Here is a 138,541-nt window from a genome sequence, read left to right as displayed (position 1 = left end):
TCCCCAAACGACAAGAGAAGGACCGAGCCGAAAGAACATCTGGAACCGTCAGGGGAAACAGAGCGCCCAGTCCAACGTTTGCTTTGTACCACCTCGCAAAGAAAAGCCGTTTCAAACGCTAACGGCCGCGTACCCAGAAAGCTAATACTTGCAAACGACGGGTCATCTGCGCCTCTGCATTTTCCCTGCCATCCCGCGTTTAGTCATGGCGCGTACGAAGATAAAAAGCAAAATTACGCCATGCAAATGAATTGAACTTTCACATTAGCGTAGCTATTTATCTTCCCTTAAATACTGCAATTATTACTTCTGTTGCACAATCATACCTCGCTGCTGCGGGTGCGTTATTAATATGCAGGAGCGAGGGCTCTCTTACGAGCTGTTAACATTCATTAGCACTTCGGGTCCTAACGCGGCGCGAACCTTTCCTCCGCTCGTTGTCGTTCACTGTGTGACACCGACAGCACCGGGGACGCGGCCAGAAGCCGGCAGCGGCGCCGCTGACGGTGAATTCCGACGGTGGGTTCACCAGGGCTCCGAGCTGACATCAGAGCGTGCGTCACCGCGGTCCTTTGCAGTTGTCCCTGGTGACAGAGGAGTCCGGAGTGATAATTATTTAGATTTCTCTTGAGCTCCAGAGGTTTCCGAAGGATTTTGCTTTCGGTGTCCTGTGCAATCATGTTGTCATGGTGACCAGAGCGGGATGCTGGACGCCAGCCTGGTTCCCCTTCTCAGAGGACGGGCCGGCCAAGTGATGAAGCTGATGGTTTCCAGCGGGGTTTTGCCACGCCTGAGAAAAGAGATATGTTAAAAAAAAAAGGGAATTTTTTTCTAAAACAGACTTGGGATTTTTTGCTTAACCGTGATGATCAGAGATTCAGGATCCTCCTTATTATTTTGTAGAGTAAACATGAACAGTAAGAAGCCGAATCATGGGACTAGACTAAAAACTTCCCATGGTTTGAGGAGTGCTTGAGCAAAACTGGTTGGAGCGGTTCTGGAGCCGACAGTGGCCAAACCTGAGCTGTGGCTCCTTCGTGCTCTTCCCTAGTGCAGACTGACATCCCTACACTGGCGATCATTTACTCCTGTGACTAAAGGTTGTCTCGGCAGGAGTAAGGCTCTACAATGTGGTCCATAAATTACTGGATGGACTACCGCTAACCGATTATTTGATTACTAATACGTTCCCGTATTGCATTCTGAATTATCTGCAAACAAACCTCCCGTATTCTCCAAGTGCGGCACTGACAAACCTGTTGCAATTTAGCAGGGCTTTGTTACTGAAACAGTCACGTCAAATCAAATCAAATCATTAAGTTTGGAAAAGACCTCGAAGATCATCAAGTCATATGCACGCTCCCTCCTGCCTAACCCATCCCTCGGCCGGCGATAGCTGTTCTGTATCCCGAGCAGCTCCAAAAAGATTTCAAGGCGTCTAACCAGTTTTGCCGACGGGAATACGCGCAGGAAGGGATATTTGCTGGTCTGCCAGAGACTGGCCAAAGTTTTGCTCTGCTGAATGAAAGAAATGATAAGAGGGGACTAGAATTGCTTCAAAGGGAACGTTTGCTGCCTTTACGAGGAAACAGCATTTCGGCACCTCCTGGAAGCCCTGGTGCTCCTGAACTGTGTCGGTGGATAGTGGATGCAAGCTGGAAACCGTTCAGGGAAACAAAGCCAACTCTCAGATCGTAGCTCCCTCAGCATTTGGGCAGGAGCTCTCGGGAACATCAGCGCGGCGTGTAGGACACGGTGCTGAGTCAGCAGATCCTGGCGGAGAGCCCGTGGGCAGTGCTGCCACCAGCTCCGCTGCCCGGGCCGTGACATTCGTTTTTTTTGGCTGCCATGGAGAGGATGAGGCTTTGTGCTGACGGGGATACCAGAGTCTGATGCTTGGCTTTACAGCTAGGGTAATAACATTTTACAGCTCTTCCACTGTCAAAACAATACGGCTTTCGCACGCCTGTAGGTTAATTAGACAAACGCATGGAGAGAATTTCTCAGCCATTAATGAACCCCTGGGAAAGCAGTGGGCATTTGCAACCAAGAAACGTGTTTCCTCCACCTCCAGCCCCACGCACCTCCCCAGCCCACCCGTCTCCCTTCGGGGTGGTTTTTCCCAGCCAGCTCGAGGTGTTGTCCTCGGGTCTGTGCCCAGCAGAGCAGGGATGGGGATGCTCCGGTCCCCAAGCCACCTGTACCAGGACCACCTCGGTTCTGCTCACTGCTGGCTGCAGCCCAATAATGCAGAGCAGGATGAGACACCTCCACTTTGGAGCTTCCCGGCTAATGTCAAAGGCCATACGGGTTCACAAACAGGCAAAGGAGCCGTGCAAGGGCAGGAGGGATTCACTGTGGGTGCATGGAAAAATCCAAATGGAGGGTATCACACTCCCTCCACCTAGCTTTACCATGCAGATCACTTGCCATTTCAGCATGAAAATTTATTTACCTTCTGAAAAAATCCAGCCGGTTGGCCACATCATAAAAAAAAAATCATTGAAAACCAAACCAAAAAGCATAAGGAGGGAGAGGACCGGCGAGGCAGAGATGCCCCAGCCGGGGCAGAGCACCCCAGGGCTGAGCTGGTGCTGCAGACTGTGCCCTGGGCCACCAGCTCTGCTCACCCACACGGCAAATCCGTGATACAGCGGGATGTTAGCATGTGCTGAAAAACACACGGAGATCGTCTCGCTGACCTTCCTGATTATTCCAACAGCCTCACTGCGAAATTGAAACTCTTTTCCCCAAATATTTCAAATACTATGAACTTACATCAATAATAAGAGGCACAGTTTCTTGATGGTATTAACCGGAGCGTGGCTTTCCATGACTCCTCTGTTTTACCACTGTAACAATGCCGAACTTTCTGTTGTAATGTAAAGTTTCTTACAAAAGCCGTGTGTCCTGCTGGTCTGCGAGGAAGGAGACGTGCTTTCGCAGTGCTGAAGCAGGTCACGCTTTGCAACCTGTTTTTTTCAAAGCAGCTCAGCTGACGTCTTTTGCTGAACACAGTGTCCAAAACAGCCTGTTTGTGAAGTCCAGTCACTACGTTCATTAAATACAAAGAAACTGAAAGAACACAAATTTTTTACGTTGTCTATTTACTCACATCTCCTTGGCCAATTGTTTCTTTTGGCGGACTTGCAATGCCCTGGGGCAGACAGGTCATTCGAGCCACTAATAATATTTCTTTACTCCTCTGTTCAGCCTATAATGACTACCTCTCCCTCCCTTTTTATCTCTTCTTCTTTTACCCCATCTGTGGTAATAAAGGCCTTAACCTTTAGTTGTACCTGAGAGTATCAGTCCTACAAGAGAGATGTGCAAGAGGGTGAGGTGCCACCAAGCATCTTACCTCAGCAGGCTTCACCTCCAGCTGAATTTTAATGGGAAGTTGTCAAGTCGACAACAAACCTGCTTTTCCTTGCTACTCAGATGGAAACTTCCAGGCACAAGGAGATCCTGCATGGTGAAATGGGAAAGCAGGAGTGCTGCTGCACGGGGAAATCCTCCGTGGGCACTGGTCACCCGTGGGCTGTGTGAAATGAGAGGAGATACACCATGGGTGGCAAAGTGTATAGTGTGGCGATCATTGAAAATACCTTTATAGTGTCACTTTTTACTCTATTTAGCTGTGTAGTGTGGAACGCATGGAGAACACTTTCCTATTGGCATGTTTTCTCTCACTTTAACTTGTCACATTGTCGTCAGATACCCCTATTCAACCAGCTGTATACTATGATTCTTTGAGAAGCACCTTTTCCCCTCATCCTAAAGCCTCTCCAGCTCTCGGATCTCTGTGCCAGTGCAGGAGTATCCTTGGAAGAGCCGTTACTTCAGCTCAGCTCCTGGTTTACTCATGGTCCAGTTCTGCGCTCTTTGGGAGCTTGCCTTGTTTCTGGGCTGCCAGATTTGGCTTTTTATTATCCCGTGCTTTCTGGCATATGTTAAAAGCAGCTTCTGAAATGATGATCAGGCCAGAGACACCCTACAAAGAGGGCACTTTCCTCTTCTGGGTCCTGGACTACCGCAGGCTGCCGATTTTAGGGGTGCCAGAGAGCTGAGGGCTTCTGCTTCATCACCTCTCAACCCCTGGTGCTCCCTAAAAACCCAGGGCTTGACCTTAAAACAGCCCAGTCGATACTTGATAGCTCCTTGGATCTGTACTACACAGACAATAGATAAAATATCACAAAACTCTAAAGGATGTTTATCTTAAAGAAATTAGTGAAGGCTAAGTAGCTACTTTCGTGGTTTTCTGCTACTAGACAGATGTTAATCCTTAATGAATTTTGTTTGCGTGAATCCAGTAGCACCATTTATATTATCTGACCTTTGCTGAGTTGACTTATTAAGTGTTATAAATAACTACTCTCAATATGCAGTCAGCGTACAAGTGGTTTGTATAATGATTCAGGAACAATCACAAACTCATTTCTCACTGATAATTCCTAAGATATTTGAATAAAAAGAAGACTGTTTGCATATCTCCCCAAAAGGAAGTAATCTCCCTGAAAAATATTCTGGTTTGCAAACTGCATTAGTCAATGACTTTAGCACAGTCACTTTCACAAGAAATTATGCTAATGCATGTGGAAGATTTCATTTTCCTTAAAAAAAAAATGTAAGCGCAGGAAGACAGAGAACAGTCCAAATGACTGCAGAGAGGAACACTGCCCTGAGTAATTGATTGCAGGATCCATTCAAATAAATCATGCTTCATTAGGGAAAAAACCTAGGCAAGTTAAAATCAGATATAGCCCTAGCTTAGTCTTCAATAAACAAATAGCATTCAGGATTTAATTAGAATACGCATGCATTGTGTTACACACAACATGCACGCGTTTAGGACTCGCTGCACTCAGCTACTGTAAAAATAAGCACCTCTGAGATACCCAAGACAGCTAGAATACAACTCAAAATGTCACGAAACGTTTCAAACAGCGGCGCAGCTACCGCGTGCGGCTGAGCAGCCCCGGCACGAGCCCTGGCTTCAGCCGTGGGGCTGGAGAAGGTGTCCCCCCCCCCCAGCGGCGTGGGGCCGAGCGATCCCATAAACCCACCCAAGCAACAGGGCCTGAAAATAATGCAATAACCTCCAGGCCGCTCATCTGAAAGCCCTGATTTTATTTTATTTATTTTTTTTAATTTTATTTTTTTCATGTATGTGTAAGCATTTCTAGGCTACTTAATTTTGTATTCAAGGAGGGAGACGTGGAAAAAAGATGTTCCCTGGGCGCCCGGTGCTGCTGACCCACAAGCTGTTCCCGGCCCCGTCGCAAGGCACCTGGGCTGAGGCGCGGAGCTGACGTCCCGTGTTTATTCCTCAGCAAGCGGACAAACCCCAGCGCGAGCACAAAGCCTTGAATATTTCAGCAGTGGGGATGTGACGCCTTTGCCAAAATCCCAAGTTCTTAACTGCCGGCTTTGAAAGTCATATCTGTTTGAATAACACTATCAAGCTGTGCTTTAAACCAGCGTTTTAGTCAAAGGAAGATACAAATATTCTCATGTCCACGAAGTAAACCATTAAGTGAAAAAATCATGGGAAAGACTCTCTTGGATGAAGCCTATGGTCTGGTTTGTGAATCTTTAATATGCATTTCTGCAGCTCTGTTCAACATGGCAAATTCATATTCTCTTTGACAGAGTAGACATTTTCATGAAGTATTTATAGCAGCCAAGGAAAATAACCATATTTCTGGAGCTCTTAATTCACAAACATTGTTTTTAAAGTAATGGCTTTTTAACGGAGGTTTTCGGGAGCCTGTTCCAAAATCCCAGTCTTCCTTATTTACACTATAAACAGTAAAGAGATCGAATAATAAAATGGAAGTGCAATTAAACCAGTTTTTCCAGTGGAGAATGCCTGCATCTGTAAGAATACGTGTGTAAATTCTGTCTGTTCTGTATGACTCAATTATTTATGAGCAAGGAGGATAACCGAGTACCAGGAAGGGCTGAGGCTGCCCAGCCCTGCTGAGACAGGAGGAAAGAGCAAACCCAAACACGCTCTTCTGTCGTTGAAATGCAGCCAATCCTCTGGGCACATCCCCAGCATGGTGAGAATAGCTTGTTCTTCAGAGAAAATGGCTTTGATCCATCAATTGATAAAAATCACTACATGCCACAACTGACAGCCTTCTACTACACGGGTATATTTCTACAGCTACGTTTCTTTCCGTAAGGCAGTAATATTTAAGAAAGCACTACAATAAAACACTATTCATCTATATTCCTTGTTATCAAACATCATTTCCATTTGTTCGTAACTCTCTTTACGCTTCCAAATGCAGGTTTCGGGGTGGAAAAGGCAACCAAAACGAATGTTCAAACTCCTCTTTGCTGCTACGGGTTCTCTGCCTTGCCTGCACAGACCTTTGCAAGGCAGGTTGATGCTTTAGTTCAACCCAGGACCGCAACACGTCTCAGCCAAGCACCACTTCCAGGCGCTGGTTTCAAGTGGTCACATCCCTCCTTATCTTCCACCAAACTCACTTCATCCCGACACAAAGCCAGGATCAAATATTGTCTCTGCACAGACTTCTGCAAATGCCAACGCAGAATGGTTTTGCTAGTTTGGCTTATTGTTTTGTTTTGTTTTGTTTTGTTTTTCTCTTTCCTGACCCAAAGGTCTTTTTTTTGAATTTTTATTTTTATTAGCTATCTTTGGCTTTATCAGTGGTAAAGTCACGTGTGTCGCTCGGGCTCCTTGTTCGATAATCCTTGAACTGGGATGGAGAGATGCTTTTGAAAGAAGATGCTTTGCAGTGAGACACATTCCTTCTTTCCACTAAAAAGAAAGGACTCCTGTAAAGTTAATGATAGGGCTTATACACAAAGAAACATTATTTCACAGACTCTAACTTTCAAAAGTCTTTAGAAGGTTTGTTGCAGCACACTGGAGAATGCCGGTTCCCCGTCTCTCCAAGGAAAGCCTTTGCCTCCCTGGTAAAGGTGAAATATTTCCCCTTTCCCCAGCACTCGGTGGCAGTGCCAGCCAGGGACACAGCTTCACACGTCCTCTTGGGAGCCACGTCGCAAAAACGAGTGCGGAGAGCTTCTTCTCTGAAAGACTAATTCAGATGCTGATGGCTCATTAGCTCAGGAGGGCATTTCAGAGCTAGTCCTGTAGCCATGGTGAACATTTTTCATCAGGTCTATGTTATTTTTTGCCACTTGCTGATTACATTAAGGAAAGTTTAATTGAATACATGCCGATTTAGGCCAGACTTTACATTTCAAGCTAGCTGCTGTGCAGGATCCACAAACACAACCCCCCTTTGACATTCAGAAGTCATTAACCCCAGGATATATTTTTCTACGGCTCAAAGGCTGTTAACTCTACTCCTCAAAAGGACGAGCCAATATAGACAGCATAGACTCGTTTTTCTTTCGGATGAGAATTACCGTAATGGAGTATTTAAGGTCTGGTCCAGACTGCAGAGGCCACAAGCAAGGGACAACAACTGAATTTTTGCCGTCATCCTCCCACCTTAAGCTCCAGGTGAAGACCAGGACGCAGCTCCCATTTCCAACAGCTCCCAAAACTTCCTTTTTTTTTTGCCATGGGGGTCCCAAGTTTCAGCTGATCTTCCAGACCAGAATGCGTTCAGTAATCCTTAAATAATCTGCTTGCATTAGTGGTTTGCTCCTCAACGTCTTTTATGCGAGTATTTCAAAGACCTTTAATTAAGCCTCACAACCCTCCTAAGCTGGTAGGCAGCATCCCTGGTTTACACAGACTCCACCGAATCACAGGAGGTTAAGAGGCCCCCAAAAATAAATACTAGGATTTGTGAACTTTTATCTGTTTCTCTAACTATTTATTCCTCCACCTAGAGCATGAAACAGCCTCAAGGGAACAACTGCAAGCCAGGACCAGATATTCAAGTTGGTTTCATTCAGTTTTCACCGGGATGCTTCATGAAATGCCCAGCCCTGAAGCTGCCCCCCCGCCCCGGTCCGCTCCCTTGGTACCCCAATACTGGGAATAATTAGCTTTCTCATTAGCAGACTCGGAAAAGCAGGGGAGAGACAAGACTCTCCGTCTTAACAGGTGATTTTATTTCCTTTCACTTGGTGGAAAAAGTCCTGTTGGTTGGAGGGTGAGACCCTTGGAGAGATGCAGGAAGGACCAGGGCTGCTCCTTGACCCTTCCTTCTCCAGGGGTGACTGAGTCCCATTTTTGTCCCTCATATTACCACAAATATTTCAGGCTTCTGACCAATCGGCTCTGCCTGCTATAAGCTTATAAGCCGCAGGGATACGATTTGCTGCCATTAAAGTTGTTGGGTTTAACTGTGATTTCCGTGGCAGGAAGATGAAAATCTAACAAATGTAAAAGCCTCTGCCGGAGCATCTGCATTTTATAAGTCACTTGATATTTTTCATTTTAAATTACTCCAATAAATGTGGCTTGCTGGTCAATTTAGCAATATAAGTGCTTCTGATGAGCTCCCAGTGCAAGACAAATAAGCAGGTTTCAGCAATATGACTCTTAATGTTTCATAGAAATTATTAAAAAATCATAAGCGAGTCTTGCTTCCCACTAATTGCCAGTTTACAATCACGTTCCCATTGCTTCCTTAAGGAGTTTCACCATTCAGACCTTTAAAAAATGTACAAGGAACTTAGAGAAGACATTTGCTATGATTGATTGGATGCAGACATCTATAAAAAAAAAAAAAAGAATATGGGAAAACGCAAGCAATATCTCTGAGTTTCTCTGAGTTTTATGGGCAGCAGAAGACTCGGCTGCCGTCGTTACTGAAATACACTGCCTGTAGGCACAGATTTCCATTACCAGCGTATCAGTCACATGGGCAGAGAACGAGATAAAAAGTTGGTCCTTTGTACAATGTTCAGCAGAGGTAATTAATTGGAGATCGATTCAGAAGTAATCTAACTCTTTTTGAGTTTACAGTGATAAAATCATGATGGATGGGCAGGAGCAGGAGAAATTCCAGCCTGGCCGGACACAAAATGAGCTCTGTGAGCTCTGAGCAGCCAGCCGGCCCCAAGACTTTCCCAAGTATTTCCAAACATGGGTATTGACGGTAATTTTTTTGTTAACTATCAGCAGTGGCACTTCTCTCTCCATTTCAGTGGAGCCCATTGCAGTATTGATGCTCTCGCAGCATCGCAGTGGAGGGCTGAGGCTGCAGCCTCGTACCTTCTTCTGCTGAGACGAGACTATTTAAAGCATGTAAATGGTAAGTATTTATAAACCACCTTTATAAGCCACATGTTTTTTTCCATCTACACAATTTTCCCTGCCTCCGAAAGACGACCCAATTAATGCTGTTAATGTCACTAGACCATCCTGTCCCTACCCGTAATCCTTATGGAAAAACCGGTGCCATCTACTACTAATTTTTCAGCACGGCATCCCTGACTGCTGTCAGGGTAAGAATTACTTCAGAGGATTATTGCGGAGTGTCTGCTCTGCAGTTTCAGCCTATTCCCCCTCTTTCCTCTTTGCCACACAGGTCTGCTGACCCCGAAATCCTCTAATTGGGAATTCCCCAATTAACAGCGTCCTCATTGCTTCTCCCAAGCCACCCAGTGCCATGGGTTCGCCATCCTGAAATACTCCCTTTAATACCCGCTTTTGATCCAATTATGTATCAAGAAAGCCGACAGGTAGAGAAGCATCCCTGCTGATGGCGATAAACGGAGCAGACATCAGCGGGACGTCGGCAGGTCGGATGCGCCCGCCTGCCTCCGGGCGCAGGAGGGATGCGTGGATCCGCACGTGCGTTTGGAACCGGGGGATCGCAAGTAGATTAAAACCAGGCAATAAAATCCTGCTGCAGAATTTAATATTCCTATTGCCCATTTTTGAGGTGTGGCTACAAACCAATACTTTTTAAGCCTGTTATTCAGTGATGAAGAAGGATCACGACTCACCAGGCACACGGTGCAGGACCAGACCAAAGTGACAGCCCAATATCTGAATGCAGAGCTTGCTTTTTGCGTTAGCATGTACAGCCTTGACTGCTGAAAGCAACATAAATCTTGTGAGCTAAAATTAAAAAAAAAAATTAAAAAAAATCATTAAGTTTCTTGTCGGCTCCTGGGGGAAATAGTGGTGGAAATAATGCATTCATGTATATTCGTTGTGTGCTGTAAAATAGTAAAGCAGTACTGAAGAAAAGGAGGTTGCGAGCCCAATAACCCCTCAGCAAACCTTTCCCAAACTTTTCTGTGAAAACTCCCTAATTCCCTGAGCCCTCTGGATACCCGTGACAATACTAGCAAAAGTAATCCTGACTCTTGTATTTTGTCTAGCAGCTATTTCTTCTTTATATTCAGATGTTTGTTATATCTTGGTGCATCATCAACTCCCAAAGCCTAATGGCTCAGGGCACGTAGCTTAGGTTTTAACCAGGATGCAGGACTGTGATGTATGGATAAAGGAAAATCTTTTAAAAATTCATTTTTTGCCAAGTCTTCAGAAAAACACATTAAGATAAGAGATCAGCTCCCGCCTGACTGTTACAGTGTTGGCGCCGACGGAGGCTGCTTCTATGCTATGTAAGCAAAGAGTCTTTTTCAGTTTTGACGTTCATTTCTGCATTTTGAATTGTACATAAAAATATAGAATATCAACCTGTCTTTCAAATAATTGCAATACTCACTCCACTATATGCTACCAAACTAAAATGCAGCCATTTCTGCGAGCGTAGAAGTATTTTGCAGCTATAGGTAATAAAAATGCTTCAGACAGAGCTAACTGCATCTCTCCAGAGACAACGGAGTCATTAAACCCCTCAAACTTTATAGATTCTTATTTTCATTAGTTTTTTATTTAAAGAAAGTATAAAACCCACACACTTCAGTGGTACAGCACACTCACATGTAGTTAGTGCAGAAGCAAAGCCCCAGGAAAGTCTATTTTAAATAAGAAATCAATTTAATTTTGCAGCACAACTCCTCTTGCCAGCCTTCCCCAAAATCTGCTCAGAATTATAAATTTCAGGTGGGACGCTGCAGCTATGAGCAACGCTGAGCAGAAGGTACATGTGACAACATATTATATACTATTATATATATCATATATTACATATTATATTATATACATAGTCCATAATGAATTAGAATCCATAATTGGGGACACGCAGCTGGATTACCCACCTAGCAGGTACTCCTTCACCTTCTCCCTGGTGAAGCGATTGGAAGCCTCGGTTTGAGCCCTTTTATCGGCATGGAAGCCGTGCCACTGATTTCATAGAATCACAGAATCGTTGAGGTTGGAAAAGACCTTTAAGATCATCGAGTCCAACACCACCGTGCCCACTAAAGCACGTCTTGAAGTGCCACGTCTACGCGTTTTTTGAACACCTCCAGGGATGGTGACTCCGCCACTTCCCTGGGCAGCCTGTTCCAACAACCCTTTCAGTAAAGCTATTTACCAATCTAAACCTCCCCTGGTGCAACTTGAGGCCGATTCCTCTCATCCTTGTGTCCCGTGTGCCGTTTGATCTCTCCTGGATGCGCCGCAGCCCACGACGTGCATCCCTGGATGGGCTACAGCCCTGCATCCCTCCCGGCAGCCCCCGCTGCTGCCTGGCTCGGTTAATTAACTACTTTTCTCCTTCCCTGGCAGGCATAATACTCATTTTTATATTTATTTTCTTGGCGAGGTCTCAGGCGGTGCTAGAAGATGGGCTTTGCCTGGGCACCCTGGCATTCGTCCATGCCATAATGTCAGCGTAGTAAGGGATTTCCCGAACGTGTGCCTGATGTAGGCACCCCTAGGACCTGGATTGCTTGGTAAGGGATGAACAAAATGATTTTCTACTAGTATCAAGGCTATTAGTAGCAAGAGGAATAATTCGTGCACTTCGAGTCGGCCTCTAATCTCATTTAATGGGCGGCGATGGGCTCCTCTAGTGGGAAGTAAATAGGAGAGCAGGGTCGAACCTCTTCTCCTCCTGACAAAGCTCACAACAGGAGGAGCTGAACACTGAATATGTTCCCACACCTATTAGTACTCTATCAAATAGGAAATAATTTCAAATATAACAGGTCGCAGGGAGCTCCTTCCTCTCTGATAGCACAGAAGAAAGATGAAAGGTGGTTTTGAAGAAAAAAATAAGTTTCATTTGACCTAATAGTACAGAGTGAATGAGAAAGCTTTAACCTATTGATTCAGGGCATGGCATAATGTGTTGCAATGATCCATTTCAGCGCTCTAAGGCTGTGTGTTGAATTAAAGAAGCAGTCAGCACGCTCGCACTGAGTCTCCGAAACTCTTTTCTTTCAAGCGCATGTATTCTTTGGCTATTGTATGAATTGTAGGCGTTGTTTCCTTGCTAGCAAACTGTCTGAGCAAAATGCTTTCCAACATGGAAATTATTTGCCATTTCACAAATAAAATTATTCTATTGTATTCAGTGACGGATTTCAGAAAAAGGGCATTTGCTCCAATTTTCATCATTCTCCATTTTGCCTCTTTCAGTGCAGCTTCAAGGCGCTATATTATGGCTTTTTTCCAGCCTTAACATAAAGGGAAACATTGCACATCTTGTAAATCCCAGCTCAACCCCTGCCCTTCTGCAGGAGCACAAGCCCCAGTGCTCAGGCCGTCCAGAAACAAACCTACGGCAAACCCCCACATTTTTCCCCCATTTTGCTCCTGATAGAAAGCTATTTTCCAAAGAACCTGTGTTTAGCTGGGAGGAGCTTGAGCAGTTTTGTTCCTACTGTCTTGCGCTGAGGTCATGCTGCCCACCGGTTCCCGCTGTTAAATGCCCCCCAATAAAACACATGCAGCGAGGACATCCCCAACGCTGAGGTTTGCATTCGTTCATGCACGGTGGTGCCAGCATCTCCGGCTGCCAAACCGACCACGGGCTTCCAGAGCGAAGCGGGGGTCGCAAGTAAGCGATTAAGAAAAACCAGCCCATAGCGTCAGCTATTGCAGCCACCCTGCTTCGGAAGGGTATAAAAAAGCATCTACCATCAGCAAAGTCAAACTTTTTATTTTCCTTTCGCCTTCGTAAAACTTAATGGTTCCTAAATCACTTTAAAGTTTCGAGGGGAAAAATTTCTTCCTAAGCAAAGACTTGGACCATCACAATTCTGAGTAAATTTTTATGGCCGAGCTATAAAGTGGTGGTAATGGAAATGCTGACAATCCTTTAGCCACAGTGGTCCCAGCTGGGCCCTCTGATAATAAATCACATGAAATGAGGAGTAAACAGGGCTTTCTGATTCACCAGGGCTATGTGCAACAGAGTGGTAAAAAAAAGTTGGATTTTCAGCACTGTCATGGGGGGGGGGGGGGGGGGGGGGTGCCACCTTCTACTTTGACCCAGTGGCTGGAATGTTTCAAATTAGTGTTGGGTGTGAGTTAAGATTTTATACGGGGAATATTTCAACATATATGAATCTTTAATACACTGCTGCTCAGCTTAGCTCAAGAAATCTGAAAATTATCATGTAGCGACAACACAGCTTTCATAAAAACATTGTTATATGATGTACCAGCAAAATAACAAGCTTAAATTTGTCATGGTACTGGCTGCATGCTTGCAATCAATTTAGCTTTGTACAAATGCAAAAATGTTCCCCTTGGGAATGTGCTAAATATCAGATTTTTCCAGTGCCTATGGAACACTATAAAGGGATCAAAAGTGACCCAGAACAGCATGCATATGGATGTTTCACTGCACAGTCTATTAAAATGTTCCCAATTCAAAATACTTGTGGCCAAACAAGTAAAAATGCTTCAATACCCTCAGCACAAACTGGAAAAAATGGGGATCTTCCAGTGTCGGAGCAGTGAATTCACAGGTTACCTGGGCAGGGTCCGGCACAGCCAGGCACCAGCGCTCAGCCACGAGCATCTCAGCTGCACAGCATATGCTAATGAGTTTCATTATTTAATAATAAACAGCAACATTTAATTAGTGCAACCATTACTATGCATAAAATACTTTAATTACACTGGAGGCTGGTGGAAATGAGCCAGTTTGGGGTGAAGTTGAGTGGGAGGCTCAGCTCTCATCTGTGCACCGAGACGTGGCCGTCAGCAAAGGCAGCCGGGGTTTTGCCTTTGGTGTCTTCACTCACGGTCTAATTACACACTGAAATCGCTTCGGTGCGGGTTTTAATTCATGGAGGAGGGGGCCATTCTCAATTTTCTCTCGGTTGTGTCCACAAGAGGTTGTCGCTGCTGTCGGGTGAGGAAGGGTGGCATCGGCACTGACTGCAGCTGCGAGCGTGCAAGTGCACGAGTGTGGTGCAGAGAAACCAGGGTTTGGAGGAAACGAATGAAGATTTTTAGTGCACAAAATGTCGAGACTGCCGCTTCACCTGTATTTTCGGGATATCACAACAATTTCCAGCTATTTCCTGCCTTACTCCAGATTAAACCTCTCGGACAATTAGCAAAGGTGCATGCAAAAAAAGCAGTAGTTGCAGCTCAGCCATGTTTCAGAATATGCCGGGCGATGGCAGTCCGTGGATCCTTCTCCAATTAACCACCGGTTGCCGTAGAAGCTGACCGAGGCCGGACCCCGTCTGGTCGGTGTGGCGGGGCTCCGCGGTGACGGTGTGGGCTGATTTCACGAGCCAGGACTTGAGCCCCGTCATTCTCTTGCACCTTGTATGCCAGAGAGTGCAGCCTCCCTGCAAACCATCCACGTTGCCCCCAGTTCCTTCCTCTTCCCCGGCACTTTTTCTCCTCCAAAACGCATCTTCAGACCTGCTCCCATTTTCGGCCAGGTTTTCTTTCCCATCTGGAGGGCAGGGTATGGGGAGGAGGCATGGCTCCAGCCTTCATCCATCTCCTCCAGCATCCCTTGCCCAAACACTCACTCTCCATCCTTCAGCTCAGGAGGTGTCTAAGTGAGGGATTTGTAGCTTTCCGGAGCGGTCCATCTGCCGTGGCTGTTCCAGGAGGAGCACGTGTGAATCTACACATAAATAATACCTTGTGTCATCACCGGTGGAGACATTAGTCCTTGGTAGCCATGCGCCAGATGGGCTGGAGAAGTCTCATCAGCATCCTCGGTGTTGCCAAGCGGCTAAGTGGCTGCATGTGTTGTCACTACACAGGAGAGTAATTTTGGGACACTGCGTGTTGCCGGCTGAAAAAGCGATGAAGTGGTTGAACTGGAGTGAAATTACAGCTCACGGTTTATCCCTGGCCAGATAAATGGAGGCAGGATGTGAACCCCGGGATGGAGCCCGCTGGGAACCACCACTCGGGTTGTCCTTCACTTTAAAACCCGTGCTGGTACATCCACCTGCCCTAAAAGTGGTTGCCCCTAAACCCAGAAGGATGCTTTAGTGGACAAGAGTGAAAAGTATCTTCCAGCTTTGCCAGTGTTAGATTTGCTCAGGAATTTTTCAAAAAATTTTTTGTCAGTTAATCAAATCTTTCGTGGTTAATTTTATTCATTACATTGCTTTCCTCAAGAGAGTACTTCGAAATTGTTGAAAACTTTTATTTTAGCCTTTTCTAAATGAGAAGTAGCCATTTAAAAAAACCAAACCCCATCCCCAAACCAACCAAAAACACATTTAGCAATAACATACATGTGAAAAACCAGATTATGGTGAAAACACTTGAAAGAAACTGAATTTTTTTAACTTTCTGGTATGGGCAAGGGACATTTCAAGACCTTAAAAATGTTTTTGGAAGGAGAAAACTAGCACCTCCCCGACTCCCTTAGGATGCTGGTGTCTAGAAATGGGGGATATGGTGAGAAATGTCTCTGATAGCCATGGCCCAACGTGTTGGGTACAAGGATACCACCCAGCTGTGTGCTGGGCACGGTGCTGGCACCGAGGTCCGTCTATTTGTGTAATACCTCCCACGTACCCGGGAACCCAGAGTTTTGCTGGTGAATGCAAGAAGAGGTCCAACCAGCTCTCCTGGTTCCTCCCTGGATGGAGACTGGGGAGGGGAGGACACAGATTGCTCATCGTTGTTGCACACCCGTTAATTATAAAAAGCTTTTGACGTCCAGGCTGGATGTCCTGGTACAAAGATGTGCCGGGCTGAGTGACTTTGTGGAAGTCACCGTGGGTGGCCGTGCCGGCAGCAAAATCCACCGTCTGCTCCTCCAGCCTGGGATGGGAGGTACGGCTGCTAAAACCAGGCTAGCATCCCAGAAATGGGAATTTGCACATCCCAGCTGGCCCCGTTTGCCCCGTCTGCCCTCCGCTCGGCTGCAGGACGGGATCTGCAGAGCAGAGGAGAGCTCAAAAGACGAGGCGGTGGCTGTGTCCGTTTCCCCGCTGAGAAAATAGCACGTGTAGCTTGAATTTCTTCAAAGCCTTCCCTGCTCTCATGGTTGCATTCAGCTGCCCAAGTCGATTCATAAAGGGGCATAAATGGCACTGGAAGAAAAATCTGTCCTTTCCCTACTGAGCCTGTTTTCAGTTGCCACCTAAGTTGCAAAACCATTAAAATAAATTATAAACGTCTGGTTTTATAGCAAATTCATATTTTGCAAGTTTGAAAACTTCAGTTTCTTGTGGAACATATTTTCTTCCTGGAACTTAGTGCTTCTGCCTTTATTCATCAGAAATGTTTAAGTCTTAATTTAACATTATTCTGTTGCTGCTTTATGGATGAGAAACACATTGCTCTCTCCCCTGCTTGCATCTGCAGCAAAAACAAAAAGATGATATTCTGCACCTGTCCCTGCTTCACAACCAGCTGAAACGACATTCGATTCAACAGTCACTAAACAAAGTGCAAGCAATGACTCAGTATGGAAATAAGACTTATTTCTTTTTAACTCTATTATGTGACAGCACAAGAGAGCGGGCATGCTTTCTTGTACGGCGGTGTATATATATGCTGTGCCTATTTCAAAATCTTCTTCCAATGCTTTTTCAACAGCTCTGAGACAAAAGGAAAAAATACTGTATTTTTCTCCTGCGCACGATACTGATGCACATCTGCTCGATTCCCTATTTCCATTTTTTAGACTTTAACTAGGCATGGTTAAAATACAAGAAAATGGAACAAAAATAGAGGAAATGGCTCAAGTCCCAGGCTACAGCCAACCTGCACTGGAATTTTCCCAGTATCCACCAAACTTTTAATAGAAACTTGTTTAATAGACCCCCAGAGGGGTGGCTTCCCCAGATACTGTGAAGTTTCCATCCCTGAAAGTTGTGGAGACTTGGCTGAGCAAAGCCCCAGCTGACCCGGTGCTCGGTAGGATGCTGGACTGGATGAGCCCCACAGGACCCTTCCAATCAACACTGCTATGATTTTGATTTCCTGCTGCTGCTATTATTAATAAGGTTGAATCAAACCCATTGCTAAGCGTGCGGGCTTTAAGTACCATGGTCTTTGTACGCTGCTGATGGTTATAATCTACCAAATCCCATCTGCATTGCAGATGTGGTGTGCTGAAGTGGCCTAGTCACTTAATTCTAATTGCAGGTTGGAGCTTTAGGCTTTAGAAAGCCAAAGGTAATTTACTTATGATGATCAGATGATGGTGTTGCCTATTATTATCCATGGTGTGAGGATATTCCAATGGTCCGTTCAAAAGTGGGAGCCTGATGAGATGGGCACCTTTCAGGCACACGGAATAAGTTTCTGTCTAAGGACATTTACAGGAAAAAGAACCAATCCTGAAGCTACTCCTTGCCTTCAAAAACCGACAGAGGAAGAGTGGAAGAAGCTAAAAAGTATGTGGATAGAGCAAACAGGTTAGAGAGAGGCGTGGTGTAAGGTATTTTGGTGCTTTTGCATCTTCCTTTGTCTCTGCTACAGAGTTTTCAGTAGAAACTACTTTAGGAAAAAACTGTAAGGCAGAGAGAGACATTACTGGAAAAGGAATTGTGAGCAAAGATAAAGCAGGACACAAGTAGGGGAGGCAGCGAGGAGAAGAGCGGGCAGGTAAGGAGCATCTACTACAGGGGGGTGTTGGTGGTGTAGGTGGGAAGCCAGCAGAAGGACAGAGCGGGTCCCACTGTTTCTGAGGAACTGGGTGAAGGCTGAGTCCAGGGGACCATGCAGCTCCCCAGGGCCTGACGCGAGAGCAGCGGAGATGCTCAGCGGTCCTCCTTGCTCTGTCTGACTCTACGAGCTTTGAGGAAGACGCTGCTGGGACATCAACTTGCCACATGTCTGTTCATCAGGGGTTTTTGACTAGAAGAGCAAGTCCAGGGCTCTATTGCCTTGGCCCTCCTCCAGGCGAGACCTTCAGTGGTGGGGAGGTGAAGCACCCCCCTGAATTTTCACTTCTGGTCTGATTAACTTCAGCCGTATTTCAGGTCACGTTTATACCTTCACGTTATTTATACCTTCTCCTTGAGCTTAGTCTCATGGGGGAACTTTCTCAGATGCTTTCTGGGAGTCCTAACTGCTGTGTTATCCCGTTGACTACATATAGCTCTCATAGGAAGCACATCTATACGTACCACATGTCCGCTACCTGTGAAATGAAGGTGGGTGCAACATATTGAAATAGTACGTCTGGAACCATTTCATCTCTGAGGACACTGGGGCCAGAACTATGGAAATGTTAAAAAACTATGGAAACTTCTGTAGCAAACCTAACTAATATCTGCTGTCCATCTTAACCAATCTATTTTCCTCCTTCACTTGGATTTATATATTCACTAACTTTCAACTGAAATTTGGTTTTCGAGTCTTTTATCTCTTATCAGTCCTAAACAAAATCCATTTTGTTGTAGTGAATAAATCTAATACATTCCCAACAGCAGTAAACATAGCAATTTTTTTTGACTGCATAATATCGCTATTTAAAAAGTGCTAATTGCTTCTTTTGGAAAAAGTGCCTGAATGTTCCTGTTCCAGCACAGAACAAGCAGCATATGTACGGTGCTATCAAGATTGTTTATCTTCCCTGCTCCTCTATTCTTAATATTCTCCACTTCAGTTATTCTGAAGCCTGGCAGGCTCCATATAAAAAATTGGGCAAATGATTTTAAAAGTAGCCCTTTCAGAGTTGAGCTGAGTGTAAAATAGCAAGCAAAATAGTCTTTTTACTGCAGAGTCACACTGTCCTAGTGGGGAAAGCTGTGGAAAGCCATGGAAAGCCTTCTGAATTGCTGCCCTTGCTGACAGGTCATCTTCAACCCTCAGAGAAGCACCGCCATGATTATTTCTCTTCCCATTTGCACAACATCAGAATTAAATGCAGAAATATCCACCTTCTGAAGAATAGAGCTTGGAGGCAAAAAGGCAGTGAGGGTCTAAGGGCCTGGCTTTGCTGAGGTCTACACCATGTCGTCCAAGAGCATGAGAGGAGAAAGAGGATTACTTTTGGAAACCACTCTTCCACTCTTCCAACTTTGTGTTTGATTCACATCTCATACGTTTTTAACTGCTTATCAGAAATTAAATACAAGTAAAAAGTGTTCTTTGTGGCTCACAGAATGATGTACTTTAATAATCATGCTTTATGATATTGACTGTTCCTGTTTTGTTGCTTTCTGCCCACAATTTCATCTGAAAGTCACCAACAGAAGTTCGCTAGCCATCAGCCAGTGCCTCCAAAGCTTTCTATGGGTCTCAAGTTTATTGCTGTCGTAACGTTTTGGAAACAGGATCCTCTACTGAGAAATATGAGGGAAATGATGGCACTCACTTGCCCTAATTTTGTGAACCATAAAAAATACTGGGACTTTCCTGAAGGACAGAGAGGCCACTTCTTTTCCCCATAAAATGCAAATGCCACAGGGTACATCTCAGCGACAGACTCCTCTAATCCAGACAGCACACTTGAGCTCTAAAATAGCCTCTCATTACGAATGGCTTTGTGTCGTTACAAATGGGAGGTAAAATTCACTCTAAAATCTGTTTGTTACAATAAAGTTCAGCTTGACCCTTTAGCTTTTTGTGAAGAGAAAAAAGTTCTGCATATATTAAGTCAAAATGAGGACATGGAAATGGCGCTGGACTTTTCAATACAGAAGACCAAGGAAAGGTCTTCAACCTTTTCCAGTCCAAAATCATAAACACACCATGTGAAGCAGTCATGGGAGCAAACCAAAGAGTCACGACGGCAAACCCTCCCAGCCGTGCCTGCTTCGGAGTCCGCTCGATCCAAAAGGACTTCCATTGGGATACGTTTCCGTACGCTGCAAGGAGAGAAACTACTAAACCAGAAAACCTGGATTAGCGGCTTCTAGTCTTGTAGCCAGGCCGTGGACCACGGTGACAGGTCACAGACCCAGAGCTCATCGTGGGGAACACGGGCACCGAGCAGAGACAGCAGCCCCGGGGAGACCCTACGTCGTGTCGGTGCCTTCCATTGTGCAGGGAAAGGCTGGGCTGGACAGGGGGGGATGCAAGGATGCTCAATGCCCCTGACCCAACTCTAGAGAGGGTCAACAAGAAAAAGTGAATTTCTTTTATGTGACCCAACTCGAGAGAGGGTCAACAAGAAAAAGTGAATTTCTTTTATGTGACCCAACTCTAGAGAGGGTCAACACCGTCCCCAACCGCGTCGCTATTGTATTCCTCCCCAAAAACTGGACGTGCAGGTATGAGTCAGGATGAATCAACTCCTGCTGACAGCAGGGGACAACTTGCTCTGATTACGACCGGGCTGGCAGTTGTCCGAAGGGCCGGCGGGCTGAGGAGCGGGTCTCGCTGGAGGCAGCTTTCGGCCACAGCAAGAATCCTTAGGCAACACAGCAAGGATAAGCAAAAGCCATACGCGCCCCTTGCTGCGTGCTTGTTCTGTAAAAGGGGTGACAGAGTCCCAGAAGTTCATATTAGCACCCAAAAGCTACCCCTTCCCTCTTTAGCAGGGCTCCGAACCACCCCGAGCCTGCGGCTGCCTTTAAACGGGAAGCAAATATACATCTTTTTGCCTTCTGAAATAATAATTAACAACAAAGACATAGGAGTAAAGAGAAAAAAGCCTGCTCTTTCAAGATGCAGCAGGGTCTCTTAACAGCTGTGTTTTGCCAATGAATGCTAATGTGCACATCTGTAAAAGCAACAATAAAAGACTCCCCTAATAAAAACCCTGCAATATCTTGCTCACATTTGATTGTGCCAGGGATAAAAGAAAGTCCGTTACCCTGCAAATACACATGTCTATCAAATTCATTTTGTTATAGTAAGTTTTAACCATTCTCTGTTTTGAAAAAATATCACATATGTGCCCTTGCCACTTCAATGTGGTTTTTAACATCAAGGTGTCGCGGATGGAGTGACGCACGTCACTTGTAAGAGAGAAGTAGCGATATGTTCATTGATACAAAACAGCAATTTAACAGTTTGATATTAAATGCGACAGTGGTTTAACAAGATTCAATGGCACGGGTCACTTGGTATATTTACTGCATAGAGGACAGGGTCAGACGAAGCTGTCGGGGAGACCCTCCCGTTGAGTCAGGAGGTCCAGAAAGGACCCCCTCGCCTTCTAATGCCTTCTCAGAGGGAACTTTAGGCACGACTGGACCCAGACTTAGTCCCAGACTTGGTCAATGGTTTAAGTCTAAAGGATTATTCATGTGCAATCAATCCTTTACACGGCTTAGCTGAGATTTCGAAGTTCAGCATGCTGTTAATCACTTACCGAGAATCCGTTGCAGCAAGGAATCTCTTAACCTCGAGGAGTAACCTCCAGAGGTGTCCCTGCTCAAGGGGACACCCTGGCGCGCAGCCCGCTGCCGTGCAGGAGAGCTCGGCATGCCCTGGGCTGTCCGCTGGGGATGGAGTAAGAGAATTGAGTCATAGTCGCATTTACATACCACCTACAGGGGTTGGTTTCTTCCAAATTTCACTTGAGACGGACATTGACCAGCGCTGTGGTTAGGTGGGCGCATTGTTCAAATTAGCCCATGGCTGTTGGGTTGTTATCCGTCTCCTCCAAACCCACTTTGAGCCAGACGCAGCCATCCCGACTAGACGCATCCCTTAAAACCGCCACTGGTGCTCACCACCTGAGCCGGATTACGGGAAATACAGGTCAGGTTTGGGGAGCACATCACCACACAAATTTAAGGTGCAATGAGACTACCTGAGGCTCGGGCTGAAAACCGCTGACCCACACCTCCCAGTGTCCGTGTGGGAGTCAGCCCCCCCCAAAAGGCAATGCACCCAAAAAGATGCGTACATCAAGGTATAAAAAAAAGCTTGCAATCGCTCCAGGCTGATTTTCTCTTATACATTGCACAGCTGTAAATAGACACTGGTAGCAAGAATAAATCATTGAAACCGGGTGTAAATTGGAATTAGGGAGCAAGGCTCTTCCCTGCAGCCGAGGACGGCGAGCCACGCGCCTTGAATACCTGCTGCTGCATCCCCATCCCTGGGCCACCTGCTGCCTCAGCATTGCCTGAAATACTCATGTCTCACACACAGGTACAGCAAATACTTGTGCCACGGCTCAGAGGGGATTTATCATTGACATTTTTAGGGGGGATTTTTTTTTTTTTTTTTTTTTTTTGAAATATCTTTCATTATAGTTTTGAAGCTACATACATGGCAAAGAAGTGAATGGAGCTACGTTATGTTAGGATCTGAAAATATTACTGGAAAACTTTATTTATTCCTATTTCATCTGTATTTCTTAGGAAATGCATGCATTTAAAGCAGCATAGCTAAATAAAGTAACAATGATAGAAAAAAGCCCAATACCAGGTACTTTTCTCCCACCCCGCTGGCTGGCAACTGTTCTTCTGCCCAGTGGATGAAGTGACTCATGCCTTCGCCTGGCTCTATTTTAAGGTACCAGAATATCCAGCCTCTGCCTGAGATGGGGAATGGTTTTCTGTGATACAGATCATTTGTACCTGTTGGCTCCGGTCGCTTTCCTGTTTACTCTCACTAATAAAACACCGACGTCAGGAGCGAGTTGTTCTGGTACTTGGATTTCAACATATGCGCTCAAAGGGACCTCCTTATTCAGATTTTTGTCTGTTCCGTGTCTGCTGTACCTTGTTAGCCTCCTTCCCTTAAATAAAATCTGCCTTTAAAGCCGCTGGTGATCCTTTACAGTGAAAACCACTGCGGGACTTGATGTTCTCTTTCAGCTTCTGCCAACCTTATTTCCCACGCCTGTGCTCCCGTGAACCTCTTTTCCCATAAGTTATAGAAATAGCTTATTCTGCATTATAAAACAGTGCAGAAAAAAAGACATATTAAATGGATGGCAATCTTTAAGGATGAGCTGCAAGCCGTTCCTATATACTTAAAAAAAAAAAAGCTCGGACGGAAAGCAGCTCTCATCCTTTAGTGAAACCACCCAAAAAGCCGCTGATGCAATGCAGCTCCCCCAGCAAACATCGCACGGTCGAGAGGCACGAGGAGTCGCGCTGGGCACCAACCCCCTTTCTCCTTGCACTGCTCCAGCACGCGGTGTATCGTGACTCAATAGTTCTTTTCAACGCTGTTTTGCAATGTGTTACAATGGCAAATCACTGAGGGTTCAGCCAAGAACCGTGGCATTCACTCTGCTTTGTCTGCGCTTGATTTATACCCGTCAAAGACAAAAAGCGGGTTGTGTACAAACAGCGATGAGCAAATCCAAGGAAGGTTTCAAGGAGAAATAAGCTGGGAGTGAAGCACTGAATCTGAATTCTGTTTAGAGCAGGCAAGGAGCCTGGGCAGAAATGGGGAGACACCTTAGAAAGGATAATTTCCAGGAGGCTGAAGGCAGTGGGTGCCTGGTCCCATAGGAGGGAGCAGAACCGCATCCCCTCGAGCTGGGAGCATCACACGCGCAGCAAGTGCCGTGGGCTAAAGCCATTTCATGGATGCAGCTGCAGTGAAGAGATGGTGCTTGCTGTTACTTTTCTCCGGCAACTGGTGTCCGCAGGCTGGGACAGGACACAGGGGCTCCAGGTTACCCGCCCGAACGCATGGGCAATGAATCCTCAAATGTCAGGGAAGAGGAATGCAATTCTCTAAAGGAAATTCATAGCCAGTTTTTTCCCTCTCACTGTTAATCCAACCTGAAAAAATCATGTATTCAGAGTGAGTGAAAGGCTTTATTTAAGACTTCTATTATTAATGGAAATTTTTTAGTGGTTGGCTATCCAGACTGCATATGGATTGTCAAGACTACTGAAACAAAACCCATTTTCAGAAAACCAGACGCTGATCCGAATTACAAAGCCCAGAGGGGTTGCTTTGCTTTGAAAAGCCAAATGAAAAACTACCTGTGAAGTTAGGATTGCACCAGGACTTTAATTACAGAGGCCATTTAAAGCCTCGGTTAATATTGCGCACTCCGTGGGCAGCAAAGGTGACTCTGGACCCCGTTTCAAAGAAAAGCTACGGCATTGCCATCGCGTGTGCATCACACCACGGCACCGTCCCGTCCCCGTGCGTGACTCACTCCCCAGCCTCCGAGTGCTCCAGTAATGCAGATTGCTGGCGACAACATCAAACTGTCCTCTGGATCTGTCTTGAAGCTTTAAAAATAGCAGTTAAGAACCAAATCATTCCCGAAGAAGCTATTATCTACTCATCTCATCATCTGATGCTAATGTGAGATCCTGGCAGACCGCGACGCACATCCGTCGTTTCCATTCAGAAGTGGCATGATGGGAGACTTGTGAGTATAATAAATTGTCACAAATCTCTTTTCTCTCTCTCCCACCGTGAGTACTTTGCCCCCCCCAGCCGAGCAGAGACCATAAATCAGCCCCACTGAAGAACTTCTTAGGTCTCTGCTCAGAAAAACAAAAGGATTTGTGCAAACAAGGCTTCAAACTCTGGTAAACAGGAATTTCCAGTCTAAGCCGCCCATCACGCTGGTCCCATGATGGTTTGATCCAGCCTGAGCCAAGCAGGGCTGCGCTGGTGCAAACATCTGGTCCTCCTTGGTTTCTGCGTGTCCCCACTACTGCATTGCCCCATCGAAATCCCAGATTTGATTTATTCCCCTGATTTTACACAGAAGCAGAAGGATTGGGACAGGCTGTTAACATGCATATTTGTGCCTTGCATTATTGCCTGTGGGAGCAACCTTCTTGTTAACATAGGCAACGGCCTTTCCGATGAACGACTGCAAAAGACAGAATTTTAAAAGTACACAATCCTATGAGAAGTACGATTCGAGTAACTTGAACAGAAGTCACTGCCCTCAGTGTTAAAAAAAAATCTAGTCGGTTTACTCACTGTTAATATGAGATTTTAGTTTCACCTTACCTTAAATCGAAAATAAATCTTGCTGTAAATTCAAGACTTGTTTTTACTCCTTAAAATTAATTAGCAACACAACCATTTCATGACAGGGTAGGAAATTAAGGAAAAATTGTGTGTTCATTAGTGATCAGTTTGAAAGACTTCAGTTCACCATTTATGTCAGTGGAGTTGTGGAGATATTTTTTGCCTAAGAATTATCAAAATGTATGTTCTTGACACAGCCTCACTCAAGAAAATGGAGAAAAAAAAAAGTGCTTTGCATGCCAAGATCGACACACAAAATAAAAGGAAATGTTCAACACAGAAGGAAATAAGAATAAAGAAATATACTCCTATTCTGATTTTCTAATAGATAATAAATGGATTTATTGGGGACCTCAGGAAGCACCAAGTGTCTTCCCTTGGGCATAACCGTATCCGAGCTACAGAGATGGGCATTTTCGGGTGGGCAGGGACCTTAGGAGACCCCCTGGACCTGGGTGGGTGCAGGGTCAGCCCTCGGGTCCCCCATCCCTGGCCTCACATGGGGACCATCTCCCACAGCCTGGGCTTACAGAGCGGGGCAAAGCTCTCCCAGTTTCAGAGCTTAATGGCACAAGGAGGACCCGTGAGGCCTCTGCTCTCCACGCGTCCATTTTTTCCTGACCTGGTGCCTGAATTGAGTGCTCACAAGATGATTATTCCCTTCCACTCCTCTCACAACAGCTCATTGTGCATCTTTCTCATGCAAAGCTGCTCGGGCTCTGCCGGTGCAATTTTACCGAATGAATGGGAAGAGGTTCATTGTTAATTAAAAAAAATAAAAGCCGAAAAGACGCTGAATACAAAGCAAATCACAAAAGAATACAATTGTTTTGTTCTCACTGGGAAGAGGCAAAGGGTTGCCATCAATCACCCACATATATCCCCAGTGCTCCTGTCACCGTTAATTCTGCGTCCCCGCAGGGATGCTCAGGGTCCCGGGGCCGTGGTGCTGCCATCTTTCAGGACTCAGAAAGGGCTTTCACCCCCAAACTGGAGAGAGAATAAACAACAAGTGGCACATCCCTGGGTCTGAGCTTTGCCAAATTCCCCCTCCACTCACCCCACAACCTTGACCTTTTGCCCAAAACCTCACACCTGGAATATCTCACTGAGCATCACTGATCGTTGTGTTCTTTCCTTTCCCTATTTCTCACCGAGGACATCGCCCTTGGTCAGACACGGCCTCGGCAGGAGTTTGGTATCTCCCTTTCTTTAAGTCTTTTCAAATTTGCTTTTCTGTGGAAGAACACTGCTCGGAGCTGGTCAATCAAAGCAATTTTGTGCAAGGTCCGGGTTTTTCCCCCAAACTTGGGTCTGAAATGCTGATACACGCAGTGCTCCCCTCTACACCAGTGACACATCCATGAAGACCCACTAGAAGGCGGTGTTGGAGAAAACTTCAGCAAAATTTCTTCTTCGGAAAACTGCAGGTCAACAAACCAAAGGAGTGGAGTTTCTAAGACAGGGACGCCTGTAAAAAACATGAACTGCTTCGTCCTAAATTATTTCTAGCAGATTTTGCATGAGTTGACTGCAGGAAGAGGCGCGGATGTCGAACTTCATCCCTGCCAGGGAAATTCGACAGCAATATTTTAACACTGGAAAACACAACTTATTTCATGCCTGTTAGAGAAACGCCCTTAAAGAGGATCTAAAATTGAGATGCGACCTGCTGCATGCTGCCCACGCAGATCAGGCTGCTGGGACACCAAAGACACCCAGTTGAAGTAAGCACCAAAACAACACTGAAACGAACCCAATTTGCCAATAAAAACCAAGGATGGAGTTTCCAACCTGTTGCTAGAAAGACAAGAAGTGGCTCCCCTGAATTGCTTGGCAGTGATCCTTACTCCTGCAGAAAGGCTTGTGAGCCAGATCTCCGCCTTTTTCACAGACAGGCAGCAGCAGAACATATTTGATGAGCTCTATGAATAGAGTTGTTGATTCACTGGAAAATACAGGAAAAACTGGGGGAAAACAAATCAAGTCAATTTAAATTGCTGACACATTTTTTGTATTGGTGAACGAAATGTAAAAAGTGTTTTGAAGCATCTCAATAACTTGGTAGCCCACACAGAAGAATGAATTTCTGATTTGACGTTAAGTACACTCGAAATAAAAATACCAAGTGTGATTTGGTATACAAAGCCTTTTTGAACAAAACCCCCCACTTTTTGGAGAATTTCTAGAAATGGAAATATTGGGTGATGGTTTTCAATGGGAATAGTCTGAGGAAAACGAAAATATAATTCATTAAATCTCTCATCTTGAATAAAATTATATAAATATTTTGAATTAAGAATTTATCCTTGCTCTCGTGCCAGGGTGTGTTATTCTAAGGCAACTGGAGTACAGCAAAGTGGAACTACAGTCCTGAACACTGATGCAACTTTCCCCTCCACTTCTGCCAATAAACATGTGTGTCTAGAGGTTTGGCCAAACAAATGCTGCGAATTGAACAGAACTCAGGGATCTTTGTTCTATTCAACATTCAGGAGGCTTTTAAAAAGCTGCATTTACAAGAAATTATTCTGTATTTGTTGTGACATGAAAAATCAGCAGCGTTGAAGGGATAAAAATTCAGAGTTTGAACTGCAATGCAGGAGTCCTCCCGGGGTCTCTGAGCAGGAACGACAGACTGTTAAGCTGTAATAATGTACCTCGCCTTAAAAAAAAAAAGGTTCTATAGGGTGATTAAACTGTTTTGGAGTTATTTGCTTGTCTCAATGTTAGGAAAAGATTTTATACTTTTCCAAAAAATTCTTTTGAGTGACATTTCTTCAAGTGAAAGACTTTGCAAGTGAAAAGCAGTGTGTGCTGCCAGCACCATTCTAAAGGCTTTGTACTTTTAAGCCAGCTCCTTTTAACACATTTTACTAAAAAGTTCTCTTTAAATGAATCTCATTCTGAGCGTGTCGTTATAGAACAGAGCTAAGGGGTTTGGGTAGCCTGATTTTAACTTAACATGTTTGGCTTTCTCTTAATTTTCCCCTTAAATGTGAACTTCCTAAATTTATGATGCTCATTTGGGAAATAATTAAAACAGCCCTCTCATGTATATTCTTTGAATCATGAAATCAGGTCCTCCACCTTGGCTTCATTATCTCCAGGAATATTCATAAAGCAAATGTGCTCAAAATGAAGTCCCAACCTTTAGTCAGAAGAGAAAGGAAAATTCCCCATCCTGTCAAATGTTCATGCCCACATTACAATATTATTAATCACTTTGCTCTGCAGGAATCCATCTTCATCTCAGGGCAATATTTAATGAAAGGCAACCAAGCATCAGAAAAAAACCTGATGAATAAACTCATAAAGTCTCATAAACCGCTGAAGTCATCGATGGAAAGATCTGCTCCAAGCTGCAAAGTTTCTCCTCTTTTTCTCCTACTTCTTTAACTTCTCACCGGTCCTTGTAAGACAAATCAGGGCTATTTTCCTGTTAATCCTGTATACGCAAGAAAGAACATGCCACCGGCTGCTGCTGCAGCCCCACCAGCAAAGGACCCGGCTCTCGGGGACCGTCACCTCGGTCGTGCTCCATGAAAACCCCTGGGAATATGCCCTGGCTGAAAGCACTGACGATAACGCAGGGTTTGGGGTTTTTTTTCCTGCACTTTATGGATAATCATTTACTGAGCAGCTCAACCAGTTCTGCAGGGCTGCTGGCACTGGTTGCTGCCCAGTGACCCGAGCCAGGGCTCAGCCAGGTCTCCGGAGAGGTTGTTTGCACGGAGCTGTGCTGGTGTTGCATAAAACATGGTTAAATATAAGTTATGCTGCATTTGGATTTGCCACCTCCCCTACCTCGCTGAGGTTTGGGGTTTTTTTCCCTTCTCTGTACATCCTGGGAGTCTGTAAAGAGGCTTCAGTGTTTCCCAGGAGGCTGCTTTTACATCTGCACGTAAAATGTGGGGTTTTTAATATTAGATGTAGAGGGTGTTTCCCATGGTCTGGCCACCCAAGGCAGGTCCCTGCCCCGCGCTGGAGAGGCTGGTTGGGAGCAGGAGCCGCCGTGGCACCGCGCCGTAATGCGGCAAGTGTGAATAAAGCTCGTCCTTCTGCTTGCTGCCTTTATTTGATTTCCACTTTAGGAAACTTCCTCTGGGGTTGTTGGACAAACAGGAGAGAAATGAACCACGAGACGGCCACTTCTCCATGAAGCTTTGTTGATGAAATAGTTATTCCCGTCCTCGTCCCATCGTACACCGTTCGGGATGCTGAGTCCAGATTCAGTGCTTAGGAAATGGCGTAATTAAGGTTGCCTTTGCTCCCCTTGTACGTTAGCGTTTTCATATCATCTTTAATTACGTGATTGCATCTAGTTTTTAGCACCAAGCGCAATCTCTGGCCTCTGTCAGTGCCTGTCCTCAATTTTCAATAGAAAAAAAGACCATTTCTTCTCTCAGATAAAAAGTTGTGGGTTTTTTCATATGAAAATTAAATAAAGAGGTAACTTCCATTCATCAAGTTTTGAATGAAAAAGTAATATTCACCTCACAAACAAAAAAAAACCTAAAGACAAAGCAGGAAGGAGCGGAGACCGCTCAGCCTGGCTCCCCAGGGCACCACCGCTCTCGCAAGGATGGACATTCCTGATGCTGGGAATCTTCCAGGTCAACAGAAAGTATCCATACAGGGAAAAGAGGTACACTCATCAGCCTGAAAATTAAGTTTTCTAGATGCATAAGAATTTAACCCAGTAGACACACCAAGAAGTCATTCTGCTTCTGCTCTTCGTTAGCCTTGGGCTACCAGCTGCAAAGAAATAATTCACCCATCTACACTCAAGAGGTTACTGAGAAATTGTTTAATTAAGGCTCAGCCAGAAGAGGAAAATAAGCCTAAAGGTGGCCAAGACAGCTGGGACCTGACCCTAGAAACTGCCAGAACACAAAGGGACTTTCCGTGAACGGTTCCCGAGAAACTTAACCAGGTCCCGGTCCCTAATTTGAGAGGTTTTGGGAAATTCAGGTGGCATCACTGGGACCAGAGAAAAAGGTCATACCAAGTTTCCAGCACACGGGCGATATTGGCTGGTTTGGCAACGTGCAGGTTGAAGAGCGAGCCTGTCTCCTGCAGTTTCCCAAAAAACTGCATCCTTTGCGTAACCCCCCTCCCGCTGTCACACCACAGGGTGAGCCATGCAGGGAACCTGGCCACCCAGCCCAAACCCGATGAAAATGCAACATTAATGCATGTAAAAAACACCCACAAAGTAGAAACTGGAGAAAATAAAGATTCAGATGTGGTGGAAGAGCCTTCACGCTGCTCCGTGGTGGCACCGAGCCAGCAGGTCCCCTCCCACGTAACAACAAATGTGCCAAAAACTTCAACAGGCTTTTTTTTTTCCTCTCTCCTTTAAATAATTTTAAAAAACCATTAAAGTTTTTAAGCTAGGTTTCATAGTATTGAAAATACTTTTCCTTGTTGGGCACTGCAGTGCTCTGGGTGCCTGTCCTGCAGCACAAGTCTGGTCTCCGTGCCATCGTGCAAGGCGTGCACGGTCCTTGTGCCATCGTGCAAGGTTTGTGTGGTCCTCATCCTGCCGTGCAAGGTGCATGTGGTCCCTGCATCATTGCACAAGGTGTGTACGGTCCTTGTGCCATCGTCCAAGGTTTGTGTGGTCCTCATCCTGCCATGCAAGGTGCGCGTGGTCCCTGCATCATTGCGCAAGGTGTGCACAGTCCTTGTGCCATCGTGCAAGGTTTGTGTGGTCCTCATCCTGCCGTGCAAGGTGTGCATAGCCCCTGCACCATCGCACAAGGCATGCACGGTCCTTGTGCCATCGTGCAAGGTGTACATGGTCCTCATCCTGCCGTGCAAGGTGCATGTGGTCCTTGTGCCATCATGCAAGGTATCGTCCTCGTGCCACTGTGCAAGGTGTATGTGGTCCCCATCCTGCCGTGTGCAAGCTGTGCACAGCCCCTGCACCATCACACAAGGCGTGCATGGTCCCTGCAGCGCCGCACAAGAAATACAAGACAGCGACAACCTCTCGGGACACCATTTCTCGCATGGATGGGGGGGAAAAATATCCACGAGAGCCGCCGTAAAACCCTTCTGGCGCAGCTCAGGCTCCCCGGCCGGTCCCGCCGAGGCAGGGCCAAGAGCCGCGATGGCCGCCGGCGCTCGACAGCTTTCTTCCCCTCGTGGTCCCGTGCCGCCGGGGCCCTACGACCCTTCCAGCCGCGAGAAGAGCCGGCGCAGCTCCGCCATCTGCGCTTCCAGGTCGAGGAGCTGCCGTCGGAGCACCGGGACCGCGGCCGGGTGCTGCTGGGCCTCCGGCTCCTCCAGGTCTCGGCCGACCTGGGCCGACCGGTCAGTCCCAAGTCCTCCGTCGCCAATTCCGCCTGCCTCTCGATCCGCTCCTTCAACCTCCGCCGGTAGCGGCAATTCCCGGGCGAGGACGGCGTGGGACAGCGGCCGTAGTTGGGTTTGACAGAGGCGGGGAACCCCCTCGACCCGTCTCCCCCTCCGGAGAGGGCGACAGGGCGCCCAGCTGGGGCTGAAAGGCCGCGGTTCAGCGGGTGAAGGCGGCTCGGGCGGCAGCGAGGCCTCGCTTCTCCGTCGGAGAGCTGCTCCAGCGGATCCGAAGCCCTGCCAGAGCTCGGACGCTTCCCACAGCGCCCGGTTAACGGGGGTCGACGTCGTCTCCGACGAAGGCCGGGTTGGCGAAGCGAGGGACGCCTTCGCGCGGGTCGGCCTCGCCACCGCGGTCGGTCCCTCACGCTCGGCGACCGCCGCGGGATGAGGGGATCATCGGCTCCGGGAAGGAGGAGAGGTCCGAGGCCGGAGCTCCTTGTGTCAACGGGAGCTTTTAAAACCTTCCCTGCCAGAGTCCAAGCAAATATTGACGGAGGAAGGCAGGCTGTCCTGCGTCAGTCGCCGGGCCGGACCCCACCGCACGGTGCCGGGGAGGGGAAAGGGGTTTTCCCGGAGGAAGGCGGCCCGGAGCGGGATGGCTGCCAGCAGCGCCTGCGTCGCCAGAGAGGCTCTTCTAGCCCAACGCCCGATCCTCCCCGTCTTAAGACAAAGGGCTTTTATTCACCGAGAAAGAAAGAAACGCCAGAAGTGGGGGATCCCGCAGGCAGAGGAGGGGGCACCTCCGTCCTGCTGCCCCCCCAAAAAAACCCACCCCAAAGGTCTTCGAACAGCTTCAAAGGAAGAAAGGGCACGTACGCAAGCGCGCACCGCAGTCCGCCTCGGAGCTCTTACCGTGCCCCAAAAAGCGGCTCCGGATGAGGATATAATAACCAGAGAAGGGCAGGTCGTCCTAGAATCGAAAAGATGGGATGGCGGGCAAGACTCCGAGAGCCAGACGGTGCCCCACGACCGTCGGCGTCGCCTTGCACGCGTGGAGCATCGTGCAAGGAGCTGACGAGTGGAGGGAAGGAGGGTGCTTCGGGGTTTTTCAGGCTGGAAAGGAGCATTGGGATGACACCGCTGTCCTGTGCGTCAGGGCAAGGCAGTATTTAGTCCGCGCGCTGCTGAAATGCATAAAAGTCACAATTTAATTCTAAAACATCTGCAAAAATTGCCATTAAAAAAAAAAAATCACTTCTACAAAACACATTTCCAAAGTGCACTGGAAGAATAATTGAATTGTTCTCTACCACATCGATATTTTATATCATGTATTTTATAACACACATTATCATATATGACCTAAACATATGATGATATAAAGTACGTAACACCTATGATATAATATCTATGGGAGTGACAGCGGAGGGTGATTTGACAAAGGTAAAGCAGCCCTGAAGAGAGTGTAATTTCTTCTCGCTAATACCATTTGATGGATGTACTTAGCAGGAAGGCTTCAGCATCTGTGCAATACAAGTTTAATTTTGTTCTCTGTAACCAACGAGGCCAAGAAAAAAAAAAAAGCCCTTCTGTTCCTGGGGCCTGGAGTATGAGCGTTACATTAAAAAGAAGATATTCATTCACATCTGAAAGGAATTGCCATTTGGCCTGCTTGAATCAGTGCAATAAAATGAAATGTCAAATAAGTCAGGAGATTAGCGAGGGGAAAAGCCAAAATACTGTTTTGCGAGAGCACTACATGGCAGGATAGGCTTGGAAGAGAGCTGAACGGCAAGGGACAGGCTAACCGCAGGGAGGCTGTCCTTACTTGAATGCCTCGTAATAGCTATTTTTTGAGTATTAAACCCTCTGTGCCCGATGGGACACAAGGGCTTTAAAGCCTTTGCGCAGCGTGCCCGAGAAAGGCAGCCCCCCCGATAGCCCCCCACCCCTCCCCGCTCGTTTTTGGGATGGCGCAGGAGACCCCCGGCCCCACAGGACAGCACCCAGCCCGCGCTGGCCGCGACGCCAAGGCAGCTTTAAGCCAAACCTGGCACCATCCATCCCGCGGCCGTGGGCACCGCTTGTGTAGGAAAAGCCCTGTTTAAACAATATTATCGCTGCTAGTTAACAAGAGGGCAAGAACAGTGATGAAAAAGGAGTAGGGGGGGGGGGGGGTTAGCATTAAATACCCCTTAAAAATAGGTATGACCTCCTCCTCGAGCTGAATCTCACCACCTGAACCTGCATCCCGCGGTGGCAGGAGGGACCTCACCCAGAAACCTCCTCCTCCTCCTCCTTCTCCTCCTCCGGTGCTGCTGGGGGAGGCTCTGCACAGACCTAGTTCCCTGGACAGCATTTTTCACATAGTTTCCCAAGAAAGCATTACCTGTTCCTCTCCTTTTGCCCAGGAAAATGGTATTTTGGAGCCAGGTCAGATGATGAACTTGGTGACAGACCCCCCCCAGCGAGCGCTGGCCCTTGCCTTTGGCCGAGGTAAGGGTCTCCGTCCTGTCCTGCTCAAGATCTGCACAGTGTATAAAATTTCTATATCCAGTTTATAAAAGTTTCCTTTTTTATAAGTATACAATTATCCAGTTGAATCAAAAAGTGATTTTCTTTTTACGTTGAAAACTCAGTTTTAAGGTTGGTGGGTTTTTTGGTCTTTTTAATGTCTAAACTACTTAGTAAGTAATGCAAAACCAAAGTAAGAGTTTATCTTTTTTTTTTTATTAAGACAATCCCACAGCTGGAAAATGAAACATCCTAGATTACATAAGTGACTTCAAAAAAACTCTAGAAAAAAATCTTTACAAATTTACATTTGTACAATACAAAAACTAACAGCTCATTGCATATAAATATTACATTTGGTCTGCCAACAAGTGGCATCAAAATCCCTGAAGTATTCATTTAAAGGGACCTGAGATAGCGGATGTGAAGATATGGGCATAAATATCACCTGAAAAAAAAAAATAATCAATATATAAAGTAGACATAATTCTAATAGTTTTGTGCATTTTTGGAGTATTTTTAAATCATCCAGAACATGAACTATAGAGCCTAAATCACGTGAATTTCATCGCTCTGACATCAACTGGTGTTTCTAAATGAAGTCTGCTATAATGACTCATGGAGGAATGAATAGCCTGTATTAGTTATTTCTACAGAAAAATAATCATCAGACTTTGATTTCTGAATATAGCCAAGCAGCCACCACTGTCTGGAGGAGGCCTTTTTAGGAAGAGAAACGGAGGCTTTTGATTTTATCTGCCAAAGAGCGGTGCAGCCACGAGGCAGGCGGGAACACCAACCTCTCCCGCGAATATTCGGGCAGGACCTCGGCTCCCCCGGCCCCCGGAGCAGCTCCTCTCGCCACCCTGTCTGCCTCTCGCAGACCCAGAGATCGGGAAGATACGCAGTGCTTGCCAATTAAAAAAACCCCAAACTGAGAAACTGTTCTTAATTGTTCACCGGTTTAAATATTTTCCGACTATTTACACGTTTGTCAATTCCCAGATCTGGCTGCGGTTATCTACCGGGAGTACTAACTCGCAAGTGCAGCACTAAGCCGCTCGGTTTCGCTTTAAATTCTCACAAACTCTTATCAGGTACCCACATCCATGCACATAAATGTATTTAAGCACCATTTTTTATAATACTAGAGTTAAGGCTGTGACAGCAATTCCACTGGAAATCTAATTTTTCAGGGATTCATAGCACAGTTGTGTAAGTTTGCTGTGGGCTGAACATGACATATTAAAAATGTACAAGCTTCCAACAGGTCTTTGCATCTCTAATACTAAAAAAGACAACTTTTAGACTAAATTTTGCAGGCTGTTACTTACTGTACATAAAGGAGTTTTTTTCTTCAATGTGTAAACCTCTGATATACTAATATTTGAAAATTATCTATCGCACATGCGCAGTAATTTTCTATAATACATACTTGTAAGAACACAATGACAGCTCCCTACAATACTAAATATAGATTTATCCTTGGATTGTTAACTGCTCCTTCAGTCTATCATGTAAATAATTAGCATTTGATAAAACTTTGCATGATGGTTTTAAAAAAAAATAAAATCAAGAAATGTAAACACACAAATATTTTTTTTTAAAACATTGAATTCATGACACAGACCAATGATAGCAGGACACTCCAAGTCAGGGCTGACAAGACATCCTTAAACCTACAGCTATTCACTTTTCCCTGTCATTCACTGCTCAGATTAAAGATGAAATATTAACCAAGTTCTTATCCAAAATCAGTGATTTAAACTTGTTTTCTCATGTTAATACTGTGTGATTTTGACCGGTTGTCAGAAACATTCCAGAGACACCCAGGAGCAGCCTTTTCAAATGCTTGACAAGGTTCATCTTGCTTTTTGCAGTCAAGAGAGCCTCCACCAAACATTGTCAAAAGCAATACATTGTCGTTGGGTCCCTCCACATTTTTTAAATTACTTGAAAACTCTCTTTACTACGCACCCGGTGTCAGTACTTTTCAGTGCTCTATGTACTACACAGTCATTCCGCTTTTGTGCGGGAGAAGCAGCCGAGGTGTACATTTAGGAAAACATTCAGGGAAAATTGAAAATAACGCGACAGGACGCAAAATTTTAAGCAGCCAAAAATCCTCCACAAATTATTTCTTCATCATTATATTTCGCTTGTTTATCTGCTGGGTGGGGCTGACTGGGTTAAGTGGGGTGGCCTCTGCTTAGTTTATGGAGAAAGGAGTGATAGAAAGCTAGAGGGGAGTGATAAAACTACCCAGACCCATCTAAGTTCAAGCACCAACACAGAAGTTTCATGGGTTATTTAAAACAGAAATATCTCGTGATGCTGGAAGCACGCAACTTCTACAAGGATTCCATTAACTGCAATTCACGTAGCAAGGGGGGGAAAAAAAAGAAAGGAGTAATTCAGTAGACACGGAGCACACGTGTGAAGGGATACCAGGTGGAACTAAGCGTTGTTTTACGCAGCCGTGTGTAAGGCAGCACGAAGGGAGCAGTCCCGCTGCCGTGCCTCCCTGCAACCGCCGACGTCGGAGCAAGGGAAGGCACGTGCTGCCCCGGCCGATCGGGCAGCATTTCCACTCGGGGTACGGATGGCCACAGAGGAGCAGAGCAGGCAAGAAGCCAGCCCTCAAACTTTCCATCTTCGTTAAATCCACCTGCGGCAATTTGGGAATGTTGCTAGTAAACCAAGTAAGGCAGATATAAAAAATATGGAAAAAGTCGTAGGAAAAGAGAGGCATATAATGAATTGAATCTTACAGTCTAGCCGAAATAAAATTCATCAAGACGTCACAAGTTTCCAAAAGAGCATCATAAATAGCCTACAGGGGCAACCAAGGGAAGCTAAAGAAGAAAGGTGGATCAGGGCAAAGGAAAACAAAAGGTGGCAGAGAATAGAAAAAGCAGGCGAAGTTTGGGCTGAACTGAGACAACAGCACATCACTACTGCAAAATAAGCTTCGTCATTCACGCCCTGGTTGGGGAAAAAGTGGGAGCGCTACAGGGACGGCAGATTTGTAGCCAGGAGAAATCCGAGAACAAAGGTGCACACAACTTTCAGCCCCGTCTCCACGGAGGATGGAGCGCTTGGGGCTAACGCTCTGCGGGCGAGGGAAGCCCCTCGGGGCGCGAGCCCTGTTTTCCAAGGTGTTTCCAAATGCTCCCAAGCGTCCCGGCAACTCGGGAGAGGGAGCACGCAGGATTGCACATCTACAGAAAACTCTGAAGCACCCGTACCCGAGAATGAATCCGACAGCAGCAGAGGAACCCCTGGCCTGCCTGCACGCCTCGTTAGCCTTCAGGAATCTGATACGTAATCTGGCCTTCAAACCCTTTTCTTAGGCAGAATTTTGGAGGTTTTTGTTAAAAGTGCAAGGAGAGAGACTACGGTCCTGACTCTGCAACCCGCCGGGCAGGGCAGCCCGCTAGGAGCTCGGCAACCCCAGGAGAAGCTGGCTGAGCACCCAGGCTTTGGATCAGGGAGCGAGACGGTACAAGGTTTAAATCATTTTACTGCTTCTGCTGCACCTGTTGGGTTGATACTAAGTTTTCTGCAACCGTAAGTGGCTCCTGATAGGATCTGGGTTTTGAGAGAAAGTGTCAAAGTTACTACAAAATCATGATTATTCCACAGAATGAGGCCATGAGAAATCAATTGCCTAACTCAAGAGAAAGAATCCAGATATGAAACCAAGTAAAAATAACATCTCTAAAACCAAGTTATTTCGTTCATGCTTATAAAAGGTTCTCATGCACAAAAAAAGCTGCTTTTTTTTTTTTTTACAATAAGCAATAGTTCTGTTGTTCTAGCACACCCTGCTGTCTAGCTCTTAATCATGTAACACATGTGATTAATACTTACGCCACAGCAAAGTGATGCTTCACTGTTATCTTCACAGTACTTCATTACATAGAAAAGATACATTTAAGAACATATTTAATATTATTCTAACTGCTGCTAAAATACACAAACTTATAAAACGATTTCTCTGGAATCCACGTGTTTTATCTCTCCCCAACCCCTACACAAAATAAATAAGTAAGTGGATCTTCGGCCAGTCAGAAATATATGAAAAGCATTTCTTTTGCATTTCAAGATTTTCAGGCTTTAGAACAGAAACCATAGTGTTTACATTAGCTCAACAGGACTGATCTAAAAGGGGTATGATTCTGACTATGAACTGATGCACACATGCTATACCTGGTTACCATATGTAGAAGGACCAATCAGTCAAAGAAATAATACATTTCTTATAAATATATATGTGTGTATATATATATACATATTTATGAGAGAGATGATAGGACAGGTGTTTATATTTTAAAGCCCAATAGAGAACTAGGAGAGCCGCTGCACTTTTTTTTTTCCCCCATCAAAACACAACTGAATCAAGTCTAGAAATGGATTACAGCCGATTCAAAACATTCCTTAAAAAATGAAAAGTGTGATTTTTGTACTGTACCATAAACTCATGTTAGCGCTCTGAGCAATTTAGGATATACTCTCCTCCATCACAAAACTAAACCTCTGCATTTTTTCAAGTCATTTTGCATCTAACTAGAATTTTTGGAAAGCGAGATAAAATAGCTAGTGCTTAATATAGAAAGTCAAAAATTAAATTCCTTCTGCATCTGAGAATATACATGGGTCACTCTTTGCTGCCTGAGGTTTTCCAGAATTATTGACCAAGCTGTGCACAGAAGAACTTAAGGATATTGAATGAAAGTTTAAAAAAAAAAAAAAAAAAAAAAAAAAAAAATCTGAAAAACTCCACCACAACTTTCTGGTCTCTTTTTTCGTTTGTTCTCTCTGTGTAATTGAACTCACTCTCTTAACCAAGCTAGAACTGTCAGGTTCGTTCAGACAACGGGAGGAAGTTGAAGTCCCATATATATTCCAGCCAGACCCTACGAAGTAAGAGGCTGCTCATCTCCAGCTCAGCCCACGCCAAACACCTGTTTCTGTTCACCAAGGAGCGAGACTACAAATGTCGTCACATACTGTACTACTACTACCAACATGATTTCTGTTTTCAAGTTAGCATTTTTCAGAATAACAAGAGTACAGTGCAACACGAATTCTCTTCTGGAAGCTTGAGATACAAGAGCCCGCCTGGAGGATGTGAACGGGAGCTTATCCGTAGTGCCAGCCACCAGAGGTACCGGAGCTCCGTTCAGCTCCCTCATCACCTTCGAGGGGCAAATTAAACCAAACACAGATTTGCACCGAGCAAGTGGCAGCAGAAACGTGTGGGAGACACTCGGCCTGTCTGCACAAACGAATCACCCTCTGCCGAAAACATTATGCTTCTGAAACCTCTGATAATTACTTAGATTTCTTCTCATTGTGTCAATATAATGGAGATATAGTTACTCTACAACTTCGTGAGCAATTCCATCCCTCTATGCTCCCTCTTGCCTCTTCTTCAACACGTACTGAATAATAGCATCTATTTTCTTTTCAGTTTCCAGTAGTTGTAAATAGAGGTAGCTGAGCTACTATTAAAAATCACGTTATGCTTTGAAGAGGAGGAACCTTTCAAATGTTGAAGTTACCCCTTAGCTGCACAATCTCTATTAATACTATAAAAATATGAGAGGACAAAAAGAAAATAGATGCAAGTAACTTTTGCATTTGGCACCTTTTGTCTAGATATTCATACTTCTCAAGTATTCTCTTTTTAATAAAGTTAATGCACACATAGGACACACCACATCAAAGGTTTGCTACATATTTACAAGGCACCAACCCTTTGTCACTTTTTACATGAATAAAGAACCGATAGAAAGCACATCAGGACCCCCGTAACTGTAGTATAGACATACTTCAGTTCAGCACAATTCATGAACGTTTGGCCTGGGAAGATTAAAATAATCCAGATCCTTCTTACAATATAGAAACTGTAAACATTTTATAGCTGCCTTTAGGATTGGTGTATTGTGCAAAAGTTATAATTATTACTGTGTATAAGGATTTATGGCAGAAACCACATAAAAACTCTGTAAGAAGGTGCTATTTCTATAATACAAAAACAAAACAAGGGAGAGAAGTCATAATCGTGACTCAAAATGTCATGTTCTTATTGAGAAGCTGGAAGCCTCTTTAATGTGATGAACTTGTAGTGTGTGGGGAAGAATTTCTGTAATTTAAGGCCTAATGAATAAGGCTTGTTTTGACCAATGAAGTGTGGCGATCTGAAGTTTTAAAACAAACGCAAACTGACATAATGGAAAAGCACCACTGTGAAACGTGAGTGGAGTCCCCGCACAACTTGCTTGGTAGATTTTCTGGTAAAATCCCTGCAGTAGAAGGCCATTGAAGTTCTTTTAAAATTGTTCCAAAGTTTTTCATCTGTCAATAATTCCATCCCATGAGATGGCTGACCCTGGCTTTTTCTGTCATTTTCCGCACCCTGCCTGACCTGGAAGTACCAAGGTTCAAAGGATCCTCGGTGTGCACAAAATTGTCATTATCAGAATCGTCGTTGTACAAGACAGTTCTCCTGCCCTCGTTCCTTGTTTTGATTCGAGGCGGTCTACTGAATCGCCCTCCAAACACATTTTCACCAAATTGTCCTCCAAACAAATTTTCAAATTCATCATCTGTAATTCGGGCACGTTTCGCTCTGGTGGCTCCTCGCGAGGCTCCTCTGCCTCCTCGGCCTCTTCTTCCTCCCCTGCCACCACCTCTTCCTCTGCCACAGCCTCTTCCACCTCTACCACCTCTTCCCCCTCTACTCCATCTCCCCCACCTCCCCCATCTACCCCTCCTCCCTGTCCCTCTGCCCTGCCAATTCCGTTTCCCACCGGTGATTTTTCTTTTGATTTTTCTTTTGGGTTTTTTGGATTGCACAACTTTGCTGTAGTCATGGTCTCCATCAATGTAATCCTGATCTGTTCTAGATGTTGATTCAGAGTCTGAATCGGAGCCACTTCTGCTTTCAGAACTTGAACTGGATCCCGATTCCCCACTTTCTGATGAAGACAAACCAGACTTTTCCTTTAATTCTCTCTTCTTCTTTTCCTCTTCCTCTGCCTCCTCCAGATGCTCATCTTCTTCTGATGCACTTAGTAACTTCCTCTTGACTCCTGTCCGGGGTTCTCTGCCATCACCATTTGTAAGTGGTCCATCAGGAGAGTGATCTAAGCAAACACAAAATAACCCTATCGGTTATCATCATCACACCTGAGACAGATAGGATACAAAAAGTGGGATTCGCCTCATCTGCGTTTGAGGTGTACTCTGGGGATGATCCAGCTCTGAGCTACTCACCAGAGATGACCTTTGTATGCTGTGGAGACAAACAGGTCCTCTAAGGGGAAAATTTATCAGACAAAGTAAACACAGTTCATCTTATCTGGAAGCAAGGACTGCAAACTCTCTTGACTAGGAGTTCAGTGAAGGACAATAATAGTGAATTGAATAAAAGGGAAGTGAATAAACAGAGCCCAGAGTGACTAGGTTAGACACAAACATCTAAAATTTAGTCAGGTGAATGCTACCTAGGGTGCCAAGGCAGAAAAAACTCTAAAATCCATTTCAAACCTATATACGTTGAAATAACACTCTGCAAGCAGTATTTATTCCCCATCAAATGCATGTTCTCAAAAGGCTTAGTCCAGGGAAAACCTGTGGCAAGCACAATTTCAAGACAGTAAATCACCTGAGAAAACTCACCAGCATTGCTGAACACCTTAACTTAAAAATATATAAAGTAACTCACTGGCTCACGACCCAAAATACTGTATGTTTTCAGAGTTACGAATCTGACAATGAAGATTAAGTATCTTCTTTAACATGGGATACGAAAAGTCACCTGCAACATACAACACTGCTACAGCACAGTAGTACGGACTTGACAAAGGCTTCAGGGTTTCAGCCAATGCTCATTCAATGCCTATCTCAGTGGAAAGTCTGATTAACATGTCCCAGAGACAAAATACCAGTTTTCAAACAGTGTTTCCCTTCTAATCACAACTACTTAGCCTTTGATAAAAATATTTAAGTTTTTAAAAACTTTTTTCATCTTTGCTTTGATTAATAAAAGGACAAGGTTTTGGGGTGGGGATTCTTTTGGTTTGCTTTGCTTTTATAACTCCTGAAGGAACTGTAATTCTCAAGAAGTTTAAGAGCAAGCAAGCTTTCCATCTGGAGAAATTTTAAAGGACCTCACTGAAGCGCATGTGGCATCATGTGCATGCCACATTTCAGACAAGAGACCACAGAACTGTAAGAAGTTCAATTCATCTAAGTAAGTTCAAGTAAATTAAATTCCTTAGTATGGTTTGGGAAAATAGTATAATGCTAGACTCAGGCAAGAATATTGTAAGCATCAGACAGAAGCAACATCTTTCATTTCTAGTGAAACCAGTCATTCAAAGAACAGAGTACTTATTATTTCTCACCTTGTTTCACTGGTGTAGATTTACTCCTGACTGGCCTACTTTTCCCTGGATCAATGATATTTCCACTTCGGTTCTGTGCATTTGAGCCTGAGGAAGATGGCTGACCTTCCATCTCTTCACCAGTGGCTGAACCCAGGGGTTCTTCTGCTGTATCTGAAACTTTAGACAGGACACTACTAATGTGACAGAGTTGGTTTTATCCTCTATTTATAGGGTTGTAATGCAAGGCATTCTAGGGAGGTTTTGTATCACCTGAGTTAATAGCCCAAGTCAGGAGGTTAACCTCACCAAGCTGCCTCTGCAGTCATGAAGAGACAGATTCCTCCGGGGTGTAATCCAAAGTAAGCTTACTGTATTCATAATCACTGTATGGGAGAAGCCCGTATACAGGAAGCCCAGGCTCTTGTCACTAAGTTAATTCTTACCAAGAACTGACCCAGGTTCCCTATTCTCTGACCCTTAACAATAACTTACCAACGACAGCTGGAGGGCCAAGTTCAGCTAACACAATCTACAGACAACATATTTCCATGACCTTGCTACTTGCTCTTTCAACAGGTGGGTTTTGCATGTGTCTCATGCATATAAGCTTTAATCTGGACATACAAGTTGCTGCCAGAGAAAGGATGCATTTTAGAAAATTTCTCCTCACCATGAGATGATACTGAAGAACTAGTCCTAGTCAAAGGCAGTGAGGTATTCTGGTTGGGTTTAGGTTGAATCTTCATTTGCTTCTGTTTCCCTTTTGGGCTGAAGACACAAAATATCCCAAAGAGATAAAACTGTTAGTACCAAAAGACTCAAACACAAAACCAATCTCCCCTGCAAAGTGCCTTGTTTTTTGCAGCAAATGCTTAACAGAAGCGATCTCTTTTTTCCCAGTTCTTGCACAGGTGTAGTAACACTAAAAATAATTAGAATATCATTCTGTTTGCTAAAGGCATCTGAGCTTGCAAGAAGAAGATTTTATCTCACCCTTTAAAGCAAATACTCAGTTTACTTAGGTAATGTATCATACAGAAGTCAGAAAAGTGTTATACAACACTTTTTTCAACAGTTACTAAATGAAGGCAAAAAGAAACTTGGTCTTCTGTTTCCCCCAGAGGGAATACTTCTAATCATATAGTCTTTCACTTACCAGAATTGTGCACAAACTACAAATTGAGCATGGAATCTGAGCTCATGATTCTATCACCCAAAAGAACAACTGCATCAGGAAATGAGCAATACTGTTACTGACTGCTTATTCATGAAGGCATGTCTACCACTGTCATCTCAAATGACACTGATAGCAAGTCTCACTATCGTTACATTACCTAGATGCTCTACTAGTTGAGGGTGAACTGCTACTGCTTCTTAGCCGTTTTCGGTACCGTGGCCTTTTCCTCTTCTGACATTGCATTGCTGACTTGTACTCAGAGATGATATTTTTCATGTGATTTTCAAATAAGGCAGATAGTCGAAGTGTCATGCTGTAAATCTGGAGTGAGAAAGCATGGTCATACTTATTAGAAGTTGAATAACTAGAAGACCGGGGGGTGGGAAGGAAATCACAAATATGCCCAGACTTTGTAGCACAAAAGTAAAACTCGTGGTGATGTTCAACTATGAGGTTCTTTACAGATAATTTCCTTCCATGGCATATGCGTATTCTTGCAACAGAAAGTGTTTCCGTAAAAGGATTTACTTACTTATAGTACAAAATATTTAGAGTTAAAGGAAAAAGGCTATTTAGATTACTGAACTACAGCCTCCTTTTTTAATCTCCATAAAGCATGGAAGCACGCCACTAGATAACTTGAAGTGCCAAGGAAAAAAACAATTGAACTTCACTGCCCCTCACCTTTTGTCTTTTGCTTTAACTCCCTAGTGACAAGTCCTTACACCACCCCTAGAGAGGTGCACACAGAAGCCAAATAAAATGTCCTCGTTCCCAACTTCTCTAAGCCAGATGTCAAAATGCTTAAACCATGTTCCTGTCCTCTTTCTAGGCCTTCCCTCTGTGTAGCCCCATCCACAAATTCACTCATGGCTATTTCTCTCTATTTCAGACTGTATTTACTTCTGTTCAAGATTTTACCTTGGATTCGTTTGAGTTATGACAAACTAATAGTTCAAACTCAGCATAAATAAAACAAAGTTATTAATTCCTTCCTCACATCCATACCCTTCTGCCGCATCCAGTCTTCTGAAAATTGTGTTAACACCATCAAGATGTTATCATCATCTTATACTCAGACCTCTTTGCATTTCTTGCAGTCTGTCTGAATATAAAATCTCTTTGATATGGAGTTTTCTTTACATTCATATAACTTAATTTTTGCCCAGACCCTTTTATTTTAGCAATGTCGCTTTCTTTAGCTCTGGCATGTAGTACCCTGCCCTTCTTGCCTCCATTCAAGATGCTGTTGCAAAGATGGTAAAATGGGCTAGAAAACCTCAGGATGTTGGCCAATATTTGGCAGCAGATGAACCTGCAGTGGCAGAGGGCCCAGCTGCGTGCCCCAGCCCTCCAGCAAGGATCACCTCACTGAGGCACTTCACAGTATTTAAGCAAATGGATATTGATGGGCCACTCTGTTAAAGTAATTTGGGAGTTGACTCACAAGCTGTTCAGTTATTAATACACAGGGAAGTTCCCAGGGAGCGTGCAGCAGTAAATAACTCACCAAGACTACTCTGAGGCCAAGCACACATAAGACACACTCAAATTACTTGTCTTCTTGCAATCCTCTACTGATTGCCCTTCCATAAAAGCAAGCAAAAGTTACCGGTCTTCATCTTCAGCACTTGCCCACAGCCCACATTTCAGACCTTATTCAACACCAAGAGTTCAATTGGCCTTCAATGGCGGCAACTTCATGCTTTCTCTCACGCTCACTAACACATGGCTGGAGTTCCCCCCTACCACAGCATCATCCTACTTCAAGCTTACTCTCATCATCCAGTTTACACAAGGCTATTACTCCTCAAGCGACAGGTACGGTCACACAACCTCCTGCTTCCTCCCATCTAGCACCGTTTACATGTGCACTGAAAGCTCTTTGCAGCACTCTGCTCCTTCTCCTGCTTGACAGCACCTAGCATAATAAAATCTTGTGTCACACCATGTTAGGTGCCCCACACAAATTTTACAGTAATATTAAATTCCATGTATTATTGTGCTTTAAGTAATAGTATCTCAGTCTAGTCCCAAATGGTACGTATTTCTTAAGTCTGTAAGTGTTCCTGTTTCTACGCAAGAAATATTAGGCAACTATGTGACCAGCACACTTATCTATGCTAAATGACATGTTTCAGAGATGTGATTTTGTCACAACTTAAGCATCTTATTGAATATGCAGCTTTTCCTTATAATAAGGTCATTACAACTTAGTGTCTGGAAACACGGTCAAAATTCTGCCTGCTTTTATATTATGAAGACATCAACCACTCAAATAGTATTTTGCATCAACAGTGTTAAAAACTGCATCTGCGTTCTCATGCCAACTTGTGATTTTTTGAGCATAAACAACGTATCATTAAAACATTTGAAAATTTTAGAATTCTTTGGTCATTTAGCTTCTTAGGAAAAGCTGACAAGCAATGTACTGCACAGGAACACATATCAAACATAGCCATGTTTACATGATCAGTCATACACTTAGTAGTCATTTTACCTAGCTTATATAAAAATATCTATATTCTAACATTTTGATCTCCCTTTTCCCTCTTGCCATATCCTGCTTAGGGCTCCAATCCAATCCATTTGTTCTGCCTAAGCAGATTCCTACTCCTGCACGCAGAAAAAAGCAAGATTGGCACCTGAGTAACACAGGCAACACTGTGCGAAAGTCTTGCCAAGTGTACTAAGTAAACTAGAAAAAAATTAAGTGTCATAATGCTCTCATCTCCTCCAGCAGTAGAAATATTGCAAAATACTTGCATTAACAGTAGATTAAAAACAGATATATATATATATATATATGCAGTTATCAAGCTGATAGCCTTGTTTCCAGGAACAAACTACTGAAAAAATAAAAGCAACTGGTGATCAGTTTTCTGCTGCAAATTTTCAAAGAAATAGTTGCAACAGTAACTATACAATTTCTCAGAAGCTTTAAGTTCAGGAAGTTCAGATGAAAATGAAATTCAGAAGTGATCTCCATGAGCAGAACAAAGTAAATTTATAACCATAGGTCCCAGAACTGATATATACTACTTATTTCACAATGCAGTGTTTTCCTCTTCAGATGCAGACCTTATTTCATGCACTGTACTCACGTAGGGCCAGGGTCTTTGTAAAGGAGGCATTAAAATTTATTACTTACTCGAGACTTTTTATTAGGAGTGTAAGCTTTAGAGTTGCAGAATATTAAACGAATGTCTTTGTAGAATTCCAGGGGACTAGTGTAGTTTCCTGCTTCCAAGGTTTCTTTCACAGTGCTGAAGTCCATAGGAGTGTCTACAATATCTCTATAATCCTGTAAGAAAACACAAGAAAATAATAAAGGCTGTCAAATCCTACAGCAATAAAACCACCTAAGTGTTCACCCACAACAGTGGCTCGGAAGTAATTCTTTCTACTTGAGAGTTACTGCAGATAATTCTCTGAAAACATCAGTGCAGAGAACATGGGGCATTCCAGCTCATAAAGGGAGAGGTTAGAAACATGCCCAGCATGAATGTTTTGCCAAAGGATAAACAATAGGCTTTTTTAATTTTGAATATGGAAGTTGTACGTACAGGATAGGAGAAGAGATCAACTGGCTGTCTAAAGGGCTCAGAGTCCTCTCTTTCATAAATCAGGTTTAACAACTGCTTGCATTGCTCTTTCCAAGCATCAGGACTTGCTTTCATGGGCTGTCTTTTTATTCGTCGTCTTACCTGCAGTGAAACAGATGTATTTTGTCATTTTTCAGAATATTCAAATTCTTCACCTTAAGTTCCTATTAATTTACCAGTGTTCTGATTCAAAGCAGAGTTTCACAATTAAAAACAGAATTGCAGTAAGATTAAAGCATAGCTGATGGCACAACAATATGCAGTATGCAAACTGCAGAAATATGCCTTTTCTGGTAATATATAAACACTCAAACCCATGAGACGTATGCAATATTTCGCTTCCAACCTTGTTATTTTAATCAGCTTTCGTCCAAATCTGACTGCAAATTGAATCTGTTCTAGGTATGTTTCAAGTCAAATAAAAAAAAATTCTTCAGCAATTAAGTGAATTTTTCTGCACAGTAACTTCCTTAGTCAGCCAACACTTACATACACATGCAACTGAATTCACATAGTCCTACAGACTACTGGCCATGACAAATTTAAACCATTCCAGAGCTAAATGAGTGTTTCAGTACCTGGTGTACCTCCCTTCACAAGCTAGACCAAGCAGAAATGTTTACTCACTCGTCTTTTTCCAGAGGAAGTTCCCGGAGCGTCTGAATCTACATCTACTTCTGCCACCTAAAGGCAAAGTTAATGATTACACACATGCATGCTTGTATGCACCCTCAGCAATAGAAAAAGGGTTAAAAAACAGCCAGCCAACAACGAAAACCCCCAATTTTAAACTACTCAAACGCAATGAATGGTTCAAGCAAAACAGAAACTAGTTTCAAACTAGTAGTCATGTAACTTAAAAAAAAAAAAATTAAAAGATTAGGTGGATGAGCTATTTCATCTCTTTTCCAAGTCTGCTTCCATAAAAATTATACATAAACATGTGAGAAATATGAATGGCTTATTTTCATTCCTTAAAACTCAGCTAAGTCCCAGTATTGCGGAGCTCTATTCCACTGCCTAAATGTTCATGCTCTGAGCAGCTGTACTGAGTTTATTCAGGTTTCACGTAGTGACTGACTTACATCAAGTGTATGCAATATTCTTTCCAGAATCTGGATTTAGAAATCGCAACAAAACCTCCTTTGTACACAGCATTTTACCAGTTATTAAAAATAAATAATGTTGAGATGACAGGAAAGTTCCTACAAAGAATACGAAAGTAATTTCTTTCTTATTTTAAAACATAGTATAAACCAAAACATATTATAAACCAGCTCTTTGAAAGGCTGGAGAGAAAGGAAGGTGATATAGTAGCAATTATGGACACTTCTGATCACTGCTTGACACGGAACAGATGAGCTTCACAACTGACACAAGAAGGTTGAATTGGGAAAGGAGGGTCTGCTATTTAAGTCATGGAAATCCCTCATTTTCCTCAAAATACTCTTTTAATAGTCTGTAAAAATAGATGCCATTATTATATCTTCAGTTTTATGAAAGTAATTAAATTATGACATTGTAGTCTAGATTTTAAGTTTCAATACAAATCTAAGACAATAGCGCCAGCCATAAGCATATAGGTATTCAAGCAGCATCACGTTTAACTTAAATATTTCAAAACTGCAACAATGGACTAAGTCTTGGGGAAGGGAGGAGGGAAGAATCCTCCTAACTAAATCTTACACCAGTTCATGTATTAGAAAACAACACTGTAAAAGTAAAACAAACCCAGGTTACTTTGGTTTTAACAGGTCACTTTTTTGTAACAGAAACTGCAGCAAATTTCAAAATGTTTACAAACTGCATTTAAGGGGAGAAGGTGTAAGGAGAGAGAAAAGTTGGAGGAAGTGATATCTAACCCAGTTTCTACCTGTCATTTCACTCCAAGGTACAACTGACAGGAAATGACACAGAATTACGTAAGAAAACCAGCTCTGCTGCCTCACTGACAATAGGAGAGCTGTCGTCCTTCTGGTTTTGGCAGACTGAGTAACAGCTCCGGTTCATATTTCCCTTACTTACTAATACTTCCTCACACAACAAAACATCATGTACTGAGAGGAGATTAAATATAGGCAGTTCCAAGAATCATTATTACTTACTTAAGGGAGCTTATTGCCCCAGGTGAGCAACATAAATGGCCTAAATAGGCTCATCTCAAAAAGTCAGTGCCACTACCCATAAAATAAAAACTCAGCAAAAAAAAAAATCTTTGCCCAAATTTCTTCTAAGTGCTGAATTTAAAAAGGTAAGAAGTTCTGACAATCAGACTTAATGGTCTTACCTCCTCTTCATCAGTACTGCTTAGGTCTTCTGCTTTCACCTTGTTGTATATTTCTAATATATCAGTACAACTCTGATCCCTGCAGGACAGTAACAAAAGCCAAAATACATAATCAATTATCTCAGAAACTCAAGATGTCAGGTCTATAAAGTAAAAAAAAAAAGCCTACCCAATGAAGCGAAGTAAGACATCTGTTACAATTTTGGCTGCTTTGACTATAGGACTGTCTGGCTCGTTGAAAGTCCTGGCATTATGTTCAATGTATCGTACCTCCCACATCAGTGCAGAGATTCTTCTAAAAAAAAACAACCAAACAAAACCAAAAAAAACCACCAGGAAAGGGGTAGTGAGGAAGGTGTACATAATTTTTTTTCTTCTGAGTTCAGTAGGATTCCTCAGTAAAAAAAGGAATCAGCTAATTCAGATCCAGTAGAAACAGGTTGCTAGAGACCAAGGTAAATGGTTTCTGTTCACATACTGCTGACTGGCCCAATGTGCCAGGCTGCGACAGCTTTGTGGAAACAAGATGTCCCTCGTCAAATCAGCAATGAATGGAATGAAAAGAGGAAACAACCCTACTGAAGAAGACTGCTGACTGCTCCCACTTAGAGAAAGCCTTACAGATAAACTGGGGGGGGGGGGGAGAAAAAAAAAAGAGCAGGACATTATTTATCCCCAAGTTAACTAGAAAAACTGAGATTCTAGTTTACAGCACTACTTAGCCCACTTCTGGCAACTGCAGTACAAGCAAAGCATCTGGTTCAAAGGCAGCAGAGATACAGATGAAGCAAATATGCTCTGCCTTCAAACACATCCAGAGAGTAAGGCTCCGTACATTACACAAAAGAGACGCAGATCCAGATATACCAGCTTTTGCCTTAACAATGTGGCCAAAAGAAATTCTTATTCAGGAAGACTCACTTTGCTGAAGGCCAAATAGAATCTGATCTTATGCTGTTGACTCATCGAAGAAATATATTGCTGAAGTGGCATTACATAGTATTCAGCTAAACATATTGTCCTTGATGGGGCTATAGTAAATGTAGATTACAAACAAATAAAAATCCAACTGACCTATAAAACCTGTTTTCAAGTCTCCTCCTGATTGTGGTGAGGTCAGTTGGATAAGCAACAACAGTGCAATACATGGGATAGGCACTAAGGTCCACCGGAACAGCAAAGGGATTAGAAATGTCTGAAAGACAAAAGATCAAAATAATTTAGATGCCTCAGAAGATACCAGAAGGGCAGTTATAACTAGACTCCTTATAATGGTTTCTGGGTTTCTTTCTAAGAATTCAGTAAAAGCAATACAGATCTACAGCTGGATACGTCATTACCCAAAGGGTAGCATTCTTCCTCTTGTACCATCTGTTAACTACTCTTGAAAAAGCATTTTTTGTTTAAATATTGCATCTGAGATTTGCATACCAGCAGCTAACCATATTGCTAGAAAGCAACATGGCATATGCACTTACAACAGGAATACTACAACAAGCAACGTAAACTAAGAATACAGGCATGTCCTATGTATAAATATATGGTAGAATTTAAATCATAGCGTGCTACAAACTAGTTACAAGGGATTTTTTGGTTGTTTTTTCAGAGGTTTAATTCAATGTTAAGCTCATTCATATTTAGATATGACCCACTGAGAATCCCCATTAACCTGAAAGGAAGCAGGTCAAGCCCCAGAAAAAAAAGGAGTATAACTGAAAAGGACACCACATGAAATTTAAAAGGCTCTTTTCAATTATTTAGTTGGCACATTTCAAATTCTCCACACCAACTCCCAACGCTCCATCCTATCTACTCTTTAGTCCTGTGCCACCACACTGATGCTCTTAATCCTTCCACCTTTTCTCTCCAAACATACCAAGGGAAAGAAGTTGCTCAATCCCCCGGATTACTCGTTCACATTCTTCATCTCTGGAATGAGCACCCCATTCTCCTTCCTGGGGTTTGTAGAGAAGAGCTGTCAGCTCATCTGGAGTCACAGGAACTCCAGCACCAACCTCCTCCGGATAAGCAGCTAAATATGAAAAATTCAACAACAGTAAGTACTAGCAGTGGCAAAAAAATATTTACTTTGTATGTGGATGTGAACTCAATACACACTTACTTCCTTCTGGAATTGGTTCCATGTCCCATGGACTCATCCTCTCTCTTTCATTGTTGTCCCAGCTATTAAAAAAATATATTCAAATACATAAGTTAGAGCTGAATATAACAATAAACCTTTTCTCTACCAGACTTAAACTAAAAAGGTCATGCCTGTTAGAAACAAGACTTGTCACTTGCTACTTTCCAACTCCTTATTTCTCTCTTTTATCTCCTATATATTCACTGCACTGCTGTTTTATGTGTTGTTTTATAAATAAGTTCATATTTAAATAAAAACAAAGCGGCTGATTACGTATTTAAATGGAAAAAAGGATCCTAGTTCTTGAGGTACACGCTTAACATGTAAACATCTAGGAGACCCAGAGCATGTAGATGTGTGTGATACATTGCAGCTATGTAAATACTTACTGAACACAGTAGCACTGGAAGGAACTATCAGGATATTCTGCCTGGAAAGGCTGCTGACTCTCCACAGTTCCAAACCACCAAGCGTCATCTATTATACTGCGAAATCTATCCCCTGTAAGGAAAAAGATTGCATTCAGCAAAATAACAACATAAATAATTGTTAAATACTTCTTTTTAGAGAATCAACTTCATCTTTCATAAATGCACTACTTCAATTCTTACATTTTGCACTACTGCCCTTCCCCTAAGGGAGGACTTTCACATCTCTAGTAATTAGTCACAGCTGCCTCCATGCCTCAAATCATACTATAACAGTAGCTGCTTCTGCTATCACAGGCCTCGTAACACTTTCTCTCATTTCTCTCTTTTTTCTGCTACAGGAATTGCAGCAAACATCAAATCAATTTTCCAATGATCGCTGTAATATCATGTGTGGTGTAGTCCTTTACATCATGTAATAGAGACGCTGTATCCTATTAAACAGCTGCAGAAATGTTGCAAAACATATGGAAGTGGAAAAAAAGTAGTCACCTATTTGCCAGTTCCTTTCTTTGGCTTCATTATAAAACTGATGCAGCACAAGGAAGTCAATAACATCTGGCATATCATGGTACCTTCATGAAATAGACAAAAAAAATTGCTTCTATAACCCATAAACATAGTTCCACATGTACAATACAGAGACTCTCCAAAAACAAAATTTCATGCAGTTTGTTTTCAAGTTTGCTATAATAACTAATTAACGCCATCATCATGCCTTGCAAGAGACAAAAGAAAGGAGAGGAGGGAAGCTTCTAAACTGCAAGAAAATCTCTTGAAGAATGTCATCAGCATTTCAGTTTACTTACTTTATGGAAAATGATTCTCCTGTCATTTTGCCTGTGATTGGATCTAGGAATGCAAGCTTCAAGCAGCAGAGCGTAGGAGGCCCAACTTCATATTTAATTCCTACAGTCTTCACAAATTCTTGTTCCTGTTTACCAATAAGCATGGAACAGTGTTATTTTAACTTGCTAACAAAAACATCCATGTTAAAGTACCAAACATTAATAAAAACCAAATATATTTCCACTCTACAGCCCAGGTAATTTCACCCATAAAAGCGTTCTTTTCCAAATACTAAAAATCAATCACAGTCACCTTAAAAAGAAAAAAAAAAAAAAAAAGACATAAGATGCCCATTCCCTTGGTAGATTTGTGAACATTATACACACAAATTATTTTTTTGTAATAAGGTTCTCAGGAACATACCCACTCTGGTTTTAACCACACTGATGGCACCAAAGATTATACCAGACCAAACCCAGGGCCTCTCACCCTTGCATAGCAACATGCAGGGGGAATAAAAGGAAATTCTTCCTCTTAAAGTGGAAATTCAACAATAGCCTTTATGTTCACATCCTGTAAAACATCAGCTGGTGGTAAGGACTCTATCCTAAGTGAAATGCTATTTCCTTTTCCTTACAAACTGAAGATGCCTTTGAAGATTACAGCTAGAATCCCTGAATACCTAGGACCAGTAACCGGATGTTTTTCCAGTAAAGCAATTGTTTTCATTAATAGAACCACTGGCATACACATATATGAATATCAGCATACATGTGTGCTCTTCTCTTGATATGAAATCTGAGTAAAGCAGAAAAAAATACAGCAACACTGTGGATTGAGTACTAAGGGGTTCAAAGTAAAAGGACAAGAAAAATCAACATAGCTATGTAAACCTAGTATCTATCCAAGCATATGTTCTTGCCCTTCCAAGAATTTAAGAACATACACAATTATATGCTTAGCTAGATCCACTCTTTAACAGAGCTAATGCACACATTTAGGTCTTTGTGCCATGATGTCTTACTTCTTACGATAGCATTAAAAACAATAAATAGAACCTAGATGTTCAGGTCATTGTAGAGCACTGACAGAACTACAAACAGCTTTTGAGTGGTGGGTTCTGAATTCATCAGCGTTAAAAACAAAAAGCAGGGCAACCTATTCCAGTGCTTAACTGCTCTCACTTTTTCTTTTATTTAATATTCTACATTTTTTTTATCCATCAGGCAAGAATACCACACTAGATAAACTTTCACATTCTTTAATATCCTTCTGGCTTCCTATCAGGAACTGAACACATGTAAAGGCTTTGTGTTAATGAAAACACTAATTTTAAGATTTACAATTTTAATTTTGATATTAACATTTTAAAGTGATGCTTTCTTCATATTTTTCATACTAGTTTTTAAAGTCAATTTAACATTACAGAGACATTCAGCTTTTGAAAGTATTTGTTTAACTTACCCTGAGTTCCATTTTGTTCCATGGTTGTTTTTGCATGTTAATACTGTAAATTTTTGCTTTCCTTACTGCCCGCACATAAGCTTCATGGCCTTGCCTGAAGTATATGATCTTAAAAGAAAATATAAAACCCCCATTATTTTACTGATAGTTCTCTTCCCACTTATTCTATAATTTCTATGAACACATCAGGCATCATCCCTTTCAGAACATACTGCACACTTCAGTATTTCGTTATAAAGCACTCTTCTCCTTAAAAATATTGATCTCAGCCCCCAAAGTCACACCTGCTATGTGCTTTCAAACTTGGGATCATTAAGAAGTGTACAGGTTTGTCTGAAGATGCACAATCAATTCTTCCTGCTACTCCTAAGTTACATGTGCACAAAGAGGGACATAGGACAGCTATCTGTAAACAACTGATTGCCTAAGAATAAAAAAAAGTTATCAAAACTCAGCCTATCTTGAGCATGATTCACTGAAAATATTGCTAGACATAATAGTCCTGACCAAAACAAGCTTATCAGTGTAGGCAGGAATTTCAGAATGGCTACACTTATTACCTCATCGCCCATTTGTGGGACAAAAGGTGAGCGGCGGGGTATAGTATCCAAGATCCACTGTGGGGCAAGCCATTCTTCACTGGGTTCACCTTCCATCGAAAGCAGTCCACTTGGTTTCTTAAATATATTACATTAAATTTAGAATGCAAGCTGTAACTACTGTGGCAGAACATATGAAAAACTGATCATACAGCACTTATTGAAGATAACTAGATATAAGGGCAAAGCAAATGCTGGAATGTCAACCTTCTAAAAATCTTAACCGAACAGCAGGGAATAAGACATGTTCATTAAAAACATAATAGAAGGTTAAAACGTTCATAAATAAAGAGATTATATTTCTTTAGAAATATTCTAAACATCTTTAAAAATACTAGGAAAAAGAAATCTGGCAATGTAAATACAATACAGGTGCATTATAATTTTACAATGAAACCACTTGGAGTAAATCTAACTGCAGTGAAGAGCATAAATCTGGGAGAGAACGTGCCACCTGCGTGAAACATGGAAGTACATCTATGTCACAAAGCAGCAAAACAAACAAACAAAAATACTCTGGTACCACTGGTACCACAGTTCCTGTGCTGTCCATAGGTTCTTTCTTACTATATACTTTTTGTGAAAAATTTTACTTTGAAAACAACTACTCAAAATAAAATTTATATTCATAAAGTAAAAAAAGACACTAAAAAATTTAAAATGTTGACCTTTTTTCTAGGCTGTTTAAGTTTCCTTCTTTTGGACTCCAGTCCTTTTGTTCCCTTCATATTTTCATCTTCAGAACTACTACAGATTTTCCGAGCTGCCTGCCTGGTTTGTCTCTTTGGCGGCTGGAGATTAATTCCAGCATCTGCTGTCCAGTCAGAATATTCACTTGATGAATCACTGTAGATAATAAAAAGTTGTAAGAAAGAAAACAGCACTTCAGTTTTCACACAACAGAGTGAAAGGTCCAAACATGCAACCTGCTCTTCTGGTTATGTGGAACAGATGTCAGGATTAGCACAAAATTTCTCTCTCATGTGAATTTAAAGAAAACCTCAGTGCCCTCTAATTTATGTATTTCAGCAAATTATTTTATCAATTGCAAACTCACAGTACAACTACAGTTATGGCTGATACCTATTTTCATACTAATTATTTCACTGATTCATAGACTGACTTCATAAGAACTGACTGCATAAATGCATGAAAAATTTAGAAAACTAGAGCACTCTTCTAAAAATACAGTTCTGACTTCTTTAATATCCAAATAACAAACATACAGTATTCATATTAGCTGATGGCCCTTCCAGCCATAAAAGCATAACATTAAGAATAAGAAAAGAGACTGTAAAAATTGTACACAAATACATACTGACAACAGAAAAAGTTGGAAATACTGAAGTATGAACAGAAGATATGTATGCACTTCTATCAATATTTCTATCGCATATGACTAACTGGCATTGATTTTTTCAAGCAGTTCTTAATTAAAGACAAAGTTTTCTTACAAATGGTCTTTCAAAACTGTTCTTGACTTTGGGGCAGGGGGTGGGACGCGACACGGACACCAAACCCACAAAAAACTACAATATAAAATGCTCCATGAAGGACTGGAAAAAAAGTCAGTCTTCAAAATTAAGAAATTTTCATACTGGTTTTCTGTTAAATACTGTTATAAAAATTTTTACAATTACTTAGTCACTCACAAAAGTATTTGTCTGTTCACAGACTCCACGAATTTTGTTGGTTACCATTTTAAACTACCTAAGTGTACTAGACACTTTGCTTCCATCTGTCATAAGGTATAACAAATCTCTACTGACTTGTAGTCACAGTAGCACAATACTTACTTAAGTCTTACTTATGTCTTACTTAAATTACTTAATAAGCTAATGTTAACAATTAAGAGACCAGTAAAGCTACCTGGAACTGCTTTCACTTTGCCATGCTGCCACAGGATCATCCATAGATGCATCACTTGTGCCAACAGTCTCATCTTCCTGTATTAAAAACAGAAGCTTTCACTTTGGGGCCAAGTTTAAAATGTATCATTTTTGTTTGCAAGCAAGTTGTAGGACTTGTCTCACCTGAGGAAAGCTTTGTATTTAAGGACTAGTTTAGTTTAAAGTAAGTCCACAATTTCTTTCTGTCTCTTAATTAATATTATACTACATGCTTATGTAATGCCTATAGAAAGAGATGTTAATTTTAATGGTATTAGAACCATAGAATGAGTTCTTATTTAAGTGTTTGATTAATAAATTTTAGTGTCAAGTGACCAGCTTTATAGCTATTCTGTACGCTTAACGCATTTACAAAGTGGCAATGTTCAGTCTCTTTTTACTTTGCATGCTTAATGAGAACAAGTTATATTTAATCCGGTATATTTTAATTTCTTCCCTTGCCAATATCAATGATTAATACCAATACTCAATCTCTTTCAACAGCAGTCTACAGACGAAGATGAAATCAAAGTACTGAATATGACCTAGAATATATGTGGTGTGTGAAATCCCAGAATAGCAAGTGGTTTAACACAACCCAGTTAAATTTACTTGAAAATGTTTCAGATTTCCAAAAATACCCAACCTGTTTTAAGCTAGTTTTGAATACTGTACGGGCATTGAGGTAAACGATCCTCCACTCTCCAAGATCAACATACTACAGTAACACCACAAATCCAAACGAGTCAATGATCTGAGTGTTTCTTCCTACGTGGAGAAACTTGAAGCCTTAATGGTAACAGCGCTCTCAGCACATCTGTTGTCAAACCACGTTATTTGTGAACACGGAACCTATTGAAAGAATTGCTTGATATATCAGACCTCTGAGGAGCTGTCTGATTCTTCCCGTGCACGTGCATTTCGACTTGCTCCTTGCTGACTGTGTTCTATGGTGGAGCGTGTTTGGTAGGCATGCTGGCGTTTGCGTTGGTTTCTTCTCAAAGACCTTCCACTTCCTGGTTGGTAATCGTTCTTTTATCATGGGACAGAAGGGACAGAAAGAAAAAGATTAGAGATTTAATAATGAATTAGTTAAAAGATGCCTCATTAAAGTGACCGTATGTTGTATCTCATTTACAAATGACAACTAGGAAATCTAGAATTAGAATTGAAAAGATATCTTTTACACACTCGGTGTTCGTTTCAGTGCACATACAGGTGTGGTTTTTTGGTTCAATATCAATTCTACTTTTCAAAGTAGCAGTCCTTAGAAAGGAAGCTATGGAGAAATATCGTTTTTTCTAAAACATACCTGCAATCTCTGGGTAAGATAAAAGCTAGCCACTTAAAAAAGCATGGCACCTCTAATATTTCTCCTAGTTTCCACGACTCAAACTGAACACCCACTGTGGCTCTGCTCTTTTCCCTTCCCAGCATCTTCCCACTACCGAAGCTTTAAGGATAGAGATTTACCACTACTATTTGCATATTACAGTATAAAGACAGACAAATTACAGTTACAGAAGGAAGACAGAGAGCCAGAGAAACAATTAGTATTATTGAGCTTCTAAATCATTTAATAAAATTGGTTTGGCATGAGAAACAATTAGTATTATTGAGCTTCTAAATCATTTAATAAAAATGGCTTGGTGGTTTTTGTCTTTTTTTTTTTTTTTTTTTTTTTCCTCCTCAAAACTGCCTCACACCCAGGTTCTCTCTTCTAGTGAATTAACTCACCCGTTGTAAGGTGTGGGATGGCTTTCTCTTCTTTTCAACAGTGTATAAATTAATTTCAATTTCACCTTTGGCAGCTCGACATTCTTCCTGGACCCTAATTATACATAGGAAACATCCATTTTATTCAAGAAATCACCATATAACTTGACAGTCTCATTAATATACACATTAAAATACTTCTGGTTCCCTTGCTATAAGAAATCTCCGCAAAAGTCCTCCTAGCAGCATCCACAAAAACTTCACTCCTGGAATCACAAGTCAAGGAAGCAAACTTGTTAGTTGAGCATGCATAATTATTTTCAAGTAAACTGAAATGTATTAAAATTATTTTCAAGGTTTTTTTTAAATAAAGCTTCAGACAAATGTGGTATTTGAACTACTGAAGAAAGATTCAACTGTGAAGAGAAGGAATTACTGCTTTCAACTCTCCAGCAGAGGCTACCACTCTAATCCTAACATCTGGATTTCAAAACAATCAAACCAACCAACCCCCCAAAGCCAACACATTTCTGAAAAATCATTTTTTAAAACTCCTAACAGGTGTAGGGAGGAATCATTAAACATTACACAATTTAATCTTTTTTTCCTGTCTCACTTAAGATCTTACTTGCTGATGCCTGGAGGAAGCTCATTCACCACAACTCTCCTGCTCCATGCCATGAGATCTCTCTCCGTTGCCATTTGACTTCGGGGAGCATTGTGATGCATCTGCCGGACCCCTTCAATCTGACCACTTCTTCGAAGACCAACGTTTGGTGGAGATGTAACATCCAAACCTGGACTTCGAAGAGCTAAGGAATAAAAAGATTTTTCTTCACTTCTATAAACCACCAATAAAATCTAGAATTTAAAGTTTAAGGACTGAACAGAGATTCTTTTTTTTTGCAATAAACAACACTACGTTAAGTGGCTTTGTCTTTTGCTTCAGATGAACATTTTTGTGTATTTGCCTCGGACTGCTGGAGATGCATATGCTACTGTAACATCACTGTGGCTTGCTATATCTTAGAGATATCTGAGGCAAGCAAAGAATATAATCCATGAGAAAAGTTTTAAAGGCACTTAAGTCTTGCCAACTGCTCAAGGGCTCTGAAATCATGACTCTTAATTTCTATTGTACAGAAAGAGATGATGTTGACATCCAAAATAATAGACTGCTGCAAGGTTTACGGTTTCTGTTCTACCTCCATTTGTGCTGCGTTTGTAACACTTATCTACTGTGCCACAGGCACTGCTCCTTCTCTGGGCTTTTTGTCAGGTGGTACAACAACACAGTGTGACATACTCAGGAGAAAACAGACACTTTAGGTAGCAAAGTGAGACAAAAAGGCTGATAATATCAGAATCACCGGCATCATTGCCTTAATTTATCTCATAATTTGGGAATGCATCAACACAATTTCCACATGCTTAAATATAGTTCACCACATGAATATATTGCATTCACAGTTGTGCAAACCTATATAAAAAAACCTGGCTATTAAAATATCAGGTACTGTATACATACTCTAACTTACACAAATGGGCAGTTCATGTAGCAAAGTCACTGATCAATGGAAGTTCTACAAGGTAAATACTTTAATTTCTATACCACTCATATTTCTATACCACTCATACCTGGAGATTCCCTTTCACACAACTACAGGGAAATACAAATAAAATTGAAAACGGAGATTGCACAACACATCAACCTACCATAAGAAGCAGAAAAGACTTCTTGTGAGTTGAAGCTGGTTTCTAGGCCACCTTCTTGACAATACCAATTTAGATCAAAGCAAGTGTATTTTCAGCATCTTTCACTAGTATTTTTCCTATTCCTTCCTCAATTTAAAGACAAGCAACTCCAAATCTATCAATCCTAATGAGCTTTGCCAGGAAATCTAATTCAAATGCGTAATCAGTCATTTAACCTAGAACTAATTTATTAGCAGATGTAAATTTTTTAAAAGCTCAGGATGACTTGCAGCACAAGTCCACAGCATCTGCTCTCTTCCATCAACCGCACTGAGTAAGCTGCCTCGCAGTCAGCTGTTCACATCTGATTGAGTTTGGTCTAAATTTTTAATCACTTTGTGTATTAAAAATAAAATCACAGTAGCAGAACACTTACCAGGAGAATGATCTCAAGCTTTCTAAGGAAACACTAAGACAGAGCAGACACATTTATTTTATAAACACTGATGCTCAGCCTTAGCATTTATGCTGCAACAGGAAGCCATTAGTCTGTCACAACATTGTATTCCATTGACATTCTCTAATTATACACTGTTATCTTGACATTATGCAGTTACAAAGTATCACCTTTGTAGTGACTGATATCAAGACAATACAGTGAACTTTATGTTTATTTTTTAGGTAAGGTTTATAACTGGAAATAATTAGAGTCTAATAGTTCTAGGTAATCAGATACAGCCCAGTCAGACCATTATGTGCCCTCAGCTGCACCTTAAACTTTTAATTCCTCTGCTAGCATCAGCTGAATGTCCAAGTGCTCCACACAGGTTAACAAGTCCCAGAACTTACACTAAAACGTTTTGATTAGTACATTACGGTGCTTTCGGAAAAGAAATTATGGAGGTAAAGAAGGGACACTTACCTCCATTAACAGAGTGGGATCTATTGAGTGGAGGGTTTGGAAGAGTTTCTCCTTCATTAATTAGTCTCAGATCTTGCTCCCTCTGTAGCTCTCTGATCATTCCATCAAGGATACTCTCATCCTGGTCATTAGTTTGCTGCCCAATGACTTGTTCAACTACTTCACCATCACCTTGACAAGAATAAAGCCACAACTGCTTACAAAATGATTTCTGTTTTACTAAACACCATAGAAACTATCAAACTTAAAAATTATGCACAATTGCCTGTCTGCTCTGCAAAACATCTGATCACCAGTTGGTCTTCTGCTCTCATGTAATAAATGGAGGCAAAGTTTAAAAGAGAAGTTATAATAAAAACCTAAAATAAAAGACCACACGTAAAATATAAACACAAACCCTTAAAAACAGCAGCAAAAAATAATGCTCCAGTAGGTAATAATGGAAGATCTCTTCTGGAGACCAGCATTTTGCAAAAGTTTATATCTACAAGGAAAAAAACCTGTTTTAAGAAACAAAAGGTATTTTTTCAATATCCATCTTACCTTCCTGCTTCCTTACTCACATACACAGTTACACGGAGGCTAATGGGACAATACTTCATGCATGCTGCCATACACCTGGTAGAAGTCCACAGATTTCAGAATACTGCGGTCTCCTCGTCTTGCCTCCAGTCAAGGTAATTCCATACACTTCCTTTATGCCATAAAGCCACCCTATCTCCTCTTCTACCTCTATACTGAATTTAAACCACTAGTTTGAGAAGACAACTGAAACAAACAAATCCTTATGGTATCATCCTACTGAGCTGGTGCTCAATACTGTGCAATACATGTATTATGCATGAGTTTTAGACAGCATACCATTAGCCACATATCCCAGCTGAGGAATAAGTTGTTCATCCTTGCAATTTTCCCTCCCTGGTACCAGCCGCTGGAATCTTGTGGGATGAGGATTTCCATCAACATCCACCAAGAATGGAGGAGGCATAAGATGTGGAGCCTGTTGAGTCTGTTCATCCAACACATAGTTATTTGCATCACGGATCAGTGGTCGGTAATCCGTATGGAAGAACATCTGATCTGGAATCTGCAAGACAAGCAATCTAGTAAATAAATCAATGGCCATTTGCAGCTGTCTTGCTGCTTTGGAATGGCTCCCATACCACAACTCCTACACTTAGGATCAGCAGAAGAAATGTTATGACAGAGAACAGATTCCTACCACAAATGTGGTTTACTACCAAGGCCTGATGCAAAAATTCAATAGTAAAATATGCCAACAGAGGTGAACAGATAATGTTAATGCTTTGTTTCCCTGTCTAGAGATTCTCTTGTCTAAATCTTTTTGATTTAGGTAAACAGCAACTGCTTCGTGATCTAATTACTATTTTGTCTGGGGCAGGGCAAGAGAATAAACTGTAACACAAATACTTCTAAGACAAAATTAGGTCAAGGCACAGAAGAGTTTAAAATTAATTTAACCCACCTTTTCATAATATTTATTGCATCCAAACCCAAATAGTAGCAGATGTCCATGAGAGTCTGTGCAGGCAAAATGCTGTCCATCTGGTGAGAACTTGCAATCAAAAACAGCTCCATGGCCTTGGCCCTCAATCTGTATACAAGCACAGAGCATTCCTTTCACAATCATGCATTCTCTGCAAGAGCATTTTTACAAAAATTTCACCTGTGCTCCAAAAAGTATGTAATCCTAATTCTGTGTAATTTCTCATCTCGCTCGTGACTGATGGGCACTTATATTTTTTCCACTTAATCATTAAAGCTCCACTGAACAATGAAGTAAAACCTTCCATTTTCTCTTTGTCCTGAAATTTCAGTACAACTTTTAATGTATGTTCTGAAACAACGACCTAGAAGTCTACATCGTATGTTAATGGAAGACAAAGGGCAAGCCTGCACCAAAGATCTCAGACATGTATCGGCTCCGTACAAGCAGGTTTCACCGCCCCAAGTGCCAAGAGGCTAGCTCAGGTCCTGAAGCAGTACAGCTGCATTTGCTTAGCACTGGAACCAAACCAACAAACCTGGCACTGGGCGCATTAAGATAAATGCAGCACAGAGCCAACCATACTGTTTCCCAGACCACAGCATTGTGCTACAACACACAGGCTTACTGGTTTTCATTGCTCTACCCTGGGAGTCACTATAATCTTTTGCACGGTATAACCATGCCCATACACATGAATAATATTCAGATGTAACAGATCCCATGAAAGACTTGCTGCTACACCTACAATATGCAAAAACATACCTTGATATTGCTTACTAAGGAGTACATGGTTTTCTTTTTAGTATGTAGGAGTTTTCCCCCAATCCTGTTCTAACATTGGTCACAATAGGTATGTAATGAAATCTGCTTTTGCCTTAAGATCAGTTTTACACAATTGTGGAAATAACTAACTAGCTAACTAACTAACTAACTAAATAAATAAATAAAACCCCAACCCTTCCCTGATCATTCTTACCATGTTAAAGTAATTGCGAATTTTTGTTCCTTTGTCTATATCCCAAACAAAAATATTTCCATCGTGACCCGCTGAAAGTACAATCCTTTGGTCAAACGGATGGGCTTCCAGAACAAAAACTTCATCATCGTGACCCTGCAATGAAAGCATGGTGAAAAAGAAAGTAATATTTCTCCATGTAATATCTCCAAACATGCTAGTATTTAGTGTGAAGACATCTCAGTTCAGGTAGTCATCCATGACAGCTCAATTTACTGGATCTTAGACTAGAATTGTACTTAGTCAACATTTCTGTCAGAGGCTTGGCATTATCTCTGCCTACTTTGTAAGTGCCTCGGACTGCAGCTCAGCACAGCTGAGATGGACAAGGATGGGGAGGAAGAAGAAATCAGCAGTGAGGACAGCTGTGGCCCTCTAATCTGGGCACAAATGGTGGCCTTCAAAGGGCTCCCTTGTCAGCCAGCAATCATCAGGGTCTAGCAGCATTTTGGTCATCAGCTCCTTTCCCCGTGATACATACTCCTCCCAATAAAGATAAGACAGATGGCATACTTCAAGACAAAACACTCCTCATTAGGGGGAATGATGACGCAGTTTAGCCTCAAAGCAGTTTCAGAGCTGAACTATAACCATTTGGGATTACCCACTTGAATTTTACTCACAGATAAGCTGTGAAGAAGCTGCCCTGTGGATGAGTTCCACACTTTGAGAAGGAAATTGTTGACTGCAGTGATGACAGTGGCATCGTATCTATCCCAAGCCACCATAGTAACCTTCAGTTTAGTTACCTTGTCCTCCCCAGATGCTACATTGTTCCTAAGGAAATCAATAATTTAAAGAAGAAATAAATCAGTAACAACATACAGAAACCTTTAACAGTGCTAATTCAGTATATTAGGGACAGCATGGCTGCCACCACCGTGACTACTGGCTAATGCAGGAGAATGAAGGATGGCTTCTGTAGTGGTAAAAACCGGATAGAGAAAATATTCAGTACCAATAAGATTTATAGAGTTTTATTTCCTTAAAAAGGACAAGTTTCTTTTCTGTTCTTCTTAAGCGATCACCCTTGTCTATCCCAATTCTTTCTTTCAAGCAATTCAGTTCTATCAAGTTTTTTCCTACAAGGCATTTTTCTTATCAGTCATTAATATGAGTAAATTCTATAATGAGCAGGAACGTGCTAAATAAATCCAAATCATACTTTGACAGCGTATTGGGTTTTTGTGGCAAGGTTTTGATAGCAGAGAGGTTACAGGGGTGGCTTCTGTGAGCCGCTGCTAGAAGCTTCCCCTGTGTCCGACAGAGCCAGTGCCAGCCGGCTCCAAGATGGACCTGCCGCCGGCCAAGGCCGAGCCCATCAGTGATAGCGGTAGTGCCTCTGTGATAACGTATTTAAGAAGGAAAAAAAAGTTACAGTGGGCACAGAAACGGCAGCCAGAGAGAGGAGTGAGAACATTTAAGAGAAACAACCCTGCAGACACCAAGGTCAGTGCAGAAGGAGGGGACGAGGTGCTCCAGACACCAGAGCAGAGATTCTCCTGCAGCCCGTGGGGAAGACCATGGTGAGGCAGGCTGTCCCCCTGCAGCCCAGGGAGGTCCACAGTGGAGCAGATCTCCACCTGCAGCCCAGGGAGACAGGACCCCACGCCGGAGGAGGTGGGTTCCCGAAGGAGGCTGTGACCCCATGGGGGACCCACGCTGGAGCAGTGTGCTCCAGAAGGACTGCACGCCGTGAAAGGGACCACACCGAAGCAGTTTGTGAAGGACTGCAGCCCGTGGTAAGGACCCACATTGGAGAAGTTCATGAAGGACTGTCTCCCGTGGGAGGGACACCCATGCTGGAGCAGGGGAAGACTGTGATGAGTCCTGCCCCTGAGGAGGATGAAGCAGCAGAAACAACGTGTGATAAACTGACCATAAACCCTATTCCCTGTCCCCCTGCGCCGCTGGCGGGGGGGAGTAGGTAGAGAATCCAGGAGTGAAGTTGTGCCCGGGAAGAAGGGAGGGGTGGAGGGAAGGTGTTTTGAGATTTGGTTTTACTTCGCATTACCCTACTCTCATTGATTGGCAATAAATTAAGTTAATTTTCCCCAACTTGAGTCTGTTTTACCCGTGATGGTAATTGGTGAGTGATCTCTCCCTGTCCTTATCTCAATCCACGAGCCCTTTGTTATATTTTCTCTCCCCTGCCCAGCTGAGGTGGGTGGGAGTGATAGAATGGCTTTGGTGGGCACCTGCCGTCCATCCAGGGTTAACCCTCCACAGACAGCTAACTTATTAAAAATGTAACTATACGAAATATAAATAATTCTGCAAAGCAAAATGCCTAATAGATTTCTCGATTTCTGCTTTTTGTTATTGTGCATATTCAATTACAAGGCCATTTACAGAAGTCACTTGAGGATCTCAAAAAGAAAACCTCGAAACCCTAACTGAACCTGAGAACCAAATCACCATATGTCACCTCTTACTTGAAAACTTAAGGAAAAGTACAATGTTAAGAAACATGCTGGACATATATATAAGCATATCAGCATGTGATCAACGAGGTTCTACTAAAACCTCTTTCTGTGAGATGAACTCTGTTTGACATTCTTACTTTGTATATAAAATACTAAATATTCCGCAACTATTATAGAGTAGGGAACTACCAATGTATTAATCTTTTCTTTTGGGGCCTAATTGACTGTGTAACTTAACAGATAGAGCCACAGCATTTTCAATACACAAAAAACATGCACTGAAGTTAACTCAAAATGGAAGTAAATAAATAGTTTTCAATACGATGGAAGATTTTGGGTTTTGTGTAAATGTGGCTATGAAGTGTATTCTATTTCAGTTTGGTTTACCCTGTCATTTTAGTAGCCATATCCAGGACCACACTCTTCCAATCTTGCTGCTGATAGTGCCATATTCTTGCTGTTCCATCTCTGCTTCCACTGACAAATCTTAAGCTATGGGGAAAAAAAAAAAAAAAAAAAAAAAAGAAAAAAAGTAATAAAATTCTGAATAAGGATAAGTCACCGCTGCTTTTGGTCTAATACCCACATGACCATCATAAGAAATTATTTTCTCACTATTCAGTAGCTTCGCTATGGAGTTTTCCATCCTCAGCAACAGTGTGGGCATGCTAAATCCTGTGGCAAGAATATTTAGGAGCTTGGCAGAGGACTGTCATTCACCTTAGAAAACGTCGCTACAAGCACTTACTTTTATGTTACTCTGCAACAAACCTGTACACACACACATGTACACAAGTATATATATACATACTTGTGTATATATACTTGTCTTACTCTCTATATGCCCACACATAGGCGTGTTTAACAACTCATAAAATATCCATGAACTACTGCCACAGGAAACAGGCAGCTACAGAACGCTGGCAAGCCAAGAGCACACCCATTCACACCAGCACAGAAGCTAGAATGTATTTAATCTTTTTTCAACACTTATTCTTTATATTGTTTGTGCATCTCTGATCTAGAGAATGTAATTAAAAGACAGTGAGGTTACAATTTTCATATCAGATATTGTACGGTACAAAAGAGTTTATATCCCACAACATTAATTACATTTGGTTACAGCTAGCAGATGGCCTTGGAATGACTTCAATGTCGTAATTCATACAAGCTGCACATTCCCTTTTTAATGACATCAGCAAATCTCTGGAGCAGTTCATAGTGGCAGCAAAGAAAGAAAAACTGCATGCCAGGAGTCTAGCATAAATTATAATACATTAACTTAGGGAGAGGGTGAAGACAGGGAAGGGAAATACCCAAGTTGAACACAAGTAGGTAGCCCTGCCTGTGAAGTTGAATATGAGTATTTTCTTTTTTAAACTCCTCCTTTTTTAAAAAATTCAAGCATCCAGCAAGTGCAGTTAGCTACATCATAATTCTTTGTCTATCAATGTCACAGAAATCATTTTTGTTGAGAATTTTTAAAAAAGCTCCTCAAGTAATACATTTTCATAGGATGGCCAACACCTTTAAAAGTATATTCCTTTTACATACAAAATTACATGTAAAAGGCAAGCCTATTCAATTTTATTTTAATAAGTGATTGTTTCCCCTTTTCAGTTTCCCTGATCTGAATTTTTTCATCATGATGAAAAACGGTTAAAAAATGCTTGTGACAGGTTTATTTTCTTTTTGTTTTTACTTCTTTATATTAAAATAAAAAGGAAGCTATCACTTTTCCATTAAACGCATCACTATAGCATATAATTTTCAGTGACTATGTGACCTAATACCCCCACTGAGACCTGTGCTCTCACAGTGCTTGGAAGGAACTGTTAGTACAATTATAGCAGTACATTCCCACATAATTTTACATGACAAAGATCTCCAAGTACAGGTGCAGTTCCACTGGCAAAGCTACAGTTTTGCTTGGAAGGCTCCTGCTTGCACATATCCCTTAAACCTCCTGCCAAGCAAAATAAGGAATATGAGCAAAAGCTGGCATAAGCCCATTTACATTAACATGTTGATCACTAATCAAAGCTTGTCACGCCACTCTCCAACACAGCTGTGCTGCAGAAGCTTGACACACAAACACGCCTGTAGGCACCTTTATACGTTTTATCATGAGCATCCTGACTTGCACTGCTGCATAAGAGACAGCATCCTGACTTAGCACAGTTGTAAAAACTGAAAGCTCTGCAGGTTGGAATGGTTCGCTTCATAAACTTTAAGACCACACGATTACTGTTATCATCTAAACTAATTAACTGGAAATTCACATATTTGCCTAGAAATTCACACATTTGCCAGGTATGTTATCAGAGATAAGTAAATTATTATGAATAATAAAGCCGACCAATTAACCAAAGACTGCGAGTTCAGAGAGCATGTGATCTGCGTGTAGAGTAACTGTCCCATATACTCAGTTCCAGAAACTAGTCAAAGTAAGTACTGTAGCTCATCATTAGTCACATAAATGAACACAGACTCACACAGTCTTCACTCCAGGAAATGTTAAGATTAACCCATTGAACGTGACACTTGGTGATGTTAAGCTAGCCAGATGTACTGGTGACTCAGTGAAGACTAAAGATAGTGGGTTGCAAGAAGACACCACAAAAATATGGTAGGACACTACTGAAGTATTATGTAAAAAAAATCCAAATCCTTGAGGAAAGCCAAACAATTGTAATGAGAAGAACATGTGTAAAGGAGAGTTTTAATCTCAAATGCAGACAAATTAAGCAGGGGAATTTTATCTACTATGCATCTACTCCTGGATCCAAATTTGGGATGCGACGATCAACTGCACATTTACATCCCATTGAAGAGCTATTCTTTGCTTATTCCCCCTTGGAAGTAAGTCAGGTTTTTTGGGTTTGTTTTTTTCTGGCAATTTCAGAGTTACAAAAATACAAGCTGAGGGATGAGGGCCTGTTTATTCATCCTATCATGTTTATCATTCTAGAACCTCACAGAAGTTGAGCTCTTATGAATTTTGAGTGTGTTTATGTAAACAAACACTCTTCCCACATTCTTCAGAACTCTGAGCACCAGAAGAGACAACTTGCTTTTTCAATGTGCCCAGAGAGGGACTTGCAAAAGAAATCATTCACCAAGGAATTAAATGAGACAGATAGTAAAGGGTGGATGGCCTTATGTTTCAGCAACATATCAGCAATGTCATATTATTTGAAAAATGTTTTCAAATTATGCTAATTGCTTGCTGCTTTCTGGTCCCCAGCTGGTATAAATGATACAGATAACATATGCAAGAGAAGTAAATTTTAACAAAAAACCCAAACATATACATAATCTATCAACAACACTATCAGCTTCAACATGATTCTTATATGGATCATAAATAAGAGCACAGTGAAGTAATGAAAAAAAAAACCCCAAACAAACCCCCCCAAGATAAAAGGTAGTTCTACAGTTCCTTGTTTTCATTATGCATGATACTCATCATTTAGATGCCACTATTTCCTTGATTTCCTTCCATTTCACTTCTGACAACACACCAAGTCTTATTTCCCCTTTCACGTTTATCTTCTTTTCATAAATGACTGCACTGAGTTTGTACATCCTTTCGGTCAGTGCAGACAGCGTTGCTCAGATGCTAATCTAAGAGCATACTTTTTTGGAAGTCAGAGTGTCACATTCCCATACTACTTACTACAGAGAGGACAGAGCAAGAGCAGTTGGTAAAGAAGTGGCCTCCTCATCTGTGCCCCAGTACAGAAACAAGGGAATATATCTGCTTTGAATGTAAAAGCTACCGAAAGTGCTCCTCTCATTGATAGCTTGGCCTCCCCTTTGCCTCTAACTTGGCCATCAGCACTGGCTATGTCTGGCAAACAGACATGTGGTACAGTCACCATGCTACCCCTTTTGTTTCCTGCAGCTCCAGAAAAACAGATGCCCAAAAGTCACTAACTCAAACAACAGCCACACAGATAAACAGACATGTGTATGTGCTTATTTTTCATCTTGCTCTAACAGGACTGAAATGATAAAGCCAACAAGCTCCCCCCCCCCTCCAAATTTAACCTGATGTTCTAGTTAAGAAAAAATAATAAAGAAAAGTAATTGAGAAACCAAATCCCTGATCCCATTATAAACAATGAATATACTCAGATGTTTTACCAGGTAAAAGCACCTCGCAAGAGAGGCTCCTTTAATGAAGATCAGACCTGCAGACTTACTTGTCTGACCATCTGTGTATGTGTAACAGTTCTAACTTTTGCTTCAAAGTACATTTATTATAATGCTCTTTCTCCAGAAGTAACCCTTTCTGTATTTAACAAGGCTACCTGTGAAGACACTCTTACAAAATTTGGTTTCCAATTTGCTCAGTTTAAAAAAATACAAAACAAAAGCACAGTTACAGAACATTTTTGTTGTTACAGCAGAAGGCAGCAAGTCCAGGTTTGTGGATATGACACACACCTTGCAATGTACTTTGAGCAATTTGTCTAGATTAATCAGAGCCCATTTGGTCCTGTTGCACCAAATTTTCTCTGACAAGTTATTTGGAAAATTAAATACCATACTTCTCATGTCAAAATCCCAGGACAGCCACTCACCTGTCACCATTGTTACAGAACTGGACTGCAACCACTTTGTCCTAAACAGAAGAGAGGAAAAAAATAGTAGTAAGTGCTTTGTAAACTGAAACACTCATCCAAAAAGATCTTAAGGATGAGCTTCTATTTAGCAAATTGCATCTTCCTGTACACCTCCTACAACATACTATCTTACAAATTCAAGAACAGAAAAGTCACATTTGAAGCTAAAACTTGCCCAGGCATATTGTGTTAAACATTGAAATAGAAAACTTCAGAGGTGATAGTTTCATGTTGCTCCAGAAGTAGCTCAGAGACAGAAACGATTTCTGACTCAGTCTCCCTGACTCTTAGACCTTCAGGAGGAAGAAGCTGCAGCAGCTCTGTTCTTGCCTGAGCACAGTCTTCCTGCACAGTGCCACAGGACCGTACATGCCCCAGGGTAAGCTCTGCCTGGGGAACTCTGCACCTTTTAGACTCCACAGAGTTAGCAGGAATAAGGAACCTCAGGAGCTCACAAGGCCTGGTAGGTACAGCACTCAACAAGATGGAGAAAGAATCACTTAACCAAATAAATGATCACAGCAGGTTTGCAATTTTTAGACCCAATGTTAAAGTGCATCAAAACATTTCATCAAAAAAATGCAAACCTTGGCTTTATTTCCACTTTTAAATTGTTGAGAAACAAATGTTATGTTTTAGACATGGTTTTGCAATTTTTTTATTTTGCTAAATACTTGTGTTGGCTACATGAATTTGCTATCTTCACTCCCACTGACGTCTCTAGCTCCTGATAACCAAGTGCCCAGTTCAGGATTTTTTTTCAGGGGTGGGCTGACAGCAGTCTGTGGTATGAAGAAGAGCAGACTTTCAAAAATAAAAGGAATTACGGTTTATTCCAAATATGAACTGCTGGATATAGAAAACATTTTTTCTTTTGTGAGCAAAATACTTGTTAGATTTGTTGGTTTGGAGGTCTGAGACTTAAATGTGAGAGCCATGACTCCCACTGAAGTTCAGTGAATCAATTTAGACCTCAGCTTTAATCCATAAAATATTGTTAAGGTAGGTAGCTGGGCTATTAAGGTTCAAAGACAAATGCTCTGAACTCCTCACAAGTGACAGCCCTATCAGTGTTGCTATAAGCTTGCCTTTCTGATATATTTTTTACCACGCACATAATAAATAATGCAATCATCACCTGCTCTCGGTAACAACAAAGAAATGAAGAAAGATTTGATATTGCTTTAGTGATGCTTCTTTATGGGGTTTCATTAAAACTGAAACATTCAACAGTTTTAATAAAAGCTATCAAGACTCAAACTCAAAAACTATCATTGAAAGTCATTGTACAGATATTTTAAATAGTTTGAGTTTTTACGAAAACCCTTCTGCATTACCTGAGAAAGGATGCTTTTAAGCTTGCTTTATTTTCTAAATGAAATTACCATCATGATCCAAAGTTTGACTGCACACTCTAAAACCAGAATTACTTTGTTTTTTCTTGTTATGCGGATTTGTGGTCACAACTAAAGTTAAATACTCAAGAGTAAATTTAATAGGAAAAATCACATCATGCATGAAAACTGCTTTAATTCTTCATTCCAACACAGACTTTCTTCAAGAATATGGGAAAATCATCTAGTCCCTCAGTTTGCTGGGGGAATGAAATACATAAAGCATATTTTGCACACATCTTCTGCCTCAGAGGAATTTAAAAATAAACATACCACAAATTTTCAGGCATTTAAATACCAGAGCATTGAGAGCCAGCTCAACTCTAAAGACAGAAAACAAGTCAAATAGGATGTACAAAATTGAAGTTCCTGAAATAAGGTAAAGCAGGGAAAAAAAAGATTTGCTTTCCAATTTGTCTCTTACCGTATGAGATTCTAACTCAGCCATTTTCTCCGGAGATTCTGAGCCCAAATAATAAATTCTTATCACGTGGTCAGTACTACCTGTTGCAATGAACATGCCACCTAAGAAAGACAGTGTTTTCTGTGAGAAGAAAAGCCATCCAAGGAACAACTGACTTTAATTACTGCTTTATTGTCAAAGCAGCAAACTACAGTTTTAAACAGAAAATTTCAATGTAATCAAAACATATGTCCTGAACAAAGCAGTTAAGTCTGACAAATTCTGCTTTGTTCTGTATTTTCTCAGACCATATCAGCTTTGAACTATGAGCTCTATGATATTTTCCAGTTGCAAACCTTTCTGACCAAAGGAAAAGAATACTGCAAGTTACAACATTCATCCAACAAACTATTCTGCTTTGCCTCAGAAATTAACACAGTGTTCTTCATCAACCTATGTGGAAAATTAGATGGGGAATAGTTTCATGTTCTCACTGGTAAATATCAATGAAAATATTTAAGCGCACCTTCAACATCTGTTTGACACACATCAGAGAAATTATGTCTGAATCAGGAGTCAGTGATTAAGCTATTTTTTGGTAATGTTTGTTCTATTTACAATATTGCACAAAAAGGGCACTATTGTGTAGTTTACTGCATTGAAATGGTTTTAGTTAAGTCAGGATTTCTGGCTTTAAAAAAGGGATGTGGGCAAGGCTCACATGCCTCTAGAACGGCTCTCAATTTCAGATAGCAAAAAGTAATGAGAAATTACATAATTTTGTTTCTAAAAATCACTATTTTTGATAATTCAAAGCCGCAACAAAGGATGTCAGTTAAGCTAACATTTTCAAACACATCGAAATGATCCTCCTAGAACTTAGCCAAATGTGGAAGATTAGCAAAAGTGTAACCTTCGAACAGAGGCCACCTGACTGCCAGATTTCAAGAACTTTTCACTCAAAAACTTTACAAGATAAAACCTTAAAAGGACGTTACAAAGAAAAATCTCTGATGTGCAAAACAACAGACTGAAAGCATAGTCTTCCTTGGAAGTAAATCAAGACATTTTATCTTATAGAAAAAAAAAAAAAAAAGAGAGAAAAAGCAGCTTGAGGCAGATGCTTAGCATGGAAAATTTCAAACAATCACAATTTGACAGTGCTATAATTAACTGAAAAGGGGTTTAATACCATTTGTATTTAAAAAGAAGTAACAGTCCTGTCAGCAAAGGAATTATAGTTCATAAAATACTTTCAGCTACCTTACAATGCATACGTACCAGAACTGAAAGATGAACAAGATATCTGAACACCAGGCCTGGACCTCTCTGCAAATTTTACAGGGCGATCCCTATATGCAACAACACAACATTTTTACTTTTCATTACTTTATTCCGATGCCGTTCAACAAGAATAGTGCACTGCAGCTCAGCAGGTTAAAGTCAGTTGGCCCATCCTAAGTCTCTTTATTTCAGAATTCTCACCTAAGCTTGCTAAAACTTATTTTTCATTTTAGTAATTTTCTTCCTTAGTTTAGTAAGAAAACTATCATTTTCTAAATTGAAAAGACTATTTAACTTATTTATCACAATACTCACCAATTCAAATCTATTTAAAACAGAACCTGGCGAACGGTTAGTCTAATAACATTTACTCCCTATTAAGTATGAGTTTGATGTCATCTACGTATGTGTGGTGTTCTGATTAAAAGCAAATAAATTCTTCTGCCTGTACATTTTGGACAAGGATTTAGTCCTAAACATAAAAGCTGAAAGTTCTTCCACAACACTGGCTTGCAAAACACAAAACCCAGAAATAATAGCCCTGATCTCTGCCTCCCCTATGGGTTGTAATGCCATAGACTCCCTGAAAGCTCTCCCTGCCCCACACACTGGTATGGCACTCCTGCACAGTGTGTCTATGGGAGAACATATCCCAAGAAACTTGTTTATTGAGAAAGAACATGCCCTTATTTAATTATCTCAGCATTCCTCTCCATGCTAAAACTCAAAATAAATTCGTCCTTTATTCAAGATAATTATAATTATCTAAACAGGCTTACTTAAATTTCATGGTGTTAGCGTGCCACTGCCAGAAACAGATTGTTCCGTCAGCACCAGTAGAAGTGAGGTATCGTGTTGTTCCTTTCCTTGCCGGAGAGAACTAAAAATAAAGTTGTAACAGTTAAACCAACTAATTTCTTTCTCCCCTTACATGCTGGAAACTTGTAAATGGATGTTGATAAGAATCTTTTTCACGAATATATTAGCTTTCTCACCAGGAGTACAGAGAGCAGTATGAGGGATAATCACTGAATCTGAGCTTCCATAAAAATAAAGCTGAGGAAATGGAAACCACCTACATCTTGACTAGCAAGTCTTAGTTTCTACCACATAAAAGTTAGTAAATTGGAGAAGTGAAAGAAGCATAGACCCTTTTAATGGGGCAACAAGATGAGGAATTACTTCTTTCTGTGATAGAACTGGATCAAATATGGTAACAAAGACAAAAATGATTCCTGCATCCAAGCCCAACAAAAAACAGCAGCACAGTAGGACTCCCACTCCCTCCCTATTCCTGAACGTCTCCTCTGCCTCTCTAAGGAACAGGAAATCTTTTCATTCTGAAGTCTCTCACTTTAATTTCGTAACTGCAGCCATACCTTTAAACCTCTGGCTATCTGGTTTTTGATAAAGGGATCAAGCACTGGTTCCTCAAAAAGCCATGACTGATTGTGATTATTTTCTAAATTACCAGAGTTTTACAAAAAGCTCGAGTGATGCATTAACATATCACATTAACAAATAATATACAAAACTAGGTTGTAAAATATGTCTCCAAAACAATCACCTTAAAGTCACTAACTTGTGGTATAGTGAAAATCAGACTAAATTGGAAGTGTAGGCAAGAGGGGGAGAAATGAGACTCCCAGGGACTACTGGAATGTTGGAGAAGACTGTGATGAATCTAAGGCAGCAAGGCTCCAGAAGAGAGCGATTCTCATTTCCCATGTGTTCTTCCCTCTATGTGCATAACCTGCCAAATTGCAGGGATTGTCTTTTTTATCCTGGAATTTTATTTTGTTGGAGGTTTCTGCCTGGCAGTTGTGGTTTTTTTAAAGCAAATAAACTGCAAATTACTAGCCATTACTGACTGTGCCACCACTAGACAACTGGATGCCAGCAGTTTAGTCTTTTTTTCTTTGTCCTGCTCTGCTATTGCTCACTGGGCACTTGCCACACAACTGAAATTGCATGGGCGCAAACACAGATTCTCTGGAAACCCTGATCTGTGCTGTACTGCGGCTGCTGCAGTGTCTATGTATGGTACAATATCCAGAACGGCTCTTTATGGTACAGGCTAAGGTAACGAGCAAATAAGCAATGTGAAATAAGGATTTTCAGCTGACAGTATTCCTCTGAAATATAAACATTCTCTGCGAACACACGACTGTTGGTTCAACTGCTATGAAAGGACTACCACCAGAGATGCCAGCCATGTCTCCCTGGCTCAGCTAGTTGATCTGATGCTCTCGGTAGCCATGCATTTGCTAGATCTAAGGAAGCAGCAATGGGACCACATAGTTAAAGGCAGCTGGAAGAAGCAGGATCATCCCCTCAAGCAGTTGTTGGCCACTGCGCAGGACTGAGTTTGCCAGGAAACAACTCCCTCGAGTTGGGGCAAATCTAGGCGCCAGAGATGAAAAGATATACTTGATCCCCGATTGCTAATCCACATCTCTTAGTACCATTTTAATTCAAGGGTTTAGGAAAAAAATGTCATTCCTTACCTGTATGGAAGTAATGGAAGCTGAATGGCCCTGCAGCACTGCAACTGGGGCACAGGTTCGAAGACACCATACTCGGACTACTTTATCACAACTGCCTGCAGCAAGCAGCGTGTTCTCGTAGTTAACAGCCATGTCAGAAATTTCAGCTGAGTGTCCTCGCAACGTTGAGAGCAGGCGCCCATCATCTGTAGCCCAGATTTTGACCAAACAATCATCTGACCCCTAATGGCACACAAAAATTTCCAAACATGATATAAAATAACATACATGTTTTATGTGTGCATAATACACATGTGCACTGTAGACAAACAGGTATCTAAAGCACTATTGCATCATGAACCTGCCAGAACAACAACTTCAGCGGTATTCCACAGAGGCACAACTACCTGAGTTTGGGAATCACTTGTGGGGTCAGGGATTTAAATATTTATAAAACAGAAGCCACTCTCTTATGTTTCATACTAAGATATGATTACTGCTGTTAATACAACTCCTCTCAGTACAGTTCAGTAGTAACTAAAGTAAATTTAAGAAGATAAAATGTTTCATTACATACTACCAAAAGACCTATTTATCTGTGTGAGCCAGATCATGCCAGTAGTAAAATCAAAGTGATCATAAGACTTAAGCTCTAAGGAAAAAAAACACTTAAGCATCTGAGGGATCTCAGAGCCTCTGCCATGCTCCTGGAGCTGTAAGGCAGCTGTACCATAAGGTTCAATTTCTGTTAACAGAAGAAAGTTGGACCACTTAAAGAAAGAAACCGTGCAACATCACATGCAACTGAAATGCTACGTCAGTGAGATTTCAGTTCCAGACAGGACACAATTCAAAAGCATATCCAATGCATATCACTGTAAAATATTTTTACTTATAGTAGCAGCTACATAATTTCATACTCAATCCCAATATTACCAAGAATTTTTAGACAGTTCACAGACCTTTCCACTATTCAGATACTACAAAGAATACTAACACTAGGGGGCTAGGATTGCTACTATATATTCAGGAACATAACACAACAAAACTAACTGCAATATCAACATCATTTGACTTTAAATTACATTTTATTAACTGCAGCTAAATTCAAACACAAATCGCTAAGTTCTTCATATAACTGCAGATGAGAAAGATTTCTTTATGGCATAAACAAAAATGGAAAGGCCCTCACCGTGACCCAGAGTAATTATCATTAACAACATCTCTATCTGACCAATTTATGAGTGGAGAAGCTAGCAAGAACACAAAGGCAACAATTAGCCTGCCAGATAATCTGTTTCTAAACTCCTATTGATAAGAGAGGAGGGCAAAGACAAGACAAGACAGTGATTAACATTAACAGTTAAAAGATGCATTATTAATTTGAAAAAGCTGTTAATTTTTAAATATGCACAACAAAAAGCAAGGGCAGTATCACAGAAATGTATGTTAATATATTCTGGAGAAAAATTTAGAATAATATTCATATATTCACTGACATACTACAAGTTCTAGAAAGTAAATTTAGATGAGAAGTAAATTGCAGATGAAGTAATGAGGTCTTCTATTCATCAACAAGTTTTTACTGAAATGTAAGGAAAGGATTGCCAGCATTTCCAAGATTACCAAAAGGTAAAACGTAGTTTTAAAAAAAGTGCTAAGATTTAACCCAGCAAGCAGCATGCAAATTAAATCCAAATCCCAGAATACTGCAGGTGCCATTCAGCAAGAAAGATGATAAATAAAGAAGAATGAGCACATGTCTCAAGTGAGGGTTGCAAGCTTTGGACCGGAACAACCCTGCTGTAAGGTTCTACATGGGGAAGCAAATAGCTGACTAAGTTTCAGTCTACCAGAGCCGTGAGCAATTTTAAAATACCAAGTCAAGTGAAAAGTGAAAATTAGCATAGAAAGAGATGGGTTTTCCATACATTTAAAGATTTTTCTTCCCTTCTTTTTCTGGAAGCCATGTCTGCATCTCAATCAGTGACTAAAAGGCTGTTGCAGGACTCAAGAAAGAAAGAAAGAAATCAAACCAAGCAAAGCAATCTTCCAAGAAAAGTAAAATTTTTAAACTTACTGTAAAAATTCTTCTCCCACTGCGATCAAAGGCTATACAATAAACAGATGATAGATGTCCCAAAATCCTCTTATGCATTTTCATGTGTTGGTAGGTGGACGTTGGGAACAAGTGGCTGAAACGTCCATATCCAGTTAATTGCCTGGCAGAAATTATATTTACTGGGAGAGAAAAGCAAAACAAGAGGAAAACTAATACATTAATTTTGACCAGAGCTCAAAGTAAATAAATATTAAATCAAATATAATATTTGGTAACAGCTTTATTATTATAATCCATAAATCAGAGCCCCTTCCACCTTATCAGAACATTCTGTACAGTCTTGTAAAATGAAAGCCCTCTCCTGATGAAGCCTTTCAATATCTACCACACCACACACACTGCACCTGCTTTCTTATACAAAAATTAAAGCAAAATAAAGAGTTCCCATCACAGCTAGAAGTTATTCCAAGTGTTCAATTCATGAACAGGCAACAGGTACATTTATTCTATATGGATTTGGCAAACATGGTATTAGTAACATACAATTTCCTTAAAACAATTACGACAAATTTATTTTTGGAGTATAATAATAGTTTAAGTGCTTTTTTTGTGATCAAAATCCTTCTTTGAAATGAGTTCCAGATCATACGTGAGGGTCAATGGTCTTCCACATGTTCCTCACAAAACCTCTCTCATTATAAGCAGCAGCAGCAACATCGATGCATTTCTATGGCAATGTAACTGAAGAATAAGAAATATGTGGCACCAATGGAAAAAGCCCCAGTCAAAAGAATGGCAAGCACAAGAAAAAACTGCAACAACAACAAATTATTTCATATTGCTAAACCTAGGAGTCCTTACAAGAACAGCCTGAAATCTAAATACAGAAAAACATCATGTAAAAAAGCACTGTTAGCAGTTTCACTGATCATAACTATGAATCTTTCCACTAGACAAGAAAAGGAGAAAACAGGCACTCATGTGCCTTTGCTGGCTTATGACTGTAGAACAAAGAAAGATCCTAATTCTAATCTTTGATTTGATGCATAATCTGAGATCATTTGGGGTATTGAATTTCACCTATCCTAATTTATACCACTTGAACTTTGGATTTTAAAGTTTTGAGAGTTTTGCTTCAATGGCACTTAAGGATCTAACATTGCTATATCAGTGGGTTTCACTGAGTCCTTGCGATAGCAGGCTCCCTGAAGAAACCCCCTTATCTTGTCTACTGCACATTGAAGTAGGCAGGGCTTCACAGGATCGGCACGAAGCTCTTTAGTGCCTTTCAGTCCTTTAGTTTAAAAGTACAGTGAACAATTTGACCCATTTTCTTAACTGTATCAACGTATCATTGCCTATCCACACAAAAAAGATTATGGAACATGTTAAAAAAAAAAAATCTACAAAGTCAAGAAGCACCATTTCAAAGGGTTACTAACCCATAGCACTTCTGTAAATTTATGCAATTGAAGTATTTATATGCAAGCAGAGAGATAAATGGGCAAGGAAAATAAATTGTTTCCAGATTTGCAGAAAGTATTTTCATTTCTCAGTTTTATGCTCTGAAATTTGGACTATTTTTAATCACTCAATGCAATTGAAACACTACATACGAGAAAAAAAAAGTTCCATAAAAGGTGTAGATGCTTGCAAAAGTCGTCAGGCTCCCAGCGTGACCTCACCTTCAGTCAATATTTGTTTTTCATGTAAAAACACATATTCAGCAATACTAAAAAAGCAAAACACACTAAACCAAATTAATTTACTATCGACCTACTATTCAATTGATACCTGATATTATAGAGGAACTGTTACATGAAACTGTCTCCACTAGCAAAGTAAAAATGAAATCTTTAACCCTTTTTCCCCACAGGAAGGGACAGAGATCCTGTAGTGATAAATGCTGTACAAAGGTACTGTCAGGTTTGCCTACACATTACTCTATTTACTATTTAGGTATGCCATCTTAAAATTTAAGTTCTTAAAAATGTTACACCTCCCTTTTCCCCACACTGTGGACACTGTTAGGACAACACAGAGATGTAGTCATTTAGCAATATGGTAACTCTGCTGTGCCTTTCAATGCTTAAATCACTTAAGTACATAATAACAGTGTATCTGCCTTTAAACAATTTCAAATGTCTTTGAACTTTTTTTTTTAAGCACACAAAGAACCGCGTGAATCAAAAAGGTATACTTGCATCTCAAAATATTCCCAATAATCACACCACCTTCTGCGTCCTACAGTGTTCCTATGCAATCCTTCTGAAAATTTACCGCTGCTGTTTGCTGTAAATCACACGAAGCAAATTCTAAAAGGTACAGCGAATAGTCAGGCACCTAACTCACACAGCCTTTCATTTGGCCCTTGGCGCCCAACTTTTCCGGTCAATTCCCAGACTTGCAATCAGTTCAGCCTCAGAGGACGTGAAAGTAATTTCACTTTTTTCTGTGTCTATTTCCCTATTTGCACAATGGGGACAAGACTCCTCAATCTCCCATGGATAATTAAAGAATAAAAAGCACTGCTTATGAAACGCTTCAATCACAAGTTTCAGAGAAATACAGAACTACTGCTGTGCCATAAGGAGTATCATCTTTATCAAAGCAACAGCATCTTTGAACAAAAAGTAGCATGTATTCAATGTATCTGATCCTCACTATAAAAATGCTTAAGGCATACCAGAAACCTATGCCACACACACAAAGCTGTGACCGAGATTTTTGTCTTCCCACACTTTATAAACTATCACTGCCTTCAAAGGCACTGCAAAGTAAAAACCTGCAACGAAACAAAACAAACCACCCCAGTTCCAGTTCTCCTATTTTTTGGTGGAAGATTAATACACAATATCTAAATAGGGAATTACCCACACATGATAAAAATCCCCATTAAGTTTGTTGTCTTCAGTACAGTAAAGTTATTGCACTCATAAGGCCTAAAAGCACTAAAAAACCACCCAATTCCCACACAGAGAAGTAGCAACATAGTAGCCCTAAAAACTTTTAGCAACCTATCTAATTAGCTGCTGTACTTCATGCCATATTGGGTGTAAGAGCTGCCAAGTCTACCCCCTCACTATTCCCTGCCAGGAAAAACTTTCAAACTGCATTGATGTTATTTCACATAAAAAGTGAGCACATCTAGCCTTCTTGTTAAAAAAAGTAAGTTAGTTTTGTCCACAAACAGAAGGGCCGCCTTCTCAGATGAAGTTCCTCACTTCCAGCTGCTGAAATGACTCCTACCTAGGTACAGAAATGCCTCTGATGCTGCCGTGAGAGGTGGGCTTTCTCTCCCTGCTCCCACCTCGGCACCAGCACAGCCAGCTCCTGGCATGCTGGGGAAAGCCGTGGCTTACAGACACACACCAGTGCTTCCTCAAACTGCCAACCTGTTGTACTAACCAAGGGTGACATGGTAAAATGCATGCATTTTTCTGTTTCTTTCTCACAGTCCTTGGTCCTTGAAGATCACACCTTCAGGAAAATTAGAGTTCTTAGTGCAAGTATGGGCACAGTTGCAGGGGGAAGAGGGGAGTCATATACGCTGTACAACAGTAATTCTTCAATCACAATCCATTCTACTAGCAGTAACAGCACAAATGTAAAAACCCTTGCAAGAAAGCTCACCTAGGAAAGATAAAACCAAAACCCTGCAACAATAACCCATGAGTGAAAACGAAATTTAAAAAACAATCATCAGACATCACAAATTTCAAAGTTAAGTCACAGCTTCAGAAGGAATTAAAACATTTCAGCATAGACAAAGTCACCTAGCTGCAGCGGTTTTCAAACTGCTTCAATTCTTCCTCTCCCTATAAACCCTTGCCTCACTCCAGTTTTTGCAAGGAAAAAATAGAAAACAGAATAGTGGTACAAACATTTGTCTTAACAATAGTTTTTCTAATATCAATGCTGATGACTTCACATACTATTTTACCCTCTGTAATGAGCACTACAACTTCATAAAGAGGACATAACGTCTTACATAGTCAGGACATGTGATGAGTAAGCTGTGACCTCATCGCAGGGCCTGATCAAGCATGAAGATTGGGTACCACTCACAGTGTGCAGAAGAAACACAAGTCTTAATTTCGTAAGAACCCTGGGAAATAAACACAGTTGGCTCACACATGCAAAATATCTTCTCAGAGAGTGGATGTGTGGCCACAAAGACAGCTAGACCCAGTAAAAGCACCAAAAGAACAAAGTGTTCCAGCTTTTATAGCTGCTGACCTCACGGAACTCATTTACAGCAGAGAAACATCATTGATTTCTGACCTCATCAGAGCACTGCTATTTGGCAGGCCTAAGGTAGCTGGATCACCTTGACTGTAAATTTCCATAGAGCTGAATTGCTTGTTCATTGAGACTATGCTATGAACTTTCTGGTTTCAAATTCTCTGTTATTTTCACTAACAACAGTTACCCACATAAAGATTTTCATACTTGGGTTAGAACAGCTCTGGTAATCAGCAAAAGAGGGAAAACAACCTTCTTTCTAATCTGCTTTGTGTTGCTTGCCAAAAAAAAAAAAAAAAAAAAAAAAAAAAAAGTCCTGACAAAATCAAAGTAGTATTCAAAAGCAAGTTTATCATATGTGAGTAACTCCCATTGCTGAGGTACTGTATGACCAATCTTTCAGCTTGCTGACTGGAAGAGCACAAAGGGAGTCCTAAACATACCACTACTGCAAAACCTGCAAAGAAACAGTCTAAAAGACCATCATCACTGTATTCACCTTGTTATCCTGTCAGCAGCATAAAGCTACGACAGCATTTTCCCTTCCTCTCCTCCCCCAGCAGATCACCACAGTCCTCCAAGACTCAACACACAAACAAAATGTGCCTGAGAACGACTTCCACAGGTCAGCACTTTCTCGGAGACTCCCCCAGCCAGAAGATTCCTGGCTCTGCACAAACATGCTGGGAAAAGGCAACACTGATTTCTTGCTCCAGTTCCACTGTCCATGACCTTTTATTTTGGAGTACAGATCAAAATGTCGCATCCCAACCCCAACCAGATGGAAAGGCAAACCACTGCAGCTACCGACTCTTCCAGCTGGGAAGGCAACCACAAGTAATCCCATTCTCACAGCAGAAAAACACACTTCTGGTGGTAAGCTTAAATCTTTATTACTGGAAGGGAAACAATGTAAGAATATTTTTAGCTGCTAGTTCTATACCTTATTTACCAGTCTACACTGGCAATTACATAATCATTACATCTCACTCATGAACACAAATTATTATGGGTGTCTATTACTTCAGCCCAACTACTTCAGCAAGTAATTCCAGAAAACTCAATCTGACTAAGCCAGCACACTATGGGAACTCACAATTATGCCAGAATATTAAAGAGGCTGGGCATACTTCTTCATCTTGTATTTTAGAACAATACACACACACACTGCAGCATCTGTGGCTGTCACTACTCACTAGAAAAAAGCACCCATTTTGCACAAATATACACAAAAGAATTTTGTGACTTCCACTTCACAATTAACAATGGGAAATCCCAAAACCAAACTCCTGCCTCCTGTACAGCTTAAGTATAGTCAACTTCTTATTTTAATCTTTAGATGCATTTTCCTCTCCTACTAGTAGTTTATGTATCTACACCAAGGAGGACTGTATTCTTCCCAGAATCAATACTTATAAAAATTCATTCCTGGCTATAAAAGACCCTTTTCCATATAACACCTTTGTATTTCTTAAAAAATGATTCATAGGAAAACACCAAAATCAACAAATCATTCTGTTCTCTAAGTCACTAAACAGTCACCAAGCAAGCAGCGCAGACCTTTGTCATGAAAGCATGACAAATGCTGAAGTCCAATCTGCTAGTATGGTTCATTAATAATACTGCATATTCCAAAAACACATGGTCCGATTCTCCTCTTATGAAAGAACTGATCCAGGAGTCCTTACAGAAATACAACTACAGAAGTTGAGTGTGTGCAATAAATCTATAATCCAGCCTATTAGTAATCCATCAGCCCAACTGCTAACAATAAAATAACTGCAGAACCAGCCTAAAAGAATAAATACATAGATATGTACAGAAGTAACCATACTAATATATGATAATAGTTTTCTTTTTTTAACGTCCACGGTATGACTCATAAATTATCTGACAAAAGCAGGAAAAGTACTAACGCAATAGTTCCCTATGCACTAGTTCCAGGCAAATGGCCATTTCTTTTTCATACAGAAGACCCATAATTAACTTTGCTATTCCATCACACTGCTACCACAACACCACAGACCTTATGCAAAGCGTGCTATCGATTTCAACCACAAACAGCCCAGGCTTTGTCACTTTTGTGTCTGACAAAGATCAATTTTTAGTAATGAGAGAGAAAGTGCAGAAGCACAAATAGAGGAACAGACATGGTAAAAACAGAAGACTGCCATCAGCATCCCTACAGCTCCGAAGGGATGGGAGAAACATACGTGAATGGATTCCCTAAGAAACCAGAAAAAGTCTATGTATTTGTACAAACACTAACATGGTAAATACAGATCAAATACCCTAATAAGACACAAATCATCACCAACAGGACTTATATTTATGCCTGTAAGAATCAAATTTGTTTGCTATAAAAATAGTTAATGAAAGTTCAGACCATACAAGGAAAATACTTTTCAGTTCAAGCAAAACAGAGAAGCTCTTTGATGATATGTAAGCTGAATGCCTACGTATATCTATGCTTTATACAAGTTCTTTATCTAACTATGTGGACAAGTGAAACTGAAGTAATACAAATGTTGGTTTGGTGATTATTTCCTTTTTGAAGAGGGATGTTGCAAGCCATCTGTTTTTTGTCATAATCGAACTAAAGTGAATTCTTGAGTCAAAAAAGTTCCCTGGGAGCCAGGCGCTTTGTTCTGGCTAAGATTCCTGAAGGAAAAGATTGTCTACATGCTCCTGTGACCATGCCTATTCAATATTATAAGCATATGTACATATTATGTAGGTGTAGAATAAAAAAATACTCAAGCACATTGCTCTCTGAACAGGAAGTTAACGTGCAAAGCTTTTCAACTTGGCCGCAATGTTTTAACATGTGTACACACATTATGGAATATCCAAGCCTAAGTAATACGAAAAGGGTTATTCTGTTGTCAGTGAGAAACTTTTTTCAGACTAATTCACAGTGAAATGTCAAAAAAGCCATTAATGCAAACCCATACTAGTGTTTCACTCAGTAAGAGTAACTTTCAGCTAGAACAGTAATAAAAATACAGAGAAGAAAAAAAAAAAAAAGAAAAAAAACCACCTTAAGTATGTTTCAGAACTCACCCACGTTCGGTGGTTTCCCATAATTTACAGGTAGTTCGGGAGGCCGGCCCCTGTGAAGAGCTGCAAATGCAGATCCTTTCCATAGCGTATGTCTGAAGTCTGTACCAGCAAGATTAAGAGCAGGTTAGTGAAACAATCGGCCAAACCAGGTCCAGATGACCTATTCTTCTTAGAATCAAGAGCATCAAGCACCACTTCCAGCATCCCAAAATGAAATTTTGTCTTTTTAAATAGTTTGTCAGAGATCTAACACTTAAAGGAGATTGCTACTCTGATTTCTAGTTCCTAAGCTATGTAACGGTAAATGGTTTCAGTGTATTTTTGTTTCCTCTTGGTGAGTAGGGAGCCTAAACTGACGGAAAGAAAAAAGAGAATGGAAAAAAGGGGGTGCACTTTATATTAAGACAAGATTGAACTTCGGCATGCTTTTAGTCCTTCGGCAATCCCAACACATACAGGACCTCTTCTTATGAGCTGTACATTTGAGAACACACATACATGCACATATTTGCTCCCTGAAAGTGGGAAAAGTGAGATTTTTTTTCAATATATCTGTTTTCCTGCAATTGGTGGCAATATGCCCTTGTTTCAGATTCTCCTCTGCACCCCACCCCCCAAAAAAAATTGTTTTTAAAATGAAGACTGTTTTCTTTAAAGACTCTCCAGCTATCTGCTGCCAACTGGCCTCAGAGAGCCTTCTCTCTAGAACAATAGTGATTTTTCTGAGACTGTTCAGAGTGCCTCAGAAATTAGACCTGGACTTCTTCCATTTCTGGCCATCTGGAAAGAGAGAAATGAGCTTCCATGGTGAATAAGGACTGAAACAGAAGGATAGTGCCACAGATTGGTGGATCTGTGTATCACCCTTTAGATCTCTGAATATGGAGTGCACAAGCTTACGTGACCCAAAGAGACTCCGGAGAGCACCTTCTGATTAAAATCCAAACTGTACCACAGAGTATTACAACCATACACATTAAAAACAGCACTCATACTCTCTAAAATAGATCAAAATACCTATAAATACTAACAGTAAATGGAAACTTCATACTGATGCACAACTAGAGGGAGCGGAAATCCATGTATTTCAACTTTGAAAAAGGTATGGTGTTTCATATTAGTGAGCGTGGTTTACACACCAAATGGCACAATATCACAGCACCTTTTTCTGAAGGGGAAAAAGCTGCACCATTAATCTAGTAGAAATCTCTTTGCAATGAATTTATCACACGGCTTAGGAAGCACTGCATCTTTCAGTGATTCATCTAGCCTCTGTCCCCTAATTCACCTAAGAAACTTCTGTTTCCCTGCACAAAAATGTTTATTTTCTCTTTACATTTTGTTGCTGTTTTCTTCTAAGATGCAAACTGAATGTGAAATGAAGGAATGTTTCTCTGCAGACCTCCCTGCAAACCTCAAGTTCTCCACCCTGTTATAGCAAAGCATAGGCCAAACAAGACTCAGCCCCAAAACTTTGCGTAAGGAAATGTGTTTGCAAACAGCACACCCCTCCAGGTGATATCCAGTGGATCAGCATAATGCTACAGTCCTTGTTAGCATCAGAGTGTGACTTCACAGCATGCAGTAAATTAAGTGCTCAACTGCCACTGAAACAGGAAGGTCCTGCTCTCCCATCCCTGCTCCTCTCCCAGAATGATACTCCTGCTGCCTGTGCCACCTCTAGCACTCTGATCCTTCCAAGAGCTAATTTAATTCGCTACAACAGCAATAACAAATTTTGCAACATTTTAGCTCTCTGAATCAGCACATCACAGGATCAAGTAAGTTCTGGCTCCTACAAGGACAAAGTGGCAGGGACGTGGAGTGAGGAGGAAAGGGAGGAACCACTCTTTTCAATAGCAGATGGCTCTCAGATCTGTTTAGTTTTAACACAAAACTGTGCTCTCAGGATCATTATCTCAAGCAGAGCAGTTTTTCAAAAGGAGTAGGACTGATGCTCTATTCATGAAAGGAAAGGGGACTTTCGTTCAAATTAACTTGAAGCAAGGACAAACAGGAATTACCACGGAAGACTCAGTCTCGCCTTCTCCCACCCTCTAACTGCTGCCCCAGATGCCAGCCTGCCCTTGAAGCCGACACAGCTGCCTGCGTGGCCAGGGAATCAAATAACAGGAACAAATGGAACAAATCAGCCTGAAAAACAGCCCAGCAAAATATACAGACTGCTGGGTTATTTTAGACACAGGCATGTGTAAATGAAAAAAATGGCTATATTTCAGATGGATCAATTCTCTAATCCAGTTCATCACACAATTTACACAAACACCAGTCCAGCACAGTGGGGAGGAGAGGAAGAGGAACCAAGTAGCAGGATCAAGCAACTGTAGGCAAGAACTGCTTAAGATGGCATTTTCAACCAAGGAAACATGTATGTAACAGAACCAGCAATAACTGCATTTTAGCAAGACTGCAACAAGAAAGCTGACAAGCATAGGAGACAAACCAGGGTTCATGCAGACATACACAGATACCACAATATGAATGGAAACAAAAGGGGGTTTGATCATAAAAATAAAAGTCAATCACACATAAATTGAGAATCTTACCTTTTGCGGCCCTTAATAGAGACTGGCGCCCGACACCTAGCAAAGTCTGCACACCTAGGACACTCTGTGGGATTTCCTTGTCTAAAAGGGGTCCAAGTCTCTCACAGATCCTAAGAAGATAATCCGGAGGGATGTGTGCATTGACAGCCACCTAAACATATAAATAACACAGATGTTTGAATATTGTTTTATTCTTGCTTCTAGCGGTATTTCTCTGTTTGGCTCGTATTTAAGTGTTAAAGTTACTGAAATCAAGTCTAAACCCCCTGAAAACTCCCTCAAAATTAATTACACCAAAGATGTCTTTTAAAGTGACATGGAGCACTGAAAAAGTCAGACCAGAAATTTCAGGTGGTAGTAGCTACAGTCGTGATTTAGGATACCCCTTAATAACAAACAAAACCCTCTGAAACTCAAGAGTTCCCAGTGCAGTACTCTGATCAAACAAAGTACTGCCTGGGGAGTTTTTTTAAGCCTTTTTTACCCTTCAGTTCATTCTTTTCACATTTCTTGCTTAGCTGAAACACCCTTGCCAGACACTCACATTATTGTAAGAAGCACACGTGCTAAAGCCTAAAACCCCTAAACATTATCCTAAAAGCAATACCCAGTCTCCAGTTTTTAGCTCCTGGGAGTAGGTATCTTGAAGACCCACACATGTAGTCTCCTAATTTGTCACGTCGAGAAAACATTCTTCTTTTTTCCCTTTAGACCGAGACTGTTTTCTATGGAGACGCAATAGTTTTTCTGACAGTCTGTTCAAATAGCAACTAAACTGTGCCTCATCATCCAGAATGTCCTGCACTTGCCTGACTTTTACTATATTTACTAGCTGGCATCAAAAACGCAACATCAGAGCTTACTTAGCCCCTTTTACACAGGACATACAGCTACACCCATCTCCTTTTTAAAGATCGACAGTAACACGTCACTCAGCTCTTAAGTACCTGCGATGGACGATGGAAAGAATAGTTGCATTAGAACTATCTACAATTTTTTTTATCTGTTGCAGTACTATGAAGAAAGAGTTCATCATAAACCAGTTTTTTTTGTTTTACCAAGCCACAAACTAATGCCAAATAATACTAAGGCTGACCTGAAAGGGCCGGAACAGTGGTCATTGTAAAGAAATAATAGCAGACATGTGCCTGCACACACCCCTCTCTCCTGCATGACCACTTCATGTGTGTCCAGTGACAGGGCAGTTCCCTCCTGGTGGGATAGGACAAGTTTTTGTGCAGCTGCAGTGAGCCAGAATGATTCCCCAGCCTGGCTAAAACCACAACCAAGCTCCCCTCTGCATCAGCTCCGGCACTCATCTACTGCGGAGGGAGCCGTTTCAGCTCCCCTGGCTAGGAATGCTCACCCGGCAAAAGAAGGGAAAGGTTTTCTGCCAGGTTTAGCAAAGCTGACTGTGATTCAGGGAAGCGTCAGAGGTGGTGGAAAGGAAGGAACAGGACCAATTCTTTCAACAGCAGAGCCCAGGTATCCTGCCTACCCAGACCCCAAGGATATGCCCAGCTCCTGCCCCAGCACACCGGAGGGAGTGGCACACATTGGGAAGGAGGAAAAGGTAAGTACTTCACTCAGACCTGCTGCCAAAACATTGTTCGCTGAACTATGTCATCAAACAGATTATTACTACTTGTCATTGGGAAATCGTTCGTTCCAATTGGGCAACAGCAGTGGTGCTACGGGGCTCAAGGCAGTGAGTCATGTGTTGTATAATGTAATCACCTGCACCTCAAGCAGGATCAACACCATCCCACAAATAAGATTTTAAATTAAAAAAAAAAAAAAAAAGGAAAGGCTTTTCTAATGATATATACAAATTATCATTTAATTAAACCCAACCACAAAACTCTTCCAATCCAAATGGAATCTCTTACAGAAGAGAGACAGGCTTCCCCACACATCCTTTCAGTCACTGCATGTTAAAGATATGGCTGTGGCCTTTTGATGGAAACAGAAGAATTGTACCTCTGCAGGAAAGATAAACCTGATGACTGCATTAACATGGTCCCATTCCATGACTTTTCATACTGTGAGCATCAAGGAATGACCCCATGTTTGCGCTCTTGCACTGACTGGTTTCTCCAGCCATTCTAACTTCTCCCCCACCCCACGCCAAAATCATAAGAGTTCCAAAATTATATTGGTACCTTCCCAATTGTACAGCCAGTGAAGTTTGGTGTATAAGCATGAATTGTCTTTCATTGTAAATTACATGATATAACACAAGTCAAAACGAGATAAAAGGATTATCCGAACTTTTGTATTTGCCTATTGTTCTTAGTCATTCCTGAAATATTATAAGTGTGTTAAAGCTACAAATTATTTTATTACCCTGCATTAGCCTCCCTTCAGTATGTAAGGGATCTGAGAGGATCTGAAGCAATGGCGATTCTAAAGAGAGAATCTGTAATTTAATAAAATCTGAGTACGAAATTCTTATTTTACATCTCTGATAATTAGCAATATGCTTCTCAGCCAACAACTGCCAATTCTAGCAATTTATCAAGCTTAAGATTAAAAGATTAAAAAGAGTAACCAATCCAGAAGCTGTGGAATTTTACATTTTGCTTCTAGGGTAGGAAAAAACCTAAACCATATCACTCTTTGGAAATATAAAATTTCACAGAAAGTCCAAACTGTTCTCCTAGTGTAATGCAGCAAACCGCTTCCCTTTTCACTCAGGAGCTCGCTGGTGTTGAAGTATTGCCGCTATTCTATGTCTAGAGAGAGGTGCTGAATTAAGCCTGGCAGCAAATATCCTACTGTGGAGACAGAGCACAAGTTATTCAACAAGCAGTGCTGAGTAACTCAGTGCATCTACTCAGAAATGGAAAGGCATTTTGTTGCTTAAAGATCCGCAAATTAAGCCACAGTTTTATAAAGAACAGCAGAGAGACCGACCACCAACACCTGTGCGGACCGGCCAACATTCAAAGATGAAAGATGTATGTGCCAGACTCACGGAGCACGTGGCAGTTATCTGCACATGCCTGGTGGCAGTTTGCCTGGGACATCCAGACGTTAAGCAGCTCAGGGTACCAGACATCTGCTTGATTGCTGCCCAGACCAGAAAAATTGGCAAATCCATCATGGAGCCAGAGTTAAATCGGCACAAGTGAGCTGCTGAAGCATCTAGATTTTAGCGCGTGGTTTTATTCGATTGTAAACTTTTCTAAGCGACATTTAACATGAAGCATATCGCACAGACGAGGCACATATCAAAGTGACCATTCACTTTACTAACGTGCCCTACTCACCAGATTTGCCACCTGTAACCAGAACCACGCCATACTACAGAAGAAAGGCTGTACCATACTTCTTTCCCTGCACACTTTCATGTTTCTACAAGACAGAACAGCCCAAACAAGCGGCCCTTAATCTGAATATTATCACTGTTGTTATCACCAAACAGCTACATAGGCAGGCAGCAATAGCAGCAAATTCTCCTGGAGATTTTTTTCCACAACTTCCAGATAAAATGCTTAAACTGCAGCCCAGAGCAAAACAAGCAATTCTATTTTCAGGTTCCCAAAAGAACTTCAAACAAAAATCCTTCCTTTCACCTCTGCGTGAAATAGCTGTAAATGGATTTTAAGTATCCTTCCAAAACATGAAGCTGCAAACATGCAGCTGAGAAAAACAAAGTCTCCCAAACCAGATTTTCATTAAACGAAGGATAGGAAAAGGCAAAGCTCAGCATCAGTTACAGCCATGCCTCTTAGTGTATGCTAGTCCAAACCCCATATGGCAAAACTAACCAACGGCAAGGGTATATTATCACCCCCTCAAATATATTAGAAAATGTTTTTAGAATATTAGAAAATATTTTAGAAAATTATTAGAAAATTAGAAAAAATTAGAGACAAGTAATACAGGCCAAAACCATGCTTAACAAGAGCTTTTAAAAGAGCATGTTAAAATAACACAGAAGAGCTGAAAAAGCTCTAAGGGAGAGCAAGTTCTGCACCCTGGGATAAACTATTAAGAGAAAAATGTTTTGTTGCCTTAAGATGTGAAGGACCCTGAAAGGTTAAAATGTGAGAACACAAGAAAGCCACAGCACCACAGAAGAGTCCCCTGATGCAGTAACCATACAGGTCTCATGGATCTAAAAACTTTCAAGATTTGGGCAAAGAGAATCCCTTCTTTAAAAAAAAAAAAAAAAAAAAAAATCTACGTAAACAACCATGGGTGAATGTAACACAGTCATGACTGCTTGAACTGGTATATGCAAATAAGTTGCTACAGTGATAAGCAGCTGCAAATAAAGAACTATTAGTGAAGTCACGCCAGGCCTAGGAGAAAGTCATACCCCTAAACCTGTTTATACTTCTGTTGTTGGAAGCATTACCATGTAATCTCAAAGACTACTGAGGCAAAGGGTCCTCACTGGGCAGCTAAGACCACAGGCAAGAAACTTGTTGATCCCTGAAACAAAGAAAATTCCCTGGTATGACTGCCAACAATTTCTCCTCCAAGGAAGGTTTCAATAAACAGGAAACAAACAAACAAAAAAAAAACCTCTTTGTGATTACTACTTATAATAAGATGTCTGTCTTCCCAGGGATCGGAACCAGATAGCTCTGAAACATCTCTTTTGGGAAGCCCAGTGAAACATTGCTTCAAAGGACAGACTAAACTTGATGCAAGAGCTGCATAATGGAAGCAACACAGGCAGCAACGCAGACCTTCGAAGACGCCTTCGTACCCAGTCCCATGTGGGCAGGCAGGCAGTTGTGCATCAGCAGCAGATTTCTAACCTCTAGGCAGTCGTACGACACTTCTCTCATTTGCCAAAATAACAATCAATTAAGAATCAATTGACAACTGTATCAAGAAGCAGCAGAGGAGACCAAGAGGACCAAGGCAGCTGAGCAAGCAGGAAATTACTCAACACCTCAAATATGGAATCTCAGCAAAAGAAAGCTCAGATACCGGACTTGCACAAGATGCCAACAGTATGCAGATACACATGAATTTAAAATGCCATTATCTACTCAGCTTCCCCAGAGAGAACGGGTTGGAACTACCATGCTACCAGATGACATTTTCCCGAGGTGACAAAACCGTAACATCTCTCTGCTTCTAATGCTGGGATTGGCAATATCTATAAATAACAGCACCTCAGACTCATAGCTAGTTTTAGATCAATGCAGATGGGTAAGGCAGAAACTCAAAGCCAAAGCCAGTAAGCTCTTCCACACCAGCACAGCCGTTCACGGATGCAAACTCTCCACTGTCCAACAATAGCTGATTTTCTGTTTTTCCTGAAATTATACTTATCTTCAGCACCAAGACCAAAGCGGGCTGAGCCAGAAGAGACAGCCCATCAAAAAGTTCCTGAAAACCAGACCAGAGGCAGTCATCTTTATCAGGAACAAAGAAAGATAATTTCAAAGAGCAGGCCACTGGAGACTGTTCTGATAATCTGAGTTGGTTCAGCTTGACTCGTCTGTACAACTGCTGACTCCGCACTGAACTGCTACGGTTAATTTAAAATAGGAGTACTAACTGCGTGCAAGTTTGACATACTTCAGGCCTTCATAAGTAGAGCGAGAACCCTCCCCTTTACAAACCCATTTCATGTCTCAAGACCACCGGCAGTCAGTAACAAAGTAAAAACCGCTCTGGAGTACACCTGGACAATTACCTAGACAGGCAGCCACATGTTGCACATAAAAAGTACTCCAAAGTAGAAATAAGTGGAAAAGACAAAGGGAACGCAAATGCACGTAAACTAGTATTCTCTGCGTGGTTTTGCTCGCTAGGTACGATTCTTATTAGCATGTCTTAAATTACTCTTCTGCCTTGCAGTACCTGACATTTAAAGTAAAAGACCAAATTCAAATAAAAAAAAGAAAAAGAAATCTCAACAGAGAGTTTTCAGATCTTGACTAAAAGCTCGAGTGAAGTGGGAGTAAACATTCCCTAGATAAAAGTCACCTAGTAGGCGATTTGGTTGTTACATCTTTATTGTTTCCAAAAGCCCCAAGAGCAATAACAACATACTCAATAGCAAGAGTATCGGTCTATTTTCTGAAAAATACCAGCGCTAACCTGAACAGTCAAACTGAGAATGGAAAACAAAGTTGAAACCTCAGCAATTAGAACAAGGAATACTTTGTCAGATTGGCCAAAGCAGAATACTGGGCAAACAAACAAAGAAAAAAAAATATCAGACTTCTCTGGGTTTTTCAACTCTCATTGGGTTCTATTATCTCAGGCCTGCCTGACCAGTGTAGTTGCAACACTAGGCAGACATTGTAACTGAATTTGGTTTTCTGTCTGTAAGTGTTGAAAAAGGAGAAACGGGTAGAAAAACACTTTATCTCCAATTGCTAGCATCTGTAATTTATTTTTGGTTCATTATGTGACTGAGATAACCGAAATGAAGGTCAGAGTTATTTGTGTTCTTCACAACCCTGGCCTTGTTCTAAACCAGACGTTCAGACATCTAGCTAGCCCTGAAGCCGAGTAGTTTGGGTTAATACACAATCATCTGCACCCAAGGTCCAAATTCCAAATATAGCAGAGACCCTAAGCAAGGAGAGGAAAAAAGGCCTTTCTTCAACATCCTCCACAGTGAAAGCTTCAGTCTGAGGATTAATAGAGAGAAGCTCAGTTCATCCTACCCAGCACCAACCTGTCTCACTGTAACGATTCCTTTAGAGTCCTGTTCCTTACTGTAAATCATGTTAAACAGTTAAATAATACCAGAAAAAAGGCAATCTAAAAGGACTGATTACTGTCGATTAGTTTAAGATGGAATAAAAAAAAAATCTCATACTTATTTTTGATAATTCTATACAGCAAGAAGGAATCTCCCATTAATTCCAAGACTCTCTTTACACCAGTTTGTTTCCTGTTTCTGAAATTTCAAAGAAAAGGACACAGCTTCAACAATGCTATCTAATACACAGAAAGAAGGGTTTAAGGCTTTTCTATCTGTGCCCCATAGAATGAATGGAAAAAATGTATACGTTAATGTAACTGATTAAGCAAAACCAGTATGTCTGAAACCAGACTTCATGCTGCCACTGTTAATATTCCTCTCGGGTACCGGGTGCAGTCACAAGCTAAGCCTGAAACAGCCTATAGTTAGATTTCAGGTTCTCAAGGAAGACCGTACAGCATTAAAATTTATTGAATGCAGTACTTACTCCATGTCTGTTCACTCAATATACAGTCCCGGAATTATCCACAAGAGGTATGATGAAGCATAACATTCTTCTTAAATTCTTAATACACTTTGGAAAGGGAAAGCCAGCAGGTACAAACGCCTCATCTTGATGCAAGGAGCTCTCCCATCTGCATCTGAGCTCCTACAATATTGCTAGAGTGGAAAACTGACTCTTGAGCAAGCTACAAAGCAGTTTGAGCAACAGCGATGTCAAAATTCCACATCACCATTGCACTGTGCGAGATGGTACTTTCAACTCCTTCCAGGTGGGGAGACAGTGATGATCAAACCGTATGCGGTTTATCAATATTATAAAAGCTATTAGTAAGTTTACAGCATTCCAACTGCTAAATCACCGCCATACGTTATTACCCAGAGCTCCTAGAAATGAAAACAAGGCCATCCGCACCCTTTGGAAACAAATCAAAATGACTTTTCAGTCCCGCTGCTTTCACACGGAGGCTGGTAAGAACACGAGCATCTCCAGGCCCCCCCACGGGAGAAGGGCCATCCCCACGCAGCCGGCCCCTTGGCAGCACGGAGGAAAGCTGACCTTTCTCAATGACAGATACTCCTATGGTTTATATCTAGCAAACGCAGCCACTCCACGTATTTCACAGCCGTTTAATAGTTTCAACGTCACATTTCCTAAAAATCCCCCCCCCCCTTTTTTTTTTTTTAAGGTATATTAAAGCAGGCCCAGCCGCCCCAGTGAGAAGCAGGGTTGTACCAGAGCCTGCCGCCGCAGGCCAGGAATCCCTGAACCAGACCAGCAGCTCTGACCGGCGACGGGCCCGGCGGCACGTCGACATGTAATCCGCCCCCCCCCCCCCCTTTCCCCGGCCCGGCCCGGCCCAGGCCCCGGCGCTGCCCGCCGCCCCCCGGGGCCGGGCGATGACAGGAACCCGATCCCGGCGGCCTTCTTCCAGCCCACGGGTGCCCGCTGTGTTTTGGCCACGCCGACGCTTCCCCCTCGGGCGTGGGCGGGTGGGGGGGGGGGGGGGGGATACCGAGGCCTTGTCAGCCCCGAGGCCCTGTCGGCGCCGCTCGCCGGCAGCCCGGGGTGGGGTAGGGGGGGGGGGGAACGGGACACGACACCCTGTCGGGGAGGCGGCAGGGACACGGGGGTTGCCAGAAGGCGGCCGGAGCGCCTCAACATCCCCGGGATGAGGAGGCCCGTCAGGACAACCGCCCCCGCCCCGGCTGAGGAGCGGCGGCGGCCGAGGGACGCGGGGAACCGACACCCCCCCCACCCCCCCGCCCCATCCCGTCCATCCCTGCCAGTTCCTCCGCGGCGTCGCAGCCAATCAACTACCGCCTTCCATCGCCTCCCGCCGCTCTTCGGCTTGTAAGACGCGGCGCCATTCGCCGGGCTGGGTCCCGGTACGTGCCCTCAGATAACCCTCCCGGCCCCACAATAGCACGTCGCAGTCAGTCACGGCACCAAGCAGCCCCCCCCCCCGCCGCCATACACCCCCCGTCCCCGTCCCGCCCCGGTGTGTGTGTTCCGTGTCGTGTGTCCCCCCCACACGGTCGGCTCCGGCCCGGCCCGCACCCCCCCGCGGCCCGGCAGCAGTCGCGGCCCTCGGCGGGGCTCAGCCCGTAGCCCCCGTGAGGGAAGACGGGCGTGAGGAGGAGGAAGAGGAGGGGGACACAGCACGGGACGGGGAACGGCGCCCGGGGCGGCGGCGGCGGCGGCGGGGGGGGGGGGGTGTGTGGGGGAACTTGTCGGGGAAGTCGTGAGTGAAACTTGGCTCACCAGGTCCTCGAAGCTCCGGCGGTGCTCCTTGCCCTGCCAGTCCAGGCGGCGGGGGATCAGCTGCGGGAAGGAGAGAGGGAGGGTGGGAGGAAGGGGACGGGAGGCGGCCGTCCGACCCCCCGGGCCGACCCAACGCGGAGCGACCCCTCCCCGGGCTGGGCGAGGGGGAAACCCCCCCCCCTCCTCCTTCCCCAGCCCGCCGGTGCCAGCCCGCCCCGGGGAGGAGCCCCTCCACCGCTGCCCCCCACAGCGGGGGCACCCGCGCATTCCCGCAGGGTCTCCCGGAGCCCCGGGAGGAGATGGGCCGCGTTAGACGGGGACAAGGCAACCCCCGACATATCCCCCCCCCCTCCCACCACCACCACGACCACCACACACACACACCGTCCCGAGGGCTTCCCCCGTCCTTGCCGGGGCAGGCGCTTACCTGGTGCTCCTCCAGCTCCTCCACCAGCACCTGGAGGGGAGACGGACACACAGACACACAAAGGACGTGAGTTCGGCGTCCGCAGATCAGCCCCTTCACACCCCCCGCACCCCCCAACCTCCGCCCGCCGCCCTCCTGCCCCGTCCCGTCCCCGGTCCCAGACCCCCCCCCCCCCGCCCCGCGGTCTCCCCGCTCACCTGGGCGGATTTCTTGCAGGGTCCGGACTGTAGGAACCGGGCGATCAGGTAGTAGAGCTCTGCGGGAGAAGGAGACACGGTTACACGGGGTGGGGGGGCGGCCGGCGGGGCGGAGGGCAGTCGCGTCCCCGTCCGTCCGTCCGTCCTTCCGTGTGTGTGTGTGTGTGTCCCCCCCTCCTCCACCGCTCTAGCGATACCCACCGGCTTCGAGCTGGGTCGGGGCGGCCGCCGTCGCCATCCTCCTCAGGAGGCCCCGAGGGGGAGGGAGGAGGAGGTGGTGGTGGCGGATCGCGCCCCGGGGAGACGCCGCTCTTTACTACGGCCGAACCCCCATAGAGAAAACCCCCGTTCCCCCTACGCGGCGTTGACCCCGATCCACCACCCGCCCGGCTTTCATGGTATCGTCCTTCGCCTCATAGATATCCCGGCCCGGGAGAGTCAAAGCCGCCGAACGGGGGGGGGCGGGGGGGGGGGGGTGTGAGGAGAGGGGGGGGGAGGTGGGGGGGGGTGGCGGTGGTGTGTGCGGGGGGGTGCAGCGCGCGCCGCCCGCCGCACGGGGGCGGTGCGCGGCTTCGCGCGAGGTCGGGGCCGGGAAGTGGAAGTTGGGGGGGGGGGGGCGAAGGGGGGGGGGGGGGAAGAGAGGAAAGCGGCGGCGGGAGGCGCGAGGAAGGGGGACGGGGCGGAAGCTGCCGGCCGGAAGGGGAGGGGCGGTGACGCAGTGGCCTGAGCGGTAGAGGGCGGTGGGCGGGGCTGACGCCTTAAGAGCGACACTTCCGGGTGGTGGCTGGGGGATGGCGGTGGGGCCTTGTCACCTTCCTCTCGCCGCGATTGTCGCGACAGGGGCGGGCGGGCCTGTCCGTGGTCCGCGCGTACCTCAGCCCTCCCGGCCCCAACCCTCCCGGCTCCCTGCGTGGGAGCTGTGTAGGCCTCCAGGCGGCCTGGTGCCCGGCAGAGACTGGGAAATGGAGGCCCGGAAGAGAATTATTTTTTTTTAATTATTTTTTTTTTTTTAAAAGAAAAGGCAGGGATTCGGGAATCTTGGAGCTGCTTGTCGGGGGGGGGAGGGGTACGGAGGCCACGCAGGGCTGCTCTCCATGAAGGCCTGGCTGGCTTCCCTTAAGAAAGGCCTAGCTGTAGGAAAATGGTGCGAGGAGGCGTTATTAGGTACGGGACAGCAGTGCAGTGATCTGCTGGAGGCACAGAAAAACGCGTTTCCTTGGCTGCGTTCGTGAAACCGTGTAACCCACCGTGAACGCAGACCGAGGTGCTCAGGACAGAGCCTCGAGATACGGACACCTGGCTTTGGGCAGCTTGAGAAGTGTCCCGATAACTAGAGGAGTCGTTGCGCATCTGGCCTGAAGTGGGCAGTTACCAGCGCGTTCTCGCCTCGGCGTGTACAGTCGGCAGTTTGCCCCAAGGGCCGTAGTCCTGCCAAAGTTACGGAAGGGAGGGCGCTGGGTGGCTTCCGGAGCCAAATTAAAATTGTTTGCTCCCAGTGTCCAGGAAATGAATATACGGTTGATAGGCACCTGTCCCCTTCAAGGAAAAAAGGATTCAATATGAGTCACTGTAGATATTCTTAAAGGAAACAAAACTTTTTTTTTTTTTTGTGGGAAGTGCCCTGTCAAAGCTCCAGAAATTCACGTCACTTTAGCAATGAGTTGCTAGAACATACTAAGTGAGTTGATGGCATTCTTTAGTGTAAAACTGTGTTTTGCCACCATAAATACCCGGTGCTCGGTATTGGAACTCCCTGAGGCTTGGCAGTGTGCCAATCGCTGTCATAACTGGAAAATAAAAAAAAGACCGCTTGTCTTCGTGCTTTGAATACCGAGAGCTGAATCATCGTAAGTCGATGCCGTTGAAACATTAAGAATAAATTCATTTTTGGCATATATTTCTAGCACCTACTCGTGACTAGGCTTTCTGTGAAGTGCTGTTTCAGAGTTCTTCCTGCTGTCGCCATCAGGATGCAGTCCTTACTGCTGGCAGCCTCTCCTCAGGATGCTTCAAGGTACCCGACCAAGCGCCAGTCGCTCTCTGGAGAAGGAGTCGGGTACTTGACATTCAGCTGCTCCACATAATTCACCTGTATTCGCCTGCCCCTTTGTACGGCTGTGGAAGTTGTTTATTTTGTGCCAGGAGCTCAGATTAACTGGGTGATGTGTAGACCTTGTTTCTTCTTCATTCTCTGAAGTTCTCAAGCTGCTAACGAGAGTTTAAATGTATTTAAAAAAAAAAAAAATCGCTCACCAGGGTAGCTCTTGGAGTGTTTTTTAAGGCAGGTTCATTGATCGGTTCATCACTAGCAGAGACACGAGGTGCTGCCTTACCAAGCCGCGAACCTCAGTTCTAGTGGTTTTTCGATAGTAACAACTCTCCCACCTTTCCAGCATTACGCGGGAGCCCCTGAAGTTACAGCACGGGTGCTTCCTGTGAGATTTACAGTGTAAAACTGCACTTCTCAAAATAAATTAGCAGCTAGGAGAAGAGCATGCTGATACTCACTACCCTTAGAGGTAATGTTTCTCCCACCTGTCTTCAGAACTGAGAATTGCAAGCTCATCTTTTTATGCATGACGGGAATGCAAAGAAAAAAACACGGGTGATGTTTTATAATATGCCCTGAAAGTACGTATCAATCTTTCTGAGCTGAATAGAATTCTGTGTCAAAAGAAGACACATCACTGTAAATACTGCATATAGCACCACATCCTGGTGCATTCTAGTGCTAACAGTTACCTAATGTATTTCTTCATGAATACAGTGTTTCCTTGGCACGTTTGGGTCGGTGCCCTACTGAATCTCTCTACTCGTGATTTGCTTTTATTTGAGCTTGGGGGTGGCAACACGTGAAGCTGCACCACCGCAATAGGCAGGATTATTCTTTCAGAGCCTATCTAGAGCTGATGGGAATTTCTACAGTAACTAAAATGGGCTCTCAAATGGAAAGCCTGGGATAGCAAATGCTCCCATCCGTCCCTCGCTTGTGTCCTTCCCACACCATTCCGACTGGAAGCCTCGCCCCGTGCTGTTTGCCTACGTGCTTAGAAATACGCGACCTCGCAGCTCAACGCTCAGAAGCGCTCCGTGTTGCACCCTCATCGCAGCTCCGATAGATTCATGCATCGACAAGAGAGGCACGCGTTAGTAATCACCCAACTATTTGTTATGTATGTGTTGCAGAGTACAGGTACGATGGCTATGGCATCCTGCCTGCGGGTCAAGTACAAACAGAGCGTTAGTCATGCCCGAAACAGCCGTTGCGTAACGCTTCCCTTGGCCAGGCTCCGACAGCCGGATCGTGGCTGTGGTTCACTGCTCTGCGGTGACTCCCCAGCCTCTTCCCATGTTGCTGGTTCCCTGGCAGCTCACCTTCCTATCGTTAACATTTTCCCAGTTGCTTCGTTACTCCCTAGGCTGCTGTAAGGACTGTGATCGATACCTCTTCCCGCTTCTCCCGGGTTTTCCCCTTAAGGAGTCACCTGTCTGGTGGGTAATGCCCGTCCTGGAGCGTAGCTTTCATTTCCCGGGAGCGCCGTTTCCACAGCACACTGCAGCCACACGCAGATCTTGCAGCTCCGTGACTCATCTCTTTCTGGGTCCTCTGCATCCAAGAAGCAGCATGCTGGGGGATGATAGTAAATCTCCTAGTGAAAGCAGGATTTTATGGTTGTGCTTATTCATCTTTCTGCAAAGCAGAACTCTATTATGTAAATGCCAACAGAAGCAGTGGCACCGAGTAGCGAAGAAGAACATACAAACTGGCGTGCTAATCTTCACTAATGAACAACAGGGGTATTCAGAAGCAGAGATGCTCTAAGGAAGAAGCTGGATTGTAACAGTTTCTTTCCATACTGCTCTTTAAGAAACAAATAAGTAAAAATGAAAGCCTTTCCAGGATTTTAGAAATAGAAACCGGTGATAATTAAATACCCATCGCTTCCACCCACTTGGTGTTGCAGAAACCTCTCGGCAGTTAACAATAAACCATTTTTCAGCTTTTTGCCTCTTTCTGGTTCGCCCAGGGCTGCACTAGTGCTTGCGCTCAGGGCCCTTTTCTTCCCTGGGTCACTGGCAGCCTGTACCTCCTCTGCGAAATGGTCCATCACATCCTATTGCTGTAGTTGAGAGTAAATACAAGCCAGCAGAGTTCACCCCTGTTTAATTTGACTACAAAAGTAAATGAACTTCCCCATAGTCAGCTTGTAACACCAGGTAAATGTGTCTCTCTCGTTTTATTTATCATTATGCTGTCCTGATGAGTCAAATTCTGACTTCTGCTTTAACATAGTGTGAAAACATGATTGCAGTTTTTCACAACCAGACAGAAATGTACAGTTGCAAATCAAAAAAAGACAGTTTAGAGTAGAATTGTGCAGGTGTGCTGGGTTCTACCTAGATTGTACCTTTCCTTTTCAGTAAACACAGGTGGGAATACGTATATCTGAATCCATTTGGATTTAAACACTACAGCAAGTTATGCATTTTCAGCTTTTGGGGGGTTTTTTTTGAGTCTTTTCCATGCACATTTCCCTGTGCATCCTGCTCATCTTGGGCCTTTCATATGGAGCTAAATGGTGAACAAAGACAGAAATAGTTGCAGAAATTAAATCCAGTGTTTTGTTTAACCGACAGAAAAATAAGTGCTATTTAGAAGGAACTTAGGAATGGGTGCCTTGTGCTACGCAGTTGTAAGCAAAAGTCAAGGTTTACTTTAAGACGATCTCTAAATACAGCAACCTCAAAATTAAATCTTTGTATCATAGCTTATTTATTCTAAAAAAATAATTATATAAAATAATTAGCAATAATTACAGTCATGGGTTTTGCTTGAGCGCAGGGCCCCTGCGTGCAAATCACCATCCTGTCTTGCGGGACAAATCTCCAAATTTCCACTCCTTCATGCAGTTTTCCCCCCCTTGATGAGAGCTGTTGAATAATAATTAAATAGCTGTTAGATATTCCACAAGATCTGCTCTAGGTTTTTTGCTATTTTTAAAAATTTAGTACTAAATTTGCCTGCTGCATCATACCAATCTTTCCTCTAGATGGTGCCCGACACCCAAGAGTTGGGTGTAATACTATCCCATATGAAAGGCTATTGAGAAATAGTCAGGACGCCACTCTCCTTTGTTTCTAAATTCTCTCTTATAATAGTTCATCTAAGTTGATAGATTATGTGTTCTGCATGATGTAAATATGGTGTTTCTTCCTCCTGAGAATCTTAAAATGCATTCACTAGAGCCTAAAATGCCACCTGCCTGGAACAGTATCATCTGTTACTCCGTGGACCGATCCATATCTCATATTTCTTATGGCAGCCATTAACTGGTGTTAGCTGTTGATCGGCTAGACGGTATGTACATCACTGCTGCAATTGTGGGAACCGATTATTTGCCTAGTTTTCAAATAAATTAACTCTCTCGGAGTATTGTCTAAACATTTGTCTGTGTCTCTATTTTGCATAGAAATGCAAAATTTCAAATATGGATGAAATGCATATGAAAATGGGCAACAGTGATCTGTTTACCTATACGTGCATAGCTCTGTAAGCAGAAGGACCAGGTAAATAATGTCAGTATTCCAGCATATATTCAGCATTGCTGAATTTCAACGTTATACCCGAAAGCGCTTGTAACCCCACGAGTTGTATAAGCAGGAAAATTACTAGCAGATGGAAGTGACAAGGTACTTCTTGTTATTGTTGGTGTTACAATTGCGGGCGGCTGCATCCCTGTCGAAGGGCCCGATTCTGACCCTGTGTCCCCAGGAGCCCCCTGGTTGGGATCGAGTTCCCTGTTCCCAGCCTTTTCCAGCCGCCGAGCACGGCCCTTCGCGTGAGATGGCCACAGCTGCTGCCGTGGGGGCCGCGATGCACAAAGGGGCTCTCGCCCCAGAAATGCCACCTGATATTTCCTAGCGGGGCTAATTCAGCAACTTCAAATCTTGCTAAATTTTTTCAAATAATCCTTTGATGTTTGGTTTGTGATTTGGGGGGATTTTAAGGCCCAGTCCTGCATTTTTCACTTCTGGAAGCGTCCGGTAGCCTCACAGCCTGGGCACACGGTGTCCGAGTGCGACTGGGAATTCATCACCTCTCTCCCCGCATAGCTGGACGTGCAAATTTTACTGGAAGTCCCACAGCTAAGTATATAATTTAAATGGAATTACATCCCTGTGTATCCCATACCCTTTCTCTGTTAAGTTGTGAGGGGCTTTATACGTTTTAATTCTGTTTGTCAGTTTTACAAAACTATTCGCTATTTTTGTGAAGGAGCGTGCAGGGTTTGCAAGAGTTCTTAAAAGTGCTGCGTTTTTGAAATAAAAAGTCTAAAAACGGTTTGAGGTATTTTTTATAGTTATTGATATCTATAACATGTAGACATTGTAAATAAGCTCATTAATACTTTTTAAATACAGTCTTATAAAAAATAGAAATGAAATACGAATTACTGCATGAGGTGAGGGATTAGAAAACTATCTTGTATAAGTTTGCCCACAGGAGTGTGAGTTTATAATAAACTTTCTAAGTCACTAATAAAACTAATGCTCCAGTTTGACGATGAGGGAAACGAAACGGGCTCTGTGAGTCACGCAGTAACACCAAGATGACAAAACCAAAACCAAATCAAGGAGAAGTCGTCCCCCTTCACCGTGCTCTTTAGGTACCCCTCTCATATTCTCTTTCAGGCATCTCTTCCAAATAAGAAAGCCCTACTCTATTCAACCCCACAAGGTGATTTTTGCAGACCTCTGCTCCCTCCCCTTGTGTTTTTTCCACCTTTTCTGGGTATCCGTCCTGCGAAGAGAGGGTGGAAACACGTGGGCACGCCATGGGCTCATGCAGTGCCATAACAACGCTTGTTTTTATTTGTTCTCTGTGTCCTCCCTCAGAATTCCTTATGGTCTGTTTGCCTTCCAGCTGCCTCCGAGTGCTGTGCGTAGCTCTATGAAAATGTCAGCGCAGCAATGCCAAGATCTTCTCAGCGAGCGATAGTGGGTCAGGGCCCGTTCCTGTGTGCTTGTAGTGATTTGCATGACTTTGCATCCATCAAAGTTTAGTTTCGTTTGTCCTTCTAGTCCTTAAATCTCAGGCCTGATTTAGACAAGGGGTTTCAAGCTAGGGTTAAGGAGGCTGACCGTTTCACATTTGAGCACTTTTCTAGAACTCTCAAAGTGCTGTCCCATACAGGAATTTTGCTCCCGTTATTTTTCTTTATTCAGTTTAAAGCAACTTCTAGTGATCTTCAGCTTGAGATGACTTCTCCATCTTATACCTCATAAAGAAAGGCTTTAACGTGAAAACCTCCATAAATTCCTCTGTAGTAAACAGTGACCCACATATTTCATTTAGTGCTCGTACTTCCATCATTTAGTGGACATACACATTCTCCTGTAGCCTTCCAGCTTCTTATCTTTGGGAAAAGCCTTCCCTCTGATATCCTCAGGAGTTCAGTTTTCAGAATCTCCCCTTTCTTACTTTTTGGGGCCTTGACTTTTTAGGGCTTGAGATGTAGCCTGCTAGAATATGTTTTCTCTGTCATCTCCATTTGGAGATGACTTATATTCTTGGAAGGCCCCTTAAAGCTTTTCTTGATAGAAGGACTAATTTAATTTAATCTCTGGTGAAGTGTTTTTCAACACCTGCAAGTACTTGCCCTTTTGGCTGTTCCCTTTCGTTTCTTTTACACCAATAAAAGAGTTTTTCTTTAGAGTTTGTGAACTCCCCGAGTTCTGTGTGGCTGAGTGCTGGGCTGGAATCTGATGGAAAATAACACACAAGGCCAGTAGACGTGAGGTGAAGCTGTGAAGGCAAATGGTGCCCAAAAAGACAGAACTCTGTCATCGGTCTTTATTTTCCCATGGTGTTTCATTCTTATCGCTGGATTGTAACGAGATAAGCATGGAAGGCAATTGCGCAGACCGTAGAGGTGAAAAAAGGCATCTCCTGTTTATTCTCCACATTCTCCATTAAGTCTAAAGGATCCTGCCATTCTCCTGTCGAGGATCCTCGTGTTTTCTGACGTCTCTCTTGACAACTTTCTGGTTTCTGTGGCAGTCTAGTAGATCTCGGTCTCTTTTTTTTTTTCCTTTTTTGGCTTCTTTATCCTCTTTGGGTGACTTAGTTTCCTACAGGTAACATCTTTCAGACCTTGGCCTTTCTTCCAAACCTCTTCTTCCCATCTTGACGTTGTTGCTGCTGCCTATCAACGATACCAGCCCCTCGTGCCCTTGTATTTGTGCTTTTTGTCTTTGCTGACTCTTTCTGAGATACTTCTAGAGCAGCTGAGGAACATTTCCTTGGGAGATACAGTGCACCCTTAAATGGGAAAAATCCTATCGGGAGCGATGCTAACCTCTCAGCACAGGTTTTTTTTCACTGCTGGCTGAATGCATCAGGTTCGAGCAAACATCAGAGAGATTCCAGGAGCTGAGCACCGGCGCAGGAATTTAAGGAGAGCAGAGGTTCTTGAGATGCTTCGGTACCCTTTAAGAGTCTCATCTTGTCTTTCTTACCAGCATGCGGAAAAACAACCCACGCCGCAGCACTCCCTCCCTGTCGGGAGAAGAAAGCAACAGGACAAAAACTCTTGCTGGAACTTTCCTCCCGTCCACCCTGAGGGCAAACGGCGTGAGCCACGGTCGTGTTTGGGGAGCGAGGAGGACCCGTCCTGCTGCATCAGCACCGTCCCGCGGGGACGCAGGCATCCCTGAGCTGGGGACTTTGCTTTGTTCCCTGCAGCCCCACCCGCCTCCTCAGCCAAAAATGAGATTTTTTACCAACCGCCAAAGTCTCCTGCTCGTGGTTCAATATTAATTTTGGAAATTTGCACCCGGACTCTGAGGAGTTACCTTATCCGGGAATCCGCACGGCAGCCCTGAGGTCCAGCCCCATCTGGGGGGACAGAGTTTGTTTCGTTTGACAATATGGATTTAATGAACAGGCTGCCCGGCACTGGGAACCATTTCCCTCGAATAGCTGCAAAATAAATGATGGGACCTTTTCCAGTGCAATGCTGCAACCACCCAAAATACCACTATAAAATTCACAGACGCAAACCAGAGTGACTGCATTAAGCAAGGCTTAGGGGGATTATCGAATTAAATTGGTTGCCCCTTCCACCCTTCCCCCAGTCAAAGACATTAGAAATCTAAATACAAAAAAGGGTGTTAAAACAACACAATGGGCTTCGCTAAAACCTATAAAAGCAAAGAAACTCATTGTTAAGGCTGTTGCTTTATTCTAGACTGCTATTGTGTTTAGGCACAGCGTTGCGTTTCAGAGGGTTTTCTATCGGGGAGCGGCGGAGCCGTGGGTAATCTTATGAACCGCAGAAACTGCGGCGGCTCTAATGCTCCCGGAATGGCTCTGCTTCGGTAATTCCCCCTGCGAAAGAGAGATGCAACACGACCGCGTACAGCGCAGGACCGTTGCCTCCGCCACCAAATCGTTCGGCCTGACTTTGGCGCTCGTTATTTACTGCCCGCTATTCCCGGCTCCGTCCTTTTCCCAGGGACGGCAGCGTCACGAGCATCCTGCTCGTTTCGGGGAGAGTTTGTGCGATGAAAGCTTTAATCTGTGCTGGATTTATCCAGATGCATCAATCTCTGGAAGTCTTACATGGGTCTCAGGTCTTCTGCGTGCACGTAGCCTTGATTTGTTAATCTGGAAATGGTTTATGCAAAATTAAAACAAAGAGAAAAAAAAAACCCCAAACAATCCTTTCAAACTGCTTTGCTTGAACGGCTTTGACTGTGCAGTGGAACAAGCGCCCAGGCTCTCAGTCACATATATGGTCTGGCACCCATGTAATAGGTTTAAGGCTAATATGTGGCACGCTGTGCCTGCTTTAATTAAATGAATTATAGCAAAAAAAGCATTTCCAATTTAAATTTCAAAATTTGAATATGTTAATGATATGATTTGTTTAAATATTCAATACATAAATATATAAAATTAAATATTAATTTCCAATACATTTACAGAACCCGTTTCACCCAAATGACCACAGTAATATTTCCTTACCGGGGAACCCCTTTTCTTTACATCTTTCTTAACGTCATTACAGACCCTTGTGTTTCAAGTCTTTATTTTAGTACAGCCCTCTTAGTAAATAAATATATTCATCAGGCTTGGGGTAAAGAAATGAGACACCTGGGTAGCAACAAATAGGATTTGCAGAGATTTTAAGCTCTTTGGGGCAAACAGGGGTTTGTTCTTGCCCGCGTCAGAGCCTGGAGGAGGACCGCCGAGCACAGCGGCATCACAGCCAGATGAGTGTTGTTAATAAGCGCTAATTAGTAAAGCCACCGGGTTATCTTTGACCTTCTCAAAGTCTTATTGCGAGGGCTGGGGCGGAAGGCTAAGAAATGAGCAGAGGAACCTTTTTTTGGTCCAAGATTTGCCCTGGTCCCGGCCATCCTCACCACGTGCAGCTCTTCCCTCTGACGGTCTGGCGTCCCGTGTCGCCCCTCCCCGTGCCTCAGCAGAGAGCAGTGATGCTTCGTCGTGCAGATTGGAGCTGAAGTTTCAAGGTATTTTGCACCACCGTGGGAAGCCGCTGTCCGGGAAGGGGCTTGGGATGCTGACCGTTTGTGACAAGTCTAGCCTGGAAGAAAACCAAAACGGCAGTGGTTCAAAACCTGACTGATATTACTATGGCAACAAAATAACTCACCTTTAAATAAAATGTGTGTTGGAAAGCAACCTTACGCGCTCAGGGAACAGATAAAGAAAGATCCTATATTTTTTATATTTTTTTTTAGCTTCCTGAACTCTTGACCTATTACCAGACGCTGATGCAGATGTAAAAAAGAAATCCAGTTTCTATCAATCAGCAATGAAACGAAACTGAACGCAACCAAATCTCCAGCACTACAAGCAACTCCCCAGGGAATGCCACCAGTGTTATAAACTGGGTTAGTTTATAACCCCCCGATGCCTGAACTGCCCTTTAGCTTTACGCTCGGGGGGTGAGCGGGGTCCCACCTCGGCTCGGCTCCATCGCAGAGCGGGGCTGGCTGCGAGACCCGGGCATCCCTGAAGGAACAAAGTATTGCCTCGGCTGGATCTTCCAGTAAAGCGCGTCTGTGGGAGATGGTTAACGGCCCGAGGTCGTCACTGTACCATTAATGGGGAGAGTGTGTCGTTCTGGGCTGAAATAAAGATGGAATGAGAGCAAACCCACTGATTGAGGAATTTTCCTCCCAGGCTGGCGTAGAAGATCCCCTCGCTTGCTGATGTGGATGATTTTCAATTAAGATGAAATGAAGGAAATCCCTGGGGTTTTTTTTAATAAGTGGACACAAGAGTGTATCCGAGCACTTTCTTTTTTGTCTTTAACTGAACTTTCCTTGCATATGGGAAGGATAATATCTACTTCCATCTAGCGACGCTGGACACGGAGCTTTCTTTTTGCTCTTTCCCTCACCTGAGGTTTTAAGGAGGTAGTGGACCAGACGACAGTGTCACGGCAGGACAGAGAGTGACCTTGCACATCCCCTGCGCTGAGCTGAGCCCCAGGGTCCCACCGCGGGTGGGAGAGACAGCCACCAGCCCATCCCTAGGTGCACCCTTGTGCCAGCGCTCCGGACCAAACCATAGTCGCCCAGGGATCACGTGCAGAAGATATTGGGCTTTGAAGAGCAGCGGATAGACAATGCAAACGTGCGTTCTCCGATGAACTTCGCTAGTGAGGAAGAAAGCCAAAATCAAATGAAGTTTCTATCATTTCATATTTGGGTTCGACGGATTAAAGGTAAATAAATAAAGGTCATGGAAATTCATGAAACAATCCAATTACCCTTTTTTTTTTTTTGTCTCAAAAACTCTCTGGGAAACTGATATGGTATGAAGGCTCACCAGCACAGATCTTTGTAGCAACAGAGAGGGAATAGGGAATAGATGTGCCAATACAACAGCCATAATTATTGTAGCAACCCAAAAGACGAGTATCTTGGGCGCACTCGGTGAAAGCCACAGTTAACAAGGAAGGTGAGCGTGGGAGACAGACACTCGGCACCACAAGAAATAGCATTTTCCTGGGGTTAGCGGATGCACGACCTCATGGCCGTACCTAGCAGCATTGCCTCCTTACGTTATCTTCGCTCTGAAGTGGAAAGGGCTGGTTCTGGGGGTGAAATCGTGACACACACCCCCCCCCCCCGGTCAGCGATGTGGCCCCACCAGGGATGTGCCAAGGCAGGTGATGCTGAGGACCCGCAGCGGATGGAGGATAACGTCCTGCTGCCCAAAGGCCATTGAGCAGCCCATGGGCTATTAAATTCAGCTCGTTATGCCAGGGCGGGCCTTGATTGTGCTAGAAATACCAGGTCTACAGTTTGTATGACATGGTGTGATTCTTCCAAACCCAAAAGAACTGCACCAAAGTCCCATCTTGGCATCTAGCTCAACCCTAGCTTTGTGCCCGTGCATTTTGGTGTTCAGCACGTGGTAGTGAGTTGGTATCTTTACGGCTCAGGAGAGGCTGCTCTTACTTGTGTAGAGCGTGTGGTACAAAGCCAACTTGCCAAAGGTACCTGATAAGCCGGGGAATAAAAAAGAGCAGATGTAAGTTTTTTTGTGAATTCACTGCAAACGCAGAGTTTCCAGCCCCGGAGTACAACCGAGAGGCGTGCTCCTCTTCTCGGTGGTCGGTCACGGCCTCGGCTGGTTGGAGACCCACCACAGACGTCTTCAGCTGCTGGAAACATGTGTTCCACCACCACAGCATCCCCACAGCATCACCGCAGCATCACCGCAGCATCACCGCACATCCCGGTAGCATCCCTGCAGCATCACCGCAGCATCACCACAGTGTCACCACAACGGCACCGCAGCGGCTCAGTCCGTGCCCCTTGCGTTTTTGACTCCTCAGAGGAGCACGTTGCGCTGACTTCAGTGATTTTCTCCTTCTTGACCCGTCACCTCTTTATAAATACATGCTCTGGGTATTTATAAGATATGCCCTGTGTATTTATATATAAATATATGCTCTGTCTGTACTTTGCTTATCAGAATGCCGTGTAAGATGCTGTCAGAAACCATTCAAAAGACACAATACGCTCACTGCTTGTCCCTTCACTACTGGGCCAGCTATCTTGTCAAAAAATAAATTAGTTTGCTTTGACAGTATTTATTCCTGACAAATCCACACTGCCTGCTATTTTATCATTTTATTAATCTCCAGGATCTCTATAAGTTGACTGTTTAATATTTTTTCCCCACTACCTTCCCAGGTATCGGAGTTGGCCTGACTGCTCTGTAATTCCCCGCTCCTCGGTTTTGAAGACGGGTGCTGTGTCTGTCCACCCGAGCCCCTGGGACCTCCTTGTCACCTTCAGGTTATCGCGGACGATCACCATAGTGATGTCCCTGTCCGGGCGGCGATGCTCTCCGCTTCCCGCGCTCCTCGTCCCACCGGTCCCAGGCAGAAGTGTTGCGGCTGTATCTCCTGATTTGCCCTCATCTTTTGTAGTCTCTGCTCCAGCTGAGGTTTTAATCTCCCTCATGGGAGATCTCCCATCCCAGCTTGGGAAGCCTCCCCTGCATTCCTTCTGGAACAGAGCTGGCATGTGTTTCCCTCTATCTCTGCAATCCTTCAGGTCATCCTGCTGCCGTCGGGCAGCTCGGCCGGTCCCCCCTGCAGACGGGATTCCCTTGCTGACACCAGCTGTGTCCCTTCCCGATGTGAGCAATCGAATCCCGAGGGTTTCTTACATCGGGGAAAGAAAGTGGGACAGACGCCGCATGGGCTGCGTGAGGTCCAACGCCCGAAGTCCGACATCCCTCGATGAGCATCTCTGCTAAGCATCTCTTTTCAAGCCCACGCTTTCTTTGCAAACATCTCTGCTTGTCCTTCCCCGGCTCTGCCTTCCTTCTGCAACTTCCCCCAGAGGCAGAGGGGCTTTCGTCTCCGTTCGAGCTCAGCCCCATCTCGGAGCGAGCCGGTCCCGTAGAGAAACCCAATTGCTATTTTACGCCTTTCCTTTAGGAAAGGCGAGTGGCAGAAGCACCACGTTCAACAAAGAATTAATATCATCGTTAGGAATTTAGTGGGCAACTGCCCCTGATCTCTAAACCCCAAAAGGGGATGATTAAACTAAACCCCAAAAGGGTTCTCTGAACCCTTTCTCTAAACCCCAAAAGGGGATGATTAAACTAATTGCTTTCCTGGCTTTGCTGGTGCAACTGCAAGAAGGCAGGAGAGCCAGGAACAGGTTGTGGGTCCTCCCCGGCCGGCAGCATCCCCAGCTGCGCTCGCTGAAGGTTTCTTCTCTTTCATGGGCATTTCTGCGGTGGATGCTGCCCGTCTTCATCGTGGAGCACACCTGATCCAGGCTGGCAGCTGAGCTCTGCCTCAGTTTTCTGGGTCTTTTCTTATTTGTTTGGATTTTTTAAAAAATAACCTCATGCACATTACCATTACAGGGCAGTTTTTTCAGCATAAGGACAGACAAGAAATCAGCGACTTAGCCTTCCAATGCATTTTATACCCATTTCTGAATAGCGTGATGCTAGCACCATTTTCATGTTTAGCGTTAGCCTTAAATCACGCTTGAAATTTGGAGTTAAATCCCCTTTGTATAGTAAATAGGCTTAGTGCGGTGGTGCCAATCAGCCTGCCTGCCCCCCTCCTTTTTTTTTGGGGGGGGGAGGGGGGTATTTTTCAGGAAAAGAAAGAGCCCACTCATCTGACATAATTTGCTAAGATTCTCTACTCTAGTAACTGAAATAAATCGGGCTATTAAAACCATCATTAGGAGCAGATGTAGGCTGCTTTGGGGATAGCGAGGAGCTGCCGCTGGTTCCCCCCATCTGCCGTAGCACGCTCAGCCCCAGCCCTTGCTGCCGCTGCCCGTCAGCTCTGTCTTTATTCTCCTGTATTAAAAAATCCCCATTAAAGACAGAAATTAATATGCATTTGCTACAGAGCGAGAAAACCCTGTAGTTGCTGGTAACTAAAAGTTACTCTGACAGATGTGAGATCCTGAGTATTTATCTCTGAAGCTCAAGGCAATGAGCAGGGACTAATGATTGCTAAATAATTTTCATGGACATAGTGTTAATCTCTTTCAAACAGTCCCTAACGCCGTTTCTATGTTTGTTCGCTCCAGCCAGGTTTGTTTTGCCATCGTTTCTGCATTAAATAGGAGCAACGGGTGGAAATCCAGTGGTTTATCTGGGAATGCCAAACTCTCCCTGGCTCTTTTCATCCCACAAGCATCCCAGCCGGGTTGGGACCACGGTGGTTTAGCCACAGCGCTGCTGGTGAAATGTTCCCAAGTTTTCTCATAATCCTGGCCGCTTTTTAAACTGGAGCGAATAAGTCCGACCGTAGCTGTGTCAGGGAAACCTCGATGGGAAACGTGCCGTGGTGCGGGCAAGGCTGGAGCAGCACCGGCACCTCCTTGGTGGATCAAACCCTGGCAGCAAACAGGAGTTGTCCTGGCGGGCTCCTCTCCTGCTTGTCAAAGGCAAAAAGCATTTCTAGGGTAAAACACAAGGCCACGGGAAAGCACAGCACCCCTGTGTCAGCCCTGCAGCAAGCCTTGACTAATCCGGTACCAAAAAAAAAACCAAAATAAAAATTGTCCGGCATTTCAGCTAGGAAGCAGAGATCTGGCGACTTTTGATTTTGAGATGATCCAGATGATACGCTGCAAGAGGTGGATGTTATTCTGAAAATCATACTCATCCCCAGGGACTTTGGTAATGATTCAGATGGAGAGATGTACCCGGTGCTCCAGCGGGTGATGGGAGATCCGGAGCTATTTTAAGCCAAGCAGAAAGGCAGCCAGCGTTACGCCAAACGCAAGCGTTTTGGGTGTGCGTTGGGTACAGAGCATCTGACTGGAAATGTGTAAAAAAGTGCCGAAGGCTCCGCAGAGCCACAATTTTTCCCATTTGTTTGGCAAAGTTCAGCCCGTTCATAAAATCCGAGGAAACCCCAGCACACCCCGGCAGGAATCGCCGGCAGATGCGGCCGCGTGAGCAAGCCTGGACTTTGAGTTTTTGCAGTGACGAGCCGCTGCAAAAATAAATATATTTAAAATAATAAAGCGCTTCCTCGATGCTCTGCTGCTTCACTCGGCTTCTCCCAGGGGAGAATAAGAGGATTCCTCCCATCATCTCTCCCTCCCCAAAAAGCCACCACTCTTCCCTGCTTTCCCGTCCCCCTCCCCAAGCAGATCCAGCTCCTTTGCGGAGCTCGCTGCCAGCCTTCTCCTTCCACCGGCCTCCCCTCGCACCGCGGGGGTTTCTCTCCTCGCAGCTCCCCAGGCACGAGCACGGGTGGGTGCAGGATGGGTCCCATCGCCCTGAACACCCAGGAGTTTCCAACCCCACGGGTGCTTGCTGGAGCAGCCCAGCTCCTGCCTTTTGAAGGATTGGTCTGAACTATGGGCAGGAGCATCTCCCAAGGTCAGACCGCGGTGGTGGGCGAACTGGGACTAACCCGGAGCGGGAAATTGGAGCGTCAGGATTTTTCCCAGCTGGCATTTAGGTCTCCCAAACGAGTCCGTCCTTTTTTTCCCCGTCTGTTTGGTTCAGCCCCAAGGCTCGTGGGAGGGCAGCAGGGATGGAGGGGCTGCTGCAATGTTTCTGTGCTTCCAAGGCACCCGCCGCGAGCCCCCCGCCGTGTCCTTCGGCTGCAGCCCCCCGAGCAGCGGTGAGGGTCGGTGCTGGCAGCCCCGCGGCCGCTCCGGGACACCCAGCTTCCCCAGTCGGGCTCCAGGCACTTTTGGAAAGAGAATTTTCCAAATGAGCTGGTTTGATCTCTGGGGAAGGCGTGAGGCTGAAGTTAGGGCTTGGGGCGCTGGGGGCTGCAGAGAAACTCTTCCCTTTGACTCCTCTACCACAATTCGCACTTTTATTCTGGAGTACAAATGACTCTATTCCCGAGCACATACCCTGATTTTTTATTTTTTTTTTTTAAAGCACACCAATAATTTCTGTAGAAAAGCCCTTTCCCGCCCCAGACTGGGGGCTGCGCAGCGGAACGCAGGCTGCAGCAGCCCCATCAGGATGCGGCCGTGGAGCATCTCCGTGCGGGATCCCCGGGCTGTGTCCGGCAGCAGCCCCGGCTCCATGCGGGACCTCCACAGCTGGAGCATTTCCCCTCCGCTGGACCAGCCCCGGCATTCGGAGCCAAATCGTGAGCTCCCTCCAATCGTGGATTTTAAGTCATACTTTGGAAGAGAAAAAAAAAAAAAAGGAAAAAAAGTCAAATTCCCTTTTTCATTTGCTTCCTGAGCTTTGGGTATACTCTGTTGCCAGATTTTCCACGGAAAGCAAGAGAACTAAAACCACAGTGTCTTTTTCAAATGGAACCAGATATCCTTAAGCAAGAGCCTCCCGGAGCTTTACCGAGGAAGACCATCGCCTTCCCGCTGCCACCCACCCTCCTCATCCTCGGCGCATCCTCGGAGCTGCACTGAGCCCCTGCTCCATCCAGGGTTTGCAAAGCCCGGGGACCGCGCAGCTGCTGCAGGCTCTGCTGCTGCTGGTGCTGCTGCTGCAAAAAAAAAGCTGTTCCCAAGGATGACACCGGAGAAAAGACTTTGTTGGGCTTGGCAGGGGCTGGGTGTGGGACCACGTCGCTTGTCCACCCCACTCCGGGGTCACCGTGATGGGGAGCAGCGGCTCTGCGATGCTCCGCAGCCCGGGATGCGGGGATGCTGCGTTTTTCGAAGTGGCGATATCCAGCGACACACAGCTATCAAGTTATGGATTTTTCCCCGAGTACTCTTTTGATTACAGTGAATGAAGAACTTAAATATTTTTTCATACCACTGCGTGTGCATTTCACTCTATAAATCCCGCTTTGTGAGAGCTTTGCACCCATTTCGACAGCAACAAAAATAATTTACTTCCAGCTGCTTCTTTCATAGCAAACCAAGGAACGTGGATTAAAAGAAATGAGGGTATATAGCGTAACAAAGTACTCCAAAACAACTGAGGAGGAGGAAAGACAAGGTACGGCTCTGACATTGGGCTAGTTCAAGGAGGCGCATTGAATAGTTAGGTGCCGCAACAATGCTAAATAATTGAGTATGTCACGTTTTAATGTCATCGGCAGAGAGTCCAGGCGCTGCCTCTCTCCTTTCCATCAGTATTTCCTGGCAACGCCACATTTTATTTCAATTTTATGCAGCCTGTGGTCATTTGGAGAACACGAAGGAGTAGCTGCCGTAGTTTCCCTGCTCCCCAGCAGCGCAGGAGGGCTGAGCGAGATGAAAATGATTTCCCAGCATTGATGTGGGGTCAGAACTGGTTCCAGCTCCAGCTCCAGCTCCGGGGCAGCCCTGCTCCCGCACCCCATCCCTGCCCGCTCTCCCCTGCAAGCACCCATCCAGGAAAAGTAATCACTTGCCTTACCTCCAGGTTTAATTACTCTCTGCTCCAGAGCTAATTAGGAGCGCGGTCCGTCCGGAGGTCGGGGACGGAGCCCTCCCTCCTGCTTCGTGCCATCTGCCATTGCCATGACACTGGCTTTGCTTTTCACGCCTGGCTGGGTGCGCTGGATGCGCGGGGTAATGGGGCTATTTTTCCCCCCCTAGGTCTTTGGAAAGGAAATAATAATAATAAAAAAAAGGAACGGTTCAAACTGCTGCGTGCTGCCCTTTTCCACTTTTTAAGCCTTTTAGCATACAGTTTTCCAGCAATTGGGAGGAAAATTGCCCTGAAAGAAAGAAATAAAAATCTGTCTTATTTTTTAAACACACCCCCCCCCCTGCACCACACAAGCAGCTGCGGAGAATTTCTCTTCCAAACGGATGATGTAATGGGCTTTGTCGGCCAATGCTGTAATGAATAAAAACCTAGACCCTAAGATCATCCAAGCTTTTGACAAAACTGGTAAGGTTCCTGGTGCAAGCCATCACCCAAACGAGCTCGAGCCGATGGTTTTGTCACACAGATCCTGACTGAAGCAAGACGGAGAATCGAGGGTTTGGACCGGGCAATAACCAAAACCAATAACCGACCTCGGTGAGGGAGAGGAGAACTGGTGCGGGGCAGAGGCCGACGCAGCGGCGGCTGCGGGGGCACCCGGGGGCACCCGCCCTGGGGGCACCTGGGTGCTGGGACATCCAATAGGGCCTTCAGCATCCACCACGGAGTCACTCCTGCTTTAAAAAATGTCACCTACAACCACTATATATATCTCTATAGGTATATGAAATATATTATATTTATAAAATATTTTATATCTCTATATATTTAATATATTATATTTATAAAATATTTTGATATCTTACATATCAAATAAAATATTGTAAATAACACCCATTGCTGCTGTACCAATGGGCACATTGTTGCTCTCCCAAGGACGTCCCGGGATGCTGACGTCGGGAGACTTCGCAGCCGGCGCTGAGCATCCCGGCTTGGCTCGGGTCCCGGCTGGGGAGAAGACGGGTGCCAGCCGCAGGGAGCGAGGGCAGCACCCGGCAAGGCATGGCGATCCGTTAGGGACAGGGTTGGGAAGGAGAACCAGGGCTGGGAGCTGGATGGGGCTTTGCTGTTCCCGCGGTGCTGATGTTCCTGGTGGGATGAGCCGAGGCCAAGTGGGGAACACAGAAACATGATGCTCTGCAACGTGGGAGGGGAAATTGAAAAGGCAATTTTATTCTTTTTTTCGCCCAACAAAAAGTCTGCCTAAACAAGTTCAATGGAAAATGGTCAGCGAGCGCCCGAGGTGCTCAGCGCGCAGCTCAGGCAGCTCCCGACTTGTGCAGCGTGCGGGCTCTTCTCCCGGGTCAAAACCAGGGGCGATAGCGCTGAGTCATGTTTATAAAGTAATTTTAAGTTAGGACTGGAGCTTTCTAGGGATAAAAGACGAAGCATTGCCAATCCACGTAACACCGAGGGGTTCGTGACGCCGCGCGAGGCTCTTCGGGCATATCTCCATCCCTGGCATAAACCCCGCAAAGCTGGAGCCGCTGGAAACGAGGCACATTGTAGATTACGACTACTCGCTCTAACCAACAAGTGCACTAATTGGAGAACTTCTACAGCCCATATTCCTCGTCTCATGTCCTGCGATGGCTCAAAGCCAATTTGCGCTGCTGGCTGTCCAAACATGCGTTTGGATCATTTTTAAAACGTGCATCGCCTACCCCATGGCTTGTAAAAGATATATGGAGCAATTATTATCCGCTCCGTAAAATATATTTGGCTTTTAGAAAATGTGCCGGTGAGTTGCCTTCCTAGACCCATTTTAATTTCTCGATTGGCACCGCAGCCATCGCCGACGTCCCCAGGAGCCGACCACGGCACGCAAGCAACCGCCACCGACCTCTGCGCAAACCGGTCCCCCTTCTGCAAACACCGAGCAAGACATCTTCCAGTCATCGGCATGTGTCTCCCAACACCTTTAAACTGCTTTTTTCTGCATAAGGTTTCTACCCCACGTTGGTACAGACCGCAGCAGCAGCTCAGACCCGGTTCACGACAGCCCAACGCCGGCAGGACGCCGTCTGCCCCGAATTCACCGCCGGGTTCGCAGCTGCACGCCGAGAGAGTTATGAAAGAAAGATGGTTGTTTTGTTTCGGTTGTCCGTAGCTAAGAGCGCTAGGACTCCCAGTGCTTACTGCTCTGGGTTTCATTAGGCTGTGCTTGCAGGACCGTGTTCTCGTGGTATTTCAGTGCAGATCATTTCCAGGCCGGTTTCTGTAATGTCAGGCTCTTCTTGGTGCAAGAAAACCCATTAATTACAGCTTTGAATGCTCAGATACCAGACTGTGCATCTCCAGTTAGGGAGCTCGGTGCCCACATACTTGTGTGTGTGTCCTGACTGTTCACCGTGGACGTGAAAATAGAGGCTCCTTCGCTGGAAAATGGGATGAATTTGACTCCCAAGATCAAAGGACAGCTCGGCGAGTTGGCACCTGCAGTCCATTTAAGGCCAAGATAGGGATCTTTAAAATAAATTGCTAACGCAAGATGAGCTATAGGCTCTCCTTTGAATGATTCCAACCCTGTGTTCATGTCAGATGGCGGAATTTCCCGTGACACAGGAGGCAGCGGGGCTGGATGTGCAAGAGACCTTTCTACAACAGCCTTTTTTCTTAGGTTTTTCTCTTTCAGCTCCTGTATGGTCTCTCTGTTTTATTAGAGAAGTTTCTTTAATGCAAATCCTAGAAGATAAATAGGAGCTATACTAAATAAAAATAGATCAGTGAGTGCTATAGTGGCTGTGTTATAATGAACTGGCCCCCAGCTCTGCAGCCAGAGCCCTGGGGATGGCAGAGGGTGCGGTGCTCCCCAAGTTTAACCAGCCAGGGCCAGACCGAGCTTTCTGCCTTGCTGTTGTCATTATACAGCTGCCCACTGACTGAAAAGTCCAAGGAAGAAATTAAAACACATCTATTTATGAGACCGTATGAAAGGTATTAGAGTTCAATCCAAAAAGGCAGCAGAGCCGAACTGCCACACTTGAGGCAGAACCGGTAGATGTAGGACGATGCCATACGACGCTGCCTAGATTACAACTAAGAGCAAATTCTAGGTGCTGCATGGAAAACCTCTGGAAGAAGAGCGGGGCACCAGGAGGGCTTTGCTGTCCTTTGACTTCCATATCCTCCAGGGATGACCCTGCCGCCTCACTGGTCAGCTGGCCTGGTTTTCCATAGTTCCCATTACAAATTATAACTAGCACCATTTATCCAGCACATTAAATTTATAGAAAGTTTTAGCAAATGAAATCCTCACCTTCTTAAACCCGATGGAGAAACTTCTGTCGACTGCAGCAGAGTGATGACCTCACGTTCATATCCACTCGGATTTCTACAAACTGCTGTTTCTTTTCCTCCAAGCTCACATACTTCAGTAAATAGGATGTGCAAAATGAAACAAGATTACTTGCTTGCTTCTCATCCACTGCAGGACTGGCACGAGCCACCGTCCCCATCACCGCGGCAGCAGGAAAGTGTAAGCATCCCACCGGGTACCCGCAGGTTCTGCTGCATCCCGTGGGAAAGCAGGCTGGCTGCCCAAAACTCGGCGGGGACCGGAGGATGGGGATATACAGACCCCAAGTTTCCTCGCCGAAGAGGCGGCAGGGCAGGCAGGGACGAGCGGCCGTCACCCCACAGGAGCTGCGGTACACGCTCCCACTCCCGGTGCCGTCACCCCCACCCAGCCAGCCGGTTAACCTCAAACTGACAGGGTCCTCCCTGACGATCGAGTTATGTTTTGCAGCGCAGTTACACAAGAATACTCAGACATGACCACCACCTAGAGGCTAGAGCACTAAATGAAGCTAGAAAGATTTATAGCCAAGATGGGCCAAAAAGGGGGTTGGCAATATTTCATGAGCCCGAATCAAGCAACAATTAGAGCTGGGTATCTGGACCACCTTCCTCCAACCCAGCGCTGGTCCTCACCTCAACCTCAGCCTACGAAAGAGCAGCCAACGGCAGCACCAAGCAAACCTGCCGCCCTGGGGGACCGCGTTTAGGGAAGGAGTTTTGCAAAGAGCAGAAGAATGCGGTGCCCTTTTCTCGCATGGGGGCATGCATGCAGCAGCCGCATTCCTCGGCTTCGGCTGCTGAGAAGCCAAGGTCCAGCAGCGCGGGGCTCGGCAGGGACACACACAGAGCAGCTCGCCAGTCCACGGTACCTCGGTTACGTCCACGCTGAAGTCACCGCTGCGTGTCTGTCCCCACCGACAGCCAGAGACACGTGCAAGTTTGACAACGGGCAAGTTTTTTTTTCCTTTCGAGGTGCCAGGAGCGTGGCCAGAGGCGCTCCGACCAAAGGTACGTAGAAGCCCGTGTCCCCTTGCCTCCAGCTCCAGCCGGAGGTGACGGGGAAGGGCAGAGCCAAGGGACGGCTCCAGGTCCTCTCCCAGCCTCCCACGGTTTGTGACTTTGGCTCGTCCTGCACCAGGGACGCGTCTTTGTGTTCGACAGCCCCACTGGGTCGTCTTCCAAGAATTTGGCTAATCACTTACTAAACCGTTACGATTTTTGGGATCCATTTGGGCAGCGAGTTCTGCGGCTTAATTACACGTTGTGTGAAATATGTTCGTTTTGCATCTGCCACTTGGTAATTTCATTTGGTGCCTCTTTGTTTGCTTTGTCTTCCAACACAAGAGCCATCGACCCCTATTCACTTTCTCCGTGTCACTGCATGAGTCTATACATCTCCCTTCTCCTTTTTCCCCCTGTCTGTCAATTCTTCGCAAGACAAAAAGAGTAATTTATGTAATTGTTGCTGATATAATGTGCTAAAACTCTCCTTTACCCTCCAACAGTTAATTACACTTGTTAATTATTTTAATTACTCCCAGGGTAATGCTCCAGGTACAGAGGAGGATCCCACCGGGCTACAGAGGCATAAACACAAGAGCAGAAAAGTCAGTGTTTACTCCAAAGAGCTACGTTGATAGAACCGGTCTATAACAGCATGGGTGGTGAAACCGGACCAGGGAAGGCTTGGCCTAGATTTGCAAATTTCTGTTTGCGGCATGGAAAGATTTATAGGAAGTGGCCTTAGGGGAAGGCAGATCCTGCAGGATTCCCCCTGGACTGGGCTGTTGAGGCTTGGAGACGCGACTCCAGCCTTTCCCTCCTGAGCAGAGATGATGCTTTCCGTGCAAAATGGAACCGCAACTTGGCGATGTAGTAACGGCCAGCACCTCTGTGACGGCAGAGACGGTTATGTGAAGGAAGAAATCAAATCAAGCAAACTTTCAGCCTGGCTGGAAAGCTGAGGCTCAGTCCTAGGCTTAGGGACAGCCTACCTCTAACTACAAGGCGTGGGCCTACGGGAACGGCGGCCCCTGTATCAGTAAAACAAAAAAGATCATTTGTGGTCTCGCAGAGCAGCATCTGCCAGCACCCTCGTAGCCAGGATGAAATCCGAGAGTTGCCGCAATCTAAACCTTCTCTGCAGTTTCTTTTATCTTACTGGGGGAAAAACAAACAGAAGAGAACCAGAAAGCTTTGTGGCTAAGATGTCTCACATCTGGTTTTAGCTCCAAGAAATGTACTTCCACCCCCTCCCCGAATTGTTAATGTTAAACAAACAAAACCCCGGTGATTTTTCTGGGTTTTGGCTCTCAGATAACTCACAAGCAGCTTTGACTGCGAATTCCAGGCTTGTGCTACTCTTCATCCCTAATGAAAGCAACGCACCTCACTTGGCCAGGAAGCAGGCATTTCCAAACGGCAAACCAAAAAGCCGTGCCCCGGGACTGCAGGCGGGTACTGGCACCCACCGGCTGCGCGCTGGGGACGCCAACGCTGGGAGAAGCGGTCTTGACCGCTCTATTTTTAGGTTTCAGTGCAGCGTTTTTGCCTGTGTTATTTATGCTTCCCCCCTTCTTTTAAGAACGTCTGGAAATGTTTAAGATTTGTCCGATTGTATTAACATGCCTTTGAGAGCTTTATGGTGTCAATTTGATTTCCACTCTTTTAGAAACAGGGCTTTCTAATTTGTGATTTTATTCCTTTTATATCACATAAGCACCTACTTCATTTCACCGCTTTCAGGTGTTACGTCAATCTGAAGTTCACGCTAATGCATTCGGACATCACTTACATATTTCCATTTGACACGTTTCAAGCAATTCCCTCGCTGATGCCACAGGAGGAAGGCAGCGTTTCGTTCCTCCGAGATCCTCTCCCGCCGGCCCCTCGCTGTCCTCTTCCAGCAGCGTTGGCAGAGGTAGCTAAATCAGGGCAGATGAAGGGTGTGGGAGCAGCACACTGGTCCTCTCCTCATCCCCTCAAGTCAGCCCAAGCCCAATCCTAATCGCGCTCCTTCAAAAGCAGGGGATGGCAGCCAAATGAGACACCAATGACTTCTATCACCCACCTCCACGCTCGCTTGCAACCAGCTCCCCTCTCTTTCGGGCACTGGGACGGTCTCTGGCCAGAAGCCACGTTAACATTGTTCTCCCAAAATGAGAGAGGCTCCTTGAAAGCCATGCAGTGGCGGGGCCCGAGGGGTGTTCTCGGCTCTCTGGAGCCCGTCCAAGGGCATCAGGTTTCAGAGCAGGGGCTCCCACGCCAGCTGCATGGGGAAGGAACATCACCACTGGGACAATTAGAAAGAAGAGCCATCCGTTTCTATTCAGGGGATTCAATTTTCTTTCTACTTCATCAGATTAACACCAATGTAACTCCATTAACTACCAGGGAGTTGCTCTTGATCTGAAAATCAGACCCGTCGGATTTTCTGGCTTTTGCGTGCAGTCACTTCATTCACAGGAGCGAAGGTGATGTAGGATATACCGACAAAAGCCCTCCTTGTATGTGGTTTGGGGGGGGGGGGGGGGGGGTCCCTGTTGACCCTTTTTTTTTTAAATCCCAAGGACCTCACTGTGATTTTCATTTTCTGCTTGCTGATGGCAGCCATGCTTTTTCTCTCCTGTTCCTCCCCCCATGCTGCTCCAGCACATTGCTGATGACGGACACCAGGAAGAAGTCTAGAGGTGCTTCCTTTTATTTCAAACCTCACTTTCCAGGACAGTGAGCAGTGTTTTTCTAAGCCTCTCATCGTTCTGACGAAGCAATAAGTAAATGCTTGCTCAAGTTCTGTTGGAGGTCCTGTAAGAACATGCATTATTGCAAGGAATGGGAAGTCTCAGTACTTTCTCTGAAACTTTAAAGGCATCCTGAAGTTACCTCAGCTCCATGCTGCACCAGGAGCCTGCACCCAAAGTTACATCATGAGTCACCTTAATGCACCAAGCCTGGCGAGAATGACAAAACAAAAATCCTGGTCAAGAGCCTTGCTTTGTGCAATGATTGCTACAAAATAAAATCATTATGATGAACCTCCTTAGCAATAAGACAGGTCTGAAGCATTAACATGATCCCTTCTTCAGCGTTGCACTAAAATTGGGTCGTTGTTCACTGTCATCTCACCATATTAACCTTGACTTTACAGCTATACGCTATCAGTGTTTCTATTTGGACAGGATAATGTGGCCCCAGACACTGATTCCCACCCGAACCACTCCGCTATCCTCTTGACACCACCACACCTTCTGGGCCTGGCACTGGTCACTCAAATGCCCAACACTACTCAGCACAGCGGGACGTACCCACAGACCGCGCACACCTTGACACACAGGTTTTCTCTGCATGCAAGATTTAACGATTTGCAGGGTTCCTGCTTAGCAGGTAACAGCATCAGTAGTGCTCAGTCTGCTTGTTAAACAGGATGTAAGGTTTGTCAAACTACCTCAAACAATGATGAGTATCTAAAACATTATGACCAGCAATGTTGCCTCCTTCCACCAGGTTTCACTGCAAAATTTAACAGTTGTACACGTATGCTGTCCAGTAACTGGCAAGCTACACGGGCATCTCACCCTTGCAAGTTGCTGCCAACCTCACTTTAAATCTCTTCCCCTAGCTAAAAATATCATTACGCCACCTCAGAACCATCACTATCTTTAGACTCATGAACCTGTTTGCCACATCGCATCTGCTAAGGTCCTTAATTGTTATGATTAATAATGATAATCAAACTCCCGCAGCCCATTTTGCCTGCCTAGCAATTCTACGGATCTTTCATAACCAGTATCAGAATAGGCAAACACGTACTGCTTGCACCCAGAGCACTGCAAACAGCCAGCCAAGGCTCTCAGTGAAGGCAGTTTCTCCACCTATTCCAACTAAACCTGACAGCAGGTATACCCAGTCACTGAGAAAGTTTTCTCCCTTCAAAAGCTCTACTTTTTGGACAACCATGAACTAAGCAAAGCTTGTGAGCTGACGTGGAGCTAGCCTTTGATTCAGTGTCTAGACATCAGGACCAACAGATGAGGAGGATTTGGCAGAAGGCAGGCAATCTATTTAGTTGTGCAACTCGCTCAATACCCCATTGCTCAGAGAAGTTATGAATTTGAGCAAGGAGGTTTGTCTGAAAAGTTCTTAAGCAATTTTCTGTACTTATTTGAAACAGGAATCCGATTATAACAATAGTTATAGAATTAAGAACAACTCTCGCCCTGGCACTAGAAGAGGAAGAAATAAACAAAACCAAACACTCAATTGTATGTTTCTGTCTAACGACCTCCGTATTAAAATGGAGAAACATGACTTGACATACAGTATGACCCCAATTAGCATACGACGGGCTGATTATACCTTGGCATATGGATGAGCCCTTTGCTAAGAAGAAAATATCAACCATATTCATAGTGGCTGCTGTTATTTAAATAACAATGCTTGAAACACTCAGTGACTAGAGGCTGAAGCCAAAGAGAAACGGTTCACATGGTACCAAGATTTGGAGGAGCTCACCTTCCCTGCAGAACTAGGTTTGCTATTTTAAGCCCTTTTAGAGAAACCGGGGGGGGGGGGGGGGGGGGGGGCGGAATATGCAAGTATAAAACATTTCATTCCAATATGCATTTCCTCCCTGAAGCAGTACGGGCCCATTGGTATTTCTCATCGACTTCAAGCAGCATTCAGTCAGACCCTAAAAATGATTGTACCACGCGTCCAAAGCCCGCTGCTGTGCTTGCTAGTCCTCTTTCGTTATTCAAAAGCAGGCTAAATTCAGTAAATAATTTTTACATGTGTCAGGATGACATTTGAACTATTGTTGGATCCTCTTCAAACTGGGGCATTCAGAATCTCTCTGGGTTTACCCCCATCTCACCACACTTCCACCAGGCAAGGGATTCCAGCTACTTCGCTCCATCAGTTTTTACTGCAGGAGAGACTATAGAGTACGCCCCAAAGTCACTGTATCGAGGCTGTGTTGGAATAAGGGAATATACTGCAAAGGAAAAGGCCCCTAAATACTCCCTCACCTTTACTGCTGAGGAAGATATAGCCCAGTTAACCCTGATGCTTTTATAGAGCAGCTCTACAGAAAGGTGGTGCAGCAGGAATAAAAAATCCCTGGCACTTTAGGCCTTGAAAATTAAATCCACATTAAACATCATCTGGTGGCCAGTGCCCTGGGGTACTGATCCTGAAACACACATTTAATACAAGACATGATGCATTGAGATGCTGAGTTAGGTTTTGGATATGAGATAAAATATGCAAGCTCTTGGAATTTCACATTTCTGGGCTGCGAAACAATTTAATGCAAAAGATAAGGTTTCTGCATTGCAGACATTTTTCTTCTTATTAAATATATAACGTATTTGGTCATGAATGTGAAAAGACTTTATACAAAAGGAGGCTTTAAGAAGAAAACTTGAAGTGTCCTTGATAAAGCTGCATAGAATAGCTGTAGCAACAAAAATGAGGCTCGGTAAAACCAATACTAAACCCCCATTTAACTACCGACTGGTCTAGCTGTCATTTCCCAGAATAACGAAGCTTGCATTAATGGAAAGCACTTCTGTACACATACATGTTATAATTCTCGAAGAAGCTAAGCAAGTCCAAGAAAACATTTTGTGAGTAATACATGTTTAAAGAAGAAAACTATAAACAACAGTTATGGAAGTATGCACTTTAACCAGGACTACGAACATCCCTACACCAACAGAAAACTATTTTATACTATTAAGGGTTCGATGCAAACGTGGCAGTCTCTAAGCCTCTGCAATATTTCTAAGAGGAAAGAACCCCCCTCCAAATCATTATCAATTAATAGGCACATAAATGAAAACCAGACCATAACCTTCAGAATTTATAACAACATCTATAACGCTTAAGGCGTATTGGACAACACCAAGTATACCACCTTTACTTGAGTAAGTAACGAGAGTTTACAAGGTCAGCCTTCATCTGAAAGTGTTGGCTGAAGTTCCCAGCTGGTGTAAGCCAGCACGTTTCCTCTGAAATCATCTACTCCCATTTCGGCTGCCGAGAGGCTGGCCCATAAAGTAATTTTTGTTTACACAACTGAAGACGACAGGGGCTCAAACCCTAATCATGCTATGGCCCAAAGCTTCCTAGCTGCATAGGTTCTCTCTGCCTGAGGCCCTGAACTACTGCAACTCTTCTGGAATTTGGTAGCTTTCCAGCAGTATGTTTGCAGCACAAGCAACAAACCACAATCAGCTTTTGAGGAGTCTTTTTTATTAAGATAAATCCAGCAAAATTCCTAACAGTGGGTACATACAACCAACCTGCCCTTTTAAAAGAAATGTTTGTATTTCATTTAAAAACATGATTACACTTTTATTTATTTATTTTTTCAAAACTGACAAAATAAAATTACATTTGGGAAACAACAGATTTCCAGCTCTTAGGTTTTTCATGAAAATAGCTCACCTTCTTTATAAAAGCAACCCACAGAACCACTGGAATGTTTAACACGGTTATTTGTTTTGAGACCTCCCCACTTTAAGAAACCATACAACACATACAAGGGTAAAATTAAAATCTGAAGTCTGTAAGCATGACTTACACAAAAAGGGACACACTGACAGAAGTCAAAAGCTACCACCACTTATTCTTTCCATGTACCATACAAACTATTACAATCACAAAATTTAAAAACAATGATTTTTTTGTTTTGTTTTGTTTGTTAGGGATTTAATTCCCAAGTAACCGAGATGAAGATGTTCCATAATTAAATTCATGCTAAAAAAACCTGCATTTATAAAATAGTTGATAAAAATATTCCTCTCTGTTAACAATACAGCATGGAGGTACGGATACCAAATGATGGAGATATAGGGCAGGGTTAACATTACTCGGACTTGGCTTCCTTATCATCAGATGCTTCAGCAGCTGGTGCCTATAAAAGTGTTTGGGAAGAATAGAAATATTATTCGTAATGCTAATCGGATTCCATTCCAACAAGCATCAAAGAGAGACTAGTTTGTTAGCACAGACACGGACAACATTTTGTGTAGATGGACAAGAATGCACAGCTACTACAGAAAATATCAACACAACAGCATGTCAGCTGGTAATTCTAAAAATTCAAACACAGATGAGTATTAATTGATGACCAAGTTAATTTTGGAATGTTAAGTGCCTCCAAAGAGGCAGAAGTTTAGAACGTGTTTTAGATTAGGATCAATCATAAGCTAGGGAAAGTTCAAGTCCTCATCTTCGTAAGTCACAGGGAAGTGTAAGAATTACACATAAAAGCGCGACACTGGTCTACTGTCCGAACTTCAGGGAAATTGATTCTCACCCGTTTTCTATAAAAAGGTCCACTATTACTTTTTAAGTCAACACATCAAAATTGCAAAGCTCCTATCAAAGATCCTTTTAAGTACACTAGCCCCATATTAATTTTTAGCAAAGAAGCTCCTGAATTACTTTTAAAAATGAAAGAATAAACGACCCATTAACTGGATAATGATACTCAACACATGAAGAGAGATCGCCGTAAATCAAAAGTAACAGAGAACACAACAGGCTAGTCTGTGCCTACAGGGGCAAAGGGAGCCCATAGCAAACGTTGCAGCAAGGAAACTGCTAGGAAAAGGCCATTGGGAGCTGACTGAAGCTTGTAGCTAGTCCTAGAAAATGGCAGCTCTTAGGTAAGTAGCTGATACAGTAAGAACCTGTAAGAAAGAGGCTTGCAGATCAAGAGACAAGACCAAGTTTATTTTGCAGATGTCTTGTTGAACTGTTCTGAGGCGAAGAATTGTTTTAAAGAATTGTGTAAAACTTAAAACCAGATTTCTGGCACAGTACCAACCCGTGCTGAGCCGAAGAGGCAATCCAGCAGTCCAGAGAGGATATGCAAAGTCAGCTCAGGGTTGGATAGCAATCTTACTGAGCTCTATTGTTCCCCAAATATTCTGCATTGCTCTTGTGCCAACCCGGAGAGGGACACTACGATAGCACAGACCACCTGTGGAAGGGCTCTATCACATAGCAGGAATGAGTTTGAAGGAGAATGCTATTCTTTCAGGCTCTCCCTGGGAGTTGCCCTGTGCAGGTACTGCGGTTGGTCTGTCTTTACAGGACGGCAGTGAAACACACCACCTTCTGACAAGGAGGCCCAATCGTTGGCTCCTGCGGATGTATTACCAATACATCTGTGTTTATTCCCATGTTTACTGTAGCTAAAGTACCTCATTAGTTTTGGTATCTCCGTTTTCAGAGTGGTTTTCTTCTTTAGCATCCTCTTGTTTAGTTTCATCTTTGCCTTTGGCTCCTTTCTTCCCTTTTGTTGCTGCCTTTTTGTCCTCCTTTTTATCATTTGCTGCCTTTTCTTTCTGTTAAGAAAACAGACCGTGATATGGTGAACACTAATTTCCACCTCGTACATCTGCACACGGACATACTCAACTCTAAAACCGTCTACGCAACCTGCTTCTACATGCTGAACTTCCTATTGACAAAGATGAGATGAAAGTTTCCAGGGAGAAGTGCTTTCCTTCTATTCTGTCCTGAATGTGCTACTGGGAGGTGCATAATATAAAAGCGGCCATGGCTGGGGTTAAAAGAATTCCTATTTTAAATAGGCATTCAATTAAATTAGCTAAAAAATGTTGAACTGGCCCGTATTACTGCTGTGCTGCTGAAAGGCATACCACAGAACAAAAAGAACATGTACAGCTATTGGAAATAGCAGAATACTTCAGATGTGCTATTAATGCCTATTTAGAAAACTGTAACAAAGCTGTAGTCAAAGGACTTTCCCCCTTCCCTGCCAGAAATATTCCTTACTATAATAAACCATTTGTGTGATAGACAAGTTGGGGGCTCAACAGCATCACTTCAGTAACAACGTGAACTTTGCATGTATTATTTAAGCGCAGTTTTTTATATGTGGATCAGGCTAAACCAAAACAAAACTTGATGCTACAACTTCTGTAGTAATAGTTTTCTATATGGCAAGGTCAGACCCCCATACAGTAACAAGCATGACTCTCATTAGTTTCACTTCCAAGAATCTGCCTCTTGCTGCCAATAAGTAAGTGCACTAAGCAAACTAGCTTAGTTCCTCGCTTGATTAACCTAGTTCCAACAAAGGAACCATAAATATCTGCAAAATTACTACTCACAGGTAAGTGAAGATAAACAGGTAATTACTGAAGATACCTCTCTCTCTACTCAGAAGATGGAGCTGTCTCAGTGACTAGAAGTTACAAAAGTATACTTTATTTCTACACCTCGCTTATTAGTGTACAAAATCAATTCACATGAAAAATGAGCTGCTAGCTCAGGGTAAACTCAGATAGAGTATAAGGGGCAAAGTCACCTGATTCTTCTATGATACCAATGATTAAAAATTCACCAAAATTAACACCAACTCCTAAACAACGCAGAAAATTTAAGGCAGGAGGTTAGTAAGAGAAGGAAGAGAGTCACCAGAGGAGGAAAGGGAAGAGTAAGCCTCCACTCGCTCTTTTCCCCCTCTGTTGGCTGAACAGTCCTCCAACTTTCAAGAGAGGCAGCAAAAAGATAAACATCACAGTAATACCAGCACCCAAGTATTCTGGTACTGTTTGGCAGTAAGATTTAGAATTGCAATACTACTATGGTACTGACTTGCTCTCTGTCACTTGAACAGACCTCATCAGACCTTTGAAGCACATGTAAGTAGACCACTGTGAAGGGCTCCTCCAGCAGCACCAGTATGCTCCAAACTCACGAGCACAGGCGTGTTAGTCACTTGCTCTTCCAATGTAAGCCATAAAGGAGTTTTAAAGACTTTGGGTTGTTTGAAGAAGGGTATCTTTTCCCTTTACCCCATTAAAAAAAAAGTCAATAAAGTATTAACAGAGCTAAAACTGTAATTCTCTGTAGCCCACTCTTTGCTGGTAAAGCCCCTCTTAAGAAAGCTTTCAAGGAGAATCCACAGAGACTGGCTTCCATGGCTGGACTGACCAGAGAGAAAGTGTCTCACAGCACACAGCTGTGAGTAAGGATCCCGGGATCTCTGCTCTGTTCTGCAAGATCCATGGCTTCTGGGGACAAGCAAGCCCCCTTCCACAACCAAGTGAGTCCAGGAAAAGAAATACCCAAGGAGACGACATTATTTTTCAATGTCCAAGCTTCTTCCATCCTCTCAGCTAGTTCTGAGCTAATACCACTGTATTAATTTTCCTGAATAATTTTTCTATACAGATGGCAACATCAATTCAGTAATAAGGTCGTGTGTTTTATAAAGTTATAAAACTTTTTTTCCAGCTCTATGTTTTTCAATATGGCCAAGTTTAGAAGGTAAAATCTATTCTGACACACAAAAAAACATTTGAAGAACCTGAAGGTTACGTATTTGAGGAAAACCAGAATTAAAGATGCTTGCACAATTCTTATTACTTCCCCCTTTGCACAGATATTGATCCAGTATTAGGAGCTCTAGAGAGCCAAAAATGCAGCTCAAGTATCCTGGCTTCAAACCAGCACGGCAGAAGCAAGAGGACCAACGCTTTCCAAGTCCAACTGCGGGGCAATGTGCGGTGCAATGACCACGGCACCACTCTCAGCAGAACTAAACCGTGTATGATCCCAGAGGGAGGCCACACCATACAGCTTGTGCAGGAAGGAAGCAAACTAAGTTTTGACAGTCGCTTACAGTCCTTAACTTTTGGATGTTTATTTTCACAACTTTTAAGATTCAGTTAACGCAGCTTTCGTGTATAAACCCCGAGATGTTTCCATAAAAATAAAAAAAGCAAACTTGAAAAAAAAGAAAATACCAACAACGTGCATCGTATGCAACTGCACTGAGCTCTGCATGGGTCATCAGCAGAGGCTGAACTCAGGACTTCTAGATCCCCAAGCCAGCTCTCTGCCACTTGGGCTGGAAGAGCAGCCACCAGCGGTAGGCCCTCCTCCTCCCGCGGGACCAGCAGACACCAGAAGGAGATGCAATCCGGAGTGTGCCAGCTACGCGAGCACCACAGGAATGCGGAACAGCAGGGTTCTGAGGTTCCCCTGCCGCTCCGGAATGGGATCTAGAAATCCGGCTGCACGACCAAGATGCAGATGTGAAAAACTTGCTCTCCACACCATTGCAATTACAGTGCTGAGATGCGGGATCCCCAAACCGACAAGCAGGGTTCTCCTTCTTGTCCATTTCTCATGACATCTCTGATGCTCCATATAGAAGGACTTGGAGGTAGAATAGTTTTCATCATCTGGAAGTCTGCTGTGCCATATGCAATTGCAAGGCCTTTTGAATGTACAGAAAAGAGCTCCTGGTTCCCAGCCCGTCATCCCCTTCTGCAACTAAAGCATCTCTCGCACCTGTGTTTTGTCCATACGACCACCAAAACCACAAAGGAAAATGTACGATGGGAACAAGTTAAAAAGAACGCTAAAGTTTTGTCGTTGTTGTTGTTGTTTTCCCCAGCTGCAAAATCCTAATACAATCTGAGTATTTACAGAGACATCTAGAAAAAAGCACTGCAAACTGTGACCACTGGGGCAGTCTGTGACAGGAAAGGGGTATAAAGAATTACCACATATGGATTGCAGAACTGTCCCCTTTTAAATTTCAGACTGTTACTCCAAAGCAAAAACGAGCTTTAAATAGTTTCTTTTTTAACTATACTGTCAGGTATGCCAAGATTTCTGGCATTTCCAAAAATATCCAGCTTAAGGAAACGGGTACATAGAACTTTATCTCCAGTGATTAAAATTTGATAAACTGATAACTAGCTGAAAAGAGTGCCTTTGAATGAAAACATAGTAAGAAACTGTAATTAAAAGCATGATTTTCAATACTGTCTCCGAGTCTCTGATCTCTATTCAAAGCATCGTTTTCCCAACAATGCATCACACCCAACTTCAGAATGGCCTTGCAAGGCAAGCAGTAAAGTCTCACCACAACTGATTTAAAATCTGTTCAGTTTCCCGCATTCCTTCACTAGGAATTGGATAAAATGATCTTTACATCTTTCAAGTTCTTTTAAGTCACATAATTCAATCTTAACCCTTTCAAAAAAATGATGAAAAACCAAAATGGTTAGTTGTGGATGGCTTTTTCCCCCTACAAACACCTTGAGAAAGAAAAGTATAACTTCATTTCAAGAGATCTCGAAGACTTACCTTAGGTGCTGCCTTTTTGGGCTTTGGCTCCGGTTTAGGTGGAGCAGGTTTCTGTACAAAACATACATAAGAAACAGAGTCAGATGAATGCTATAAATGTTTTAGCAATATGCTGTTAACTTTTGAAAACTATTCAAACAAAAAATAGTTTAGAGCTGTCTGCTTCATTCTGTAGTATAAAGAAGTAAACGTCAGGGACAGATCAACATGTTTCATTATCCAAACCCGCGTTTCCTCATGTATGTTACAGTGGCACAGATGCTGATAGGAGTAGTAAGTGGATCATTACTGTGTCTGGGTGTTGCTGTCTGCTGTGAAGGCAAGCGTGTGTCAGAAATGAAAGGTATTAACATTTGGACATAACTCTACGTATGAATACACATCTTAGCTTTCACTAAAATTAAGTACTTTCTTTTTTAAATAGCAACTGTTATCCACTTGGCATTTCCAAGATGGCTTAAAAAAGGGCTGGGTGCACTATGTGTCTGTAGAAAAGGATGCCAAGAGCCTGTTTAAGGCTGCGACTTTGGGCTGAACCCTATTGCCCGACACAGATTTATACCCTCTAGTTTACCCAACAGTTGGGTCGGCAAAATCAATGGGCACATTACAAGGATAAGGAGAGAGCAGGCCACTTATAGACCTATGAGCAGGTACTTGTATGGAGAAGACCTATGCATCTTGAAGATGACAAACGCATCTTGAAATCAATATTCCTTGACTCTGGATACTCATGTGTCCAGACCGCACGTTAACTAACACAGCTGTTGCATCTCACATGAAATGTCTAAAAGTAAGCCTGTAACGTGTTGATACTTGAGGACTGAAAGCATAGAATGGGAATTTTACTTTTAAATATTGCAATACTCTAGCCATGCCTTTCACAATACCAGTGGGAAAAACCCAAATAGTTTCTCTGTAACTGTCCCCTAGAACGTAATACCCCACGTGATGTAATATTAAGAGAGTAAATAAAAGATACTTACAGCAGATAGTCTAGCTGACCTTCTCTTTGGCTATGTAAAGAAAGATGTGTCACTAAAATTCAGAGAGCATGTAAAGCAGTGCTTTCCCAGAACCGCGACCCAGAATAACGCGGCACGTGCACTACGCCATGAAGCCCCATACAAATTCGAGGATTTATGAAATTACGGGCATTATGGCAATGACTTCCCGGAAGTGCAGCTTTGTTCCATAGTTCCCACCCTACGCTGCTGCCCTTTTACCCCACGGAGGTGGCAAGCGATATAAGTTTCTTTTACTTCCAGGAGTTGTGCCATTAAGGCTCCGCCACCGAGCCGTTGCCTGCGAGGCTCAAGGGGACACGTTCCCGTTGGATCCGATGGCCTCAGCGCGGTGGAGCCGCTGCCTCCAGCCGGGACTCCCAGCACCCACCTCAGGCGAACAGGCCAAGGGACAGGCCCGAGCACCCCAAACCCAGGCGCAGGGCCCGAGCCTGCACCCACCCCCGGGGGGCTGCAGATCTGTGGAGCACCCTAAAAGTTCTCGGGAGGAGTGGGGACCGGCACCTACCTCCTCCTTTGCCTCGCCTTCAGCTGGAGCCTGCAAGGAAAGCCAGAGACTGAGGTGAGAAGGCGACGCCATCCTCTGGAACCCTGCCTGAGGGGAGCCCGGGGCAGGGGGCAGCCAGCAAACCCCCAACACCACCCGGCCGACTAAAGCCGCCCCACCCCGCTACCCTCCTTCCCCGCTCCCCCTGACCGCCCAGCGGGCCAGGACCGAGAGGGGGAAACCCATGGCGGCATCCCCCCCTTCATCACCCCACAACCCCAACCCACCCCGCCATCGCCTCACGGACTACAACTCCCACAATGCCTCGGGGCCGCCGAAGCGACGTCACCGCGCCCGGCCGTCGCCGCCGTTTGAAAAGTTCCCGCCAATTTACCTGCCACAACAAGGTCGTCGCCGGCCCGGCGCAAGGACAATGACGGGAGACCCGGCCCCGTCACGGTAACGGTCGCCCGCGGGGCTTCGGACCGGCCCCGCCGCCCCCGGCCCCGCCGTCGGCGGGGCCGGGGGCGGCGGGGCCGGTCCGAAGCCCCGCGGGCGGCCGGGGAGGGGGAGTTTGGTGAGGAAGGAGGCGGAGGGGGGGGGGGTGACGGCCGCGTCGCCTCCTCCTCTTCCTCCTCTTCCTCCTCCTCAGCCGCGGGGTAGCCGGGAGCGCGGCCGTACCGAGCCTCGAAGGACCCGCGGAGGCCGGTTGCGGTCTCGGTGACCGCGGGGTCGGGGCTTGAGGTGTTTGGGAAGGGGGGGTGTTGGAAGCCCGCCGAGCTAAAGTTCCTAATTATGGTGGTGAATCCCTTCCCCGGTCTTTTTTTTTTTTTTTTTTTTTTCCTTCAAGGACAGTTTCAAATTCTGCGCCGCCTAATGGCTCCAAATTACCATTGCACAACCATCTGGTATGACAAGAAGTGGGAGAGGGGAAAAAAAAAAAAAAAAAAAAAAAAAAAAAAAAAAAAAGGAGAACAAAGGCAAACGCAGGAGAAAGAGGCACCGTTTAGACCCAAATCCTCCCGGGGAATGGCCCGATCCGCCTTCAAATGCTCCCGGAGGTAACCGGGAGGGTTGGAGCCGTTCGGCCCCGGGGTTTTGGGCGCTGGGCGAGCGGCAGAGCCCTCCGTGCCTAGCGCTGCCTGCCTGTGTTCTCCATAGGGGCAGCAGCAGCACTATGGCTGTTTGTAATCCAGCATGGAGACACTGCTCAGCCCTTCTCCTCGCAAACAAAACAGCCCAAAGTGAACTCACAGGCTCCCCTTGCCCGCGCCGAGCAACCCCTAAAAAAAAAAAAAAAAACAAAAAACCAACCCACACGCCCTAACCCTCTACCCCTCCAGTCCCGGCTCCGCTTTTAGGACACGGACAAAAAATTAAAAATGCAAAAAAAAAAAAAAAAAAAAAAAAAAAAACAAAAAACTCCACACACACACACACACACACCACACACACGCGCGCGCGCGCGCAAAAAATTTACAGATAATTCTGCGAATGCCGCTTTGATCTCTCCCCCGTCGTTCCCCATCTGTCTCCCCTATTTTTTTTTTTTTTTGCACTTACCTTTCTTTTGGGCATAGTTGCACCTTAATAGTTGATTGCAAAATATATAGATATATATATATAAAAAATAAATGTAACCACCAAAAAAACTGTTTCAACCCTTCTGCAAAATTGCAAAAAAAAAAAAAAAAAAAAAAAGAAAGATGTATAAGGGACCAAGAGTTAATTGCAGCAGAAACTGAACAAAAAAAAATCCCCCCCTCTTTATTGCAAACAGTAAAATACACCAACACGCAACCAAACTGCATGAATGGGGAGCGCGAGATGGGCCCAGCCGTCGAGTGACGGCCTCGGCGGCCAATGAGACGGCGGGCAGAGGCCCGGGAGGCGGGGCGTGGGCGGAGGGGGGGCGGGGCGGCGGCCGTAGCGCGAGAGACGCTCGCAGACGGAGGGACGGCGGCTTTACGCTGTCTGCGCAGCGGAGCCGGCCTAAAGCGCGCGGTGAATACGGCGCCGCCGCCGTCGCCGCGGCGGGGAGGGCGCAGCCGGCGGCCCGAGCGCGGCTCCGTGGCGGGCGGGCGACGCGGAGCCGGGGCCGGGCTAAGTCGCCGGCTCCGCCGCTTCTCCGAACTCCTCCGCCTTGGCCGCGTCCTGCCCCGGCGGCCGCGGACCTCTCCTTCCACCCCGCTCCCTCCCCGCGTTCCCCCCCCCTCCCCCCTCCCCCGCCGCCAGAGGCCGGGAAAGAAACTTCCCCGAAAGTTACCACAGGGCCGCAGGACGACAACATGGCCGCCTACGGCGGCAGCTCTCCGGCTCTCGGGCTGCAGGGGAGGGGGGGGAAGGCCGCCATGCCGCGGGGCGTGCGTTTGCGGCCTGGCAGCCGAAGGCGGGCGGCGGGGAGAGGCCGGGACGCCGGTGGAGGGGCTGGGGGTCGCGGGGGGGGGGGGGAGCTGAGGCGGCCGCCACGTCCCGCCTTTGCGGTACCTGTTGGAAAGGGCCGTTAACCGCCGCGGGTTACCTCAGCCGGCGGGGGGGGGGGGGGGTGGCTGCGGCCTTTGTCGGCCTCGGCTTCCCCCCGGGGTAAAACCGGGGTGCCCGTAGGGTGTAAAACTGCCTCGGAGTGGGGCCGGGGGGGGGAATTTAGGGACCAGGTGGCCGTTTGGGCTGTTGGAGCTCGGCTGAAGCGTGGGAGATGTTTCCCCGAGGTGGGCCTGTGAGTTCTGAGGTAGGCCCGAAGGTGAAGTCTCAAGACTTGTTGAGGAAAACGTGGCGGTGTGTGTGTCCTTGCTAGCGGCAATTTCTGCCGGGGCATCCGCCATCTAGTTCGTCTTGTTTCTTTGGGGAAAGCACAAGGCGTGCGTTAATACCACCTGTAGGACCAAAGCACTTCGCAGCTAAGACTTGCTGCTGCTCTGAGGTGTGACTATTCCTGCCAAAAGCCGGTCTAATCTCTTTCTAAAAACCTGAGATAAGGGAGATTCTGCAGTCTTCCTAGACAGCCTGTTTCAGCACTCGGCTCTCCTTAAAACTACAAAGTTTTCCCCAGCATCTAAACCATACTTTGGCTGCAAATTAAAGTTCTTTGCCCAGTGTCTAGCAGATACAAAAAGCAATTAATAAGCATCAATTTACACTAACATTTTTAGATACTGTATCACTTCACATAATATTATCATATTCTCTCTTAAACTTTGTTTTTCTAGACTAAACAAATTCTTACAGGCCTCATGATCTCATAGGCCGTGTTTTCTAAGCCTTTTACCATTTTTAGGCTGCCCTGGACTCTTCAACCTCACGTTCTTCCTTAACATCTATATCCAATAATCAGGTTAATTAGGTAACCTATCTCAGCGTGGCATTTGCCGACTTTGCGATAGCATCACCATGTTGGTTCAGATTCTTTTTCTGATCCCCTGTAATCCCTGTATCCCTTTCAGTGCTGCTCTCTGAACAGCTGTTCCTCCTATTCTTGACAAATTCACAGTGACTTCTTGATTTGTCACTTTTTACGTTGCCTCATTCTCAAAGTGCTTAGATTTCAATGGTTTATTATCTTCTTGGGATTTGGAGTTAAGCTGAGCAGTTTTCTACCCACAGGTCCACCTTTCTCCCCCTTCCTCCATCAGGTCAACGTAGAACCATCAAATGCCACAATATTTTGCTGATAAAATTCAAAAATGTCTGTGACTGGCCTCCTAAATACTGGGGGGTGCATTTTCCAGGCACTGCCGACTGCAGTGTAACCACATAACCAAATACAATTTGGTCTGTTCTTTCCTGCTACTACCTGTTGCTGTCATCTTCCTAAAAAGATTGTGCTGGTAGCAACTGACTTTATTTGAAGGCTGAAGCAAAGAAGGCACAGCTTTCTTTTTTTTTTTTTTTTTTTTGTGCCTTCCTTTATTTGTTCTCCTTTTCTGTCAGTAGTAAGATTTTCTTTTGTTTTGCTCTTACTTCCAATGTGTATAAATAGAACATGTTCCTATATGCATGGGTTTCTTTCTCATTACCTGTTAATCATGGCACCTTCAAGTTCTCCTGTATTAATCAAGATTTTAAATAGCATTTCCAATAGTTTTCTCTGTCTTCTGAACTAAAAATTGTCTGAAACACATTTCAGAAGCTCTTGGTCTTCTTTCAAGAGTCTCTGTCCGATAGCAGAATTTCTCCATTACCAACAAGGTTTGTGCTTCAGTTGTTTTTGTCAGTTGCCTTGAAAGGTTTTGCCTGTCTCCCTGCGGTTATTGTTTCATTCTTTCTGTGTTCGGTGAGAAGTCTTTGTACATTTGTGGAAAAGGAACAGGAGTTTGTAGACGAGTCTGTCAATATCTTCCCCTGAACAACTTGCCTGACAAGCAGTTTGGTTGAAAGCCTGG

The 138,541-nt window shown here is 43.8% G+C and overlaps 2 protein-coding genes across 4 annotated transcripts; both read right to left on the bottom strand.

The window, feature by feature from the left end:
- Positions 1-34,164: 34,164 nt before the first annotated feature.
- BRWD3 (bromodomain and WD repeat domain containing 3) lies at positions 34,165-98,190 on the bottom strand. The gene is made up of 40 exons (XM_049827275.1): positions 97,949-98,190; positions 97,748-97,806; positions 97,551-97,580; positions 97,124-97,183; positions 88,170-88,320; positions 85,603-85,701; positions 78,313-78,473; positions 76,254-76,475; positions 74,526-74,626; positions 73,744-73,814; positions 72,484-72,584; positions 70,624-70,664; positions 66,422-66,526; positions 64,232-64,385; positions 63,570-63,704; positions 62,570-62,698; positions 61,945-62,170; positions 61,084-61,254; positions 59,095-59,278; positions 58,488-58,581; positions 57,633-57,782; positions 56,731-56,807; positions 55,530-55,707; positions 54,823-54,939; positions 54,263-54,370; positions 52,819-52,943; positions 52,502-52,584; positions 51,971-52,082; positions 51,561-51,622; positions 51,315-51,470; positions 50,513-50,633; positions 49,608-49,733; positions 49,439-49,517; positions 47,779-47,835; positions 47,113-47,253; positions 46,698-46,850; positions 43,704-43,867; positions 43,040-43,137; positions 42,388-42,546; positions 34,165-41,124 (listed from the first exon to the last, which is right to left on the bottom strand). Exons 1-40 carry the CDS (start codon positions 97,983-97,985, stop codon positions 40,337-40,339), a joined length of 5,385 nt encoding a protein of 1,794 aa, XP_049683232.1. The 5' UTR covers positions 97,986-98,190; the 3' UTR covers positions 34,165-40,336.
- Positions 98,191-126,736: 28,546 nt separating this feature from the next.
- HMGN5 (high mobility group nucleosome binding domain 5) lies at positions 126,737-136,003 on the bottom strand. Of its 3 annotated transcripts, none has more exons than XM_049828058.1 (6): positions 135,726-136,003; positions 134,184-134,213; positions 133,637-133,666; positions 132,651-132,701; positions 128,720-128,863; positions 126,737-127,422 (listed from the first exon to the last, which is right to left on the bottom strand). In XM_049828058.1, exons 1-6 carry the CDS (start codon positions 135,738-135,740, stop codon positions 127,375-127,377), a joined length of 318 nt encoding a protein of 105 aa, XP_049684015.1. In that variant the 5' UTR covers positions 135,741-136,003; the 3' UTR covers positions 126,737-127,374. The 3 variants fall into 3 exon arrangements, with proteins under 3 accessions (XP_049684015.1, XP_049684013.1, XP_049684014.1); XM_049828056.1 differs by lacking the exon at positions 135,726-136,003 and adding an exon at positions 135,643-135,711; XM_049828057.1 differs by lacking the exon at positions 135,726-136,003 and having other exon boundaries at positions 134,184-134,270.
- Between the last annotated feature and the right edge of the window lie 2,538 nt (positions 136,004-138,541).

The sequence above is a fragment of the Accipiter gentilis genome, chromosome 24, assembly GCF_929443795.1.
Source record: "Accipiter gentilis chromosome 24, bAccGen1.1, whole genome shotgun sequence".
NCBI classification, from domain to species: Eukaryota; Metazoa; Chordata; class Aves; order Accipitriformes; family Accipitridae; genus Astur; species Astur gentilis.
This window is presented reverse-complemented; position numbering and strand designations above follow the sequence as displayed.

Coding starts and splice junctions, on each gene's coding strand:
- BRWD3 (XM_049827275.1), bottom strand. CDS start 97,985: ATGGCGACGGCGGCCGCCCCGACCCAGCTCGAAGCCG. Junction 78,474..85,602: donor TGGGAAACCACCGAACGTGG/GTGAGTTCTGAA, acceptor TTTCTCTCCCAG/TAAATATAATTTCTGCCAGG. Junction 74,627..76,253: donor CTTCCATTACTTCCATACAG/GTAAGGAATGAC, acceptor CTTTATTTTTAG/TTCTCTCCGGCAAGGAAAGG.
- HMGN5 (XM_049828056.1), bottom strand. CDS start 135,690: ATGGGGAACGACGGGGGAGAGATCAAAGCGGCATTCGCAGAATTATCT. Junction 132,702..133,636: donor GGTCAGCTAGACTATCTGCT/GTAAGTATCTTT, acceptor TGTTTTGTACAG/AAACCTGCTCCACCTAAACC. Junction 127,423..128,719: donor GAGATACCAAAACTAATGAG/GTACTTTAGCTA, acceptor ACACTTTTATAG/GCACCAGCTGCTGAAGCATC.